The 129037-nt window shown below is 38.3% G+C and overlaps 2 protein-coding genes across 3 annotated transcripts; one reads left to right on the forward strand and one right to left on the reverse strand.

Annotated features, from left to right (window-relative positions):
- Nucleotides 1-2000: 2000 nt before the first annotated feature.
- Nucleotides 2001-87475, reverse strand: BTBD7 (BTB domain containing 7). Of its 2 annotated transcripts, XM_057539162.1 has the most exons (11): nucleotides 87337-87475; nucleotides 52375-52562; nucleotides 50727-51806; nucleotides 22958-23166; nucleotides 20876-20951; nucleotides 17655-17815; nucleotides 14662-14805; nucleotides 12011-12200; nucleotides 11415-11593; nucleotides 9243-9677; nucleotides 2001-7333 (listed from the first exon to the last, which is right to left on the reverse strand). In XM_057539162.1, the coding sequence occupies exons 2-11, from the start codon at nucleotides 52454-52456 to the stop codon at nucleotides 6518-6520; spliced, it is 3372 nt and encodes a 1123-aa protein (XP_057395145.1). In that variant the 5' UTR covers nucleotides 52457-52562; nucleotides 87337-87475; the 3' UTR covers nucleotides 2001-6517. The 2 variants fall into 2 exon arrangements, with proteins under 2 accessions (XP_057395145.1, XP_057395146.1); XM_057539163.1 differs by lacking the exons at nucleotides 20876-20951; nucleotides 22958-23166.
- Nucleotides 86694-101937, forward strand: LOC103010006 (uncharacterized). The gene is made up of 2 exons (XM_057539221.1): nucleotides 86694-88206; nucleotides 101619-101937. The coding sequence occupies exon 1, from the start codon at nucleotides 86694-86696 to the stop codon at nucleotides 87774-87776; it is 1083 nt and encodes a 360-aa protein (XP_057395204.1). The 3' UTR covers nucleotides 87777-88206; nucleotides 101619-101937.
- The last annotated feature ends 27100 nt before the right edge of the window (nucleotides 101938-129037 follow it).

The raw sequence follows: 129037 nt of genomic DNA on the forward strand, positions 1-129037 counted from the left end.
ATGTGGGGCATGCAAATCTGATTACATTTATGCCCCTGCTTAAAACCCTATAGCAGTTTCCCGTTGATCCTGTTAGGATCCACTTCAAAATCCTTGGCCTGCCCTGGAAGGGCTGGCAAGATGGGCTCAACCCTCGTCCCAGCCCACACTGGTTTCCCCAGGGCTCAGCCCCTCCTGCCTCAGGCTCTGCCTCGTCCTGGAAACCTCCCAGGAAACCCGCTCCTCCTAGCCCCATGACTCTGCCTTCCCCTGCACTTTGAAGATCACTTCCACAGGGAAGCCTTCCCAATCCCAGGACCAGTAAGACCCCCCAGCCTTACCTCTGTAATGGTACGATGTCTTTTCTTCCTTGAGACCCTAACGTTCTTATGGGTGGGGCTGTGACTGTCTTGTTCATTCCTGTCACCTCAGGGCCTAGCAGGGTCTGGCGGGTAGAAGTTGCTTACTTATTGGGTAAATGTTTGAACAAGTAAATGCCATGCTTGTACCTACCTCCACTCTGCACACTACGGTCCCCCTGCCTGGGCCACCATGCTTTCTGGTGTGCAGTACAACACCGTGGTTGAGAACTTGGGCTCCGTAGCCACAATGCCTGGGTTTGAACTCAGGCTCTGTCAACTTACTAGCTGTGTGACCTTGGACAAGTCACTCGATATCTCTGTGCTTTGGTTTTCTCATTTGTAAAATGCACTAAATAATACGTGATTCACAGAGGATCAAAGAAAACAATACTTAACTCACTGATTACAGGAAAAAAAAAATAAAGTGCTTTGCACTGAATCCAGCGTGTTTCTCCTCCCATTCATTCCTGGGCCATGTCAAGCCAGCCTTCCCCTCAGCCACAGTAACCTCCTATTGCTATGTACTGTTCCAATTGTCACTCTAGCTAGTTGTTTTTTTTTTTTTTTTTTGGCTGCGTCGGGTCTTAGTTGCCCTGGGAGGGCTTAGTTGCCCCGCGGCACATGGTATCTTAGTTCCCCGACCGGGGATTGAACCCACGTCCCCTGCATTGGAAGGCGGATTCTTAACCACGGGACCACCAGGGAAGTCTCTCCCTAGTTTAAAGCTTCTGAGAATAGGTATCCTGTCTGCTTTATCTGCTGCTCCACATTCCCAAACTCTGAGAAGAGTGGACTTAAGAAATATTCCTTAATGCACTGAGGAGAGGTAAGGCCTCAAGTAGCTAAGGAAGCTGGCCTGAACTCACTCTTCCAGGGGAATCCACAAGAACAGAAGTGAAAGTTGACTTACTCAATTTCCTGTTTTAGATTTTGAGGAAGCTCACCTCCAGAAACCTTAGGTTTTATTTTATCTTGATATTCCACAGTTAAACCTAAGATGGTTACGAAATATAAAAAGAGAATTGCCACAGTGAGGCACAAAGGGTGAAATGCTAGGATGGAACTTATTAGTGAAATGATTAAAGTAAAAATTTTAAATAGTGATTTTAAAACACGGAAATTGGAAAACTTTCTATTTTGCATGGTTTTTTTTTTTGAAAACTAGACTCTAGATCATGACTCCATTTCCCTTTCAAACTGAAAAATATTAATGCTCCTGAGTTTGAATCTAAGCCAGGTGTCTGACACTTGGAGGCCTGTGAATCTTGGGGTGCATTTGGGTCTCTCACCGACTGACCACAGCCCTTCCAGTGACTGATTCATTCCAGTTGCTGGGTCCCTGTGTTGGGAATGCTGAACTTCCTCTGGAGACCCCTGTGCAAGTTACTTTTTTGCTCAAATTGTAAAATGAAATCTCTCAGAAATGCCCCAATGAAATCTCAGAAAATTTTGAACTTGAATCAAATGAAACATGGTATTTCCAAGAAATCCATAATACTTTAAAAAAGCCTCTGAATAACTGAAAGCATAGAGACAGAAGTCCACCTAGAAAACCTCCCACTTCTACCCTAGTGGTGGGGACAACATCGCTTCTATAACTGAAGGCTGTGTGCTACCTGCTAAAACAGACTGTATCCAACTCAGCGGGTTCTATCCAAGCCATTTATTTGAAACGCCAACTATATGTAGGATAAAGTCAGTGTTACATGCTTGTCAGTAACAGTAGAAAAATAGAACCAGTGAAAACCTTTGTACAACTGTAATGATACTCAAAAGAGAAATGTATCATTTTACAATGCTTCACACAGACGAATTCAAGTTTGGAGGTACCTAAATAAAAATACTATATATTTCTTTAAAAAACACTATGTACATTTGAAGCGTAAACAAGTTTTACAAAGTACTGGTTATGCAGGTTGTAGAAAACACTTGCATAGGACATGAAATCAGTTTAAGAAAAATTTCTGAGCCTTTAGCATTGAAGGCACTTGACTTTATACCAGTAACAGCACAACCACAAGAAATGCAGTGTTGTAGAAGATACCACCTCTCTGATGCACAGATGTGGTACATAAACAGCAAGTGGAGTTCAGGAATCTTTATCGTTCAGCCACCCCACCTAAGAGCAGGATTCCGTCCCACGTGCCCACGGAACCCAGATACACAGTCACGTGCAGGTACACGATGAAGCTTCCAGAGCTCATTTCAGCTCTTAGACAGAACCCACGTAAACACACAGACACAAGAAGTTATTTTCAAGACAGACACTTGCAAGTAATCTTTCTATAGAAACGGCCACAGCATTATAATATTCATAATATGGAAGATTGACTCATGGTCTGAGGCTTTTCTAGAGGAAAAGAAAAATCAAAAAACTTGCCAATACAACAATTACATAACACCTATTGCAATCGACAGGACAAAAAGATAACTTAACATTTCATAAAACACTGTTCGTACAACAGTGTGAATGGAAAATAATACAATACCCTTTAGTGTGTGACGGTAATTCTTTTAGTAAGGTTATCTGTAATGAGGTTTTAAAGTAAACTCCTTAGTAGACAAAGTAAACCATTGCAGAACGGGGAATAGCACCCATCACTGCTGCTTTAATAGTAACTTTCAACAGTAAGTTGAAGGTCAACCAAATAATTTAAAAAAAAAAAGTCAAACATTTCCCTTTGAGTTCAGTCCTAAGATAAAAACATAAATGCCTTAGAATTGCAAAACCAGTATCTTACAAGTGTTTCACGAAACACATTTTCCCCTAAAAGGTGGATTTAAACATGAAAATACATATTTTGATGAGTAGTTACTGAGAAGTGTTCACCTTTCACCTCTAGAGACCAACACGCGGGCATCATCTTTGCGTCCCGCTGCTGCCAACACGTGGGGGTCATCTTTGCACCCTGCTGCTGATGCCGTCTATGCTGTTTCCCCTCCATCATCACCTAAATCCAAAGGGACAAGTATGGTCCACTGCTACTAGAGCTTGAACAACAAATCCAAAGAAGACCCAATAAAGAACAGTTTTTTAAGGAAGCATAAACAAGAATTAAGTAAAGTTTCATAGAGAGTTCAACCAAAAAAAAACAAAACAAAACTCAAATAAAAAGAACTCATTTAAAATCCTTAAAATCTACCTGGTTACCAAAATGTCAGGAGAGATTAGGTCTAGGGACATGCCTAGAAAAAGCTACAGGGGCGTGTGAAAAAGAGTATGTATAGTACATGGTAAATTCAAACAACGATTTTTTCAGGAATAATTTTTGCCTTTCACGCTGCTATCTTTTTCCCTTAGGAGTCACAGGTGACTCTGAACTGAAATGACTAATCAAAATCACAAAACTAAAACAGAAATATAAGAAACAGACCAACAGCATCTTGAAGAAACGCAGATCTTCTCCTTTCGCTCCAGGATCTAACTGGTATTCGCTAACCTCAACACGGCGGACACCAAAGGTGGCGATTGTCTAATGGCCTGATTGTCCGCGGCCTCGAGGGGAGATCTGGTGTGTTGAGATTTGGTTCTCATGAAATTTCTACACCGAGTAAAATGCTAGGTCCCGTGGCCTAAATTTTATATTATACATGTTTATTTCTGAGAGCAATCTTACTCAGACTTCACATTTATCTTCGTACAGCACTGAAAGATTTTAATGCTTAGTAAGCATTAAAGAAAACTGAAGAGATGGGTTCAAAAGCCAGAGGCACATAGCTATTCAACCTACCCTACTGACCATACTTCACAAGATACATTAAAAGTCCACTAACACCTGCCCTAACACAAAACCCACATCTGTTTACCTTCTGCAACAGTCCACGATCCACAGCACGTTTCTCTCTACACATAGAGTTTAGCCAGGTATGCTACTAAATTATTAAAAGCAAACTTCATAAATTAAATAAAACTATGAACAGTGGCCACTTCTTTTATAATTATATTTTAGGGACGTGAAAGAATATTTAATAAATTTTCAGAAAAATGCATGTGTGGCACCAATAGCTCTTGTCTAACATTTTTAAAAAAAACAGGTTGGAGATGAGAAAGATTTCCCCCACCAACTATGTCTACTCACTCTTATTTGCAGTACCAGCACAGCACAGCACAGTCTGAATTCAGAATAGAAATTTAAAACTGTATCAAAATAATTCATGTCAACACATGTATATAAATACACATTAAGGGATATGATGGAATTAACACTTTGTGTTTCTGAGGAGAGACAGACTGAGATTGGCTTCAAAAGACACCGTCATCTATTACAAAGTCAAAAACCTCCTAAAAACGAGAACAGAGTCCTAACGTTTTTCATCTTTAAAAAAAGGAGCCTCAAAGGCGACAATGTGTAGCCGACCTCACAGTAGCCTGGTGTTGACTCTGGGAGATCTGGGGCTCGGTGTGCAGCTTGGCCGACATCGAGGGACGCACGGGCAGCAGCTAACTAGCCAGGCAGCAGAGCGAGTGGCAGCGGTTTGCCGGTGTAGACAGACAAACTGATGTGTTCCCATCTTTAAGACTATCTACTGTTAGGATTTTTTAAAATGTCAGATTATTCCTGAGTGTATATCCACAGGGTAAAAGTAGGAAAAGATTGTAAGAGAAACTACAGTTTCGGGAGAAATCAGAGTTCTTGACACCCAATAGAAACCTATTTACTTAAAAGTGCATGTCATTCATTTATATGGTAGCTTGTAAAGGCTCCCTAGCCCTGCATAGTTTTAGAGTGAGTGTGAGTGATTCAGAGTTTTATATATATATACATACACAGAGAAGAGGCTCCCAAACATCCTTCACGGGAGGGAGTGTTCAGAAAGCCTCTTTTCTTCTAAGTGCTACGGCTGTGTGTGTATGTGTAAAAATAGAAAGTGAATGCTCAAATAATGTTGAAGTGATTTAAAAACTCAAATACTAATGTATTTACATTGGAGAGTAAGAAAAAAACAGTCCTTAGCTCACACATTGCCCTTCTAAGGGAGAGGATCTTAAAAGATCCCATGTGCTCAGTGGTTCAGTAAAATCCCAAACCAGCGTCCCCAGTGGAGTTCAAGTAGGACATGTAGTGTTTCACCGAAGAAAAAAAAAAAAAAGGTTTCTTTTTCTTTTTTGGTGACAAAGCATTATGCATTATACAACATTTTTAAAGGACACCAAAATTCAGACACACTTTGAAAAACACTTAAAAGAAAATATATGCTTACAAACACCAAATGACATCCGTAAGGCTGAAGCCCTTTTGTTTTTTGTTTTTTTCCCACAGAGAGCAAGACAACTGGAGGCAGCAAGCAGTCACTCCCCCGACTCATCTGGAGAGTCGCAGCTCAGAACCAGCAATCCCGTAGGGCAAGCTTAAGTTACTTCGCTAATTCCACTTCTTTAGGATTCCAGGAAAGCCGATCGCTTTAGAACCTCATCTAGTGAAACTCTAATCCACACTACCAGAATCTGCATTGATTCTAACAGCATCTGCACTGTGAATAAAGCAATAGCTTTAGTCTGGACACAAAAGGCTTTTCTCCTTCTTGTTCTTTACTGAACCAGGAAACTTCAGGATCCTGATTGGACTCCTGCTGGAGGAATGAAGACCAGCTCCCAAGACTTATTTAAAAAGTACAACATTAGATTTATGAAGATTGAGCAGGAAGATTTCTGAACTAAAGCAATTACTGAAAAGAGAGGAGCATTTTGATGTGCTGTTCTTTGGAATTTCTATAATTAAAAAATAAACACAGAACTATTTCATAAGAAAATACATCTTAGTGTGCAATCCAATGCACGTGGAAATTGCTAGATGAAAGGTAAAATGCAAAAAAGTATGAAAATACAGTCCTTTAAATGTGGCAATAAAGTTTAACATACTGATATAAAAACAATACAGATAAAAGTACAAGTGCAAAAAAATTCCATCATTTGTAAAGAGAGAAAAAAAAAAAAGTGCCAGCTTGCTTGCTCTTAAAAATGCTTCCCCACACAATTGTTCAAACACAAAATAGACAGATGCAGCATTCAAAATAACCCTCTTAGCATGCCATGTCTAATAAACATGTATATACAAAAACTAGAATAAAATAATGTGAAACTCAGTTATCAGCTGGCATCAATACTCTAAGTTGTTGGGTTACATCATAAAATGGGATGTTTCACATCTCAGGCACAGACGACTTGGAGGTTGCTCTCAAAGGGCAGACTTTTTGTAGAGGAAGTCTGGCTTGCTTGGTGACCTCCTTCCTCTGCTGATTGAATCTTCCCTTTCCAAATCTGTATTTCGCTGAGCTCCATGGCCCAAGGACTCGCTGTCTGCCAGTCTTCTACCAGATCTCTCTTCTGGAGCTTCAGAGCTACATGCAGAATGTGAAGGTCTGTTAGGAGTCAGCCCAAAAGTCAAGTCAGTTTCCACTGCTGTTCGCCCCCTGACATGGGCTGGACCGTTGCCGGCGTTTTCTGGGGCTGCCAAAGGGAAGTCCGACCGCTGGGGAGGCTGTTCAACGACATCGAGGTGCACCGGCTCATTCTTTTGTCTGTGCGGATGCCCATCGGGGGAAAGTGGATATTCTCTCCTAGCTTCTTCCTGCTTTTTAGGAGAGGTCTGGCCAGGTAGGTAGGCTGACTTTAAGCCACTTGGTGATGCCTTATTGTGGCTATACAAATCAGGACCAAAATATCCACCTTGCGAAGGGGAAGGGGTGCGTCTGCCAGGAGCCGGAGTAGATGGTCTGCAAGCAGCATTCGAGAAGTCATAGAAATCTGGGTATTCCTGCTGATTTTCTCGAGTGTCTGTTTTTTGCTCTAGTGTGTGTTTCTTTCGAGATGTGTGTGTATGCCTCTGTGGAATACACGATAGATGCTGGGGAGGCCCTGGTCCTACTTCAGAAACTGACTGGCTTAATTCTGTGTCTACAGCAAGTTCGGGAAGCCTCCTGTCCTTCAGTGACAGTGTGGACACTCCCATGGCGATATCTGGCATTAGATCATTTAGCACAGGTTGTGTACACTGCAAACAGAAACAAAACAGGGGGAGGGTTAAAAGAAAAAGGCCCAAGACTCCCTCTTTTTCAAATGATGTTCACTGATTTTTGTTTCCTCATTAGAAAAGTGACACATGCTTTTTTTGGGGGGGGATTTTTTTTTTTTTGGCTGTGCCGTGCAGCTTGTGGGATCTTAGTTCCCCGACCAGGGATCGAACCCAGGCCCCCGGCAGTGGAAGCATGGAGTCCTAACCTGGACTCCATGGACCATCAGGGAATTCCCCTGCTTATTTTTAAAATGATAAAAATATAGAAAACTATAAGGCAAAAACCCCACAAAACCCCTAACCTTCCCTACTTGAGATAACCATTGTTACTAGCATTTTGAAGCAGTTATCTCACCTTTTATATTTTGCACACATATTTTCATAAAATTTAGTGCATATATAACACTGCCACTAATACTATTTAAATTACTGCATACTATTCTCCACTGTATTGATGAGGCATGACTTCTTAACCATTCTTCCACTGTTGGACCTTAAGGTTGTTTCCAATTTTTCATTATTATAATCAAGACTGTAATGAACATACAGATAAAACACCTTTGGAGGGAGTTTTATTTAAAATATAAAGTAGGACTTCCCTGGTGGCACAGCGGTTAAGAATCTGCCTGCCAATACAGGGGACATGGGTTCGATCCCTGTTCCGGGAAGATCCCACATGCCGCGGAGCAACTAAGCCCGCACATCACAACTACTGAGCCTGTGCTCTAGAACCCGCGAGCCACAACTACTGAAGCCCATGCACCTAGAGCCCGTGCTCCGCAACAAGAGAAGCCACTGCAATGAGAAGCCTGTGCACCGCAATGAAAAGTAGCCCCTGCTCGCCGCCACTAGAGAAAGCCCACGTGGAGCAACAAAGACCCAACGCAGCCAAGAATAAATAAATTTATAAAAAATAAATAAATAAATAAAATATATAGTAGTAGAACTTTTGTAACTGTAGAACTGAGGGCCAGGCCAATAAGATGGGAATTTGGTTTATTCAACACTATCAACCTTTGCTGTTTCTTCTTTTTGGAGGGGTTGGGGGGGACAGCAGGGAAAGCGGATAGAAGGGTATAAGGTGAGGAAGGACCATAATTTGACCCAAGGCGTACACTAGTCCACAGCTTCCAAAAGGCCATCTTTTAATGAAGATTCCCTTAACTAATATACGTATCTTTTGTTCTTCTCTATATGGAACGCTATTGACAGTATGTGACTAAGCAGGCAGACTTAAAAATCACCACTTTTTTTCCCAAATGTATTATATAAAACAGCAATTCAACCTCTAATGCAGTGCAAGATCAAGCAAAGAATTCTTGCTTAATTTACTACCTACTAGCGCTAGCGACTGTCAAATGAGTGTTCTGATGGAATAGCTTGCTCGAGGCAGAGACATGCATGCAGGTTAATTTTCTGCCCATTTTATGAATGAGGAGTCTTCTGCCACACTGTTCCCGATGGTATACTCAGCTACAAGTAGCTTCCCCTTCCTGCCCCATCAAAGCCTTTGGTAGAAGAGTAGACTCTACAGAATAGAGGTCAGGGCCAGACTCCAGACACGTGCTTGAACAGCACACTATGAAACCGGTAACGTCATCTGCATTGTCCAGTAACCCCACCCTTCTGGACACCTGCACGCGAACATAAGGGAAGGCCCTGGCCTACTCTCGCCGCAAACACCTCGCCTCTCTTCTCCGTCCTTTCTCATCCCCCTACACTCACTTTTTCTCTCCCTTTTCCATACCCCCTTAAGTCTATGCTTTCAGCTTGTCAGTAACACTTCTGGACACCGCTGAGTCCCAGTAGGGCTCCTGGGGCCAAGGAAACTGCTTCTAACATTCCAGAAGCTTGTAATTTTAGGCAAGCTACTGAGGTGCAAACTTACCACTTGTCTCTCAGATGTTACTGCTGCTGAGGCGGCGGCGGCTACCGTCTGTCTCCCCAGCCCTGTGGTGCCGGCGCAGTCAGGTCCTGCTGCTTGAACACCTGGCAAACAGACTGGAGGGGGCACTGCTTTAGGAGCTGCTCTGGCGTGAAACAGTGAATGATTACAGGGATAAGAGAACGAACGTGAAGGGTGTTGGCTGGGAGGTCTTTGTCTCCAGCCCGCTTTGAGGTGGTGATGGACTGGGGTAGCTGGGGGGTGGTACGGCGGTGGTGGAGGTGGCAAGGGTGGATGGAAGGCCACAAAAGAGTCTGGATCTGTAAACACGGTTTCCGCAGCGGGGGTACTGCTAACTCGACATCTCCCAGACTGCCTCATTGTCAAGAGTGGACTTTCATCTCCAAAACGTTCATCAGGAAAGAACTTGTGAGGATTCTAAGAAAGAATGGGGGGAAAGAAAAGGTAGGATATTTGTTAGCAGATTTCCTGGACAGAAATTTACAGGCAGAGAGAGTTAAGCGAGTACCTAGGAAAACCACATTCAGCAACAGTAAAAGGCACAACAGACTTTTCTAGGCCAGAAGCCCAAGGAAAAATTACCTTAAAAACAGTATAAAAGGGTAGAGTGCAGCAGCTATCAAGGAGAGCAGCTTAACTGAATACTCCAGAAAGCAGGTCAGTAATCTCTTGCAAGATTATGTGATAATCAAAAACAGGAAATAAAACCTAATGCAAATATGTCTTTGCTAAGAAAGTAAAATTACCATTAAAAACAAAAGGAGGAACTAACACACTACTGTAAAGCAATTATATTCCAATAAAGATGTTAAAAAAATTAAAAAGATAAAAAAGTTTTTAAAAAAAGGAGGAAAAGGCATATAAGGATTCCAGAACTTTCTGACAAAACATCTGTACACTTTCAGTCTGAAATAAAAACTACAAAATACTATTCCTTACCTATTATATAGAAATAAGTTTGATTAATATTTTGATAAACACTATATGGAAATTCTTAAATTGTAAAACTTACACAATTTAAGAGATCAAATTAAGATACAATTTAGAATGGCAAAGAGAATAGAAATGAACAGAAAACAAGCCTGTTTTAGAGATGGAAACCACAGTAAAAATTGAAAATCAAGAACCTAAAAATGGCCTGCTCCTTGCCTAAGGCCACCATACCATGTTCCCCTTTGAAAACTCAGGCTAAAGTGGTTTGCAGTCAGTGGCAAGAAAACAATTCAATCACTTGACCAGATGAAATTAAATTTTATTTTAGGCTCTACTTTAGTTGCTGTGAAGACTACTTTACACATTTTATACAAAAATGCTACTGTTTTTTGTACCAAATAATTACTAGAAATGGGTTTCTTTGTGCTAGTTTAAAAAAAAAAAAGCACTCATTCCTTGATTCTCATGCTTATAGGGTTTGAACCATCATGCAAAAAAAAATTCTTATAATAAAGGGGAGGAGAGAGGGAAAAAGAGGGGCATATGGAAGGTCTGTTAAGTATGTAGTAGGCTAAAACCTGAAATCTAGTGACCAAACCAGGGACAGAAAGCAGCGGAAGGCCAGAATTTTCTACTTTCTCTTCCACTTCTGTTGGGCGTACACACCATGAACTTCTAGCAGTTAGCATTTATGTGCTTAATATATACAAGAGGCATAGTTGCTTTACGTACAGCAGCTCTTATCTTCACAACAATTCATTTTACAGGTAAGGAAACTGATGCGCAGAGTGGTTAAGTAACTTGCTCCAAGTTAACTAATTGGTAAAGCAGCAGAGCCAGGCTATAAACCCAGTTCTCACGCGAGCCTGTGCCCTGTCCACTCTACCACACTGCCTCCCACTGGGGGCTTTCAGGTCATCCAAGAGACCAGGGACAGTCAGAGAGCACGTACAAAGAAGAAGACATGCTACGAGGGCTCCTTGGGATATCTAAGACACTGCCTGAGTGACAGTCAAGGCTCCCTATATTTTAATTTTTTTTTCAAGTATAAAAAATTGAATATTTATTTAAATTAGAAATCACAAATTGCAAATTTAAAAATATGACATATAACACAACATCACAAAATCCAAAAGAATACCATAATATTTTCATTGTTAATAATAACTGACAATCTAACACAAGGCTCCCTATTTTAAATGGTTTAGTGCTGTTTCCCACCTGCAAGAGCTCTGCAGCGGCATCTGCGAGCCCGAACTCTCTCAATACTCGAATCTGAATTTCATAGCTGACTGTGGCACCTTCCCCACAGTTAAGCGCGTAGGCCCTCTGCACCTGCTCAGTGTGTCGTAGCTCCTGCAGACGTCTGACCATGTCTTTCATGATGAGGAGACGAGGAACTGGAAGAAGAGAAATAGTTTGTAGGCACAATACCTGAGCTATACAAAAGACCACCTGTTGAATGCAAGAAAAAAAGCATGTGTTTTGCATCAGAATCTTCTCATAAATTTTTGATAGTATTTTAATTTCCTGGAGGGATAGTAATTTATATACTTCTAATTATTTTTTAAGGTTTTAAAATTTCACTGTGTCCAAAAGGCTCTTGGTAATACCAAACAGCTCCTGAACTGCATTATTAGTTCACAGTCCAAATACAATTTTACTTGCATATATTCTCTTCTGAATCTCAGGATATTTCAAAAGTCTTTTAAATATATTCACTCATTTATTCAAATAATTTTTTGAGTCCTGACTATGCAAAATATGATCAGATTATTCATTTAAATACAATGCCTGAAACAAGGTTACTGCCTTACCTGGGATTTCATTTGCTACAACCGAAGGAGGGCTTGACTGGTTACTGCTGATCTGCTGGTGGCTGATCATGTGACAGCACTGTGGCACGGCGTTATTGACCATGTAAAGTGTGTCTGGCACATTGGACATTCTAACCATTCTCAAACGCACAAGATCTGTTTGTTCCACCATCATCTCGTCTAGCACTGACTGAAAACAATTCAGTATTAACAGAATTAGTCAACCTTACACCTCTGCTAAATCACATTTAGAGAAAGATTACCGCCATCATCATAAAAAAAGGGAATTAATTTATTGTTTCCAGTGTATGACGCTTAAAATTAGTGGTGAAAGGAAAAAGTACCCTAATCTCTTTAATTTTTTCCTACCTCTTTAATTTTTAAAGGATCTTTTTGGAGCATCTTTGAAAAGAAAGAATCATTTTCTGAAAAATCTGTTGTTTTTTTTTTAATTTACTTGTATTTATTTTTTGCTACATTGGGTCTTCGTTGCTATGCACGGGCTTTCTCTAGTTGCGGCAAGCGGGCGCTACTCTTTGTTGTGGTGCGTGGGCTTCTCATTGCAGTGTCTTCTCTTGTTGTGGAGCATGGGCTCTAGGCACACGGGCTCAGTAGTTGTGGCTCATGGGCTCTAGAGCACAGGCTCAGTAGTTGTGGTGCACGGGCTTAGTTGCTCCGAGGCATGTGGGATCTTCCCGGACCAGGGCTCGAACTTGTGTCCCCTGCATTGGCAGGCAGATTCTTAACCACTCCGCCACCAGGGAAGCCTGAAAAATCTGCTTTTAATTGAAGTATTTGAAATTTGAAGAAGGGATATAAAATTAATCAGAAGTAACTTATACATAAAGTTACTATAAAGAAAACAATGTATATATGTATATAAATATACATATATATTTATATGTATATTACTATGTACATATTTATATGTATGTACATATTTATTATGTACATATTTATATGTATGTATATACAACAATGTATATAAATATCAGAGCCAACAAGAAATGCTCAAAATATAAAATATTAAAGACTGATATTAAATTCAACAGACCTAACTGTTAAGTAAGTTTCAGATGAATCTATCTCAACAAACTGCAGAACGGTCAAAATGGCATCATGTAAAAACATTTTCCGCATTTACTGGGGGCATTTTTCTGCTTATGCATGGGTACAGGAGGACTGTCTGATCAGCTTACTGCTTCTCCGTTTTGAGACAGAGCAGAAGGGAGGGTAGATCTAGTTTATTACGGACCTTTCATCACCAGACTCAACCTTCCAAGAGGCCTCAGCTGCTTGAGTGACTTTAATCATCGAACTTACTTCAGAAAGACCAGACCCAACCATTCTGCTTTTTTCCTCTGTTTTACAACTATTTAAAGTGTCAACTACTCGGGGCGGGGAGGGATAAATTGGGAGATTGGGATTGGCATATACACACTACTATATATAAAATAGACAACTAATAAGAACCTACTGTATAGTACAGGGAACTCTATTCAATACTCTGCAGTGACATATGGGAAAAGAACCTAAACAAGAGTGGATAGGGACTTCTCTGGCAGTCCACTGGTTAAGACTTTGTGCTTCCAATGCAGGGGGCACGGGTTCGATTCCTGGTCGGGGAACTAAGATCCTGTGTGCTGTGCGGTGCGGCCAAAAAATAAAAATAAAAAATGAATAAATAAATAAAAAGAGTGGACATACGTGTAACTGATTCACTTTGCTGTACAGCAGGAACTACCACAGCATTGTAAATCAACTATACTCCAATACAAATTAGTTAAAAATAAAATAAAATTGGTAAACTGGAAAAAAAAAAAGTGTCAACTACTCAATAAGGGATAGATTATCATCCTATTCAATAAAATAAACCTCTCACAAATCCTTTCATAGACATATCTTAAACTAGGGACTCCAACAATAAAAATGAGAAAATTTTAAGATAACTATGTTTCTATACCCAAACACATTGTTTTGCCTGTTAATTCATTTCATTAAGCTTACTGGTGATTTCTGACTTTCAAAGACTGTCAGTTCCTCAAAAGGTCACCCCAAAGATCTTATGGCTGAACATTTCTAATAAAAATTACAGTATTTCATTTCCCATTACCATATTTACGTGGCGAGTTCTTTATGTTATAATATACATAACGCCAACTTTTTACTTAATAGGCCTAAAATTTTGTCTTAAGTTTTGTATACTTATTCCAAAACTAAACACAATTTCCAGCAGCCACTACAAAAATATGTTACAAGAAGTCATGGCATTTCTTTAGTTTACAAAAGGAAGAAAACATGTGTGCAATCTTCTTCCAAACATTTTTCCCACCCTGAAGATCACAAAATACTGATGACCATTTCAGTAAAATGAAAAATTTTTTCCAAGCTAACAGTTTGCAAGAAAAACTGAGATGAGAAAAATATAAAATGCAATTTAATATGACCTAAGTTATAAAGATAAAAACATGCTTGATAACTCAACATTTGAAAAACTACTCTGGTGAGTAGTCAAACTAGAATTTACTTTCACTTTCCCTATTACTGGACATTTAGACTATTTCCAAATATTTAAGTAATATCACAATAAATGTCTTTGTGTTTATAGTTTGTAACAAAGTAGTCTAACATCTTAAAATGGTTTTTATTACCTTTGCTTCTTCTACATAGGGAGAGAACAGTCGAGGACGAACATATATTCCAGCATTTTTTTGCCGTAACCAGGCATTTGACTTTCCACCTTCTGTTGTAGGGAGCATATCTGACGGAGGAGTACTAATCAAGCCTCTTTTCATCTTGAAAAAAAAATTTTTTTTTTACAGAAACAGAGATTTGTGTAGCACCACAATATTACAAAGATAAAAATAATTATACCTATAAATCAAAATGTTAGAACTTTAGCATTTAAATACAAATTTAGGAATATATGTGAAATTTAAAAATACTTCAAATGTTCAATAATATTTAAAGGATTCAGCAAGCCATAAAAAGGTACTACAATTTTCCATTTTTCTCTACATAGAGGAATGATGTTTTAAAAACAAGAGCTATACTAATTAAAAATATAATGAGTCAGACTAACTTTCAGAACTCTTAATGAGAACCAATTTGTTTTTTTCCTTACTCATCTGGGAACTGATTCCTCCCCACCCTCCCCTCCTCAAGACAAAACAAGCACATTCCTGGGCCTGTATCTACAGTACAAAGATGGACAGTCTGCATGGTGATTAGGGGCAGGGGCTCTAAGGGAAGGCGAACTTGGCTCAAACCCTAACTCTCCATTTAACAGCCACGTGACCATGGACATCTCCTTTTACCTGGGCCTCACCTTAAGGGCCCCTAGATAGCCCTGGAGATGGGACACTGCACAACTAACTAAATGTGGTGGCCCTGTTGTTCCCACATCTACGCTAGGAGACTATAAATCAAGTCCTTAGAGCCCATGAGGTGACTGTGAGGAGTGAATGAAGGTAAGGAAGGTAAGCAGCGCCTGGCACAGTGCTCAGCATACACTAGAAGAGCATTATGGTTCACAGCCATTATTAGCAAACTTTTACTGGGGACTTGCTATGTGTTAGGCAGGGGATTAAGAGCAGAGATATATATTTTCTAAGTCTATTAAACAAAAGTTCTAAAATTTTTTTCTAAACCAAATTCAGGGATCAATTTGGTTTGAGTCCCAGGTTTTAAACAAAACCAAACATTGTTTCTTTAATATTATTCTTGTTAAATATAATAAACGTCTAATTGCTGCATTAAAATCATGTTGAACAAATAAAATATAGCAATAGACATATTTTGAAAACAGGAAAGAAAACCCACAACTCTAATCTGTTACAACTGTAATAATGTTGATATATTTCCTTCCAGTCTTTTTCAAATAAATTTTTACCTATCTAAATTTTAGAATACATAAAAATACACATTTTTCGTATGCTAACACATATATATATGGAATCCAAAACAAAAAAAAAATGGTCATGAAGAACCTAGGGGCAGGACGGGAATAAAGACGCAGACCTACTAGAGAATGGACTTGAGGATATGGGGAGGGGGAAGGGTAAGCTGGGACAAAGTGAGAGAGTGGCATGGACATATATACACTACCAAACGCAAAATAGATAGCTAGTGGGAAGCAGCCGCATAGCACAGGGAGATCAGCTCGGTGCTTTGTGACCACCTAGAGGGGTGGGATAGGGAGGGTGGGAGGGAGATGCAAGAGGGAGGAGATATGCAGATATATGTATACGTATAGCTGATTCACTTTGTTATAAAGCAGAAACTAACACACCATTGTAAAGCAATTATACTCCAATAAAGATGTTAAAAAAAAAAAGAAGTAAAAAAGAAACACATTTTTTATTCTTCTTTCTAAAATTATATTCCATTATTATGTTGCTATATTAGTCTTTACAACCATTGGTCAGGGCAGGCAGCAAAATATTTTGTCAAGTAGTCGTGCTAAAATTTATTTTCCCTGTTATTAGATATTTAGGCTATTTCCCAAAATTTAATGATGGTGCTACCAATGTACCAGCTATACTTCCCCTATGGAACAGTAATATTATTTCAAAAATCGGTGACCTAATAGGTAAAAAAATGATAACTTACTGTTTTATTTTGCTTTCTTTGGTGTGAGATGACTAGTGAGACTGAACATTTTTCTAATCAGAGAGTCCATAAATATTTAATTATTTTCTTCTAGTTTTTCCATATTTCAACTTAATATTTAATTCTTCAATCTAACAGGGATTAATTTTGTGTGCAAGTGAAATGAGGGTTTAACTTTAAGCACATTTCTTCCCTCTCCCACTGATGGTTAGTATAGTACTGCAGTGATTTGTGATAGCTCGCTTATTATATGTTTAATTCTTATATTAATTAGGATCTTTTTCTGGGCTATTTTGTCTTCTCTATTATGCTAGCACCACAGATTAACAGTTAGAGTTTTAAAATATACTTTATATTATGGAAGAGTTATCCCTCCTTAATTATGTTCTTTTTAGAGAACTTAAAAAAATTCTTATCAGTTTTTTTCCAGATGACTTTTATAATGTTTCTGTGCAGTTGAATAATAAACTATTATGATGTTTACAACATCATATTAAAGTTATAAACCAATATGTGAAGAATATTTATTTTCCCCATCCATTAATTACAGCAATTCTTACAGTCTAAAAAATTCACTTAAAAAATTATGAAAGTAACATAATCAGTCAGCTCCATTAATTTTTACCTGAAATACAATTATAAGATTCATTCATCCCTTTTACACTGAACTAATCTCCTTCTCTCTTGCTCTCTGATTTACTGCTATTCTTAGAGTCTCCAAAGGTAATTTCTACCCTTTCCTTTTTTAATAAGGACTACTTGATCTACACTGATAAATGGCTGGATCAACTCCACTAGAAACAATCCTCTTGCAAAAGTAAGACTGATATATCCACTCAACTCTCATCCACCAAACATTTATTTGTGCCACGTGCCAGACACTGGGGACACGATACAGTACAAGAGAGACATCTGTCTCTGTCCTCATGGAATGTAGTTTAATGATACTCCATTAGTAGAAATTATTTACAATGATTTTAAAAAAAAAGACACTTTCTTTTCATGAAAGGGATAAATGAAAAAAGACACTTACTGCATCACTTAGGACTTCACTGTTTATAGGTAAAATATGTTCAATTCGCACAAAAGGTAAGAGAGAAGAAAGGATCTCTCTAAGCTCTTCGATGTCCAGGTCTCGTCTTTTTACACCTCTCTTGTTCACACTGTGAGCAGTGCCACTCAGTAAGTTTGGCTCTATGATAGAGACAGAAAATGAGAAATCTCCAACCAAATCCAAATTTTCAGAGAAAGGCTTTCTTTCTTCTCCAGTACACTTTCAGTAACACTCTTTATATTAAGTATATCTGCTTCAAAAAGCATTATAAATAAATTATTTTTATGTCTTAATAAGTTTTCATAATAGAGATACTCTCAGACAAAGAAAAAAGCATGGTGTCAACAGTACAATAACATTCTTTGATTGTTCTGCATTAAAGAATACAGAATTCTTTTCCACATACTAACTCAAAGGAGAAAAAACGACAATCTATTAAAATCTAGTTTGACCAAGGGCTTTTTCTTAAGGTTTCTCACTTTTGTGACCAGTTTTTTAAAAAGTACAATAAGGGCAATGCAGGTCAAATGTTATTTCTGATCACTGTAGGTTATCAGTATGCTCATTAGGCTACTATGTATATTTAAGAGCAATTTAATGAGATTCTAAAATTATATCACCTGGTATCTTAAAGCAGCAAAACCTAATGTACACTCTATCTGACTTTAAGAATTTTATGAGCCTCCTAAATTTCCGTAATATGGGAATGTTAATGCATAAAAGTGAACCTTTTGACATCTGATGTGTAATACCACTGTCCAGAGCAGAGAATAAAATGTTTTCTTCATTGAGTATTAGTGAAAGGGGAAAATCTGAAGTGTATATATATGCTTTTGATATTGAGGTGGGAAGGAAAATTTCATATTTGGGGAATTTTTAATCATATCTTTAAACCAGGGAGCTGTATCTTTTTCTTCCTTAAAAAAATAAGATCTTTATCATTCACAAATATAAATGCTGGATTTTTTGCAAACACTACAGGCAAACTGGTATTCCCCTTAAATCACGTGATAGATAGATAAAGAGATATTGTTTTTTGAGAGGGTAAGATATTTTTGGAGTCATTCAAAATAAAATTATTGCACGTGTGTGGAAAAAGGTTTTTTTTTTTTTTCTCTTGTCTTGTTATGCTTTGGCTTCAGTACTTATAAAAGGCACTGCTTTTCAAAAGAAATTTTTTCTCAAAGTAGTGGTGTCCTGGTTTCAAACGAAATATTACAAGAAATTCCCAAATATGTAACAGGTAAGGGCAGAAACCTTACGTATGAAGGGGACTGAGACAAAGGGCACCCTGGCTCATGCAGCGTCCTTCTTCCTCATCCCTGTGAAAGAGCCTTCCATTCTAACCCAGCCTGAAAACCACTGTTTTGTAAGGGAAATTTTATCAAGGATGTTCATTATCTGCTCAAAATAAATATGACATTTCATCATTACCAGCCTTACATCAACGAACAAGCCTGTGATGATTATGTAGCATTATATACAATCAACTCTTGTTATCTGGGGTGGTTTTGTTCTCTAAAGCCGCCACAGTTAGTGAACACTGAACCACTGCTCCTTAGGGAAACACAGGGTTCGGTCCCTGAGAGCCTCTGGTCACATTAGTTTTGTTAACCAATCAAGACATAACCTTGCTTTATGTGTGTTTCTGTTTAAAGACACCTTATTGGTACACATTGTTGATTCATTAACAATGAACTCACAGCCAACAGCACTGTAACTCGTGCCTGAACTATGCTTATCAACACATAGATTTTCTCCGTAAGACACATCACAGCACTCGTGGACTTAGGAACACTAGACAGTACTAAGCATTACACTAGGAGGCCATTTTAGACCGTGGGATCACCAGAAAACCCCATAAAGATGTGAAAAACACGGCACTAAAAAGATTATGAAAAGGACACTGGTTTGAGAGCTGAAATAAGACAAGAGAGTGTCACTCTGTTCTACCTTAAGCTGGAAACGTATGACTCAAATTTTGTGTCACTCTGCACATCTCTGCAAATGAACATGCAAGTGTCCTGAGTACTGATTTGGGGATCACAAATAAATTTTAGCAAGTAGGTGAATTTGAAAATATAGAATCTGCAAATAAGGATAGACTGTATAATGGCATTTCAAAAATGTCCCAAATTAATAGTAGTGGTTTCTGTATTTAAAAAATTTCGAATCTGAAATTGCTAAAGGCTTTTAGCAAAAGATAAATTAGGAGAAATAAGATAGGAGGACTGCTTTTGTTCCCTGGCGCGCTTGGGTTGTAGTATATTAAAGGGACACTATAAAAAGATTTGAAGGCAGGTTTAGCTTGATTTTTTAAAATATATTTTAAAATGTGGGCAGAACAACTCTGTAAGTGTACTAAAAAACACTGACTTGAACACTTTAAAAAGGTGAACTTTATGGTATGTAAATTATATTTATATAAAGCTGTTGAAAATGACAGGAAAGGGAAACCTGCATTTAATTTTTCTAGTATTTTGATTTGGGTTCTCTACATAGAGGAACACAATATTCTATGAAAGAAGGAGCACAGGTGGGTGGGCTAACCCTAGATATAAATATAAGACTGTTATAGAATCGTAAGCTTCCAAAGTTCAGTTAAAATCATAAGCTACATATGATGCTTCTATCTCTTCTGCAGTATCCCCGGCTGGAGGCCATTCAAAAGGATCATTTCTCCTTGACCTTCCAAAAAAATTTAAAATAAACAAATATACTCTCTTTTGGTAGTCATGTATTTTTTTTTCCCTTGAGGTAAAATTCACATTCACATAACATAAAACTCACCATTTTAACCATCTTAAAGTGTACAACTTAGTGGGACTTTTAGTACATTTAGAATGTTGTGCACCTATCACCACTATCTAATTCTAGATCATTTTCATCAACGACATGCTTTTGTAACACTTTAATTAAATGAAAAATTTCACTCTAATACTTTCATAAATCAGTCAACATATATTATTAAACACATAGAAAGATAGCATTAAGAGTATCGCTTTAAAGTTGCAAAATTAAATTTTCTGGTATATTTATTTCTAACAAAGTATACCCTTTCCACTAAAGGATTCTACTGATTGTAAAAATTTCTGTTTTCACCAGGCAACAGTGGCAACTGTCAAAAGACTGATGTGCAGCACACACTTCAGTAACTTTCAGGAAAAGCTTACAGTTGCAAGCTAGTTTTCTGAGCTTACCTCTGTCTGCTATTCTCTTCATTAACTGATGCTCACCCCATTTAATCAGATATTTAAGGATATCTTGTTCACTTGCCTATAATAAAAAACGGTTTACATTTATTTCAGTGCAATCAGATAGATGGTTAATCTCATTAATGACTCCTCCTAGGTCATAAAGTAAATACAACGTGCAACTTGCCACGCTTCACTCTTTACACTGGCTGTTTCCAATGTCTGAGCTAAACCTGTGGTGTATCAGCAGCAAATACACAAGACCGAATGACATGTGTTTTGTCCAGTAACCTCACTCTTGGCTCTAATTACATTTTTATTCTTATTTCCATCTTTATTTTTTTCTTTATCCTGTTTTCTTCCCCTGTTTTAAATTTATCTTACTATACGGTTTCGATAGAGCTGGCTTAAATTCTTTCTGGGACAATATGGAGATAAACAGATGAAAGTAAAAGTGTAAGGATACAGTGTGACCGATATCTCCTGCAGGAGCAGAAAAAAACAACTATGGCAACTTGTTTTGGCAGAAGACACTACAATCTCCACAAAGTATGCTACTGACTGGTGAAGGACCCCTCAAGCACTGTCTGTGAAATGGCAATGTGTCCCTCATTCTTTTGTACTTTTTTTTTTTTTTTGGCTGTGTTGGGTCTTCGTTGCTGTGTGCGGGCTTTCTCTAGTTGCAGGGAGTGGGGGTTACTCTTCATTTCAGTGCGCGGGCTTCTCATTGCGGTGGCTTCTCTTGTTGCGGAGCACGGACTCTAGGCGCGCAGGCTCCATAGTTGTGGAGCGCGGGCTCAGTAGTTGTGGCTCGCGGGGTCTAGAGTGCAGGCTCAGTAGTTGTGGCTCGCGGGGTCTAGAGTGCAGGCTCAGTAGTTGTGGCTCGCGGGCTCTAGAGTGCAGGCTCAGTAGTTGTGGCTCGCGGGGTCTAGAGTGCAGGCTCAGTAGCTGTGGCGCACGGGCTCAGCTGTTCCGCGGCACGTGGGATCTTCCCAGACCAGGGCTTGAACCCGTGTCCCCTGCGTTGGCAGGCGGATTCTTAAGCACTGTGCCACGAGGGAAGCCCCTCTTCTGTACTTTATTTAAAATCTGAGGGCAAAATCTAGGCTGCTGTCCAAGGTTTTTACTTTCTAAGAAGAAATGCAAAGCTTCTAAAAACAATAATTGAGAGAACTGACAAATCCTAACTCCCATAATGTCTGCATCAGGACAGTGAAATAAGGTTAATGAACACAGATCCTAAATAAATCAAAACCAATTATGACAACATTTGTACTGCAATCAAAGCAATATATGAAGGAAAAACACAGATGCTAAGTGGATTTTTAAAATCTTCATTTCTGACTGAGATGGAAGCATTTCATAATTTTTCTGGTACAAATACAAAGAAACAGGAAATGGCTCAATGAGTTTATGACTTCATAACATTAAAACTGTTGTACAGCTTCTAGCATAAAATTCATACAGCCAATGCAAAAAGAAAAAAAAAGAAAAAAAAAAAGCTTGAACATATTCTACCTGAAAGTATTTTTTTACAATATTTTAAATCTATTGTTAGTTTAAATTACCTAATTATAGAGGACATATAAGTCAAGGGCACAAGAATTTGCTTAAAAGTACTTCTAACTAAAAATAAGTAGTTGAAAACATTATTATACTTCAGCAGGACACACACACTGAGTTTTTATAAGCATTTGAGTAGGTCAGAAATTGAATATTATTCTTACTTTGTGCCGCTTAAACTAAGTATCTTCTGATACTTCACCAAATAAACGAAACCGTTACAGTGAATCTATTATTAACAGAAGCCAAGAGAGTCACCATTGGGATATGCTTCTGACCTTGCCTTTTGCCTACTGTCACAACCCCTTTGGCGTGGTTGGTTAGGACCTGGGCCGGTTCACAATGCTGAATCATGGCGGCAGAGTGCACAAAGGGCCAGAGAGCTAGAAGGCTGTGGCTGTACAAATATGAAGAGGGCATCCCTAGGTGGGCTGATCTCCCTAGATGGGAGAGTAACAGAGCACAGATGGGTTGCTTGGTGCACCTATGAATGACACTGAATTTGAGAGGTGTATAAATGATTACCTGTAGGTAGTCAGACTGGATAGCAGTAAGCAGATGGTCTTTGCTGAGTTCATAAAAAACATCCGAAGTCATGACCTGGGAAAATTCCTCACAGAGGAAATGCAAAGCTTGTCGGTGTACCCATTTAGAGCCATATGGATGAGAGCTCCACTTGAGGATGGCAATTAAGGTATCTAATGAGATGCTTTCAGCAATGATATCCTCACAGCCTAAAAGAGAAGGCAAATACTTCTTGAGATTAATCATAAATATTACTTATTGAACATCAGTGTGTTAGACACCAACCTGAAAAGCAGCAATGGTAAAAAAGAACAAGGAGATAAATAAAATCTCATGGTAATCACCAAGACTTGGTGGGATGGGGTAACAATTGGTAACTATAATAGATTATGACATCTATAGGAAATCTGCTGTTCCATAAAGATAGATCCATAGAAAAAGGCAAGGAACCCTCATAATTGTTTAAGAAAATAAACATCTATGTGCAACTCAACAATTTGTATAAGACATTATAGTGGAGGGCACTGGACCAAACGGGAAAGAAAGAAGAATAGGTAGAAATGGTACAGTTGTGGGAACTGGCAAGAGGAAGGCTTGGATGACACCTGACTGATAAGAGAATCCACCCTTGGGGGTAAGACAGGTGAGCTATCTTCTAGGAACTATGAGGACATCTGTTTTTTGTATTATTCTAATAAAAAAACAACACTTTGCATCGTCGATAGTTTAATCCCTCAGAATACAGATAAAATACTGCAGGTTTTTGTTCATCTGGTGAACTAAAAAGAAATATGTGGTTTAAGTGAAAAGGACCAGGATCCTGGAGAAAGTGACTATGGCACCTTAAGAGCTCAAAGAAGAGAAGAAGAAAATCTGAGGATAGTCATCTATTTTCCTTAGGAAAGATAATTTCAAAATACAAAGATAAAATATAAGTAAAATTAGAGTGACAAAGACTGTGTAAAGGAAAATGGCTAAAGTTGGACAGAAATTCTTCACAACTAAGTTTACTATAAAATAAAAAAAGAACCCCAATAATGGGGGGGTTGTTTAAACACCACCACCACCAACAACAACAAAAATATGGCTAAACAAGCTGCTCTCTAATGAGCTCAGAGGTTTAAAAGATAGAGTAGTAAAAGACAGAAAGGGCAGCAGTGAACCCTGGAGACTTCCAAAGTTCAAAGTTCTTGTGAACCTATGAAAAGTGAAAAGAGAAAGATAACAATCCCCATTTTCAGGTGATATAAGATCATTAGGAGCCAATATAGAGTTTGTAAAAAGTAATGCTTCCTCCCCTTTTCTGATATGGTACCAGATAAGCAGAATATCATAGAGAATTGTATAACCTGATTTCTGCAAAGCATTTAACAAAACACTTCATGATGTCTCTAGACCGTTAGCTACAGAAGACGGGGACCGCTGTCTTCACTGTATCTCTAGCACCTTCTACCACCTGGTTGGCATTAAATAAAAATTTGCTGAATGTACAAATGAGATCTTTGAAGATAAGACAAAAAGATGTGGAGGGATGACAGAACAGTGGCTAACAGAACCATTTGCAAGTAGCACTGATTAACTCCCAGGATGGGGTGGAGAGTCTCTGTCTTTCCGATGTTAATCAAGAATTTGAATTAAGTTGTGGAAAGAATGCTTCAAAGTCTTGAGATGACCTAAAGCTGGGAAACGCAGTTAAAAATATACTGGATAAAATGATCATAATTAGATAAAAAGATGGATCGAAATGAAGATGAAATCTAACCAAAAAAATCAGAAAGTTCTATATTTAGATTAAAGAAAAGCAACGGCACAGTAGAAGATAGGGGCAAGCTAGCTTAACTATAACCGCTTATTTAAAGATAATATCTGGGCATGTTAACTGAACAAATGCAAAATGTGACATGGCTGCTATAAAACTAAAGCAATCTCAGGCTTTTAAGATACAAGCATAGAGTCATAATCAAAGGAATAATGTTGTACTGCTCTCCTGTGGGGTGCTGTGTTCTGTTCTGAGCCCTGTGTTTGGACGGGCAATGACAAAACTCCAGAATTCTCAGAGGAGGGTGTAAGTACAGTGGAGAGTTTGAGACCTGTTACTGAAGAAAAGCTCTGAACAAACAAGATTATTATTGATTTATGTAAGAGAAACCCAAGGAGAGACATAAGAGCTATCTTTCAATGTTTGATGGAACCTCATGAGGCAGAAAAGAAATGACCCATTCTCTGTGGTTGCAAGGGCAAGTCCTGGGAAACACATGATGGTAAAAGAAGAGAGATTTTGACTCATTATTAAGAAATTTCTAACAATTAGAACTGCTCTCCTTACCTCCCCTCAAGGATCCCTCTAGAAAAAGGCAGGAGGCTAGCTCATCGCATTATGGGTAGAGTACCAAGAACCCTTACACTGGGTATGGAACTAAGGTAGGATGACATCCAAGCTTTTTCTGCCACAAAGATAAAATCGTTTTCAGAAATAACAGAGTAAGCATAAGAGTAATTAAATCTAAAGATTAAAGATTAATTTATTTAATCTAAACATTAAAATGAGATCCTTATAAATGAAATCTGCATGTAAACAAACCAAAGGCATGAATGTGTGCTGATGAGAAGTGGGAAATATGGAAAAGTTCTGAACAGTTCTCAAGATTTTACTGTAAGCCTTGAATGCCAAGCTGAGGGGGACAGGCCTCGCCCAGTAGCCAGTGGAGGACTTCTGTCAGTCTGCTGTTTCAAAGCAGGCACTGAAGTGGAGTCAAGTAGTATGAGTCAACATGACAGGAAAGGCAATCTGGTAGACATGTTTGGGGACAAAGCCAGGCAAATTAGAGAAAATGTGGTTTTTTAAAAAAAATGTGTCACAATCCTACTTAAAACCAGGATATTGGCAGAGGGAAGAAAGGGAATTAAAGATAACATCATATGTTTAAACTTCTGAGGTTTACAAAGAAGCTAGACATGATAGGAAAAATGGACTTTGAAATCAAATTCACTTGAAATCCCAGCTTGACCATTTAGCAGAAAAGTCACTTTGGGCAAATCACTTACCCTCCCTGAGCCTGAAATGTTTTCATCTGTAAAACTGGGATTATATTCCTAACTCAGGGTTATTATATGAGATTTAAATGAGACCGTATCCTTGATGATATTCTTCCTTCATTCGAACATTCTGGAGTACCTACTTGCCAAGTGCTGTAATTACAAAGCTCTTTCTACTGCACAATTTCCTGGGTACTGTCACCTGTCCCCATGGCCTTAACTCCCATTGTATCCTTATGTCTTTCAAGGTCCAACCTAGAGCTCTCTCCTGACATCCAGACTCATTTCTTGAACTTCCCAGACTCATTCCTTAACTTCCCAGAGTTCACATGGATATTCTGCAGACATCTTTAATCCAAAAGTCACTTCGTTTCCTCTGGGAAATCTAGCCCTTCCTCCTCCCTCCTCTAGCACTTCCCTCCTCATATATATATATACACACACATATATATACACACACACACACAACTTTGTTACATATGTAACAAATTATTCAGTAGCTTGACTTCAAGATAAAATCCAAACTGCAGTTTTTTGGATGATCTGGCCTCTGCCAACTTCTCCAGCCCCTACTCGGTTCATATTCTGTACTCTAGTCATACTGCATTACTTACAATTTCCTAGAATTCTACCGAACTCTCTCACCTCTAGGCCTTTACATATGTTGTTCCATTTTTCTGAAATGCTCTTAATTTTCCTTCGTAACTCCTCCACATCTTTTAGGCTCAGCTTAGATATTGCCTCTTTCAAAAGCCTATCTTGAACCCGCTCCCCAAAGCCTAAGTCAAAAGTCAGGTGTTCCTCTTACCTAAAAGTTTCCATGGTGCCCTGTGTTTCTCTCTGTAATAGCATTAAACTCCCATACTAGTTCATCTTTCTGATATATTTGTCTGAATCCTCTATCAGACTGAGTGCTCCCTTTGGGGTAGTGGCCCCATCTTTTTTTTTAAAAAATAAATTTATTTATTTATTTATTTTTGGCTGCGTTGGGTCTTCATTGTTGCGTGCGGGCTTTCTCTAGTTGCGGCGAGAGGGGGCTACTCTTCGTTGAGGTGCGTGGGCTTCTCATTGTGGTGGCTTCTCTTGCTGAGGAGCACGGGCTCTAGGTGTGCGGGCTTCAGTAATTGTGGCACGCAGGCTCAGTAGTTGTGGCTCACGGGCTCTAGAGCATAGGCTCAGTAGTTGTGGCGCATGGGCTTAGTTGCTCTGTGACATGTGGGATCTTCCTGGACCAGGGCTCAAACCCGTGTCACCTGCATTGGAAGGCGGATTCTTAACCACTGCGTCACCAGGGAAGTCCTGGTAGTGGCCCCATCTTATCTCTGATTCTATCTATCTACCTGACACCTGGTAAATAATTAATTAAAAACAAACATAATAGCTAACATTTTTGAAATTTATTATGTATCAAGCTCTGTGCTTAATTTAGATAATATTTAATCCTAGCACTTCTTCTTGAAGAAGGTATATTATGATTCCCATTTTACAGATGAGAAAACTAAGACTCACAAAGATTAATTAATCTGCCAAGGTCATACAGCTAGGAAGAGGACAAGTCATACTTAATGAAACACATCCTTCCCTTCCCTTCTATCCTATAAATCTCTTTCCATCTCCTTCTTATGCCTCTAACTTTAGGTCTTCTACTAATCAATGCTCATCAGAACTTCTTCACTTAGAACTGCCTCTCTCATGAATAGAAAATATACCAAACATGGTAATATTAACTCACAAATGTAAAAGAAAGACAATTAGGTTCCCCCCCCCAAAAAGTTGGAACGTATATTTTAAAGAGATTTATCTAATTTTGTCAAAATTAGCATTTTCATATTATAGCAAAGAATATCAATTAGTGGTAATTTGCCTTTTGTCAAGCTTGTCAATAATGGAATGAAAATGTAAATACTGTAGCAGCAAGGCCAAAGGGATGCTGGCAGGGAAAGGCTAGCAAGTAACATGCAAAGAGGCTTCACACAATGCCATTTCCTTGGTAAAATCTGGACCAGTCTCGTAAGTCCAAAAACATTATTAGCACACTGAAAGATGGTCAGATTCTTGGTGACAAAGTGATAATAACCCAAATCCCAAAAGACCAATGTATAAATCACAAGGTCCATTTATGTGCAGTGCAGGTATTCATTTCTAGTGAGCTGAAAGTCATAATCTATCTTAGCTCTTCTCAAACTATCTTGGGTCAAGGAACAGTTTTTTGTTTTTGCCTCTTTTTAAGTTTCTGATCTGCCATGGACCAATACTTTAGTAAAATTCAGTAAAAACACTGCTTAAATACTATGGCAATGTCAAATTGCTACAAAAGATTTAAAATTCATACTCTCAATTTCTGTACTTATCTCATTGTAGACACACTTTGAGTAGCACTGTGCTAAAATTCCTTCCCCTTTGCCAGTTTCAGGATATATGGAAGTCAGGTTTGTTTCCTCCCATTCGATACTAATTAACTTACAGAGGGCACGCTCTCTCTTTTTTCCCCTGTACAGCTGACTGACTCCATTTCCTAACTACAGATTAAACAGTACATATATTTCTTTAAAGACAACTAAACAACACAGTCAGAATGGCTACTTTATCTTTTTAAACTAGAATTTTGGAGCTTATTAGACTATTACCCACACGTGCTCGATTACTGTTTAGACATATTCACTACTACCAGCCTTCTGATCCCCGTGCCCTGCCACCTCCACGGGCAGAGTGTACTTCCCTGCCCCAAGACTTTGGAATTGGCCATGAGATCTGCTTTGGCCAATTAAATGTTAGTGAATGTGATGTGACAAAAGGCTTCAAAAGTACTTTTGGGAACTAGACTTGCCCTCTCACCTTCTGCCACTGCCACGGGAAGAACACACTGTGGCTAGTTTGTTGGTCCCAGGAGGAAAATGAGCAGCAGTGGGAACAGAGCCACCAGCCCTACTCAACCACGGTGGCAATCAGAGTGACTCCAGGGTTGCAAATTTAAATCTGTGATTTCAACTGACCTGGAAATTTGTGAGAAATACATGTTTTTTATTAAATGCCACTGAGATTCTCTGGTGGTTGTCACACAGCTATGACTAATAACCCATACACCTTTTTGGATGAATCAAAGCTTTTAACAATTTCCTTGTAACAGAAAAACTCATCTGTAGCCTAGCCATGTAATGGCTCAAAGATGCCCATGTATTTTGCTCAGGTAGCAGATTTTCAACGATGCTGTTGTGAGGTTGGCAGACAGTATGAAGTCTGTCTTCTTGCAATTTACAATTCTTTTTGCTTGTGTGATAACCCCATTTTACAGATCCATCTCCAATTTTTTAAATCCTTTCTTCTATTGTCTTTCACCAGAATATCTTCTTTCTAATCTTTAACGGTGGCAAAAATGCCTCTCTTCAAAAATTTGAGCTATATAACATGAATGATCAAGGCAGAAATACAAAGAAGTGAAACAAATTAATTTGACATTTAGTAATACAAATGATTGTTACTGCTGCATGTTAAATAGGACCACTTTCTGTTTTTATTATGAACATTTTTGTTTTTCTCCTCTTCGTGTTCCTCTGATTACTAAAATGCACTTCAACGTTGACAGATTTCCTGAATAATACACTGTCAGCATCTGTCTTTACTGCCACTCTCATACTCTTCGTTATTCCTAGGTATACCCTCATACATGTTTCACCAATATCAGTGGGAAACCTTTTCGTTGGCTCATATCCAACAGGAAATGTATAAGCTGCTTCCAAATTTAAAGTTTCATATTGGGTTTGAGGTGGTAAGAGGAAGAAAGAAACAGACAAGCGGGAAGAAAGAAAAGGAATTATGGAGGAGATTATGGCTTGCCATGCAACATAAAACAATATAATAAGGTTAGAGGAAGGCTGGCCTTAGAGCAGGCATAGTGACTCTTCAGTGGCACCAGAGTTAGAATTACAACTTCAAGTGCAAATAGGCTTGAGAGAAAAGTTGTTTCAGTTCTTTCCTACTAACCCGTACATGACTGATTCCAAATCCTAAGGAAAGGAATTATGAAACAAGAGGGAAGTGAGGGCAGCATGAAGTAGCAGGAAGAGCATATAAGGCTTTGAATTTAGGTAATTATATCACTAACTCTTGGCTCTCACCTACCAGCCTGTACTGGATCAAAGCACATCACCCTCTGCTAGTCTCATTTCCTCACATCCAGGATGAAATAATCCCATCAGAGTTCTGAGGATTAGGTTAAATAATATTGGGGAGCCAATGTGTCCATGAACACTATCCTTTTTCTAGGCAAGACATCTTAAATCAGCTGTGCCAACTCTCTTTCTCTCTCTCTCTCACATACACACACACAAAACAAACTAGTTAATGTTTCTTACTGATTCTTCCTTCAAAATGCTCTTTGATTAGCTTTGTTTTCCATTCCTATTAACACCACCTTGGTTCAAATACTCAGTACCTCACACATTAATTATAGAAAAGCTTCCCACTCTCTCTGTCCCTTCAGTATTCTAACCCATAATGATCACGCAGCCGAAAGGTTTGCTTTCTAAAACACCACCATCAACATATCATCCCTGCACATCTATTTTAAAAAGGCAACCAGAATTCCAGATCCAAGGCAGAGAATAAGCATCAGACATGGGGGTTAGAAGACAAGTCAATCTATGCCTTAGTGTTTTTCATTGCTAGTCCTTGGACTCTGCAACATCTGAGAGCTGGCTGGATAAAGGCTCCTCTCTGTTATCCTTCAGGAGGACCATTCTGAAGAAGATTCTACAAAACTCCTCAAGGATCCTGGTAGGCTTGAAGCCCAGTAGCCTCCAGTGGTAACCAACACAATGGCCCACTCTTACGCTGCTTTCCTTCCTCCCCTTTTTCAATCCCCCCAATTCTCACTCTTGTTCATGGGATTCCTTACCAAATAAACTACCTGCAAGCAAGCCTTTGTTTTAGGCTGTTTCAGCACAGGTTATGGGGGAATGAGAGGAGACACCCACACTATGATAGTAAGATAAGTGGCCCTAGGAAATAAGATTCTTGAGTGAGATTCTGGAACTAAATCACTCACTGGTAAGATGGTGAAGAGGACCCCATTCCTAATGACAAGTGGGGTGGTGATAACCCTTGCCTGTAGCAGCATGACAATACTAAGATTTTTCACTAAGTGAAGTATTAGTTCAGTAGTAGTGGTTGAACTTGAATGGAAACATTAGTAATTCGAAGGACCTGATGTGGCTGGATGAAAAGTCATGAAAAAAAGAAAATGACAGTTAGTCACCCCTCAAGTCTAAGAATTCTGTCAAAATCAGGAAACTTCTAGATCAGTGCTCAAAGAGACCCTTATTTCCTGCAGCTGCAGAAAAGACTGCCAAAACTCAGGCTCAAGATTTAATTTTAAGGATATCAGAACTACAAAGAAGACTTGAGCAAAGTCTTGGCAAACCTCTGACAAAATCTGGGTCTCGATAGGAACAGGTGGACACAGAAACCTGGAAGGGGGATATTTGGGTGGATGAGCTAGGAATGCTAAACCCCAAGATTCACTTGAACTTTCCGGGCTGGGAGGAGCAGCACCTCCCAACTCCTTGCTAGAGGACAGTAGTGTTCTCTTGCCAGAAGACCCTGGAGGTGCCTGAAAAGACAGGGTTTGTCTTCTTCAACATCTGCCCCTGCCTCCTCTCACTAGCTCCAAACCAATAATCAGGATCTGTTCAAGCATAATCACATTCTGGGAGAGAAAGTACAGTCCCTGTTCTGGGAAGAAAGCACACACACCCAAGGAATTACAAGACCTGGATATAAATACGGTGAGAGTGGATACTGAGAGTGCTGTGCCAGGGCGCTAGGTTCAGGGCAGTACAAAAGGAGCAGGAAGGTGTTCGTCCAGAATCCGAGGGACTCAACTGCAGTACCTTCTGGTGCTTCCTTGCTCAGTGATAACGGAGGCTGGGCAACTGCAGATACTTCTGGGATGAAGGTCTGGGTCATCTCACCTGGCAGGCTATCTAGACCTGCTGAAATGTTGGCAAAGCATGAAGAAAATCTAGGTTGGGTGATGGAAGAGGGAGACCGTGCTGACCTGTACTGTTTAAAGTTGCTTAAGCTAAAACCCTTTTCCACGATCTCCATCCCTGTCTGTTTCTAAGCTAAAGTTGGCCAAAACAGAAATGTGTGATTTGAAAGGAAGCAGCAGCAGCAGCCATTACTCTCTAAAAGTCACTGTAGGGACTTCCCTGGTGGCGCAGTGGTTAAGAATCCACCTGCCAATGCAGGGGACATGGGTTCAATCCCTGGTCTGGGAAGATCCCACATGCCGTGGAGCAACTAAGCCCGTGCGTGACAACTACTGAGCCCACGCACCGCAACTACTGAAGCCCGTGTGCCTAGAGTCCGTGCTCCGCAACAAGAGAAGCCACAGCAATGAGAAGCCCGTGCACTGCAACAAAGAGTAGCCCCTGCTTGCTGCAACTAGAGAACGCCCACGCGCAGCAACGAAGACCCAACGCAGCCAAAAAACAAAAAACCAACAAAAAAAAACAACAAAGAAACTCAAAAACAAACAACAAAAAAAGTCACCGTAGCTAGATGTGGTGACAGGCAGACACAGAGGTGCCCGTAGATTCTAGCTTGTCCTTGCTCTCCTCAGCTCTGCATCCAGCTCTCCCTCCCAACTGCAGCCCTGGTGATAATACTGGCCCCAGGCAACCACCAGATGATTGGCTGCAGATCCACGGATACAACTGCCACTGTCCTCACGCTTCCCCCTTTGCAGCTCCACCTTAGTGGCTCAATGTCCTTGACTTCCCAGGTTGACTGATTATTAACTCCTTTGGGTCTAACTCCTCTCCCTTTCAGACCTTCACTTCCCCAGCTTCTTCCACAATTGTGTAAGGCCCAATTCCTATAATAATTCCCCTGCCCCGTAAGTCAGAGTTGCTCAGCTTCCCTGACTGAACTCTGAGTAATGTAGTTACAATGAGAATATCAATTATAGCCTCCAGCCAGTTGTAGCAGCTGGGACTGTGGCTAATAGCACCATCTTTCCTGAACTGAGTCTTTTATTAGAGGTGTGGCTGGTTATCACCTTGAAGGCTCTGTGATAGATTAGATTTAAATTACTGATTTCCCCTAATTAAGTTAAATCACATGGAATTGTTGATATTAAACCATTCTAACCTATGAAAATCAGAAGATTAAATAATGTATTTTTTTCCATAGCTATGTAACAAATTATCACAAACCTAGTGGGTTAAAACAACAAACATATCATCCCATATTTTCTGTGGGTCAGGAGTCTGGGCACAGGTCACCTGGGTCCTTAGTCAGGGTTTCTTAAGGCTGCAATCAAGGTGCCAACTGGGTTTACATTCTCATCTGAAGGCTGGGGAAGAATTTGCTTCCAAGCTCATTTGGGTTGCTGGCAGAAATCATTTCCCTGCAGCCGTATAACTAAAGGCCCAGCTTCTTGCTGGCTATTAGCTGCGGGGTTCACACTCAACTCCAAGAGGCTGCCTGCAGTTCTTGCCATGCGGTCCACTCAACAGGCCATCTCACCACATAGTAGCTTACTTCTTCACAGCTGGCAAGGTAAAAAGTCTCTAGTGTAAGTCTACTATGAAGATGGAGTCTTATATTATCTAATGTAACCATGGGAGTGATACCCCATCATCTTTGCCATATTGTATTAGTTAGAAACAAGTCTTAGGTTGCACTCACACTTAAGAGGAGGGGGTTGCATAATGGTATGAATACCTGAAGGTGAGGATCATTAGGGGTCACAGTAAGTTTATAAGCATCTTAGCAATATCCTTTCTGACATACTGGACAATCCTAATCATTTTTAGTCTGCCATAGTACTCATTTCTTTGATCTGCTTTAGCTGCGTTTTCTCAGAACATGTCTAATGTTACTACATTTCTGAAGAGCAGTAAGAACTGCAATCAATAATTCAGGTAAAGGTGTATCATAGTTTGGCCAAAAAAAAAAAAAAAAAAAAAGGACTGATAAGAAAGCCAAGAATACTCAGTGAGGGAAAGGATAGTCTCTTCAATAAATGGTACAGGGAAAACTAGATACCTACATGCAAAAGAATGAAACTGGACCCCTATCTAATACCACTCAAAAAATTAACTCAAAATGGATTAAGGACTTAAAGACTTTAAACTGTAAAACTCCTAGAAGAAAACACTGGGAAAAAGCTACTTGACATCAGTCTCAGCAAGTATTTTTGGATATGACACCAAAAGCACAAGCAACAAAAACAAAAATCAACAAGTGGGACTACAACAAACTAAAAAGTGTCTGCATAGCAAAAGAAACAATTGACAAAATAAAAAGGTAACTTATGGAATGGGAGAAAATATTTGCAAGCCATAAATAACAAGGGGTTAATATCCAAAATATATAAGGAACTCATACAACTCAATAGCAAGCAATCTGAGTAAAAACTGGGCAAAGGACTTAATAGGCACTTTTCCAAAGACATACAAATGGCCAACAAGTACATGAAAAGGTGCTGAACATCATTAATCATCAGGGAAATGCAAATCAAAACCACAATGAGACATCATTTCACACCTGTTAGAATGACTATCAAAAAGACAAGAGACAACAAATGCTGGCAAGGTTGGAGAGAAAGGGAACCCTTGTGCACTGCTGGTGGGAATGTGCATTGGTACAGACACAGAGAACAGTAGAGAGGTTCCTCACAAAATTATAAATAAAACTATCATATGATCCAGCAATCCCACTTCTGGGTATATATATCTGAAGATATGAAATCACTATCTTGAAGAGATATCTGCACTCCCATGTTCATCATATCAATATTCACAATAGCCAATCCAAGACACAGAAACAATCTAAGTGTCTATCAACAGATGAATGGATAGAGAAAATGTGAGATGTCTATATCTATAATCTATATCTATATCTAGTATTCAGCCATAAAAAGAAAGAAATCCTGCCATTTGCAACAACATGGATGGACCCTGAGAGGATTATGCTAAGTGAAATAAGTCAGAGAAAGAAAAATATGATATCACTTATACATGGAATCAAAAAACATCAAACTCATAAAACAGAGAATAGAATGGTGGTTTCTAGAGGCTGAGAGGCAGGGAAAATAAGATGTTGGTCAAAGGGTACAAACTTTCAGTTATAAGATGAATAAGGTCCAGAGATCTAATGTAAAGCATGGAGACTAGTTAACAATATTGTACTGTATACTTGAAAGTTGCTGTGAAAGCACAGCTTTAATGTTCTCACTATAACAACAACAAAATGTTAATTATGTGAGATAAAGAATATGCTAACTAATCTTATTGTGGTAAACATTTTGCAATGTACACATGTATCAAATCATTGCATTGTATACCTTAAATTTACACAATGCTATATGTCAATTATAGCTCAATAAAGCTGGGGGAAAAATAACTCTGGATTAAAAACTATTTTCATTATAAAAAAAAAAGTAGGCTGAGTTTTTCTGGGTTTTATTTCTTATACTCTTTTGGCTAATGTTCAGAACCTGGATGTCCCTGTTGGGTAGAAGGGCACTAACATACAGGCAGAGACTTAAGTGCAACATATTTATCTATGTGGAAGTATATCTTTCAAACTTCTGCCCCTTTTAATAGCCTTGTAAGATTTTCTTGTAATAGCTAAATGCCAGAAAGCATTACTAGTATTATAGATCCATTCCAAATATCTTTTAAAATTCCCTTTCAGTATATTTTAAAAGTTATGTTCTAATACAATCTCTGGATTGTCTATCTGGATGGATATACAAGAAACTGATAACACTGGTTGCCTCTGTGAAGGGGAACTGAGGGGCTGGGGGACAAAAAGTTGAGAGGACAGGAGACCTTTCGCTGAGGACCCTTTTGTACCTTTTGAATTCTGTTCCATTTGAATGATTACCTATTCAAAAAATCAAATAATAAAAAAAATAACAAAAAACACCAGGCTATGGAAGGTGCCAGGAGTTCTTTCCCTCTGTGCTCAATATAAAATCAATCAATGACCACAAAATCCAAGCAAATATTGGGAAGGAAATGAGAAGGTTCGCTGCTTTGAGAACATTACTCCCTTCTGATGGGAAAGACACAATCACTGAGATTCATGTAACTTGTGTGTGAAAATGTACAAAGAGTGCTTGTACTCTTTACTCTTACAGCTCTGCCAAGCTGTGTGAAAGGGAAAAACAAAGATGCGAAAGAAGCTGAAAATGTCTAAAGAACAACTTTAGTAACTAAAGGAGGAGGTTAAGGCACACAGACAACAACTGACAAAAGACTGAAGATTTCTCTTTACACCATGAAAGGAAAAAAAAAAAAAAGACTAAGAATTCCTAAGATACTTAGTTGAATATAGATTTATATTTCTTTAATGTCTGTTATAAATTAACATTTCTAATATGACATTTTTAATATTTGTGCTTAAGTGTTTTTTGGGGTGAGAATAGCATAATGAAAGGGAGAAGCATTCAAGGGGATGTCTGTTCTCTGGACACAGACACTATACATAAGCCTCTGCTACACTAAAATGCGAGGGGATCTAATTCTGGGACCTACAGGATGCCTGAACTCCTTGAAATTGAACACACGTTCTCACGTGCAGGCATCTTACTGGAAGAGAGATGCCAAGATACACCACTAGAGTCGGACTGATCCGAGACCCAATCCCAACTCCCTTTAGCTGTGTGATGTATGAAATTTTGCCTGTTTCCTCAACTGAAAAATGTTTCCTAATCCTAAAAATCTCCCTCATCGGGTTATTTTGAAGATTAAATAAGAAAATATACACACAGCATCTAGCACATTAACTTACGATAAACATCAAATAAATGGCAGCTATTACTATAATTAAGTTCCCTTGAAGAGGGCACCCACTGTACTGGTGTATTCTAATTCAAAAGCAAGTATGGGGATTTGCGGGGGTAGGAGAGGGTAGGAAGGGAGCATAATCTTAAGACAGCAGAGCAAGTCAAAGGTCATAAAGGGAACAGAAAGGGTCAGTGACAACCTAAATGTTTGTGCACTTTTCTCTCACAGATCACTTATTAAAATGCTACATAAACACAGTCCTAGTACTTATTACGTGAGAAACTCAGAAGTTTATGCCTCTTTATCTAAAAACAAAAAATACCCATTTATACCTATACCATGTTTATTATTCTTAAACCATTTTCCCACTAGTAACAAAACAGTAAGCTAGTATCCTTAATTCCATTATCATAATAAAGGAAAAGTCCGAAGCTCTTGGGGTAGAGCCAAGTAATTATGACTTTCAGAAAACTTTTTGATATCTACTGGTTTTTATCTCTTCAATATAATCGTGTACTCCCTTTGAAACAGTGTACCTCATAGATGATTTCTTCTTACAGAGATCATATTCCCTCTCCCCCTCAAATGGGAAAGAGTAGCTCTAGAGTTGGAAAAACCAGGATTCAAATTTAGGCCTTAACACTTTCTAGTTGTAACCCCAGGTGACAATATTTTCAAGCCTCAGTTTATCTGTAAGATGGAGGTAATACCTACCACAGAGGATAATGTGAGCTAAGAGCTTACACAGTGCCTGGCAAAAAATAGGTGCTCAAAAAATTCTACTAAATAAATAAATAAATAGAGTAAGGAACTTTTTAAAAAGAATTAGTAATTTTTGATGCGTAATTAATAGATTTTATCTGCTTAAAGAATGTATGCATTTAAAATAAAAACACTATTTCTGGAACATTTCTTATGGTCTCTGCATCCTGCAACCAAAGAGAGCGTTCAGAAATGTAAATTTAATCAGGCCACAGGCTCAGGATAAAGCCAAATGTCTCAGCATGGTACACCAAGTTCTTCATTACACAGCACTGCCGGCTGCTATAGCCTCATTTCTCCATACCACACCTCTCTTATCTCTGCAACCCCTCCCCTCGGCACCAGGCAAAAGTGCCTCCCTCTCATTTATCTCTAGGCCTTGCTACCTGCAGTTCCTTCTGCCTGATATGTGCCTCTTTATCTCCAACCTTTATTTACTTAACTCCTTTCATTCTCCAGGTCACTTCTCTGTAAAGTTCTTGTATAGTTCTTGATACTGTCCCTCCTTCCCTGTCTCTCCTTCCCTAACTCCCTATATATTGAGGTTTGAGGCTCCTCTTTTTCCTATGTGCTCCCTACCATTCAGTGCTTTACTCTATTAGGGCACTTACACTGGAATTGCCTATTGGCACTCACCACTGACACTGGAATTGCCTATTGGCACTCACCACTGGACTATCCTATTCATTTCTCTACTCTCAGGGTCTGGCATATAGTAAGAAGTCAATAAGTGTTTGCTAAATGAATAAAGTATAGGAGTCATAGTGCTAATTCCATAACAAGGATCCATTTGAATCAACAGGTTATATTCCTCCCTCCCCCCATAATGTCCCATTGTTACCTTTATTTGCTTGAAAACTCAGGCAGCTGCTGTTCTCTCAGGTTTACAGACCTATCATGATGACCAGATTTACGACACTGTATCTATCTACTTCTATTTAACTTAGTACTTACTACCTTCTATTTAACTAGGTTAGGAGGGGGAGTTCACACCACTGAAGACTTTACTTAATATTTTTCTTTACACTTATAAACAAAAAACTATCAATCTAGAATTTACGATGAGGCATGAAGATAACAAAGAAATTATTTAATCATACATTTCTGAACCTCTCATAATTAGATACAAGCTCAGACAGATATCAAGGTTTAGAAAACCAAGGTGATGCCCACGTATTTTCTAGAAATAGTTTAGTGAATCAGGTTCCAAAATTCAGCATTGGTTTTTTTTTCTTTTTTTGGCCGTGCCACACGGCATGTGGGATCTTAGTTCCCCGACCAGGGATTGAGCCCTCACCCCCTGCAGTGGAAGCGCAGAGTCTTAACCACTGGACCGCCAGGGAAGTTCCAGCGTTGTTCTTCAATGTAAACTTCATTAGGAAGGAACACTGACAGCAAAAACTTAGTATTAAAACAAACCCACTTCAGGGGTCTATTATGGTTGAAGAGGAACATGGTTAAAAACAAAGCCATGTAAGTGTGCAAATAGTGTTTTCAGTTTTCTGGCATGACTTTCAGATGTGTGGATATTTCACCTTCAAGTACTTTGACATGTAAAAACATTTACTCGAAGTCTTATGGACACATCACTGCTAAGTATGAGGCATGTTTCAGTGGAGAGAACAAAACCAGAGCTCAAAGCCTTTTAATATATCAAAGCTACCCCCTTCGTGGAGACATATTTAGTGAGGCTAGCCCATGTTAATTTATAACAGGAATTGATACTCCTTTTCATCTACATATATGAAAAAATAGCTGGATGGAAGAACTTTCTAGTCAGTTTATATTCACTGCATGTTTTAGCAGGCTCATAAATTAACACTTCAAACTCCGATTCAGTCTTCAGGAGATATTTATAAAAAGGTACTATTTGTTAAGTGTTTTTCACTGAGTAGTGATTCTGAAGGGTTCTTCAACACCTTTTGTATTACTTTTATTATCTGAATATCCAACCAGGGCATCCTTACATTTTTAGAAACAAACAAAAATCAGTTATTAAAATAAAGTAACTATTATGTAACGACATAATTTTCCCAAAGTTTATTAAGTATGTAAAAAGCGAGACACAGGATAACATGTATAGTGTGGTACTATTATATTACAACAGAACAAGATATGCATGTGAAATACACACACACACTCATACACATGCAAAGGTTTGCAAGGAAACTCAAACTGTTCAAAGCATGTCATCAATAAGGATTTGGGGAAAGGAGTGGTAATAGGTGAAAATACACTTTAGGCTATGTTTCTGTACTATTCTCTTTTTTTTTCAACAATGAGCATACACTGCTTTTGAAATAAATTCATTCAAATTTAAAGTTGTTACAAGGAATGGTTTACTTATGAATGTTACCAAACACACTGCCTATAAACTTCTTTAAAGTACAAAGTATAGGGAATTCCCTGGAGGTCCAGTGGTTAGGATTCCGCCCTTCTACTGCAGGGGGTATGGATTTGATCCCTTGTTGGGGAACTAAGATCTGGCATGCCGCTCGGGGCGGCCAAAAAAAACCCCAAAAAACCAAAGTATATAGGAAGCTTAGCTACCGTGTATAGAGTTGGTGGTCGGTAAATTCTTGTTTTGAAGTCCATCTTTTGATCAGCAGAAGTGGCCTTGGGGAAGTAACAACTTAAGTTACTCATCTCATCTCTAAAACAGGCAGGATGATAGCAGCTACCATACGAGCTATTGTAAAGATTAAGGGAGGTCTTACACAAAAAGAGCTTAGCTCAATGTTTTGCATCCTGTAATAGCTAAAACATCTAATCTACCTTAATTCCTGGAATAGTTTCCTCCAGCCACTTTTAAAACCAGAAGTAGACAGAATACTTGTATCTGGGCAGAGTCCTTCTACTCTGGATATTTTAGGAGTTAAGTGCAATATTTGGTTTTAAGGCAGAAACGTCAACTATGTATCTCAACACTGAGTTTGAAAAGCCAGGATACTTGTACAATACAGAGGCTCTCCCTCCTGTCATTTCCCCTCCTAACTCACTAATAATGCCCTCTCCCAATCCTATTTTCCTTGTACTGGTACAACCTGCATCTTAGACTGCATTAGTTTCTGCACTCCTTGGCAATAGAAGGTATAAGAGGAAGGTCAAAATCTGACAATGGCAGAGTCAGAAAAATAAAAATAAGTTGGGGCTTTAGGAAAAGGCCACAATTTAGGCCGTTTTTCTTAGTGTTTCTAAGAGAAAAGGGAACTATAACTGAATCAAAGCAAAATGGGAGTATACACCAAATAGCCCACCACCATAAAGAAAGTTCTATGGACCATTTTTTGTAATGGCTCTGTTTTGCCATCTAACATTGGACGTTTCTTGCAATTGCATCATTGTGTTTAAAAAAGTCTGAATCTGGTAATTTTTTTAGACTTCAGAAACTTGGAACTGTGCTGTCAAATGATGTGTAAGGAAAATAACTCAATTCTTATCTTTAGAAATTGTCTACTTAAGAGTTAATGTAATCCAGTTTTAAAACCATTTGTTAAAGCCCAACTGTTAGCCAGGCACAGTGCTTGGTGCCTGCACTTCTATGAAGAGGAATAAACGAGCTCAAGTTGAGGAACCCGGACAGAATTTATATGGTTAGTATGTGGCAGAGGCAGGATTAGAACACAGATCTAACCCCATCTAATGGTGTTTATAAAATACCATTAAATTTGGGCACTGTTATTTATCTCCGAACCTCTCTGAGCAAATGGGAGATGACATGAATCAGCATATTTGAAGTGCCTGCTAGGTACACAGTGGCATTTGAAAACTGTAATTCTCTTCTCCCTGGCACTGCATCTTGTATAGCAACAGTGTTCAAAAAAATGTTAACCTGAAATCAAGTATCTCTGTTTCAGAATACACTGCAGGTGCTATCTGCTATCCTCCAAGTGGCCAGAATTCAACATACTCTTTAAAAAATATAAATGCTCAGCTCTTTCTTATCCCAGAGAAGTAGTACTGTTGTTCAAAGTTTTGTGTTCATATCCATACTGACCTGAGTATAGCATTTCATCTTTTATCTGATTAATATCTATAAAGTTCAAATTAAATCCAATTGCTTAGACACTGACTGAAATAAACACACAATTTGGGTTGGGGAAAAAAACCAAACCAAACCAATCTTCCTCTATTTCATTTCCCTTCACTGTGGCATCCTTGGAATTTCAGTATTACAGAAAAAAGGTTGTGCTTAGTGTTGAGAAAAGACTTCTAATTAAACTCCGCATAATTTTAAATAAAAAGGAACAGACATTTGATAGACTTTACTTCAAATAAACTGTATGTATTTTAAAATAACACTTGCTATGACTGCAAAGTGCCTGGTGTACATTTACATTCAAAAAGTCATATAACAAGCCATAATATTTACACTCACTGTCTTCTAAGTATATAAAATAAGAGTGAATAAACACTCTACTTTCAATAGACAAGAAAATGGCAACTCCTTTACAATTTTATTTTCCTTTAATAAAACAGGATAAATAAGAAGTAAAAAGATGTCTAATTTAGAATAAGAATTTCCAAGTTACTTTAACATTTTGAATTATATTTGCATTATTACTGTAAATATGTTTTTATTAGTGAGATTTTAGATACATAATTAGTTCTTTGATCTAAATTATAATTAGCACAAAAGGTAAGATTATACTTGGATTAAACTTTTTTGGCTTCAAAAGATTAATAGCCTTGACTGGCTTCCAAGAATATTCTAAATTCAATTGATATTCTATTTCATATCAATGGACCAACAAAGTAAAGAGCTGATGAGACAATTTTACTTGAAATTTAACTTAAAACTGCATTTAACAGTACAGAGTTATACATCATTTGGACCACATCTAAATTTACTTTTATAAATAATACTTCATATTTATCTCCTCGATTGAGGCTCACTGCTTTCATTTGATTTGCAACTTCTAGGGTTAAACATTTATTATACCCCTCCCCCCCTTTTAAAAGAAAAAGTTACTCAGTTTTCATAGGTACTAAACATAATTCAAAATATATAACTGAGAGTCTACCAGGAGCAAAGCCCTGTGCTAGGTTTTTTGGGTGATTCAAAGATGACCCAGATTTTGATCTTGTCTTTAGAGAATATAGTTGATACTAGTTGGTAGAGGAAATGAAACAGTTACATAGGTTAATTTCAAAATAAGTCAGAAGACGTAAAAACCTAAAAGAATAATCAAAGTGTTTTAGAAGTTTGCAAGAAGCAGAAAATACTTTTAATTTGTAATGCCTAAGACCAAACAAGGGAAGTAGCATGTGAGTTTGGTCTTAAAGACAAGGGTAGAATTTGAACATTTAGTGAACAAAGTCAAAGATATTACAAAACCAAAGAAAAGTGTGAGTAGAGGGTCAGAGGTGAAGGGTTTATAGTTTATATGAAAAACGGTTTAAGTTCTAAAATAAAATGTGCAATTAAATATTTTAAATATTACATGTTAAAATTTTGAGTAAGTTTTGTAAGCTAAATTTTATTGTGATTAGAGATGCATAACTTGAGTCTTTTGAACTGCCATTCCTGAAACTGAGATTAATTCTTCACCTATGTCACATATTTAACTGAAACCTATATCTACTACTCTGATCTGTTGATAATGGTCTTTAACTTAGCTCCATTGTTCTCTAGGAAGTATATCCAGACTAATCTGCCGAAGAGGAAACAACTACAGACAGAAGCAAAATGAACTGTCAGCTCAACCAAACCGAGACAGAAGGAAGAGTGTCAACATGGGGACAATGGAGAGGATGGGAGGAGGGAGGAATGGATTAGAGTGGGGACAGTTAGTCTTTGCTATTTTGCATTCGTTTCAAGTCACACACTCTTGGAACCTGACCAAGTTGCTAAGGGAAAAAATTAGGTCACTGCTTTCAGTTGTTTCTCAGTTAGATTTTTAATTCAATAAAATATAATCACATGCATTATGACTAAAAATATGGACAATGCATTTCAGAAGCTATTTTGGAACTAAAGTCATAAATTTCATATTCCAAAGATTGAAAAATACAGTTTTGATCAATATGAAAAAATAAATCTGCAGTTTAAAGCATATTACTGTAAAATGTCCTGGACTGGAATATGCATGTAGATGTTGGTGCTAATTCTGTTCTGAGGTTAATGGTTATTTATGACACGGAAACAGAAGTTCTTACTGTAGGCCTGTGGATTGTTAAAGTTCATGAGAAAACCTACAGTTCTCCTAAAGAGTGGATTTTTACTAAAAAAAATTATGAATCAATAGTATATTCTCACTGTTCTCACATTTTCAGAGCTGTTTACACAGTGTATGCTAAGGTCATTGTGCAAAGTCAGTGATCAAACACCTGGTCCTTCTTTTGAGGCTCTTCCAATCTAGTCATCTATTTTGGAATTTTATACACTAGTCTTTTTAATATAGGTACTGTTATGAACTAGGCTTCTAAGCTGCAACCACAGAAAACAACTCTAGTCGGCTTAAGCAGAAACGGAATTTATTTGAAAGGATACTGTTAGTTCAGAGCTGCTGGGAAAGTTGGAGAGCAGGCTCAGAAAACAAACAACAAAGGAAGGCTGCGAGTGAGTACTACATCACAGAAACAGTCCAGTGAGCACCTTGTGCAGCCTTGGGACCCTGGCCAAAACCACTCCTGGACAGCGAATGCCATCATTCGTACCACTGTCGCTGACTTCTCTCCTTTTCCACTAGGTGTTGCTGCTCCTACCCTGCTTCCAGAAAGAATTCTCTACAGTCCCCGATTCTCTGTGCCATCAGCTCTAGATTCAAAAAGCCTAGGTCATGTGCTGAAGCCCTAAACACAGAGAAGGCTGAGAAAGCAAGTATCCGACCTTTTAGGTTTTTACACTGGGAGGTGGGCTCTGCCTTCTATGAAGACCTACACAGTGAGGAATTTCCCAACATTAGGAAGCAGTTCCTTACTCTGGGCAGCTGAAAAAGTCAAATAACTGATATGGGAATACTTGCCTATTCAGGAAAGAATGGCCCACTCAGTACAAAGCCCTCTGTTCTCTGGCAAAGTGCTCTGAAGCAGTCTGAGTGGTGACCTACCCAGGTATTTAAATCTCCAGCTGGCCCACAATTCCCCCACATATGTGTTTAGCCTCATCCGCAAGCGGTTCAGTCCCACCAGGCTTACAGCTGAGGCTCCTCTGAGTTGATGCTTCAATCACTAGTCTGCTGATTTGTTCCTGTAACTAGGCCACAGTGGCCTCCCACCACCATCCTTGAAAATTGGTTCTCATACTGCTCCCGTGCCTCACCATGCCCAAATTCCTGGGCTTGGGGTTGGAAGAGCTGGTATGAGTCACAACTTCATCACTTACAAGCTTAGGAAAAGGCTAGTTATTAATCTCTGAGCCCTACTATACTCATAGGTTGTCAAGATAACCAAATGAGAAGGAAAGTAAAAGCCCTGTGTAGACCAAAAGTATAAGCATGATCTCATTAGTTAACAGTCCTGATAGATATGATAAATTCCCCAGTTCTTCAGGATTGTGGCCAATCTAGATCTCTCTGGTTCTTCTGGGTACTGACATCGTATCTTTATTTTATTATAAAAAATTAATTTTGTAGTCAAAGCAGTGTATGCTCATAATTTAGAAAGTCTTCTACTTAGCAATAAAAAGCTTACTCTAAAAATAAAACCTCCTGCCCTATCTCTCTTCCACACCAGTCCTGCTTCCCAGAGGCAACTACTCTCAGTTTTTTAGTATTTTAGTATCTTCTGGTATTTATCTCTTTCTATTATAATTTTTATAAAATTTTATGAAAATAAAATTTTAGAAATTTTATTAAACTAACATTCAATGTTCAAATTATGATGACTATTTTTTTTCTTGATGTGGACCATTTTTAAAGTCTTTATTGAATTTGTTACAATATTGCTTCTGTTTTACGTTTTGATTTTTTGGCCACAAAGCATGTGGGATCTTAGCTCCCCCACCAGGGACTGAACCCACACCCCCTGCAGTGGAAGCATGTAATCTTAACTACTGGACCACCAGGGAAGTCCCTATGATGACTATTTAAATACTACTAACTGCTGAGCCAGGCTGTGTACTAGAATTACATTTTCTTCCATATGTAACTTTAAATTTTTCTGGCAAATATTAATTTCCTCTTTTCTCACTTGCTTCATTTTTTATAAATTAACAATAGCTAATTCTTCATAAATGTACCAAAAGATCTGTAACACCTTTTTCAATGTCACTTGTCACTTAATGTTCAAACATTCAGGTAATTGATTTCTTCCTAGATATTTACTTCTTGGAGCCTTTCCTCCTCCTCCGAGTCCAGTCTAGACTAGATGCCCACTACACCGAATATACAGCTCGTACCTAGGATTTTCTTTTCTTCTTTCTGGTGTTAGACCCCATTTACTGGATCCCACACTTCCTTGTTCTTGGTTTACTTCATCATTTAGTGGAACACATCCTTGGTAATTTCCTGAGTAGGGGTACAGGGGAGGTAAGTTTTTCGAGGCAGGACTGAAAAATGCATTTATTTAGCCTGACACTTGATTGACAGTGTGGCTAAGCATAGAATTTTGTGTTTAAAACAATTTTCCATCAGCTCTTTAAAGGCAATATGTAATTCAGTTGTTGCTACTGAAGAGTTCAATACCATTCTGATTCCTATTTCTTGTATGGAAACTGATTCTTTCCTCTCTAAATCATTTCAGAATCTTCTTTTTCCCTGGTGTTTTCTAGTGAAAGGGATGAAACTTTTAATATAGAAATCCCTTTCGCTTTGGCAATATTGATTGTATTATTCCTTAGATACTGTCTTCTCTTCCATTTTCTCTAGTATATATTTCTAAAGCCATTATTTAAGATGTTACACTTTCTGGATGAATACTCTAGTTTTCTTATTTGTCTCCACTGTTGTCCATCTCTTTGTTATTTTACTTTCTAGATTTCTTAACTTTCCCTTTCAATCCTTCTATTACAGTTTTCATTTCCAAAAGCTCCTGTTTTTACTTTTATAGCATTCTATTTATGTCTCATTGTTCAATAAAATGCTCTTTTATGTAAGGATATCTTGATTCTACCGACGTTTTCTTCTGCTCCCTTCATTGTCTGTTTCTTCTAGCATTTGTTCTTATTTCTGTCTCAGTTTGGAAGCTTTCCTCAAATGTCCAGGGTTTTTATATTTAAGAATGAGGCAGTAAACACCTACTTGGAAGCTCTTGCAGAAGGAGGCTTGCTGACTGTAGTCTTCTCTGTAGAACCACTGGAAGGTATACTGGCTTTTTCACTGTATAATTTCATCATGAAACCCTAAAACAGGTCTATATGCTCTTGGGCTGTTCACCACTTTTGGAGCCCGATTTATTGTCTTGTATCTGTCCGGGCTTGGACCAGAGCAGGTGAAGGTCAGGGAATGACTTCACCATTTAGTTTGTAGGCTTTCACATAATCCTAGATTTCAACCTTGTGCCTTACCCCCACCCTTCTTTATCATTATTTCCAGATGTGGAATCTCTCTAGTTCACTTCGTTTGAAAATAAACCTCAGGTCTCTTGTGTTTAGAAGGGAATTGAGGGGGCAGAGGTCAGGATTTGCCACCTGGCTGCAAGTGATATTAATGCAAGAACAGACAGATGGACCACTGAAACAAAATGAGAAAGTACTAACCCATGTATTCATGGGAGCTTAATAAAGGGTGGCACACAGTAAGTTGAGGCCTCATTACCTGTTAATTCACCTCCTTAACAGTGATTGCCTACTTGTCTGAATAAAACACATTCTCAATGTAGGCCAGGAATACTCCCTTTTATCTACTTGCCAAACCACTCTGGCTGTCTGCCTATATTGCCTCTTTTTATGATGTTATTTTTTTTTTTTTAATTTTTAAAATAAATTTATTTATTTATTTAATTTTTGGCTGCGTTGGGTCTTCGTTGCTGTGCGTGGGTTTTCTCTAGTTGTGGCGAGCGGGGGCTACTCTTCGTTACGGTGCGCGGGCTTCTCATTGCGGTGGCACCTCTTGTTGCGGAGCATGGGCTCTCGGCGCGTGGGCTTCAGTAGTTGTGGCACGTGGGCTTCAGTAGTTGTGGCACGTGGGCTCAGTAGTTGTGGCTCGCGGACTCTAGAGCATAGGCTCAGTAGTTGTGGTGCACGGGCTTGGCTGCTCTGCGGCATGTGGGATCTTCCCGGACCAGGGCTCGAACCCGTGACCCCTGCACTGGCAGGCGGATTCTTAACCACTGCGCCACCAGGGAAGCCCTATGATGTTCTTAAAACTATTAAATCACCTCTGCACCTTTAAGGGCATATGTTGTCTCAAGGTCCTAGCCTCCCTTGATAGAATTTGTCTCCTTTTGAAACTGGGCTTTAACTTTTAAAGTTAAATCTAATTTGGAATAAAAGATAACAGTCATTAATTCATAAACATTTACTGAGTGCCTAGTATGCCCCAGGCACTGGGGGCACAAAGATGAAAACAATATGGTCCTATCCTCAAGTTGCCAGTCTAGTCTCACAGCCTTTCTTAACTGGGAGTCCTCGTCTGAATCATAGAACACAGAAAATTATTTCGGTCACTGTTTTCTTAATTCTCTCCAAAATGGTATGTAACTAGTATCATGCTGGATGCATGGGAGAGATGTTAATTCATTACACATAATAGATGCCTCAGAGGATTAGAGGTTTAATCTGCTTGCAGAACTCTGGCTGAGAGCTGAGTGACAAACAGCCAGATACGATAGTTTGATAAGTGGTATGCATTAACTCACTAGTGATAAAATTATAAGAAAATCTTAACAACAGTAATTACTTAAAAAAAAAATCTGTAAACTATTCTCAATATGCGGTTTAGTCAATATAATTATAAAATTATTTTTTAAAACTTAAAAAGTTAGTTTCAGAAAAGACTGTGGTAGTGAACAATGTATGTTGTGATGATTATCATTTAGCAGCTAACATTTATTGAATGCTTACTATGTACTGGGCACTATTCAGATCACTTAACATATATTATTTCCTTTAATCCTCATAAACCTACCTTACAGCATTACTATTCTTATTTTACAAATGAGAAAACAGGGGCTTAGACAGGGGTTGACTTATAAGGTCAAACGAGTTAAAACACAATAGTAAAGGATTCAAATCCAGCCTGTCTGGTACCAGAGCCTGAGGTCTTAGGCTTTATGATATAAAATCCCTCTCCAAGTGACTAAATATTCTCCTTCCCACGGGAATAGGTAAAAATTACCTTGAAGTTATGGTCTGCTATAAACCCTAGTATGAACAGTATAATGGGTATGGGAGAAAGATAAGGCCTACATGGTGTGCGAAAAACAAAACACCAAATAACCCAAACTCTGTATTTTGAATAATGAAAGGAAACAGAGAGTCATGTACACCCAATTTAAGGGAATATTTGTTTGCTTGTTTTAAGTAACCAAAATTAAGGTTCTGCAAGGAGTGTTGTTTTATAGCTTTAAATGTGCTCCAAAAAATACAATTTCTAGCTAAATTATATATATATATAAAATATATATTTATATATATATATAAAATTTAACTCACTTAACATAAAAGAACTCTAGATCAAGTATTAGCCAAGATCCGAGAACTGGCTCACCATTTTACTTTCCATTAAAAACTTAACAGCAACAAAACAAAAAAACATTAAGGGATGCTTTCCCATTTTTAAAAACAGTAAAGTATACACAGTACATTTTGGTTTCTTATTATTTAAACTTGTCAAAAAAGTAAAGCCATTTTGAGAAAATAGAGATTATTATATCTTTTTGGTAATGTTGCAACCTTTAAATTTTTCTGTAGAGGCATTTTCTGATAAATTTGGTTTTACAGAATGAAAGAATGGTAGGTCAAGCTGCTAGGTTATTTTTGTGACATATTTTCCTATATTCTGATGTCTAATAGTCTACTATTACTAATAATTTTTGTTTTAAACCAGTAAGAAAATATTTTAATGACATTTTGATTATGGTAATAAAACAAAATTAGTACTGTTACTACACAGGTAATGGTAAAATAAGATTTTAAAAGATTCTTTACGTAACAGAAATCTAAACTTTTTCACTCATGTTTATAACATCTTCTGATAATCTCTCTCATTTTGTCACTGACGTTGTTATTTAACTGGGGCTTTTATTTTTATTTCTCAAAGTCTTATTAATTTGTTGATTTAGCCATACATTTTTTTCAAGTTAGAAAAATGTGCTTAGCTTTCCTTATTTAAATTAATGTCTTTTACCCAAACCATTAACATTCTCTTGTAATTGGCAACTTGTAGTGTTCTTTTAGCAAACACTCATCAGCTAAATTTCACAAGTAGTTTCATGTCATATAGCTTGTTTTCTTTTAATATACAGCCATAGAAAGCTAAGACTGCATTCTGTCAAGCCAGCAAATTCCCTTTGCTCTCCCATGGAAGATCTCTTTCCAGCTCTGAAATGTTAAGATTCTAACATTTACCAACAGATATACAATTATTTTAATGTAACTTTCATGTATTTATTTGCCTGTAACACAAAAAATGTGCCATTCTAACTTAGTTTTAGTTTAAATTAAATGAAGGCACGAGTCTAAGCACTAACTCTGCCTTATGCCCTGTAAACTGTTGCTTGAGGTACAAGTTGAACTTGAAAATATATAGAATATTTTAAAATTTAAGTCAGAAACCTTGCCCAATTCTTTGATTCAATTAATTTGTATCCAAATGGGACTATCTTCATTTCTGTAATTAACTTTCATTCTTATTCTAAATATTTAAGAATCAATAAGGCACTGGTGTAAATATGAGAATCTAAGTCACCTAAGGAGTCTTAGATCAAGAATAACCTTGAAATCTGGGAAACAGGGCTAGCTCAAAGCTCAAGAGCAGACAGGGTGTAGGTGGGTGGTAGCTGGGTAATTATATATTCCCACACCTATCATCTTACATTAGGGAAGAAAGAGCCTCAAGTCTCATCTATTGCTTAGTCATTAGTTTTGAATGCTTGGTTTTAATACCAAATGAAGAGCCACATTAACACTAACCCTCATTCCGTCTCAGATGTCATAACTACAGATTTGAAAAACTGACCCTGTTACATCCCAGACACTGAAATCATGGAACATATTGGTTGTGTTTTCAATTTGGAAGACAAATATGTCATTCTAGAAATCAAGATTAAAAATCAGAATTTCATACCTTGTGCAAGCATGTTAAATTCCAAGAACAGTGCTATGTGGTAAAGTTCCATGGCTTCTTCTGCCCTAGTCATGTTTGGCTTCCCTGCGACGAGAGCCTGAACTTCACTGAGACTCCCCACAGAGGGGCTACAGTGCAAAACGGAGAGGTCCACCACGTCAGTATACATACAGTGTAATATAACTTTCGCATATTTTTTTGGTATAATGGACTCATCTAATATAATTCTTGTGGGAGTCCTTAAAGTTCGGTCTGTGATTTCTTCACCCGTCCGTATCCTCCTTTGTAATAAATTTCGAAAAAATGGGGACCGTGCTGAAATAATAGCCTTATGAGCTTTGAGCTCTTCATCTAAACAGTTCTGATTTCCACCAAAAGCTTCAACCAGTTCAGAGTCTGAAGAAAAACTAAGGACGACATCGTAATAACACATGTAATCAAAGAGTCCACGCATATCTACATCAAGGGAATTTGGTGTCCCAAATTCTTCACTAAGCTGAACGAGGATATCAACATTTTGAAACCTTGAGTCCTCCATTCCAAACTCTCCCGTATAAAGGTAGTGTAACAACGCAGAAAACATGGGCATATCTATACCAGCTGTACTGATGTCCATTATGATCTCTGCCCCATACTCGGGTGAGGAAGAAAGTAGTGTTTTAAAAAATGGACATCTTGCCGCCAAAATGGCACGATGAACAGGAAAACAAGTTTCTTGAAATATTAAGTCTACATCAGTACAATACTTGTACTCATAAAGATCGGCCATATCTTTCTGCAATGTCCGGGCTTCTGGTCTAGCCAAACTGGCTTGTAGAGAAAGCTCCTTTAAGGCTGAAGTTCCCTCATATTCCTCCACTAATGCATTGACATCTCGAACATTCCACCCAGAGAGGAGTTCTCGCATCTGCTTGGCGTGATCAGCAGACCTATTAGATTTTCGACGCTTGATAAACTTCTTCTTGAGAGTGGCAAGGCCAGAGGTTCTCTTTTTTTTGTCTTGTGGTTTCTCATGGCCATGGTCAAGGCTATATAATTTTGATTCACAACCATAGCCTTGCTGAGAATAGGATGATGTCCCTAAGAAGGAAATTAAACAAATGAAAACTTGTCTCTTTTTTCATGACAGTCATTTTCAGCATTCAATTTAATACGCATTTTGTGCTAAAAATATTTACAGACAGACACTTCTGAACCATTCAAACAAAACTGATTTCTGTTTTCATAAAGGAAGACTGAAGAGTTCAAATAACTCATTTTTATATTAAATAAAGAATAGGGACTAACAAAGCAGATTATTAATTGTAAAAAAATGCTGCATTTGTATGGGCAAAAGAAATGGACCAAGACACAAGAAACATTTTGCTATTTCCACACCAATGGAGATTCCCAGTTTTCCTAGGGTAACTGGCAATTATGGTTAAGACAACCAAAGAAAAGCTCAACCGTGCTGTAGCAGCTTGCTTAGGATAAAAATCATGTAAGCCAGATTTACATTTGATGGGAAAAAATCTGGATGCTACAGAATTATTATCTGTAATAACTTTTTCCATAGCTTAATCCTTTTTTAATCCAAAAAGACCACCGAAAACCCGATTCTATTTATATTCACAAAAGAAAATGAAATTAGAAGAACTGAAACAGTTACCTATAAAAGTCTGCTGGGCTTGAGAATTTCCCCCTACCCTCGGGGAACATGAATGAGGATAGTTAGATGCATTAGCACCCATTTTCTTCAGTCACTCAGGCATTCCATCTGCTGGTTCTTCAGAGTATAATCCCAGAGGCCTTTACGAACTTTCAACCCTGGATCCAGTAGCCTCTTTTCATCCATTTCTTGATATGAAACAAAAATAATTTTATTCATTTTTTCAAATGTATCTCAAATTGTACAGTTAAAAAAAAAAGCAAGCTACTGAAAACTGCTTTTATTTGCAAATAATGACATGCTGTCAAATTCACATGTAAAAATTTCAGAAAATGTAAACAAATAGTTGAACTATGAATCAGTGCTATCTGCAATCTTGAGCCATAAAAGGTACCAATTATATACTTTCTAAGAAAGTAAAAAGTAACATATCAGACTTATTTAAATATAGTTACAGAAAGAATATTTCACATCACAGGGAAAAGTATTTAGACTAAAAAGAAACTTTTCAAAAAAATTTTTTACTCCTTAGAAGCAACCACCAGTCAATATAATCTAACATTCTAAGCAATTTACAAACACTTAAGAGGTGTTTGATACCAGTAGTGCAAATGCATGTATGTTGATGCAGACATACAGAGAACAGATAGTTGAATGGTTTGTTGTTTTTCTACCTTAGATAAAATTGTTTAAATTGATCCTTAATCTGTGTAATTAGGCATTTTACTGAAAGAGGGGGAAGGAAAGGTGGACAGTTCAAACTAAATTATCTTTAGGCTACTTGTTCTATAGCAATTTTGAGAGAAGTTATAATAAGTACAGTGAGAAGACACAAAGAAAAACAGAAACTTTTATCTCTCCTCTCCATAAAGCCCTGAAATAAAAACACTACTTTCTTTTACCTGATATTATGAGTTAACAGGGACAGGGTAGTACCAGTTTAAGAGATAATTTTAACAATTATAGAATAAATTCTACATCACGGAACCTTAACTCTCAGAGCTGCAAGCAGAAGATATAAGCGCAAAGAGAAGAAATTCTCTGAGTGTTAACAGGAATGCTTCAAAATATTTATACCATCCAGATATATAAAATTTATTTGACCAAAAGCAATAATGGCTTAAGAGAAAACACAATTTAAAATCTATTATTGGAACTGTTAGGAAACCAACCAGTAGGCAGTCAATCTGGCCTCATAACGAAGGATGAAACGTTTTAACAAATAAGAGTTAAACACACACACACACACATCACAAAAAACCTGCTGGAAAACAGAACTATGTCAAGATTCACGGAATTTATTTTCATCTCTGTTACACAGTGTAACATTAGGAATTCAAGTTTAAGAAAATCACTCAACATTTGTGCTTTCCTTCAATCTTTTCCTACTATAAATATGTGGAAATTTGTTTATCTAAGCATAGAATTATCTACCTATAGTGTTCAAGAGAAAACTGGGAAACTTTCTACTAATTAGATATTATGCAAAGTAGCAGTAACTTCAATCAAATCGTATGCTCACATGAGCAAATTTAATTTCCTATTTGAAATTTACCTACCTACCCTAGGAGAACACAGCACATTACAGACTTTTTACTTCAGTGCATGTTACTGATGCACGGCAGCAAGAGATGTGACAGTACGTTCTGGTTTTTTTTTTAGATTTTTAAGAAATATTTATTTTATTTATTATTATTATTTTTGGCTGCGTTGGGTCTTCGTTGCTGCACACGGGCCTTCTCTAGTTGCAGCACACGGGCCTTCTCTAGTTGCAGCGAGCAGGGGCTACTCTTCGTTGTGCTGCGCTGGCTTCTCATTGCGGTGGCTTCTCTTGTTGCGGAGCACGGGCTCTAGGTGCGCGGGCTTCAGTAGTTGTGGCACGAGGGCTCAGTAGTTGTGGCTTGCGGGCTCTAGAGAGCAGGCTCAGTAGTTGTAGCACACAGGTTTAGTTGCTCCACGGCATGTGGGATCTTCCCGGACCAGGGCTTGAACCCGTGTCCCCTGCATTGGCAGGCGGATTCTTAACCACTGTGCCACCAGGGAAGCCCGACAGTACATTCTGTTAAGAACTACCCAGCAAGGAATCCAGAGGGTTTAATCAAGAAAATTACTTCTTCCAGAAAAGTCAGTTTTCTTAAAGGCTGATGCTCAGTGTACGTAAATTCACAGTGTTCTATTCTTAAATATTAAAAATGTAGAAAAAGCAATTTTTTGGTAATTCACTTTGAATGTTGTCAACTTTCATAAAACGGAAACTAAATGTGCCTGTGTTAATTTCAGTTCAAACTTTAAAAAACAGTAAGTCTAAGTAATAAATCTTAGGTTTCAAATTGAGCTCCTTAAAAAGTTTCAAGGTTCTATCAGGCATTTTTACTGGTTCTTTAAAAGAAAATAGGGTCTCTAAAAAACAATACAAATCAACTTATTTACAAACCAGAAACAGATGCACAGACACAGAAAACAAACTTATGGTTACCAAAGGGGAAAAGGGAAGGGGAGGGATAAGGGATTAACAGATACACACCACTATATATAAAATAGATAAACAACAAGGATTTACTGTATATCACAGGAAACTATATTCAGTATCTTGTAATAACCTATAATGGAAAAGAAACTGAAGATGTACACCTGAAACTAACACAATATTGTAAATCAACCATAGTTAAATATTTTTTTAAAAAAAAGGAAAAGAAAATAGGATCCTGGAAAGCCAAGTCTGTGGCCTCATTTACAGGTCAAATCCTATTCTCAGTCACTAAAGATTTGTATTTAAAACATAAAAACAGCATAGGCAATCCTTTCTCAAAAAAAGTTTGAAATATATTAAGAAAAATCCAGAATAAAAACATGCAAAATAAAAGCCTTTACCAAAATGAGAAAAAAAAAGATTAAAAAGATGAGCTTTAAATCTGGAAGTAATGGTGGATGGTGGAAAGTGCTGATAAAGTGTTTCTAAAGTGTCACTCTACGAAGTGAGAGAGTGTCATGGACATATATACACTACCAAATGTAAAATAGATAGCTGTGGGAAGCAGCTGCATAGCACAGGGAGATCAGCCCGGTGCTTTGTGACCACCTAGAGGGGTGGGATGGGGAGGGTGGGAGGGAGACGCAAGAGGGAGGAGATATGGGGATGTATGTTTATGTATAGCTGATTCACTTTGTTATACAGCAGAAACTAACACACCATTGTAAAGCAATTATACTCCAATAAAGATGTTAAAAAAATAAATAATAAAGTGTCACTCTAATGGTAGTCCTCGTCTCACTTCCTTCTTTAAGGAAGGAAGTCCCATTCTTCCAACTTCAATTCTTGAAGTTCCATGTTGCTTCATTTTTTGTTGTTGTTCTGTTTTGCTTTTTGATTTCTAATGACTGCAGAGTAAACCCACTAACATAGCACAAAGTATGCTGTCGAAACAAACCAAGGAAGAATGGAGGCTTGCTTCCAGATGAAGAAAAGTCAGAGCATCTATAGAAGTGGACAGAGTTAACTGTTCTCACTTTGTCACATAAATGCGTGCACACACATATATGAGAACTATCTTCATCTGAGAATTTTGTACAGTTTGCAGGGACACCAAACATTATTACATTGGTCTGTTTGAGATTTAAACCATGCCAAAAATGCCTTAAAAAAAATCTCAATTTTATGATGAGCACAATTAGATATTCTAAAGCAACCATAAAAGGGTTAGAAGACATCACCAGACCCACTGAAGACACAAGAACACCTAGCAAGCACTAGAGAAGCCACAGCTGAGATACAGATGCTTGGCCATTTGCCACTATAATTAGCACCACCGGGACAGCTGGGGTCTCACTCTGGTGAAGTGGCTTCAAATAAAAATGTCTTTGGGACTCAGGGACAGAGTCTCTTCCCAGTAGCTGCTAGTCAATGGAAATCCCCTTCAAGATGAACTGATTTGGGTGACATTAATATCTTCTACTAGAGCTCTAATACTAAAATAAACATAGGCCTTGGAAAGACTTGGTGGGAGAATCTTTTCTGGATCAGATACAACCCTTAAGTCCACCCTGTGTCCCCAATTCCAAATCCTGGGGGTAACCCTGACTAAGTTACTAAAGTTGTATCTCTCAAAATTCTCAGAGAACAATTTATTTCTTAGGTAACCAAAACCTCATGCCAAATGGAACACAGTATGATGTTATTTATTTCTTAATCAAATCCACTGCCTTTAAATGCTGGAAGTGAGAGTCAGTCACAGTCTTACCTCTCCAGGGATGTTTTCATTCCAGGCAAGCTTTGTCTGTCTCCTACACGGAACAAGATGAAATCTAATCTTTGGATGATATGACAGGAAAGGAAAGGGAAAGAGAGGGCCTATGGGACTGGGAGAGGCCCAGAGGATGCAAATAGCCCTAGAGAGCTCATAAACCCTTTTCCTAGAATCACCTTTCTGGGGGATCTCCTTCTGTTAATAGCTGACATGACCAATCTCAATCAGAGGATCCAACTGGCTTAAAATAAGCTTCAGTGATTGTAGTAGACCCAACTAAGGGAGAAAAATCATGCTGAATGCAACAGAGAGAATTAACAACCCTATGAAAAAAATTTCAAAACCAAAAATCAACCTCTCTCTCCTCCCAAAATCCCTAGGCTAGCATTTCCAAACAGTTTTCGCAATGTTTGGAAAATGCAGTATTAAACAAAGCTTTACTTTTCTTTACTTCAGAACTTTTTCGCATCTTTAAAGTGGTAAGGGGCATTGTGAACCTCCAAGAGGAAGTATTCAGCATAATCTAAAGGAGGCCCTTTGCCCCACAGAGCATTAAAAGAATGGACTTGCAGAACACACTTTAGAAAACTCTGACCTTTGCATAAAAATACTTGTTACACTTTAGGCAGTAGAGAGAAGAATGAGTGTCAGCTATCTGGGATAGAGTTCTCCCTCTTGTCACTAATTTACCACTTACACAGGATAAGCTACATTTAACTTCTATGAGTCTCAGTTTTTATAAACCTAAACTGAAATGTATGGATTGCAACATCTATAAATTACGTCAAAATAGGGTTCCTAAAATTCGGTGAAGCTGTAATACTTATTGATTTGGAAAATGAGGATGGGGAGGGGGGTTACTTCTATATTAAACGTTAGTGTACAGAGAAAAAAAAGGCAATTGGACTTTGGAATTTAAACATGCTTTCCACTTAGTCCGATTTTTATGGATAATTATAGAAGAACAGGAATGTGGGGCATATGTGAATATGAAAAACAATTATAATTAAAAAGAAATGCAAAACTATAGTAATATTTCATTTCTGTCAAATCTAAGGTGACCACATCATTCAAATCATATCATTCAAATCAGGATGCTTGAGAGTGAAAAGGGGTACAGCCCAGGCCTAATGAGGCAAAGTGGGATGAATGATCACTTCTATAGCCAAATCTCACATTTCCAGAGCAGCTAGAAATAAAGCTTAAAAAGAAAAAAAAAAGAAAAAAACTACGTTAAAAGAATACAACTTCGTATGCCCATTCTCATTACCCAAACATGTTTTACTTAACATAACAACTAACATTTATTGAGGGTTTACTATATGCCAAACTCTGTTCTTAGAGCCTTTATATGTATTAAACCCATTTAATTCTCCAAATACTCCTCTCCGCTTTTTTAAACTGATGAGTCTGAGAGGTTAGTAACTTGGCTAAAGTCACAGATATTGTAACCTTCAGTTCTATCCTTGGACACCTAATAAGAACAACAAAACAAAAAGAGACTGTGAACAGTAAATCAGAAGCAGTTAGCAAGAGACCTTTGCCTTTTGAAGGCATCTTCAAATAGATGAGATCAGAGTGAGAGTTTAGAAAGCCACCAACTAGGCTCATATGTCTCTCTAGGGCCATCTAACACAGAGGCAGATGACCTCCACCCAGTACCACAAACCCTATTCATTCCAGTGACACAGAACAAGAATGTTTATGATAGCAGCAACTCACTGAGGTGAAATTATGTTCCATTAAACATACTTATTAAGGCAGAGAAGTCAGACTCATGGAGCTGAAAGGAACTTCAATTTTATTTTGGTCAACCTCGTTTTTGAAAGTGAATTAATTATAAACCCACAGAATGGGGGAAAATATTTGCAAATCATATATCTGATAAGGGATTAATATCCAGAATATACAGAGATTTCCTACAACTCAACAACAAAAAAACCTGATTAGAAAATGGGAAAAGGACTTGAATAGACATTTTTCCAAAGAAGATATATGACTAGCCAGATAAGCACACAAAAAGACAACATCACTAATCATTAGGGAAATGCAAATCAAAACCGCAATGAGATACCACCTCAAACCTATTAGGATGGCTATTATCAGTGAAACAGAAACTAACAAATGTTGGGCAAGGATGTGGAGAGCTGGAAACTTCATGCACTGCTGTGCACTGTGGAAATGGCTACTGTGGCAAACAGCACAGAAGTTCCTCAAAATATTAAAAATAGATTTACTATATGATCCAGCAATTTAACTTCTGGCTATATACCCAAAAGAACTAAAAGCAGGGTCTCAAAGACATATTTGTACACCCATGTCCATAGTAGCATTATTCACAGTAGCTAAAACGTGGCAGCAACCCAAGTGTCCATCAACTGATGAAAAGCAAAATGTGGTATGTATATACAATGGAATATTATTCAGGCTTAAAAAGGAAGGAAATTCTGATACATGCTACAAACATGGATGAACTTTAAAGACATTATGCTGTGAAATGTCAGTTACAAAAAGACAAATACTGTATGAGTCCACTTACATGAGGCAATTAAAGTAGTAAAAATCATAGAGACAGAAAACAGAATGGTAGTGTCCATGGGCTGGAGGCGGGAGGAAGGGAATGGGGAGTTAGTGTTTAATGGGTAGAGAGTTTCAGTTTTGAAAGATGAAGAGAGATGGGTGGTGGTGACAGATGAACAACAGTATGTATGCACAACAATATGTAATACCATTGAATTGTACACTTACAAATGGTTAAGATGGTAAATTTTATGTTCTATTTTACCACAATTTAAAGTCTGAAAAAATTTACAAACATTGCCATCAAAAAACTATTGTCATCAGAAAATATACATTTGTGAAGCTTTATGGCTAAGGTTAAAAATTCACTTATCTAAGGAAATCTCTTCCAGATAAAGTAAAATAGATTAGTTATTACTTCTCTTCAAGCATCACAGAGCTCATTTGAAAAAATATTTAGACAGGCAAAATCCTTCCATTTCAGGAATGTTTCATTTTATCACCCATTAATAATATATATATAAATATTTCAACATCAAATGAAATAAACAGTATTTTATAAAATTATAACGTTTGCCAGAAATAATGTAGTACATTTTAATTATTATATTTAGAAAAAATGTTATTTGCTCTTTCATATTTATATATTTCTGATTTTAAACTGTAGCATGAAAAATTTCAAAAATATACATAAGGGAATAGTATACAAGCCCTTAAGCCTCCGTCACCCACCGTGATTCCAGAATTATCAAAGTCGTATGTATGTATGTATGTATTTATTTGTCTATCTCTCTATTTATTTATTTATTTATTTTGGCTGTGCCGGATCTTCGTTGCGGCATGCATGTGGGATCTACCTCCCCGACCAGGGATGGAACCCGGGGAGTGTGGAGTCTTACCCACTGGACCACCAGGGAAGTCCCCAAAGTCGTTTTAGTTTATATTAAATGCTTAAATTTGACGTGTAAAGCTTATGGCTAGAATTTAAATGTTTGTTATCAGCTTCACAGAAATAAAAATCTGAAGAGATACCTGTAAATTGTGACTTAATTACCATAACATCCATCAGTTATTGAGTACTGAGCAGTTTACATGAATTAACTCCTTTAATAGTCTCAATAATGTGAGGTACAGGTCTATTATTATCCCCACTTTACATAAGCAGAGACTTGGGAGGTCAGGTAAAGCAAGCATGGAAGGCTTAGTTACTTACCCAAGGTCACAGAGCTAGTAAGTTGCAGAATCAGGCTTTGCATTCAGGCTCTTATGTATCAATATCCATGAACAATGTTACCTTTCAATTTTTTTTCTCCTAAATGTTTGAAGGAAAATTTCCAGAGCAAATATAGTTCCAATCCAGAAACGGGAAGTGAGTACACACCTGACAGTGTTACTTTTGGCACTTAAAAGGATCTCTCATATAAAGCAAAAAATGACTTAACTGAAAGTACACCTTATGAAATCATAGCAAGAGTGCCTTTCTGGATATTTACAGCTACACTACATGTTCCTTGATGGCAAGATGAGGAACATTTTTTATGCTTGATCATCCATCCATCCACCCACCCATCCAACCATCCAATTCTGAGCACCTGCCATGTGCTAATAAGCACTTTTGATAGGCCTAGGAATACAGGCCTATCAGTGACTGCATCCTAAGTAGCATTTCTTATGAAATTAAAAAGACTACTGATCTGGCTTCCTAGTTTAGAGCCAGACCTTCAAAGAATTAATAGCAATGCTTCAAGTAAAAAAGGAAAGGTCATTTAAGGTAGAAGAAGTAGAATGAATAAATAGGAATACTTCCCATCCCAGTCTGCATCCAACTCTCAGTTCTCATAACCCCAATCCTCGATTATCTACCAATCCTGCAGCATAATTACTTACATTTCCTCTGAACTATTAAGTTTCCCAGGGTAGGTCTTCAGCTTATTTATCTTATTAGAATCCTTACCATCCACCACAGAACACAAAGTATACACACATTTGAGTGAATATATGTTAGCTATTACCATGAATGTGGATCAATAATGTGTTTAAGGCCTAGGGAGTACATATGTTTGAGTGTATGAGTAGCAGTTGGATCAAAAAGCCTCAAATACCATACTAAGGTATGGCCCTTTATTCAGAACAATGGGGGAACTACTGGAGCAAAGCATAGAATAGTAGGAGAGAAGCACCATTACATTTGTGTCTTAGGAAGACTACGAGATGGCCTGAATGCAGAAGACACTTGATGCAGACTTTTTAGCGGATTCTTGCTGCAGTCCAGGCAAGTGTTAATAAGGATCTGGCTTTTCATATCTCTAAAATGAGGATAATACCAAAAGGTTGGTTTAAGAATTAAATAAGATAATATGGACTGACATTGGAAAGCAGAAGTAGCCCACCACAAGATAAGGGCTCTCATGTGAGGGGCCGGGCCTTGTGCCAGGACTGATCTGGCCTGGATTGCAATACATCTTACAGAGGTTAAGGTATTCTGAAAGACTCAGTTTCTAGACATTTAAAGCTGAGGATCAATTCCTGGAAATTGGTGGGTAAAGGACCTATGTGGCTACCCTGTGAAGACTCTTACTCCACCACCCTTCCCTCAGAGCTCATACTCAAAATGCTTCACCTGGACCTAAAACCTCAGAATAAGATCCTTCTGAAGTAATGGGTGGAAAATGAGAACAGAGGGCTGAAATGGTTGCTCCCAGAGGAAAGCCTGATCCTCAGCCCCTGAGCCTTGCTTGTCCCCTTGCCTGGGTCTCTGGCAGAGGTTAAGTGAGACCCAATGGGGCAGCGTGGGCCACAGCAGCGACACCCACAGCAGCTGGTGCAGGAGCTGCTTGGCCCAGCTATCCCCAACACCAAAGCCTATGTTGTCTTCTCCTAGCAACTATATTCCCCCAAACTGAGGCAGCTCTAGAAGCAGCAGGATACATTTTCTCTAACAGGTAGGAAAAAGGGCCTATAAACAGAGAGTGGAAAATTATTATGAGGCCCTCCAAGATAGACTGTAGAACTTGCTCCATCACCTGTTACGGTAAATGGTGCCATTTGGAACGTCTGCGTTCATGACAGGAAGCCCAGTTTTGAGCCAGGCACACAGTATTTTAGAGAATAAATGAAATCACTGTTCTAATGGGGGACAATTAGACAAAGGAGCTCTGGAAGATATGGAGAAGGCAATGACAAATCTGAGTCTAGATCTGAATCTACAGAGGATTTGCAGAGAGAACTATAGCTGAAATCAGAGAGCATATTCAAAGCAACTGAATTTAAAAGAAAAACATGGAATTTCTCATAAACTTCACTCAAAAAAAAGACAAAAGACAAAAAGACAAAAAATTCAGATTTTCTGGGCTTCCCTGGTGGCGCAGTGGTTGAGAATCTGCCTGCCAATGCAGGAGACACGGGTTCGAGCCCTGGTCTGGGAAGATCCCACATGCCACGGAGCAACTAGGCCCGTGAGCCACAACTACTGAGCCTGCGCGTCTGGAGCGTGTGCTCCGCAACAAGAGAGGCCGCGACAGTGAGAGGCCTGCACACTGCGATGAAGAGTGGCCCCCGCTCGCCGCAACTAGAGAAAGCCCTCGCACAGAAACGAAGACCCAACACAGCCAAAAATAAATAAATAAATAAAGTTTAAAAAAAAAAAGGGGGGGGAGGTCAGGTGGGGTGACCACCCATCCTAGAGTATTAAAAAAAAAAAAAAAATTCAGATTTTCTGACCCAACTTAGCAAATGTTAAAAAAAAAAAAAAATACAAGAGCGCATTTCTTGTTAATGAGTTTCTGTGTGCTCCACTGGAAGAGCTGGAGAAGAAAACATGCTGGTGAACCTGACAGTAAGCCTGAGACTATGGCTGCACATGGAGAAGAGAAGAATAAAGAACAAAAGAGAAACATGAATACAAACACTCAAAGGTATCTTCATCCAGGGCAGTCTTCATAAGGACATCAAATGCCAAACGAAAACTACTAGATCATCAAGGGAATAGTAATGTGAATGGTCCCTGAATTATTCAAGTTCTTATAAATGGGAAGATAATAACGGTTTAGGAGCTGGAGATAATTCTGTACTAAAATTCTATTTTTCCTCACATCACTCAAAGTAAGAGAGTCCAAATAAATACGGGGGGAAAACCCACTAGTTTAAATTTTCAGCAAAGAGCAAGCTATATATAATGTGGCATTAGCCTTAACAATAGCCACTCACTCCATTCTAATAGGCTTCTGCCCATCAGAATACCTCTAGGGCTTCCCTGGTGGCGCAGTGGTTGAGAATCTGCCTGCTAATGCAGGGGACACGGGTTCGAGCCCTGGTCTGGGAAGATCCCACATGCCACGGAGCAGCTGGGCCCGTGAGCCACAATTGCTGAGCCTGCGCGTCTGGAGCCTGTGCCCCGCGACGGGAGGGGCCGCGATAGAGAAAGGCACGCGCACCGCGATGAAGAGCGGTCCCCGCACCGCGATGAAGAGCGGCCCCCGCTTGCCGCAACTGGAGAAAGCCCTCGCACGAACCGAAGACCCAACACAGCCAAAAAATAAATAAATAAATAAATAAGAAAATCCTTTAAAAAAAAAAAAAAAAAAAAAGAATACCTCTAATACTTACAGAATCTTTGTTGGGATGTCAAATGAAGATGTGTTTCTCCTTCTAAAATTCTCCTGAAGTCCTCAGTTAGAAAGAATGTTGTAGACAGAAGTCCTAGTGAAAGAAGTATCTGTGGGCTTGATTATGAGTATGCTTTAAGAAACTTCCGTTATGAAGGACCTTCTTACAGAGACAACAACAATGCCTCTTAGGTAAAACAAGAAGTAGAAAATCAGACAAAACTCTTCCCCTCGTAAGGATTTTATGAGGCCTTTCTTGGAACTATGATAAAATAGTTTCCTCTTTCTTTCCTCAACCCCACTGCTTATCCTGTGCACCTACTTGTTGTAGCAGAAACACTGGACAAGGATATTATAGTCCAAATATATCAGAATGGAACAGATATTCTAGGTCTTATTTATGCAATACAAGTCTACATCTTAAAACACTTTTAAGATGTTTTGCATTTGTTTAGGACATCTATAACAAAAATTAAGATAACCCAGATGAAGTCCTTATTACAGAACACTTAGTAAATGCTCACCTAATTGGTGAGGGTGGTGGTAGAGAGGAAGAAGGGAATGATGATGAGGTCTACTCTGCATGACCGGGTGGTTAGCCATGCTGTGAACCAAGAAGAAACACAGGACCAGCAATTTGTGGGTGAATTGGGAGTAATAAGGATAATGGGCTAGAGGTCCCAGAAAGACATACCAAGGAAGAAATAATGCAAACAGAGAATACATAAAAAAAAAATCTAAAAACAAGAGTTTCCTAATATAGTTGGCCTTCTGTATCTGCATCCGCAAGTTCTACATCCACAGATTCAACCAACTACAGATGGAAAATATTCAGAAAAAAAAAATTCCAGAAAGTTCCAAAAAGCAAAACTTGAATTTGACACATGCTCTCAACTATTTACATAGCATTTATATTATATTAGGTATTATAAGTAATCCAGAGATGATTTGAAGTATATGGGAGGATATGTGTATGTTATACGCAAGTACTATGGCGTTTTACGTAAGGGACTTGAGCCTCCACAGATTTTGGTATCTGTGAGGATACTGGAACCAATCCCGCTTGGATATTGAGGGATGACTATAATATTTTCATAGTTCTAAAGGTAACACTCAGATATACATTATAATACGGCATTATCTCAATATGATAATTCATCTACTTCTGATTGACGGTATTATTTATAAATGTCCTATCAATGTTTGCAAAAGATAAATGGAGAGTCTCAAAAGTAACAATGCTTATTCCTTGACGTCCAAAGTCATTTCTGGAATAACTTGGCATTACTGCACAGCACATGGGGAAACAAAGGTGATATCCAAGCTTTCTTCCAATCCTTAACGTGCCTGAGCCTATGATTTCTCCCAGTAGTATTTGTATTATTGTCATATATACTATCAGTAAGATACCTTGGATATTAAAGTATTTTATTAGCTAAGATTTTTTTTTGGGCCACAACTCGCAGCACACAGGATCTCAGTTCCCCAACCAGGGATCGAACCTGCGCCCCCTGCACTGGAAGCTCAGAGCCTTAACCACTGGACCGCCAGGGAAGTCCCTATTAGCTAAGATTTTTAGAGATCACTTCCTGAAACTGAGACTCTCTTTATCAGTTGTTTCATTTCTTTCTTCTCTGAACAGAAGATAAGAGCCTTTGGGTTCACTGTGCCAAGGAAACTACACCTCAGAGGAAGACGGTACATCCTCTATGTGGTAATCATCAGTGAAACGTCTTGTCAGCCACAATATCTTCCCAGCATCTCCCACCCCACAAATAAACAGATATATAATATTTTTGAAAATCATTAACAGAATATACAAATCAATTTCCCTAACATTTTTTCCATCTTTATTTTTCTCTTACTTTTCTTTCCAATGAGATACCTTAAACCAATCCATTTCCTCATATGGGTACTGGGTACTGGTTGAGATAGATCTTCATTTAACTTCTGAGTTGTCTCCTTTAAAAGCTCCCACCTTGGGACCTGCTATTCCCTTCATCTGGAACACTTTTCCATAAAGTCTTCGCATGGTTCACTCTCTCACTTTATTCAGGCCTTTGCTCAAATGCCATCTCCTCCAAGACGCCTTCCCTAATCATCATCTGAAAACAACATCCTGTCCCATCCCATCATTCTCTATCCCCTTTCTTCACTTTATTTTTCTTTGTAGCACTTTTCAGCACTTGAAATTACTGAATATATACTTGTCTGCTTAACTGTCTCATGCTACAATGTAAGCTCCACTTACACTGAGCCAGAACTTCATTTATTTGACACGAAATCCTCAGCACATAGAACAGTGCCTAGCATATAGGAAGTATTGAGCTGAAAACAGCTGAATGAAATCAGTTTTTAAAAAAATAACCGTTTAATAAGGAAAGACTTGTTTGTAATCATTCTTTGAGCTCTTCAGTCCAAAAATTGTTTCTCAGGATCCATATTCCACATATACAGCCTAAGCCTCTTACAAGAGTGTGATTTTAAAACTGCACTACTTCTTGGGAGTAAAAAAACATTTCTCAGGGGAAAAAAAAAGTATAGATCACAGTGTGCATACAGCCTCAAATATGACTGTTGAGATGTTTCAAAATATATAAACAGTATTGTTTAAAAAAAAAAGCACCATGAGCCATCAAAAAATTAAATGTAAAAACAAAAAACATTAAATGTAGAATTACCATGTGATCCAGCAATTCCACCTCTGGCTATATAACCCCCCCAAAGAAAACAGGGACTCAAACAGGGTGGTACACCCAAAAGGTGGAATCAAACTAAATGTCCATCGACAGACAAACGGATGAACAAAGTATGGTATATATGTACAGTGGGATATTCAGCCTTAAAAATGAAGGAAATTCTAATACATGCTACAACATGGATAAACCTTGAGGATATTATGTTAAGTGAAATGAGCCAGGCACAGAAGGACTAATGTTATATGATGCTACTTATATGAGGCATCTACAGTAGCTAAAATCACGGGGACAGAAAGAATAATGGAGGTTGCCAGGGACTGGGGAGTTAGTGTTTGATGGGTACAGAGTTTCCACTGGAGAAAATGAAAAGTTCTGGAGATGGATGGTGGTGATGGCTGCACAACAATGTGAATGTACACTTAAAACTGGTTAAAATGGTACATTTAACGTTATATGTATCTTTAATCATAATTTTTAAAAAGTAAATGGAAAAAAAGCCCCACTAAAAAAGCAATGACATGTGCTCCCCTTCTTTTAATGACTGTAGCAGGAGTATCTTCTAACAGGGATATATAGTTTACAAAATGCTTTTCTACACATTAAGTCATTTTATTCTCACATTAAGTCTTCAATGTAGATAGGACAGGCTTCATTCTCTAATCTCTGAATTAGGTAGTTAAGGTAAAAGGATGAAGTGACTTATCCAAAGTAAAATATTAATATACAGTAAAATGGCAAAGCCAAAACCAGACACCAGTCATTCTGATCCCTAATTCAGTGTTTTTCCCCCTAAACAAGGAAGTACCTTAAAAGTCCTCAGTCCTATACCAACCTTTCTGATGGGAACAGCCATGTCTTCCTTATGCGTCTACATGTCTAACTACACTGTTGTTTTTGTCACAAGTCCTTTTTTTTTAAATAAATAAGTTTATTTTATTTATTTACTTTTGGCTGCATTGGGTCCTCATTGTTGGTGAACAATAAAAAGTTTCTGGGGGCTTCCCTGGTGGCGCAGTGGTTGAGAATCTGCCTGCCAATGCGAGGGACACGGGTTCGAGCCCTGGTCTGGGAGGATCCCACATGCCGCAGAGCAACTAAGCCCATGTGCCACAATTACTGAGCCTGCGCGTCTGGAGCCTATGCTCCACAACAAGAGAGGCCGCGATAATGAGAGGCCCGCACATCGCAATGAAGAGTGGCCCCCACTTGCCGCAACTAGAGAAAGCCCTCGCACAGAAACGAAGACCCAACACAGCCATAAATAAATAAATAAATAAATAAATAAATAAACCCAAAGTTAAAAAAAAAAAAACTGAAAATACAGTATGAATTCAACTTAAAAAAAAAAAAGTTTCTGGATTGTGGATTATACTCCATAAATATCAAACCCCTTAGCATTCAAACACCAAAGACAAATATGACTATGCTTCTGTATTTTCACTCCTTCCAATCTATCACTTATTTTTTCCTCCTGTGCAGGAGATACTTTTGCAGCTTCTGTAATAAAGGACAGAAAAATATAACAAAAGTAGAGAGAATAGTAAGACAAAGCTCAACAATTACCAAGTTTCAGTAATTACCAATTTGTGGCAGTCCTGTATCACTACATCCCAATCTACTCTCTACCCAATCTCTATGGATTATTTTGAAGCAAACTCCAGATAGCATATTATTTCATCTGTAAATACTTCCTTATGAATCTCTAAAAGAAAGGATACAAAAGAGCAACTACAGTACCATTATCACATCTAAAATTATGAACAACAATTCCTTAATATGAACTTCCCAGGCAGTGCTGACATTTCCACCACTGGTTTATTTTTTCTTAGTTTGTTTGAATCAGGATCCAAATAAGGCCCATGCACTGTGACTGGACGACTATGTCTCTTAAATCTCCTTTAAAAGGTCCCTCCCCAACCCTTTCCCCCTTGCAATTTTTTTTCCTTGTTGTTGTTGAAGAAATCAGGTTATATGGTAGTTTCCCATAGTCTGAATTTTGGCAAATGCATCACCATGATGCAGCCCTGTATTTACAGAAATTTATAGATCTAACAACTTAATCAGATTTAGTGTCATTTTTGTACTTTTAAAGTTTATTTTGTCAAGACTGCTTCACATGTGGTGATGTGTACTTCCAACAATAGGTACCAAACGTCTACTTCTCATTCTCTAATATTAACAATTATCGGTAATCACCAACTAGAGTCATTAATTCATTAGGGGCTGCAACATGGTGATATTCTATCACTCCTTTATTCATTAGCTGGAATACTTCTGTAAGAGGAACTCATCAACTATTCAGTTGTTTGCACAGAAAGGTAAGAATAAATGATTCTTTACCTTTATTTACTAATTTTCAAAACAATTAACATCCTAGCATTCTCTAAAGATGATCAGCAAGTTAAAAAAATTATGTGTTCATGGATTTAAATATATTTGATGGGTTTCAATTATTTGTATTTATCCCAATTGAGGCTCAAATTGTCCCATATTTGGACAGTGGAAGCTTATTCAAATTGGTCCCTGAGATCACATATGACACAACACTACTTGTCTCTGAGAGCTTCTTTGCTTTCTAGGGTTATACCTTATTCTAGGCATATCTTGTATTTTTCTTACCTTAGACCTGTAATCAGCCATCTCTTTAAAGGAGCCCTAATTCCTTTCAGTGAGAAATGGTATTTAGAAACCACAGTCTGGGTGCTAGGGGGTGCTGACTGCCTTTTTAGTACACAGAGTTAGAGAGTTTTCTACACATGTGTATTTAGATACATACACATATATCATGAGTGTATACTGATGCTTCCAATTCAAGTTCAGGTTTAGAGAGTTTTTACTTAATCTCATTAACTTTACACGTGTTTCTCCTTTCTCACATGTCAAAACACCGTTCTCAACACTGCCTACATAATTGTTCATTTATTTTATCCCACAATACACACACAATAGCCAAGAATTAAAATGTCAACACTATCATCAACATTACGATAAATGAAAATCTTTTTTTTTTTGGCAATTCTTTTTTACCCTTAGGATATACCCAACTCAGGATATCCTATAAATCACTGCGTATGTAAGTCACTTGGAATAGTTTGCTCTGGGTGATTACATCACTAACTGGAAGTACACTTTTATTTCACTTTTGATTTTTAGGCACAGCATTTTTAATTAACTTTTGCTACATAATTCTGTAAAATGTTTAGATGAGTCTAAAGTCAAAACCACAAAATAAGATATATTCAAAGACTAGTTGCTCCCCCTGTCTACTTCAACCTAGTCTCTCCCTACCCCACAAGTAACTTTACTAATATTTTTTTTATATAATATTCCAAATTCCCTGTTTTCTGGCTACTATCCACTGGCTCCCTACTATGAGCAATACTGAAATTAGCTAGTATCTTCTTCCTCCTATCTCTCTCCTCCAGTATCTAATTTTAAGTAATATGTTTTAATTTAGTTGATATCTATAATCCGTTAGCTTATTCTACTTTTCATATATTCTTCCTGCATATTTGGTAATTAAACTCTATCTACAGAATTAAACGATAAAGTGTTACATACTACACTGTTTCTCAATCTTAGTTCTACCAATAAAAATTTTATTTAATGTTCATCACCAATTTAAAACACCAGTTTAAGAGTGTTATTCAGAATACAAGTCCACAATTCCTTACCAGGGAGAAACTTTTGGAGTTAGATACATTCTAAAATTCAGACTCTTTTCCTTCTCTCTCTCTTTCTCTCATGCTCTCTCTCTTTTAAAAGAAAGTAATATGGTATATGAAACATTTACTGTATACTATGTAAACACACCCAGTGAGATTAGTCATATTACCCCATATTTTGCAATAAAATATATTAAACATTTAAACTAAGCTGGGTTAGTTCAGGTTAGGTTTTGTTGCCAAATGAATTCAGGTCACATCATTGTTTGCCATCAAGTGAGTCTCCCTAAAGAAATGGTTATCAGAACTCTTAGAATTTCAAATTATAAATAAGACATTGTGCACCTGTAATTAGTAGCTCAAGTTCATGTATAAGAATAGTATTTGCCTTACCTATCCACCACCAATAAAAGGCAAGTCAGAAAACATTTTTGTTCATATTAAGCAAAGATATATTTTAAATTGCATTATAAAATTAAGTTGTGTTACTGCAAATAGAGATTACTTGTTAGAGTTCTGCTTAGGAGAATCTTATTAAGCCCATGTGGGCTTCTTCTAACAGAACCTATTATAATTCAAAACAGCTGTCAGTCTCCTGCTGCTACTTTTTTTTCTGATTAAAAATGTATTCTTAAAAGAATATTTTAAAAAGTACATCCCATTTCACCAGTTTATGCAACATTCTTTTAAGGGTAACCATTAAAATTTTTTAAGCTAGAAAATGAAGGGAAAAATGTAGATAAATGAGGTGAGCCTGGTTCTTAGAACTCTGGCTACAGTGCAGATTCATATTGATACTATATATTCTTGGTATTCTTAATATTTCTAGTTATAAAATACTTCCTAAATAAAATACCTGCTTCATACATGCACATTCAGCATGGTCAGAAATATGTTATCTCTTAGTTTTTTAAACGATTTTTAAAAGATAATCTTCAAGGAGTCATGAACAGCCTAGGAATAATAATCACTAGGGAAAACTAGCGATGATCATTCTAAATAGGATAAGAAAACCAAAACCAGTGAAAGAATCATTAAAAGAGATATTAAATTCTTCGAAATAATTTTAAATGTAGAAATTTTCTCATTTATGAAAATTAAATGTACATTTAATGTTAAACTTGAAAACTATTATGCATTTGGATGTGTGTTAAATGTAAAATTAATACCAATATTTAAGTAGGTTATCCAAGAATAGAAATGGCTAACTTTTAGTGTAAATAGTCATTAAAAACAAAAAGTTAAAGTGAACCACATTACAGATGTTTCACTGCTAGACATCAAACCACATTACAGATGTTTCACTGCTAGACATTTGAATTAGTTTAAATTCAAGAACAATATTTTAGGGGGTTGTTTCCAAATTTGATGATTAGCTACAGGACTCCGTATTATTAACCTAATTATTTTTCTCCATACCCACACACTTCCTCTGCATAAAGAAGAGACCATTAGTTTTGTTGAATTTTAAATCCCTAAATAATTATTCAAAGTTTATGTTTAATTATTAAATTTCTGATGAAAAGTCATTGTGCTCCTAAGAACATTTTCAGATGGGGTATCTAATTTGAATAGAAAACTAATCATACTATTTGGTGACAGTACACAAGCACCACCATCAAGCACTGTACATCCCCTTCCCCCTCTTAGTTTTACTGTTTTACAAGATTAAAATATGAGTTTATTTTCTTTATTGAAAATACGGAAAAAAATAATTTTTAGCATCTCTGTAATTTTTAGCTGTATTTCTTTCTCTCCCCAGAAGTGTTTTTGCCTTCTATTACTAGAGTTTGAAAAGTTGAGAGTTACACTGTTGACTCAAAAGCATTTTAAAGATTGTAGAACAGATCATAATATACAAAGAACAAGATACATGTTAAATTTTCTCTATCCTACCCACCCCATAACCTTAATGTTTCCCCATTCACTTATGAGAATTATACGTTTGTTGTTTAAATTAAAAACAAAAAAAACAAAAAACCTACACAGGAGAGTATGACAAAAGGCAATTCCCTAAAATCTGCCTCCCTTCCCACACAGACAACTAGTAACAATTTGATTTCTGCTTTTCTAGCATTTTTGACATAAATTAACTTTAAATAGTTTTAAGTAGGGATATTTAACAAAGAGTTCTGTAAAAAACTATTTTCATTTCATAATATACCAGGGATGTAGAAACACGTGTACATACAAATTTTACTTTATCTTTTAAAGACCCCTAAATAGAACTGTACTGTATAAATATGCCATAGTTTATTTCACCAAAACGTACTGAGAATCATTTCCAATTTTTCAATATTATAAACAGTCCTGCAATCCTTTTACCTCTATCTTTAACCACTGTAAACTATGCCATTAGAATAAATATCAAGAAATAATATTACTGGGACTTCCCTGGCGGTCCAGTGGTTAAGACTCTGTGCTTCCAACACAGGGGGCACGGGTTTGATCCCTGTTCGGGGAACTAAGATCCCACATGCCGCTAGGTGCGGCCAAAAAAAAGAAAGAAGTATTATTACTGGATAAATGGGTATATATATTTCTAATTTGGAGATGTATTGGTCAGAAAAGTTGCAATTTACATTCCTACCAACTTTGCATGAGAACATCAAAACTCTGGTCATTATTAATCTTTGCCAATCTGACGGAGGAAAAAATGATCTCATTATTTTAATCTTCATTTTAAAAAATTATAAGTGAAACTGAATCTCAATATATTTATTAGCCTCTGTGTTTCTTTATAATCTTTGCCCATTCTTCTATGTGGCTGCTCTTTTTATTAATTTGCGACACTTTTTATATTAATGTTAAAATATCAAGGGAGAATATTCATATTAGCCTTTTAAAACTATGATGGCTTTTGTCATAAGTGTTTAAATTTTTTAAATAGTCACTTGTTTCAGTCTTTTCCTTTAGTAACGTCTGAGTTTCATGCTCCTTCCTGTAAACATTTTTACATCAGAAAACAGATTTCTATAGTAAGTAGTTAGAACAATATACAAAAAAGTTCTCAATTTTTGTTTTCATCTCCAAATTAGATTATGTAGGTAAACACACTCTTCAACCACAGCAGAAAGCTGTCATTAGATAGTTAAAGAGTTTACAGCACAGTTATTATTAAGTAATTCAGTATGCTAATTTTAAAAAATTTATTAATTCCTAAATATGAAGATAATTTAATTATCTGGTGTTGCCTGGAAACAAGATGCATGTATTTTCCAGATTAACAGGAGGATGCTTTCCGGAAGAAGAAACTCAATTACTCCAATCTATTCAAATGTCATTTGCTGAAGATATCCTGGGCATCCAGTGTCAGAACTGCAGGCGTCTTTCCCTCATCCTTCTCCTCTATATCAAACTGGTTCACCAATCCCACTGCAAATCACTTAGACTAAGTCACTATTTATTATCTCTCTTGAATTGTCACAAAAATCAATCTTGGTCTCTGCTTCCAGTCTAATTCATCTAGCACACCAACACTGAACTAATCTTCCTAACAGAGGTTCAATCAAGAATATACAATAAATACAAACTCCTAGCTACAAATCCTACCTATGTAAAGTATTTTACACTTTAAAGTATATCAGTATTTCCCAAAGTGTACTCTACACAACATCAGTCCTGCAAAATACAATGAAATGAGCCTTAAAAAAAATCCTGGTTAGTTTGGGAAACACTGTTTACTATAGCCTAGTTTTGTAGAATTATTTATATTATTCATTAAGAATCTGAGTACCAATTATGTGCTCTATGCTAAGTGTTGAAGGTTATAGTTGTGAACAAAATAGTCTTGGTTTTCATGTTGCTTACAATCAAGTGAGAGAAATGGACATTTAAACAAATAATTACAAAAATAAAATCATACACTGAGATAAATGCCATGAAAGGCGTGGGCTGCTATGAGAAAGAATAAGTTGATTTATTGACATTAATAAGCCCACAAGACATAAAGAACACATATAGCATACAGAAGAAAGATCTTAAACACATACATAAATATAAATAGTACATAAACATAAATAATGCTTGAGGGACTTCCCTGGTGGTGCAGCGGATAAGACTCTGCGCTCCCAGTGCAGCAGACCCGGGTTCGATCCCTGGTCAGGGAACTAGATCCCACATGCATGCTGCAACTAAGAGTTCACATGCCACAACTAAGGAGCCCGTGAGCCACAACTAGGGAGCCTGCCTGCTGCAACCAACACCCAGAGCAACCAAATAATAAATAAATAAATAAATAAAGCTTGATATTATTTATTGACAGAGGTAGTAGTGATGTGATGCTGGAGAGTTACAGCAGAGTCAATAGTTTAGCAAATTCTAGGAAGAGCAAGAAGGCCAAGGTGGCTGACGCAGGGGAAGTAGGGAAGGGAGATAATGTAAGATGAGGCAAGACAGGTAGATAGAGGCCAGGTCACACACATCACTGCAAAAGGCTGAGAGTCCTGCAGCTAAGTAACCTGTATAACTTTGCTTAATTCAGTATTGCTGAACTTTAATCTAAGAAAAACCAATAATAGGCCATGTCCAATGTTCCACAGAACATACTTTCAATCATATGATAGTAGTGGAGGTATAAAGTGAAGGTTTGCACTGGGTTAGTGTTGATACATTTTAAGAGAAAATGACACAATCTGAAAGCTGAGTTTTTAATTTATTTAAATTTTGAATTGAAAAATATCAAGCAGAAAAAAGTTAGCCACAGGAGGCCTGAAACTGCTATCCTTAGAAAGGCCTGCTTGAAAGGCTGGCCCTGGTTGGTCTTTGGGAACTTGGACTTTCCGTGTTTTTACCATTCCTTAACTGATAAGGACAGCTCACTGTACCTAAACTGTTTGTGCAAACAGTATGGTTTATGCTGCATATTTGCTTTCCTTCTGGGAGCCTGGAATTTTGATACATGTTAGGTAGTAGATGCCTGTGTGACCAGCCATCAGTAAAAACCCTAGATGCCCAGTCTCTAACGAGCTTCCCTAGTAGACAATATTTCACTTGTGCTGTCACAAGTCAATGCTGGAGGAACTAAGTGTGACCTGTGTGACTCCACCTGAAGAGACCGCTTGGAAACTTGCACCTGTTTTTCTTTGGAGTTAGCCTCATGTGTCTTTTTTCTTTGCTGATTTTGTTTTGTATCCTGTGCTGTAATAAATGATCTCCATGAGTATGACTATATGCTCTGTCAGGTGAGTCCTCCTAGTGAACCTGGGGATGTTCTTCGGGGTTTCAGTGCAAGAACAAGACAGAATACTGTGAAATGTCTCCCTCCACCTCTGTCTCCCAGTCTCCCAAAATGAAACTATATTGTTTTGGAATAAATATCTAGTTGGTATTCAGGTACAGGGCTCCTTCTTCTTCTTCTTTTTTTTAAATCTTAGAAGCAATTACCATAAAAAGCAGAAAAGGGGTGACCTTTAAGGTGGTTGTGACTGAGAAGAGGCATGAGTGGGGCTTTGAGCATGCTTCCACTGTTCTATTTCGTGACCATGGTGGTGTCAGCTTTAAAATAATTTGTTAAAAAAATAAGTTAGGGGCTTCCCTGGTGGCGCAGTGGTTGAGAATCTGCCTGCCAATGCAGGGGACACGGGTTCGAGCCCTGGTCTGGGAAGATCCCACATGCCACGGAGCAACTGGGCCCGTGAGCCACAATTACTGAGCCTGCGCGTCTGGAGCCTGTGCTCCACAACAAGAGAGGCCGCGATGGTGAGAGGCCCGCGCACCGCGATGAAGAGTGGTCCCCACTTGCCGCAACTAGAGAAAGCCCTCGCACAGAAACGAAGACTCAACACAGTCATAAATAAATAAATAAATAAATAAATAAATAAATAAAAGAACGTGAATTTCTTTAAAAAAAAAAGAGAAAAAAAATAAGTTAAACTTAAATTTGTTTACTATGCTTCTTTGCATGTGTATTATTTCACAACAAAAAAATGTTTTGTTGTAGCTGGTATGGCTTTGAAACTTATCAGCTGAAGCCTCAAAACTAAATCCATTTCCTAAAGAAAAGGATATAAAAGAATGAACGGAAGGCTAAGTACTGAGGCACAGGAAATGCTTATAATTTGGTAGCTGAAAGAGAACAGAGTAAAGGAAAGCATGGAAAACACTAATCAGGCTGGGTAGTGACCAGAATAGGTTGCATGTAAGAAGTGGCATCTGAATGAGGTTTATTTCAAATTGAGAAGTCACCCTTTTCCTCTGTGCTACCGGAAAGTTTTGGATACACTTCAATTTCAGTACTTACCACTCTGTAGGGGCAATTAATTGTTAAGATTTCTACATCCTCAAAGAGACTAAGTTCCTACAGTACTGGGACTGTTTCCTTTTCCAGTAACTGTATTCCAAGTATCTTGAAGAGTGCCTGGCTCATAATGGGTCCTTAACAAATAAGGTGCTTAGAAATGCAGAATGAAACCAGAAAAGGCCCATATCAAAGAAACCATGAAAGGAGAGAATGTAAAGAATTCCATGAGCAGTTTTAAGTTTTCTTCAGTTTTCTTCTTTTTCTCCTACTTTTAACAACCTTTCAGGTCATTACCGTTTTTACTAAATCCTTTCCACTCTACTGCTACCTCCTCATCATTGTTGCAACAACTATCTAAACACCAACTATGTGCAGGACACTTAGCCAGGTAATGTCAGGGATACAAAGATGAGCTTACTGTCTAGTGCAGGACATATTCCAATCCATAAATAACACAAAGCTGCAAGTGGACGACAGAGAGAAAGAATAGGAACATGGCATGGAATTTAGAGGACTAGAAAAGGCGTTAGTGATTAGAAAAGGCTTTCATGGAAAGATGACATCTGCTTTAGTTCTTGAAGGATGTTAGAATTTAAATAGGGAGAAACATAGGTAAGGGCATTTCAACAGAGAGAACAGCTTAAGAATTAATAGGTATATGAGGGACAACATACAAAGAACTGAGGCAAGAAAGGCAGGAGTTGACGAGATAAGAAAAAGTAAGAAAGAAGCAAAAATTATGCCCTTGTCCAGTGAGTAGAGCTGATAAAGGAGACCAAAATGGAGCAGCCGCAGATGTAAAGGAAAACCAGAAAAACGTGGTTTCATAGAACTGAAGAGAGGAAACTGAACCGGAAGTAAAATTGGAGTGAGCAAATGTTTTAGAACTCTTTTCAAAAAAGATTGCAAAAGGTGCCAAGAAGTGAGGCAGTAATAGGGAGGATGTGAAAGTCTGGAAAAGTGTGTGTATGAAAGAGAGGGAGATATTTTAACAAATGAGTAGGGATGATGCAGTAAAGCATCAGTTTTCAACTGGGTGACTCTGCTCCCCTGGAGACATTTGGCAATGCCTGGAGACATTTTTGGTTGCCATAACTAGGAGTGAAGAAGGGTACTACCGGAACCTAGTGAGTAGAGGCTGGGGATGCTGCTAAACATTTTGCAAGTACAGGACAGCGCCCCACAACAAAGAAGTATCTGGTCCAACATGTCAGTAGTGTCAAAGTTGAGAAACCCTGTACCAGAGCATAGGGGATACGGAAGAGAGAATGATTAACCAAAGAAGCAAAGTCTTTGGTAAAGTGAGAACATTCATGGAGGAGGAAGACTTTTCTGGTTCTTTAACCTACTGACCCTGACGAGAGCATGAACCTGGAAGTAGCTTCAGGCATTACTTATTTGAAAAGTGTACTGAAATACAACATTCCAACTTCTCCCATCAACATGAACGACAAAGTGCATGCCTTAAATCATTATTTACCCTGTGACTATTCTATATAGATAAACCATTTATCTTTTGGGATACGATCAAGGTTTAAAATGTGGGTACTTCTATTTTTTTCTAAGTTCCATATATGTACGGCAATCACGTCCATTAAAAGGTTAATAGATATAAATGATCAGAGTGCATATACTAGTGTAATTTTATTTTGTAAAATCTCCCATGTACCATTTAGAAATGAGTTACAAATAATCTGTATTTTAACAGTTCATAGGGATACCATGTGAAAAGGAAGCCTAGAAAAGCACCAGTTTAAGATGCCAAGTAACATTGCTATAAAAGGATAAAATGAGTTAACAGTAATTATAAAAATGGGGCTATAACTATCTTTGGTTATAAAGTGCAATACATTTCAAAGCCACAATGAACTTGATCATATAAATTTCACTTTGTATCATAAGCATGAAAAGACTATTTACTGACATGTATTATGTGAAAGGTACAAAGAGGAGTTTAAGCACAAATTCTGCTCTCAAATAAGAGACAGTCACTCATTTAAACATTTTCTGAGCACCTATTATGTGCTGATAATTGGCACATGAGGATATAACAATGAACTAGATAGACATAATTTTTGCTTTTAAATTATTTAGGGACAAGCTGATAAATAGGCAGTTACAATGTAGAGGAAGCACAGATTAGTGAAGATGAACTCTGGAGCCAAACTGTCTAGGTTTGGATCCAGATCTGCCATTTACAAGCTTTGTGATCTTGGTCAAATTGTTTATCTTTTCTGTATCTGATGATGAGAAAGTGACATCTGAGATAAGATCTAAGACTGACAATAAGTGTGAACTTTTTTCTTGGTGAAGGTAATGGTGGGGAGGGGTTGGGATGCCAAAATAATACTCTAAAAGGCAGAGGAAACTGACTATGTGAAGGCCCAAGGAAAGAACAAAACCTGGCTCACTAAGGAAATTAAAGCAATTCTACATGCAGAGTTTAACGGGAAGGTATTTGGCAGTAATAAGGTATGAGCCCAGAGAAGCAGCAGAGCCTAGATAACAAAAAGCCATATGATCCATGAAAGGGAGTTTGAACTTTATTCTAGAGAGTTTTTGTTACTTAAACCCACACACATACACATACACACACACACAAACCGACAGACTTTTTCTCATTCAAGAATTAATAAGCCCGTGCTGGGAAAACTGGACAGCTACATGTAAAAGAATAAAATTAGAACACTTCTTAACACCATACACAAAAATAAACTCAAAATGTATTAAAGACTTAATGTAAGGCCAGACACTATAAAACTCTTAGAGGAAAACATAGGCAGAACACTCTATGACATAAATCACAGCAAAATCCTTTTTGAATCACCTCCTACAGAAATGGAAATAAAAACAAAAATAAACAAATGGCACCTAATGAAACTTAAAAGCTTTTGCACAGCAAAGAAAACCATAAACAAGACAAAAAGACAACCCTCAGAATGGGAGAAAAGATTTGCAAAGGAAGCAACTGACAAAGGATTAATCTCCAAAATATACAAGCGGCTCATGCAGCTCAATATTAAAAGGAATGCCTGAGGGACTTCCCAAGGTGGTCCAGCGGTTAAGACTCCGCGCTCCCAATGTAGGGGGCCCAGGTTTGATCCCTGGTCAGGGAACTAGATCCCGCATGCCGTAACTAAAGATCCTGTGTGCCATAACTAAAGATCCCACGTGCCACAAGACCCGGTGCAGCCAAATAAATAAATATTTTTTTAAAAATAAAAAATAAAATAATCTCTGCTTAAAAAAAAAAAAAAAGGAATGCCTGAGCATCTATGCTCAGAACACTATATTGTGTTTTCACATAGATTACCTTAATTAATCAAAGAACCCTAAAGAGGGTGATACTGTTCATTTTACAGATGTGGAAACTAAGGTACCAAGGGAACAAACAACTAGACATCAAAAGAAGAAGGCTGTTCTTCATAGACAAATTTGTCTTTTCATACTCATCCCAACAGATGATTTTACAATTTCTAATGTGTACTGTATTCCTCCTTACCTTGTTTTAAAAATAACTACAAATTACTATGTCAAAGTTTTATTTGACTGAAGCCAACAAATGGTAAGGTACACCAAGTTAGGAATTTTAACTCTCCTTCCCTATCCTTCCTCCCTTGTCAGACTTTATCGTTGAAGCATGTGACAGAACTATGACTTCATAATTAAGGCTATAATGAGATTTCTCTGTCATAAGCTATTACTAACATTCACTACAAACTCATGTAGTTCTGCCACAAAGCTTTTTTCCTAACCAGAAAATTCTCATGTCTAGTCTCAAGCAAGCAAGAAATATTTTGGGAAAGTCTGAAGACAAGCATAATTAAGTCTTATGAAGCATGTTATGGAATTTTTCTCTAAAGCACAACTCACAAGTAAATTCCAGATAAAACAAATTAAATAAGTATAATTTCAGAATATACGGAAAAAAAGACACTATACTTGAAATTCTTCTGGCATTCAGTCTCCCCCTAAAGAAAAGGAAGGAAGGAAACTGCACACTAACAACACACTTCATTATTGCTCCTTCCATGATTCCTGCTTTAAGTAGGTAAGAGTGTTCATAAAATTTAAGAAACTGTAGCCAGAAGAGACTGTCAAACTTTTTATCTAAGTGCATATTTTTAGAAAACAATTAAGGGCAAGCAAAGAACACTTTGCATGACTGGCCTAATTGATTTTTCCATCTCACTTTAGTTTTAAACTCAATAACATACCTCATATTTATTAAAAAATTGTTTACAAAGCACTTATTCATGTTATTATTTCATCCTAACAACTCACTGAGTATCTATAATTTACCAGACACTGTGCTACATCCTACAGGCTTTGGCTCAAAGTACAAAGAGTTACATGGAGGAGTTAGACACACAAGCAACTGATGATAATATAGTAAATAAGGACTGGAAGAAAGGTCCAAAGTACTAAGGGAGTGAGTGTATGATTACTGGTAAAACTAACTTTTGAACTGGGTCTTGAAGAATAAAGACGACTGTAAGAATCAGGAGATTTCTGATGGCAAATAACCCCAAAGAATTGGCTTAAACAATAGGAATTTATTCACGAGGAGAAATCCCACGGTAGGGAAAGCCCCAGGCCCAGCACAATACGTGTCTAAAATAATGTTGTCACGCACCTACATTCATTCTACCTCTCTGTTCTGCCATCCTCAGGGCATGTTTCATCATCCCCTGTGGTCACAAGACAGCTGCCAGTGGCGACTGGGGCCACATGTTCTCTTGCTCACAAACAATAGGGGAAAAAATCCTCTCCCCCAGAAATAGAATGTCTCTTTCCTTTCTATCTAACTGGGACAAATAATAATTTACAGGGAAATGCCTTGAGCTGATTGGCTTGGAGTAATCAAAATCCACCGCTGAAATGGGTGATGAGTCATCTTCTCAGAGTCTCCTGGATGGCAAAGAACAGGAGAACTCCAAGCACTGGGATAAACACATGAAAAACAGAAGTAGAAGGAACAAGAAACAGCTTAGTATGACTAGAGTAATGGGAAATCTAACGTTAGACACAGTCTACAAACTGTTGTGAGTTTGGACTTTATCCAATAGACAATGGGAAGTCAACACAAGTTTTTTGGGTAGGGAAGTAACATCCTCCAATTGCATTTTTTAAAAAGTGTGGTAGCAATACAGAGAACAGACAGAGAAGGAGAGGAAAAGTGGGAGAACAAATGGCAGAGACTCCACTGGTAGGCTGTTCAATAAATAGTCCAGACTAGCAAGTAAGTGGTAACAGAGAGGGAAAGAATGGAATGAAAAATACAAGGTGGCAAAGCTGCTATGTAAAACACTGTGTGTGTGTGTGTTTTCCCTCTTACAGATGAGGAAAAATTAAGCCTCAGACAGGTAAAATGGATTGCTTAAGATTGCAAAACTATAAATAGTAATCAGAATCTGAATTGAGGTTTGATTCCCAGTCCAGTGTTCTGACACATCACAACTATGTCTAAAAACTCCAACAATGCTCAAAAAAGCAGATTTTTTTGAATCTTGTGATTTAAAGGATGTTGTGTATTGAATTAAAGTGATTTCTGTTTATTCCAACTTTAACATAATGTTCATTATATGGATTTAATGTCAATTTATAAAACTTAGTACATTATATGTTTTTGAAGTTTCTACATTATTTGAGATAGTAAGGATGCTGTGAAAGACTCAACTTGTAATGTCAAATTTAGACTGTCAAAATTTTAAAAATTAAAAGAACTGAAGCTTGCATTAAAAAATTTTGAACTTGTTTTGTAAATAAACTAGGTACTGAATGTTTGAATTTCATTATAAATCTGAAGTTAGTAGGTACATGAAAAGTTTCCTTTAAATTATGCTTCCCTTTGAAATTTTGGATTCTGATAACCAACTTCCATTAGCATCAACTTAAAAAGAAAAATGTTGTCTCATCTTTAAAAAGATAATTGTTTTAGAAAAAGTCACTTGCCTGTTTCTTTTTAGAGTGGAGAAGTCTGACTTTATTACCATTGTACCAAGACTGGGTTAAGAGGGAAGGTGGTTTAGAATAAACACTTTCTATAAAAATTACAAACAATATATTTTTTAGCTTATTGGGTTAAATCTTAGTCTTCTGCTTTTAAACTCAATTAATAACTTTAATGAGCACCTATGTGCCTGGCACTATGCTAGATGCTGGGAATACAGCTGGAAGCAAAATAGTACTACAGTTACTCAGGCATATATTTGTATGATTATTTGATTAGTGTCAGTCTTCCCCACTGAATAACTATAGCACTATTTTTTTCAGCCAGAACATAACTGCAAATGTACAAAGATGATGCTTAAAAAAGACAACTTGACAATAACATTCCACCAATGACACAAGAATTTTCTTTCGCCAGGTAGAAACACAGCACCCATAACTGAATTTTTTTCTTAAAACATACCTGCTAAAACACTCAACAAACCAGGAATATAAGGAAACTAGCTCAACATAATAAAGGTTATGTATGGAAAATCCACAGCTAACATCATACTCAACGGTCAAAGACTGAAAGCTTTCCCTCTAAGATGAGGAACAAGACAAGGATGTGCATTTTCACCATTTCTATTCAATACAGTACTGGAAGTCCTAGCCAGAGCAATTAGGCAAGAAAAAGAAAGAAAAGTCATTCAAACTGGAAAAGAAGACATAAAATTATCTTTGTTAGAAAACAACCTTACCTTTATGTAGAAAATTCTAAAGATTACACACACACACACACACACCCCGTTAGAATAAATGAATTCAGTAAAGTTGCAGGATACAAAATCAACACACAAAAATGAGTTGTGTTTATACACTAACAATGAACAATCCGCAAAGGAAATTAAGAAATCAATCATGTTTACAGTAGTACCAAAAACAATAAAATACTTGGGAGTAAACTTAACCAAGGAGATGAAAGAATTTTACACTGAAAACTACAAAATGTTGTGGGAAGAAATTAAACACAAATAAATGGAAAGACATCTGGTGTTTACGGACTGGAAGACTGGAAGAGATGTCAACACTACTCCAAACAATCTACAGATTCAGTGCAATCCCTATCAAAAAACTCCCAATGACATTTTTTGCAGAAATAGAAAAATCTATCCTAAAATTCATATGGAATCTCAAGGGACCCCAAATAGCCAAAACAATTTTGAAAAAGAACAATGTTGGAGGCCTCACACTTCTGATTTCAAAACCACTATAAAGCTAGAGTAATCAAAACAGTACGGTGACAGCACAAAGACAGACTTACAGACCAATGGAACAGAACAGATTTCAGAAATAAACCCTCGAATGTATAATCAAGTGATTTTCAACAAAGATGGCCAGACCAGTCAATGGAAAAAAGATAGTCTTTTCAACAAATGGCATTGGAAAAACTGGATATCCACATGCAAAGACCTAAACATAAGACCTAAACATAAAACATGATTTTTTTGAGGGGAAAACTCTTAGAAGATTTTTAAAGGGGGAAAGCTTCATGACACTGGATTTGGCAATAATTTCTCAGATGTAACACCAAAAGTATAAGCAACAAAAGAAAAACTAGATCAGTTGGACTTCATTAACATTAAAAACTTAACAAAAAAAACCTTTTGTGCATCAAAGTACACTCGACAGAGTGAAAAGGCAATGCATGGAATGGCAAAAATATTTGCAAATCATCTATCTGATAAGGGATTGGTATCCATAATACATAAAGAGCTCCTACAAGTCAACAACAACAACAAAAAACAACTAAATTAAAAAAATAGGCAAAGAACTTAAATAGATTATTTCTCCAAAGAAGATATACAAAAGGCTGATAAGCTTTAGAGATGCTAACATCACTAATCAATAGAGAAATGCAAGTGAAAACCACAATGAGATATCACTTCACGCCCATTAGGATGGCTGTTATCAAAATAATAAAAACAACAAGTGTTGGTGAGGATGTGGAGAAACTGGAACCCTGACGCATGCTGGTGGAAATGTAAAATTTTCTGGATATATACCCAAATGAAATGAAAGCAGGGACTCAAACAGATATGAGCACACCTACGTTCATGGCAACATTATTCCAAAAGCCAAAAAGTGGAAGCATATGAAGTACCAACCGACAGATAAATGGATGAACAAAATGCAGTATACACATACAATGGAACATTATCAGGCCTTAAAAATAAAGGAAATTCTGACAAATGCTACAACATGGATGAACATTATGCTAAGTGAAATAAGCCAGTCACAAGAGGACAAACATTGTATGATTCTACTTACATGAAATACCTAGAGTAATCAAATTCGTAGAGACAGAAAGTAGAATAGTGGTTGTCAGGGGCTAAGAGTAAAGGGAAGTGGGGAGTTAGTGTTTACAGGGTATAGAGTTTCAGCTGCAGAAGATGGAGTTCTAGAGATGGATGGTGATAATGATTGCACAACAATGTGAATACACTTAATGCCACAGAACTGTACACTTAAAACTGGTTAAAATGGCAAATTTTATGTTATGTATATTTTACCACGATAAAAACAGCAACAAAAAAAATGATACCCGCTATGCATCTTTCCTAGTGACTCTATCTTAGTGTAGGATCTCATCTCTTCATACCCAGGTAACTGCAATAGCTACTATTGTCCCTGGTTCATTCCACTCTCTTCTCATTCTAACTCAACCAACAGATTACTGACAGGTGCGTCTTGGCAATTTTATCATATTAATGTGTGGCCTCCAAACTTTCAAAGGCTCCCCATATCCTGCACAAGAGGATAAAAATCCCAATCTCCTCAATCCGGTACTCAACCCCTTCTACAAACATATCTTTTCAACTGTCTAATGTCTTCCCAAGGAAATTCAGTTGTCAGCCCATCCTAGTTTCCCTCTCTATTACCCTCCCCCAAAGCTAATCTCCACATTACACTCTTGCTTTTCCCTCACAAAGTAACTGCTCCAATCTCTCTGTAAATCTAAACCCTCACAGAAGCTAGCTCAAGTCCCAAGTGTTCCAGGAAGTTATTTAGACTCCTGGGGCCTCACTCATCTCCCTCTAACCAGAACACGAACAGCATTCTTTGTATTGATAGATTGTTTTCTAGACTCAGAGGGGTACATCTTATCTTTTCTGAGGGCAAAGTCTACATATTTCACTTGTTTCTTTCTCCTGTAGCACCTAGTATTGCAAAATACAAAGCAGATCTTCAATAATTACCTGTGTAACTAACACAAGGTACAACTCTGGTGTGTGAGTCTCAATGACTAGAATATGAAATCAGAAGCATTTGACATGACTGTATTTCTGAAGGTTAACCTGTGACACACAACACAGAAAACTGCTGTGACTCAAGTGGCTATGTGGAAACCAGGTGGTACAACCTGGCAAATACAACACAGGTGTTTTAAATCCTAAAATTAGAGCCTGATACAAAGAACCTGTTTAAATGCTGGTAATGAGGGACAAAACAATATAGTAGTTAGGTTTTGTGGGACAGAATACTGGTTTTACTGAATGCATGCATAAATAAGCAATGCTATAACTGGACAGAAATACAGTCAGTCACAGACCTATGAAAACTCTAAATGAAAAATGTCAGTTGGTTTTTATTAAATTCAGGTCAGGGAAAAAAATCTTCATCAGTTACTTGTGGTAACTGACAGTAACTGTCAAGAATCAGAGTGAGGCGCTCTCTCTGATTTCTCCTTTCAACTACATTGTACAAAGACCCAGGGATGAGGATGGTGGTGAAGAATGCAATCAATGAAGAATACGAGGCTCAGGAGTGTAGTGAAAAGAGCTCTCTAAATAGGGCGGAGAGAGGCCTAGATCCTAGTTTTGGTCCAATCCCTGGCCAGCTGCAGAACCCACAGCGAGTCACTCATCTCCCTGGGCCTAGTTTCCCAGTTCTAAAACAAGTCACATCAGATCGCTAAAGGTTTTTCTGACTTCAAAATTCCAGGACAAGTTTAATCACAGCTGCCATTAACATGTATGATTCTTGCAATTTCAAATCTTTCTTCCACATTTCCGGGAGAAAGTAATTGATTTCAGCAATCTAAAAGAAATGGATGCTATTCAGAGACAAAAGATTCTACTACTTGAAAAAACGAAGTAATTCTGTAAAATTGCTTATTTCCTCATTACAGTAAGATGTTTTAGCAGAGGAAACAGTTCTCTGGTAAAACCAGGACTGCTTCTGCAAATTAGGCCTAATCCAGAGTACTTATTATCTGTGCTGGTATGTGAAGAGATGCTATTGTAGTTCAAAGCAGAAGCAACACTCAGGGCTTCTCCCCCCAAACGGTGAGAAAGTTCTCATCTTCGGGGTAAGGCTAATAAACAGCTATGCAAATGATGAGACATTGAAAAATGCACGCTTTTAGCCTTTCAAGTACTCCAAGCACAGGATCCTTTACCAAAGACTCCGTATTGTCTCTCTCCCAACCTGTCAAAGCGCAATTCCAGTTTGATCCCGAAACAGTAACTTACCCGGACAATTTAACTTCTCCCCGGGGGAGCAGCCGTCCACAGGCCTGCACTCCTCGACCCCTGATTCCGGCCGGCAGCTCTCACGCCCACCCCAGGGCGGTCGCAGCCCCGCAGCCGGGTAAACACGCGCCCGAGTCTCGGGAGCGGTTTCCCGGTGTCCTGGGAGCGGCGATTCCCGCCCCTCGTAGCCCCGAGACGGGAGCCGGCCGGGCCGCCGCCGCGGCCACCTCGGGCCGCTCTCCCCGCCCCAAGCGCCACACCTCGCGCCTCTGCCCCCGGGACGGCGGCGCACTGCCCAGCCCGCCCCGCGCAGCGCACCGGGACCGGTCAGTCTGCCACCGCCGCCTCAGCGCCAGACGGACCAGTAACCCTTCCCCGGCCCCGGCCCCGCGCCCCCCGCGGCGGCCGGGCCCCAGCCCTGCGCCCCCACGGCTCCCGCACAGCCCCTTCCTCGTCGGGACGCCCAGCACCGCGCCGGTAACAGCCTCGGCTCACAGCCTCAGAGACATCGAGGGACACTCACCCCGGAGGCTCCTCCCGCCGCTGCTGCTGCTGCCACCGCTGGGACCGCGGCCGTCGCCCCCGCCGCCGCCGCCGCCTGCACCGCCGTCCGCACCGGCGCCAGCGCCCCCGGCCATCCTCCTCCTGCCGTCGCCGCCGCCACCTCCCGTCTCCGCTCCTGTCAGTGGCTCAGGCTCCGGGGCTTCTCCAGGTTTCCCTCGCCGCCATTTTGACGCCTGGAGCGAGCAGGAGGGGCTCGGCTCGGCGCGGGCCTGGGGCGCCTGCGCGGCGCTGCGGAGCCGGCCCGAGCCCCCGCCCATCCCCGCCGCCGCCGCGCCCGTGGTCACGTGGGCCGGCGGCGGCGCGCGCGCCCTGGCTGGCCGGGGAGGCGCGTTCACGGGACCCGGGATCGGTTGGAGCCGAGTGCGCGCGCATTATTCCCGCTCTCCGCTCGGAGTCTGAAGCTCGTTGCAGCATCTTGCTTATTCCGGGGAATTGTGGCAAATCGTTAAATCTGTCAGAGTGGAATTATAATAACTACGTTACCGCACGACCGGTTCTACCAATTCATGTTTCCATTCGGCGGCCGGCATCATGATCTATCGCTCACGATGCATCTTTCGTAAAGCGAAGACTGCGCTTCCATGGAGAAGTCCTTTTTGATAGTCTTGGCGTTTTCTTGGCAGTTTATCTTAAGCCCTGTCTGTATGGTACTTTTACAGACACCACCTTGCTAGTTGTATAGTGGATTTGTTTTTTTTTCATCAGACACCGAAAAGTTTTCCTCAGCAAGATACCCCCATAAACGTGGGATAAGGATTGATGAAAACACAGTCGCCGCGTGGGAGAGCCAAATCGCTCTCCCTAGATGCCCCTTGTCTGGGAGTTCGCAGTAAGTTTAGCGATGCACTAACAAAAACACTTATGTTTATGGAGCACCTTACAGTTCGCAAAACACTGGTAAATGCATGGCTTCCTTTGAACACCAAAACCGCCCTTTGAGGTAGTCAGGACAGGTATTATTATCGCCCTTTTACAGCTAAGGAAATAGGCTCAAAAATACTAAGTCGTTTGCCCCGGGGCGCACATGCAGCATTAGTAAGTAGGCAAGACAAGACTAGAACCCAGACATTCTGACCCTGGTCATCAGACACATTATCTCTCACAGTTCTATGACAGGCCCTAGCAATACATCCTATATTTGTCCTCTGGGAATTTATTTAAAACCCCCTTTAAAGTATTTGCATTTTCAATCTCTCCCCACCCTTTGAGAAACAAGTTTTCCAAGTCATGCCACCAAGTCTTTTTGTTGCTCTCAAACCATCTCTAAGCTTAAAAGAATAAGAGCAATTTCCAATTTTGTGATGTGTTTTTAACCATCTCTTGGTCCTTTATTATTTTATACGTTTTGCATTTGGTTGGAAGATTTAAGTTTTTTTTTTTTAACATCCTTCAATGGAAGTATTTTATCTCTTTGAATATGATCGTTACTTTTCTATGGACTTTCTTTAGATTTGATGTATCTTTCTTGTGCTCATTCATCACCTCCTTACTTCCTTGGAAAGATTATTTCTTTCCAATTTGTGTTATTTCATTTTTCCCCCTTTCACCCCATGCATCTCTCCCCCTTTCACCCCATGCATCTCTCCCCAACCCCAATCCTCGAAGGTTTGGAGATTGTAGCAGAGATTGTAGTATTCCCTTGTCCAAAAAAAAGGTCCCATCTAGCTGGTAAGGGGCTCTTCAACTGAGCACACGTGTGGACAGGAGACAAGAAGTGCATGGAAAAGTGAAAAAATGCAAGGGAAATAGGCCCATCTAGTTGGAGCAACGGTTTGGCTCTGTGTGCCCACCTCCAATTCCCCTGTACTGTTATACTTCCCCCTAAATGCACAATTGAATTTTATTTAAATTCAAGGCACCTACCATTATTTTCTATTATTTTGCCTTTGTCTTCAGCTAAATACTGCATTAACTGAAAGAGCTGTTATATGCAAACTAAAAATTACGTTGTCCAAACCACCTCTTGATAATTTATTAAACATGAAATAAGATCGGTCCCCACTATTTACGCTTTCTCATTTATTCCTAACCTTCATTGCTTGATTTTGATTCTGTTTCCTAAACATAATATAACAAACAAAATTAAAACAATACCAACAATATCATTCTAAAATCCGAGGGTTAACACCATTTTTCTAAAAGCTTTTGATGTGTAAATCTATCAAAGACTTTTTGAAAAGTCAAAAAAGGTCTGCTGGTTTCACCTTGTCCTTTTGTCTTATCTGCACACTAGGAGAACTCTAGTATGCTAGTTCGGTATGATTTACCTTTACAGAAATCATGCGTAAGTGTTCCATGATTTTTTTCCACCCTTTAAGTCATCTACCTTGTGTTTTCTTATCATACCACTTAGGTGTACTTACTAGATACTGAATTAACTTGGTTTACACATCATATGTCAGAGTTTAGGTTTGTCTATTTCAGTTCAGTCCTACACACATTTTTTTTAAAGCCTCCAATACCATGTGCCAAGCACAATGCTAGATGCTCAGGGTAAAAAATAAATGATTCTTTGCCCTTGAGGAGCTTAGACTCTAATAGGAAGACAGACTAAAAAATAATTTCTTTAAAAAAGTGCTAAGACAGTATTCAGGAGCAGTGAAGAGTATGGGTTCTAGAGTCAGACAGATCTGGGTGGGCATGTGACACAAGCCAGCCAATGAGAATCTATTCTGGAAATTTCTGGCAGGCTCTCCTAGGAGATGTTTGTTCTTAATCTATTTCTCTGGAATTATGACCTTAAAGGACAATGTAAATTGTCCTCCTTAGCTATAAGGAGAAAGACAGGAGCAATAGGAGAGAATGGGGACCACAAGCAGAAAGAAACAGAAGTTGAGAAAAATGGAAGCCCTGACATCATTTGAATTCCTGGGCATAGCTGTGGCCTAAACCAATCCATCCTTGGTCTTTTAGTTTTTATGAGCCATTAAGTTGCCTAACTCCCCTTTTTTCATCTTAAACTAGTTGGAGGTGGATAAAAGCAGTACATTTCTGTCACTTGCAATCAAGTGTTCTGTTCTTCCACTCCCTGCTCCCTCCATCAGTGAATGTCACCCCATTTTCTGTTACTCCAATCTGATCCTTCATTTTTCTACCATACGTAACGATCCACCAAAGCCTCTCCCTAGGCTCATCTTTCTGGAAATACAATATAGAAGCTGAGTTTTTGAAATCATGAAGAAAAGGAAAATTCTATTTCCTCCATATCAGCATTCTAAGAGAAGTATTATCATACTTAATTTATCTAAAGCTCTTCAGCTAGTAAAGGATAGTGCTGAGGTCTGACCTTTGATCCGTTGGCTCCAACCGACAATCTCTCTTCACTCCAGCATAACAGAAATCCATTGAAGAATATCTGGGTGTGCCTCAGGAGAGGAAGAGGAATGTCGGATTTAAAAATGAAAAAGAGATGTAAGAAAACTAAAACTTTTCATCGCTTATAATTTTTTTTTGAAGAAAGACTCTATTAAAAAAATAATGTTGTACAAATTTAAAAGAGTGAACTTGGAACACCAAGATTATCCTTTGAACTGCAGAAGGGCAGTTCTTTCTCAGGATTCTTTGTAATAATGGATGGCAGCTTTTGTTGGATCTTATATTAGCATTGTGCTTTCAATTCAAAAGTGTGTTACTGATGTTACCAGTTGCATAACTCTCAGTGTTTTTCGCACCTTTGCAGCTCTCTGCTCTTGCCACTTTCTTGAGTTTCTCTTTGAGGTCATGCAATTGTAAAGATAGACACAAACAGACCCAGAGAGAGGCACTGCATTCCTCAAAGACCTTCGGTCCTGGAACAGCAATTAAAAGTTTTTTCTAGAGAGGAGAGAATTGAAGATGTTTGAGCCTGAGGTACTGCAGTCTTAGTACATTATATAATTTTCTAGAACCCTAACACCAGTTCATTTAGAGCATGAACATTTATAAAAATCGCATTAAAAAGAAGTGGGCGAGTGTGCCTTTCTTTTTCATTGTATACACAGAGCTCAAAAACCTGATCTCTAGGCTATAGCTCTAATCAAGCCCTTTTATATAACTGTAGCAGGAAGGTTCCACATTGTAGGTCACTGAGAATATATTGAATCCGGGGCTCACTAAGCCCTTTATTGAAAATTGGAGAGGTCTAAGTCAACAGTGCTAGTCTCTTGTGACTTGGGGATATCAAAGGAGGAAGTTTGTTTGTACCTGTAATTTGAGAAGCTAAAAGTGCCACCTCCTGGGGTAGGGGTGGGCCGGCAGGGAGCTTAATTGCATTGTGGCTGAATTTGGAGTCAGATTTACTGACACTGTCATAAGTAATTTAAGGTTTTTGTCACAGAGAAAGACCTAAGAGGCTTGATTCTCACATAAGCTGCACCCCAGTCTAAACTTTTCATGATTCGGATTAGTTCAGCCAGGCTTGTCTCTTACAGAGCTCTTTCTTAGCTTACTTCAGCATTTTTGTTAACTTTTTTATTAAAAAGTGGGGGAAAACCTGAGGAAAAAAAAAGACTTGACTAACAGAGCCTTTGTTAAGACTCTTTGGGTTGCAAGTGATAGAAATCCAGCTCCGATTAGTTAAGCCCAAAGCAGGATTTATCATAGAGAAAATAAAGAGTGGCCCAGAACTCAGGGACAGGAAAGTATCAGAGCTTCAGGAACAGTGAGAACCAGGGATTTGAACTTGGTCAGGATGTTCCTTCTGTTGCTTACCTCTGCTGCTTTCAACAGCTTGGCTTCATTATTAACTCACCGTGGAAGGGCTTTCTCTGTGGGTTGAAAAACAACATGGCTCCCAAGTTAGACCATTCATTGCATAAAAGAGTCTGAGTTTCAGTCTGCTGATCCCAAGCATAACATCCCTGGAGAGGGGCGCTTTGGCCCAATATTTGAGGCAGGAGCCAAACTCCAAACCAATCAACAGTGGCCAGGAAGTGGGGACAGGCTGTATTAAATCAGTTCTTACACGACTTATGTAACACACTGGTGCTCAAACTATGGGGATTTAGGGGTCCCCTAGACCCTTTTAGGGGGCCCACAATGTCACCGTTATTTTCATTAAAAACACACAATTAAATAAAAATTCTTTTCATAATAACACTAAGATATTTGACTTTTTCACTCATTCTCTGGAGAGCGTATGGTGGAATTTTCCAGAGGTTACATGACATGGGACATCACAACAGATTGAACACAAAAACAGATGTGGAATCCAGGTAGTTTATTTTTATTTTTTATTTTTTTCAGGTAGTTTAGTCTTCTATTAAGCCTGACAGTAAAGAGATTTTAAAATGTAAAACAATGCCACTCATCTCACTATTTAAAAAACATATATTTATATTTCATAAAAATGTTGTTTATGTTAGTATGTGATAGGCTTGTTACTGCTATTTTTAAGTGAATTAATAAATATTTTACATACTTAAGTATTTCTAATATAGTAAATATTAATAGTTATAACCTACATAAACAAAAGCTCTTTAGAGGCATCAATAATCTCTAAGGAGTTCCTGAGATTAAAAAAGCTCCCGATGAGGGTGGGAGGGAGGGAGACGCAAGAGGGAAGAGATATGGGGACATATGTATATGTATAACTGATTCACTTTGTTATAAAGTAGAAAGTAACACACCATTGTAAAGCAATTATACTCCAAGAAAGATGTTAAAAAAAAAAAAAGAAAAAGCTCCCGAACCACTGATATAACTATGGGCAACTTGCTTGATTTTTCTGTGCCTCAGTTTCTTCATCTGTAAATGGGGATAATAATAGGGCCTACCTTATAGGGGTATGGGAGGATTAAGAGAGTTAATACTTTGTGAAGTGCTTAGAGCAGTTCCAGGCACATAATAGGTGCTTTAGAAGGGTTAAATACTACTACTACTACTACTACTGCTACTAAAAGAGGTTTACAGACTATGCCAGAGGTCAACAACATTGGAATCAAAAAATAACCAATCAGAGAAAACTGTATGAAAATGTCTAGGGTTTTATGGTAAGGCAGGTACTACAGAAAAAAGAAGTACAAGGGTAGAAATTATCTCATTACTTGGGCTTTATATATCTTGATTTAGGTCATTCCGTAGTTTGAGTTTCTCTAACAATATGATAGCTGATTCTGTGTCTCAGGGTTAGCAACTTTCCTACATGGTTCTCCTTTTTGTTTTTGTTTTCAAAAAATTTTTATTTTTTATTGATGTATAGTTGATGTACAATATTATATAAATTACAGGTGTACAATACAGTGATTCACAATTTTTAAAGGTTATACTCCATTTATAGTTATTAAAAATATTAGCTATATTCCCCATGTTGTACATATATCCTTGTAGCTTATTTTATACCTACTAGTTTGTACCTCTTACTTCCCTACCCCTGTATTGTACATGGCACTTTAGATCTACTTTGACTATTTGTTGTTCCCTAACCCACAATTTGCCCTCCCCTGTTGGTGATACATGGGAAAGCATATCATTGTGTGACCCTCTGTGTACCAAAGGCACATTTAATCCTTGAAGTATTCCTGAACTATAGGTGTTATTAATTCAGTTTCACAAGTGAGGAAACTAAGGCTGAGAGAAGATGTAAGTGGCCCAATGTGACACAGTTAAAAAATAACAAAGCCAGGAATTGAACCTAGATTTGTAGGATGTTGAAGTCCAACATCTTTCCAGTATTCCCTCCAGTCTCCTATCTAGAGAGAAAGAAAGAAAGTCTTTAATAATAAACAAAGTCTCGCATTTCACAATTAGAAATGAAAGACTTAACTACACCTCTCCTCTTTTCTAATACATGCGTTTAATGCCAAAAATTTCCCTCTGAGTACTGCTTGAGCTACATCCCACAAAATTTGATGTATTTTAATTTTCATTCAGTTGAAAATATTTTCTAATTTCCCTTGTGATTTCTTCTTTGACCCATGGGTTACTTAGAAGTGTGTTGTTCAATTTCCAAATATTCGAGGATTTTTTTCAGATACCTTTCTGGTTTTGATTTCTAATTTAATCTCATTGTCGTCAAATGATGTACTGTGTATGAGTTCAATCCTTTCAAATTATTGTGACTTGTTTTATAGCGCAGAATATATTCTATCTTGGTAAATATTGCATGTATACTTGGAAAGAATGTGTTTTTGGGTACTGATAAATAGAGTGTTCTATAAACATCAGTTACTTCAATATGATGGTGTTGTTCAAGTCTTCCATATCCTTACTGATTTTCTGTGTACTTGTTTTGTTGAAAACAAACATTATTGAAAGAGGAGTTTTAAATTCTCCAACTATAATTTTAGATTTGTCTATTTTTTCTTTTGCATCTATCAGTTTCTTCTTCAACTATTTTGAACCTTTGTTATTAAGTGCATAAACATTTAGGAATTTAATGTCCTCTAATTAATTGATCCCTTACTCATTATGAAATGTCTCTCTTCATCTGTGCAAAAATTCTTTGCGAGGACATTTACTTTGAGAGTATAGCAAATCCAGCTTTCTGTAGTTAATATTTGCATGTATATCTTTTTCCATCTTTTTACTTTTAGTCTATCTATATCTTCATCTTTAAGGGGGTTTTCTTTAGGCAGTATATAGTTGGATCTTTAAAAAAATTTAATATGATAAACTTCACCTCTTATTACTCACATTTATTTACATTTAATGTAAATGGTCTAAACATACAATCATCAACCATGTGGTCCAGGCTCAGATATGTCAATTGAGATATATAGTTTGTCACCCCAAAACAGTTTCAAAATTTCAAGTTTTTTATTTCAATTTTTCAGATGTCCTAAATGGGATATATCGACTACAGCACTCTGTCTAAAAATTCCCTTTCATTTTTCCTTCTACTTTACTCACACAGTGCAATTCTTTGCAACACTTTTTTTTCAACTCTTCAGAAAATTGCACCCAATGGTGTCTTGAGCTTCCTGTCCTTTGCCCCTTCTGTTTCCTCCTGATTCTGCATTACAGGAGTTCAAAGGGATAGTTCTGACATCTCATCTTGAAGGATGAGGGAGAGAAAGAAACTGACTAGGCAAAACTCGAGTTTTCTTTGGCCCATAGCGGGAGAGAAACGTCTGGGAACAATTATACATTAATATCTCTCGTCCAGCTGTGCTTTCCCATATCACAGCTACAAACAGGTGACCAATATTGAAATGTGCCATTGTGCATTCATTCCCTCTCTTCACAATCTAGTGCCTCCCTTGCCTATGTTGTCAATTTCTACTGTGTCGGAGAGGCTACTCTCTCCAGACAGTGTCTTTAGTAGGGAAGGAAAAGAGAGAAAGAGATGTGAGCATTCATTATTCATGCATTCAACATATATTTATTGAGTACCTACCATGTGTGAGGTGCCTCTTGGGGTGCTTCGGGGTGAGCAAGTCAGACAAGACTCCTGCTCTTGCAGTGATCACCTCCTAGTGAAGGAGACACACAGTTACCATGTGCAGATGGGAAAAGAGAAGGGGAAAGAGAGCCATGGGGAATAGGGTGAGGGCTGTATTTTTGCAGGGTAGTACAAGAATGGAATGATGTAAGTGAGTAAGCTGTGGGAATGTCCAGGGGAGATTTCTCAGGCAGGGACCCGTAAGTGAGACAGAATGAAGCCATGTAGATTGAAGAGACTGGTGTGACTCAGCATGATGTACAGAGAGGAGAGTGAAGATAAGGAGATGAGGTTAGGGAGGTAGCTAGGCACATTCATGCAGGATCTGATTGCTCAGGGTAAGATTCTAGAGCAGAGCTGTCCAAGAGAACATTGGGTTGATATGAAACCTATGTGTAATTTCAAACTTTCTGTCACTATGTTAAAAGAACTAAAAACAAATGGGTACAATTAATTTTTATACTGTATTGTTTTTAACCAGATATACCAAAATTGTATCATTTCAGTATGCAATCAATATAAAAACTTTGCGTGTGACTTTCAAAAAACTTTGCTTAGAAAAACAGGTTGTGGGCCATAGATTGCTGTCCCCTAAACTATGGAAGTAGATAGCCCTTTTTTTTTTTTTTATCAGCCAAAACAATCTTGAGAAAGAAGAATAGAGCTGGAGGTATCATGCTCCCTGACTTCAGACTATACTACAAAGCTACAGTGATCAAAACAGTATGGTACTGGTGCAAAAACAGACACATTTATTAATGGAACAGAATAGAGAGTCCAGAAATAAACCCACATACTTATGGTCAATTAATCTACGACAAAGGAGGCAAAAATATCTAATGGGGAAAAGACAGTCTGTTGAATAAGTTGTGCTGGGAAAACTGGACAGTCGCACGTTAAAGAATGAAATTAAAACATTTTCTCACAACATACACAAAAATAAACTCAAAATGGATTGAAGACCTAAATGTAAGACTGGAAACCATGAAACTCCTAGAAGAAAACATAGGCAGAACACTCTTTGACATAAATCATAGCAACATTTTTTGGATCTGTCTCCTAAAGCAAAGGAAACAAAAGAAAAACTAAACAAATGGGACCTAATCAAACTTAAAAGCTTTTGCACAGCAAAGGAAATCATAAACAAAACAAAAAGACAACCTACTGTATGGGAGAAAATATTTGCAAATGATATGACTGATAAGGGATTAATATCCGAAATATATAAACAGCTTATACAACTCAACATCAAAAAAAAAAACAAGCTAATTAAAAAATGGACAGAAGATCTGGAGAGACATTTTTCCAAAGAAGACATATGGATGGCCAACAGGCATATGAAAAGATGCTCTTCATCACTAATCATCAGAGAAATGCAAATCAAAACCACAATGAGATATTACCTCACCCCTGTCAGAAAGGCTATCATCAAAAACACCACAAATAACAAATGTTGGCAAGGATGTGGAGAAAAGGGAACCCTCATACACTGTTGGTGGGAACGTACATTGGTGCAGCTACTGTGGAAAACTGTCTAGAGGTTTCTCAAAAAGCTAAAAATAGAACTACCATATGACCCAGCAATTCCACGGTTGGGTATACATCCAACAAAAATGAAAATACTGAATTCAAAAAAATACATGCACCCCAATGTTCATAGCAGCATTATTTACAATTGCCAAGATATGGAAGCAACCTAAGTGTCTATCAACAGATGAATGGATAAAGAAGATGTGAGGTGTATATATATATATATATATATATATATATATATATATATAATGGAATACTACTCAGCCATAAAAAAGAATGAAATTTTGCCATTTGCAACAACATGGATGGACTTGGAGGGTATTATGCTAAGTGAAATAGGTCAGATAAAGACAAATTCTGTATGATGTCACTTACATGTGGAATCTAAAAAATAAAGTAGTAAATATAAAAAAAAGAAACAGACTTACAGATATAGAGAACAAACTAGTGGTTACCACTGGGGAGAGGGAAAGAGCAATGGGCAAAAGAAGGGTAGGGGATTAAGAGATACAAACTACTATGTATAAAATAAATAAGTTACAAGGATATATAGTGCAGCACAGGGAATATGGCCAATATTTTATAATAACTTTATTTATTTATTTTTAATAACTTTAAATGGAGTATAATCTATAAAATTTTGAATCACTATGTTATATACCTGAAACTAATATAATATTATAAATCAAGTATACTCAGTAAAAAGATAAGTAAAAATTAAAAAATTAAATTAGATATAATTGACATATAACATTATTTTAGTTTCAGGTGTATAATATAATGATTTGCTATTTGTATATAAATGAGACAAGAGGGAAGGGGGCAGGGCACAACCATTAAAAGAATGACACAGCCTTTGAAGACACAACAATAACTGGTTAGAAGCTACTAGGTCCAAGATGGCAGAAGATTCAATTTCCAGTAGACCTTGAGCCTCATTATATGCTCATTGTAATACATAAGCATGCTAAATGACACACCTACAAGTGCCATGACAGTGCTGAGGCAGACCATAAAAGACCAAAAAGTGGGCAGTGGCCCAACTCCTGGAAATCCCCGCCCCTTCCCCAAAATAGTTGGAATAATCCTCCCACTCATTAGCCTATGAAATTACCCAGCCCATAAAAACTAACCACCCCATATTTCAGGGCTGCTCTCACCTTCTGAGACAGCCCATACTCTGTCCATGGAGGGTGTATCTCCCAGGGCTGCCCTTACCTTCTGGGATAGATCATATTCTGTCTATGGAATGTGTATCTCTGCTTTCCCTTTACTGTAGTTTGCTCTTGAATGCTTTCCTGCGAGAAGCCAAGGACCCTCACTTGGTGGCCCACCCCAAGAACTCACCTGAGACCTGGGACATGACCATCCTCTCGTGCCCCATGTTCCTGCAACCTCTTTACAAAGGATATTAATAAATCTACTTCTTACCTATCAGTTTGCCTCTCGCTGAATTCCTTCTGCACTGAAACATAAAGAACCTGAGCTTCATTAAGTCCGGAGACGAGTTGTGTGGTTTCAGGTGGAAGATTGTGGGTTCAAGTCCCAACTGAGGTGTGCGGTTTCATATTGAGAAATGATCTCTACAATAAGTCTAGTTAACATCTGTTATCACACACAGTTACAAAATTTTTTTTCTTGTGATGATAATTTTTAAGAACTAAAACTTATTTTTTTTAATATCTCAAAATCTACTGATGTGTTATTGGTTGCACTTTGTTTTTATTTATTTATTTTTATTTTTGTCTGTGTTGGGTCTTCGTTTCTGTGCGAGGGCTTTCTCTAGTTGCGGTGAGCGGGCGCCACTCTTCATCGCGGTGCGCGGGCCTTTCACTGTCGCGGCCTCTCTTGCTGCGGGGCACAGGCTCCAGACGCGCAGGCTCAGCAGCTGTGGCTCACGGGCCTAGTTGCTCCGCGGCATGTGGGATCTTCCCAGACCAGGGCTTGAACTCGTGTCCCCTGCGTTGGCAGGCAGATTCTCAACCACTGCGCCACCAGGGAAGTCCTAAAACTTTTTAATGAGATGTTTTGCATTCTTTTTTTTACTAAATGCAATGGACTGCATATTGATGTTCCTTCCAGATTCATATGTTGAAATCCTAATTCCCAATGTGATGGTATTAGGAGGTATAGCCTCTGGGAGATGATTAGGTCAAGAGTAGAGCCCTGGTGAATGGTATTCTGTCTCATAAAAGAGACCACAGAGAGCTCCCTTGCTCTTGCCACCCCATGTAAAGACACAAGGAGAAGACAGACAAAGAAAATAGAGGGAAAGACATAAATGATACATAGAAGTAGATCTCCCAGAGCTAAAGAAAGATCCAAGTCTTCAAATTAAAAAGTCTCATGAATGAATGAAAGAAAGAACCATATCTAGCCCTAACTTGGAGAAACTTCACAAGTCCAAAGATAAAAAGATTCCAAGAAGAAACAAGAGGCTACATCAAAGGAATGAGAATTATATTGGCTCACATCAGTTACACTAGCTGCTAGAAAACAAGGGAATAATGGCTTTAAAATTCCTGAAGAAAAATGATTTTGAGCCCAGAGTTTCATACTCAGCCAAATTAGCATTTAAGTATGGAGCAAAATATTTTTTTGACTTCCAAGGACTGAGGAAATTTATCAACCACAGACCCTTCCTGAAAGAAGTGCTTAAGGATGTACTACAGGAAAATGAAATAGGAATCCAAAAACAGAGAAAGAATTCAGGAAGTAGAAACAAGGCAATTAAAAGAAACCCTGGAATGCTGGTTGTGCAATAAGCCTAAAAGTGAAATAGTGTGAAGAAACTAGATCATCTTAGAGAGTAGATATAGGATTATTATAGTATTAAATTTGAAAATCACAATATATTCCATTTCTCCTTCAAGAGCTACAAGTCTAGTGACATATAATTATATCACCTTCTTTACTGGATCCAAACACTCTATTTGATCCTGCCATGAATATTTTTATATCATCAGCACACAGCAGATACTTATTCTTGGTTTTCAATGTTGGGAATTAAGTTATAGACAATGTATGGAAAATGTAATTAACATTAGAGAACAGAGTATAAATGTTATAAATTACAGGAACATAAGTAATGGCATGTTGAGAGGTATAGGTAGGGAGGAATGAAAGATAAGGGGAAGTAAGTACAGAGGTGTTCAGCACCTCACCAGCAGAAAATCGAGATACTGTGTGCTGTAGCGCTGGGGGGCTGGGCAAGGTAGGTAAGGGAGAGGGCACTGTGGGAGGGGCAGGAAGCAGGGCCTAGGGGCACCGGGACGGGGGTATTGCACGTGCGGCGCGAGACGAGGTGCACAAGGACTGGGAGTGGGGAGGACTTGTGAGAGGGCGGGGCACAGCAGGGTGCGGAGCGGAAGGGGCGTGGCAGGGGCGTGGCTTAGCGGGCAGAAGGGGAGCAGGCCCCCCCACCCTGTGGCCCGGGCGCCTGCGCAGACCAGTTGCCCGCCCAGTTCTGGAGCTCGCGCGCCCAAACCTTGCCTCGCGTCATTTCGCTTCACTTCACCTCACCTCACTTCGCCTCGCGTCTTCGCCTCGCCGAGTGTCGCGTCTTCGCCTCAGCCGAGAGTCATGCCGCGCCTGCCGGTTGTCTGCGTACTTCCTCGCCGTCGTGTGACCCTGCTGGTCCTACAGCCGGTCCTGCAGCCTGGCCAGCGCCTGGTGCACTCGGCGCCTCCGCGCCAGCGCCCCGCGTCGACCATCGTGAGTTGGGTCCCACCCGCTGGGGCGGCGCAGGCGGGACGCGACGGACGGGAGCGCGTGGCCGAGGCGGGGAGGACGCGGCCGCCGCTCGGGTGGGAGGCTTCGGTGGCCGGGCCGCAGTTGGAGGGGTCAGAGGCCCGGTGGGGGGCCGGGGCGGCGTCGCGGTGAGGGCGCTGGGGTTGGGCCTGAGGCGGCGGGAAGCGGGGACCTGGAGGAGCGCGCGGGCCTCAGAGGACCGAGCCTTCGTCGTCGGTACCTTTTATGGGCGCGAAGTCCGAGGGGCAGAGCTGTCGTTGCCTATCTCAGAATATGCCACCTTCGACCGCCCTCTAAATTGCCAAGACGTAGTATTTTCCCTAAAACGCTGGAAATCGTGGGCAGCGTCTAGCTTCCAGAGTTCAAAGGTCAGAACTGGGGCGCCATGAGAAGGAAAATGAGTTTTCCTCAAAAATTTCTATTGGGTCGCCTAGGAAGGGAGCTCCCGCTTTTTAGGTTTCACCAGGCCCCCGTTTCGATGACAACAGCCAAACTCCTCAAAACGTTTCGGGCGGTTTTCGTTCTTTCTTTCGTTCGGCAGCGAGTGACTGTTCCCGGAAGCCGCCGTCGCTAACAGCGTTTTTCATCTTCTCTTCCAGGCGGTGGCTATTGCCCTCGCGGTGTTTTTCACCGCCTTCTTAACCCGCAGTGGGTATATGCGGAGCAATATGAACCAGTCCCGAAGACACTAGTGGGAGAAGATGTAGAGCAGCTGTTTACGTCCAGCAAACTTTCAGAAAACGCTGTGGCTTCTTTAACTGTGCAAAAGTTCTTAGTTGAGTTGATGACGCACCCATTGTGGGTATTCACTTTCATAACCGCATGCTTATGGTGAATATTTTGCACTTTTTTGGTATTGTGCATCAGAGAAAGAGTTATACAGTTGCTTAAAAATGTTAAATAAAATTGAGACATTTGTTCGTGCTTGGTATTAATGTGTGGTCACAGGTTATTTTCTAAACGTCGTGAAAGCCGACGAAATCTGAAGGAAAATACAGTTGACCCTTGAAAGGTGGGGAGGTGCGGGCCTCCGGAGGGGAGGGGGCAGTGCGAGCGGAATTCGGAGTGCTGACCCTCCCTGCGGTCGAAATTCCCTCCGTAGCTTTACAGTCGCCTTCCAGTATCTGAGGTTCTGCCTCCGAGGGTTCAGCCAACCTCGGATCTTGTAGTATATATTTGTTGAAAAAAAATCCCTGTGTAAGTGGACCTGTGTTGTTCAGGGGTCAGTTGTACACTAATGAGAACTGCAACGTAAGACCAGACTTGCTGAACGTTTTTCTTCTCTGACTCCGGTGATTGGGCGCTTAAGCTTCTAATGGCTGCCTCCATGTGCTCCAGCTAATGACAAAGGAATGGGCTGCCTTTGTGCTGGCTGGGGAAGAATATTGCACTGGAGGGGTCTTTGCCATAAAACTGGAGCGCTTAATTTTCTGAACCATTTACTTGACACACGTATTTATTGAGTATTCTCATGGAATAATGCTATATGTTGGGAAATGGTAGTTCATTTTGGTGAACAAACTCTGTTGCCCTGTCTTGTTAGTTTTACATGCATAAAGGTGTCACTTTCAAAGTACAGTGGATTCTTGTTATTTGGGGTAGTTTTATTATGTAGTCACTGTGAATGCTGAATTAGTATACACTGAACCACTGCTCCTAGGGGAAATACAGGCTTAGGTTCCTGTGAGCCTCTGGTCACAATATATTTCTCAACCTATCAATATATAACCTGGTTTTATGTGTGTTTTATTTAAGGACACCGTATTATATATTATTGATTCATAAGTATTGTACTCATGGCCGACTGCACTATAACTCATGTCGGATTGAAGCTTATCTAATATGTATATTTTTCCTCTAAGGCACATCACGGTCTCGTGCTTAGACACTCTAGACAGCACTTCAGCACTATGCTTGGGGACCATTTTATTTTTTAATTTTAATTTTATTTTTAAAAATTTATTTTATTCAAGTACAGTTGATTTACAGTGTTGTGTTGATTTCTGCTGTACAGCAAAGTGATTCATTTACACATACATACATTCTTTTTCATATTCCTTTCCATTGTGGTTTATCACAGGATATGGAATATAGTTCCCTGTGCTATACAGTAGGACCTTGTTTGTCCATGCTGTATATATTGGTTTGCTTGGGGGCCATTTTAAACAGTGAAATCTCCAACAAAAATACAAAAATGTAAAAAATGAGACACTAAGTAGACCATGGAAAGGACACTTGTTTACAGTATGAGAACTGAAATAAGTTAGAACATAGCCTTGTTTGACCTTAGCGTTGGGCAATTCAAATTTTTCACCGCCGCTGCATGTCTGTGAATGATGTGAAAGTGCTGTGAGTATTGATTTGGGGATTGCTAATCAATTTTAGCAAGTAGGAGAATTTGCAAATATGGACTCTACAAATAATGAGGATCAAGTGGAATTTCTTGGAGGAGGTCTTGCTCCTATTTGTGAGGTGTTTTGGAAGTTTTTATTTTGAAACTTTAAGAATTTACAGGATGTTCTTTGGGGAAGAATTAGTGTGTAGAAACTTTCATGTCTTCAGGTTAAATTTTTGTGGAATAGTTTTAAAATGTGAGTTTGGGGAATAAATGAAGTAGTTCAACTCTTGGTTTAAAAGTGAGATCTGACAATAAACTAATGATTTTCTTGGTGAAACAGCTGATTATAAAATATTTTGACAGTGATATCATTGGTAGAACTTTCACTGTCTATTTCCCAGATGAGTACTTTATTGGCTAACATTCAGTAGGTATAAAGTTCCGGTATCTGATCATCACCATATACATATACTGCCTATCTATCTAATCTCCATAGCCAGATTTAAAATTCCTTGAGGAAGTGTGAGGTGTGATAATTTTTTAATCCTTAGGTGTAGGGTGGTAGATAAATCAAAATATTTACTCTTTGATCAGAAGACTGAAATTGCTCCTTCATGTGAACAGTGAGCATCTATTATGTGGTCTGTAGATGGGAAAACAGATAGTTCCTATCTTATTGTTTTTCTGAGATTTAGCTCAAAGGCTGGCAAATATTCTGAGCTCTTTTTTTTTTTTTTTTTTTTAAATATAACCTGTTGAGTGGTTAAACTGCTGATGAGACAAAAAGGGTTCATCTCTCTTGCCAATTTCAGTCCTTTCTAGTAGTGGCTGTGTGTAATGCTGTGTTGAGGAATATTATAGAAGAAATGGAATCATTTAAATTAACCGTATAAGTAAAATGTAGCATTTATATCAACTAAGCTTGTCCTTTTTCCTTGATAATTTTTGGCAAAGAAATTTATAGAAATTATAAATTCAGGTCTTTAGACAAGGACTTATAAATCATTTATAACATTTAATTTATAAGCATGATGAACACAGTATTTAATTTGTAAGCATGATAAATATAATATTTGTGGCAAATATTTCTGTCAAAGATTTTAAGAAAGATTGATGATTATGAAATACTTTTATTCAGAAAGATCAGGGGTAAGCCATTTTTCAATACAGAAAAAACATTTTCTGCGAAGTTCTATTTATTTTTAAAGTTCTGTTGCTATGGCAAGTTGCTGAATTTGGATAAATCACTTTACTTCTGGAAGGCTGTTTCCTTTTCTGTAAAATCAGCAGGTTGACCTAGACCAGTGATTTTTAACTTTTTTGCTTTATTCAAAGCAGTATGTCATCATTGAAAGATTTTGTGGCCTACTGTGTAAGCAGGGCATTAAAATTTTTTTTTTTTAAATAGTAACCTGAGGTTAGTCAGAATTAAACTTTGTAAATCAAGTACTGATTAAAATAGATCCTATAATTTATGCACATATGTGTGCATATATACATTCAGTATGATACTTGGGGTAGGCCTATCATGGGGAAAATCACTTCTCTAATGTCATAATTCATTTTGTCAGCCTACACTTCTCTCAGCTTTATTGTTCCCACCACACCTTTACTTGGCATCATTTGGATTTCTCCATCCTCTTCTGTGAGGAACCTGTTGTTTTTCCTTTTTCCTTATCCACCCTTCCCACCTTACCCACTCTCATTTAAGTGTTCTATTGGCAATACTTCTAACTTCTTTGCCCTTTTATCTTTTTGTTCATGTGCCCTCCAAAATACAAATCCTATATCAGTCTTAGTCCCCCGATTTTGGCTCAGGCAAGAGCTGCAAAGGAAATGAAAGAATCACACTGTTACTGCTATTAGAAATTCATTGTCTCCAAACTCATAAGCCTGTAGTGCTTCTTGAAATTCCTTTCTCTTTTCCTTTACTTTTCATGATAGTGGCCATTTTAAATCTCATGTTCTATTGATTTATTATATTAGCCCTCTACTTAATCTTAGCAGAGTACCTCATCTACTTCACAGAGGAAATTGAAACTATTCCTTATCTACAAATGTAACTGAATCCAACCCATCTTTCCTCTAATTGCAGTGGAATGGAGAATTACCATTCTAGGGCTGACCCCCTTTCCTGTGCTCTGGGTCCTACATCTTTCCTACCCTATGGGATACAAAGCTCTAGCAATTGTCTAACTTAGATTTCTCTTTACTGACTCCATCTCGTGATAATTTAAATATGCTCAGCTTTCATTCTTTAAAAAAGGGGAAGAAGCCCTTCCATCTCCTTTAACATAAGCATCCAAGTTTTTGGTAGCTTTCTCAACTTCTCCACTGATTGAGTTTTCAATTAACTGAATGCTTATTTCTACTCATCATTCCATTGATATGCTATCCAAGGTCATCAGTAGCTTTGTCACTAAATCTAGTAGATAGCTCTTAGTCCTTACCTTTTTGCAGTATTTCGCATTATTTACTCTGGTTTTGAAATAATCTCAGTGGTATCACACTTAACGGTATCACAAACTTCTCATTTATCTCCCATCAATTTGATTGTTCTTAGTCTTAGCCTCCTTCCCCTTCTGCTTAAAATTTCTTCTCTCTGTATATTCTCAGCCTTTGGATGGCTTCATTTACTTATTGATTACTCCCAAATCAGTCTTTCTGTCCTAGATCTTTCTCCTGAAATCCAGGTAGTTATTTCTGTGTGCCTAGCATTTCCTCTTTGATAATGCATAGACACTTCAGATTAAAAATACCCAAACCTGAAATCTTTCTCCCCTCAAATCTGCTATTCATCCTGTGTGCATTCATTCATTCAATGTTTGAGCACCTCCTGTATACCACTGTACACTGTGCTAGGAACTGGATATATACAGGAGAATCAAATAAAGTCGCTGCCCTAACAGTCTAGAGGGGGAGGTAGACAAACATGTCAAATACATAATCACAAATAGGATATGAAGAATAACTAGGGGACCTAATAACTTAAGTTGGGGGAAGGGCAGTCATTGAAGGTGTGTTTGCTGGAATGATATTTAAGCTGAGACCTAAAGAGGTGAACAGTGGGGAAGGAAATTAAAATTTTAGAAGGAAGTCATGTCTGAGACCCTGAGGAGACCAAGATCTGGATATTTTATAGAACTGAGGAAAGCTACATAGCTTTAAGTGTTGCGGGTGAGAAGGAAAGTGTTGTGAGAAGATGATGAGGGAGTAGGTGGGAGCCAAATCATAGATGGCATTATTGACCATGTTTGAATTTAAAAAAATTTTTTTTATATGTACAGGAAAGCTACTAAAGGGTTTTTGAACAGGAAAGTGATAGGATCTGGTTTTAGGAAGGTAGCACAAGTAATTTAGGCTTATGAAAGTAAATGTAATGAGAAGTGAATCGTGTTTGCGCTGAATCTGAAAAGTAAGATACTATGGTCTCTTTCAGCTGCCTATACCGGAAATAAGTGTAGGAACCCTCCTTGGCAGTCTTTTTCTTAACTATAGTTCTGATCTTACAAAGTCTTACTAATTGTACATTTTTAACTTTTCTTACATTTGACCGTCTTTTCATCCAGCTCCAGCTTCACCTCTTAACAACTCCTGTCTTTTTTTTAAAAATAAATTTATTTATTTATTACTTATTTATTTTTGGCTGCATTGGGTCTTCGTTGCTGTGTGTGGGCTTTCTCTAGTTGTGGCTAGCGGGGGCTACTCTTCGTTGCGGTGCGCGGGCTTCTCATTGTGGTGGCTTCTCTTGTTGCGGAGCACGGACTCTAGGCACGCGGGCTTCAGTAGTTGTGGCTCGAGGGCTCTAGAGCGCAGGCTCAGTAGTTGTGGCGCACGGGCTTAGTTGCTCCGTGGCACGTGGAATCTTCCCGGACCAGGGCTCGAACCCGTGACCCCTGCATTGGCAGGCAGATTCTTAATCACTGCGCCACCAGGGAAGTCCCTAATCTGTTTTTTAAATTATGGTTAAAGTAAGTGAAAAGTTATCTCTATATAAAAAGAATGGAGAATTCAAAATAAATCCAGTTTAAAAAAAAAAAACTTGTAATTGAAGTACAACATACATAAAAGTGTGTAAGTTGTAAGTATATGGCTCAATTAATTGCACAGAGTTAATACAGCTATGTAATCAGTACCCAGACCAAGAAACAATATTACCAAGATCCAAGTAGCTCCCTAAAGATAACCCCCATCCTGACTTCTAACAGCATAGATTAGTTTTGCCTGTTTGAACTTTACATAAATGGAATAGTAGAGAATGTATTGTTACCTTTGGCTCAATGATGTTATGTATGTGAGATTTATCCATATTGTATCTTAGGTATTTATCTTACTAGATTTATTGTATGTGGGGTAAGATTAGATAAAGAAGGTGGACGCAGCACGTATCACACATGTTCCACCTACAAATATATCTGGAGAAAAACTCAAATAAATAAAGCCTAAATAAATAAATAACAGAATAAATTATAAGAGGCCTACACCTAGATACATTATGGTGAAATCTGAGATGACAAAGGATAAAGAGAAATTTCTAAAAAGCTTTCAGACAGAAAAAAAAAGTCTACAAAGAAATAATCAGATCTCTTGTTGTAATGCAATCTTTGAAGGCAATGAAACAGCACTTTGAAAGATAGGGGGGATAAAGATTTTCTTTAACTGATCAGAATACTGTACCTCGCCAAAGAAGCATTTCAATGGAAGAGAAAAATAAAGATAATTTTTAGATTTGCAAGGCCTCAAACTTACCATTTGGGGTATTTCAGGTGGGTTGTGGAAAATGATCCTTGTCCTCCTTGCCCATGCAAATATATGTTTTTTTAAGTTTCTGATTTAATTAACTAAGGATATAACATGTTATTACAAATGAGGTGACGGCACAGAGCAGATCAGATACAGCATATCTTAGTGCATCTTTTCATGGCCCTCAGAATCTTAATGGGATTTGTAGCTGCTGGAGATGATGTCCAGGCAGAAAAAGGTGCTTTTGGAGCTGGGAAAACCAAAGTCTACCTATGCTTTTGCCCATTTATATTTGGGGCTGAAGTCACCATTCAGATATAACTTAATGTACGTGCTTCCATTAGTGGGAACAAATACTCATCTCTCTTGATTCTTAACCAAAAGACAGCATTACCAAGGGTGCATTTTCCTCTGGGAAGAGAAAGCATTTTTTGCTTTTGTTTGTGAGTGATCAGTGGTTTATTCAGGAGGGGAAAGCCCCAGCCTAATGTTTTCCTCCCTTCCTCCACACCTGCTAGCTGCTCCCCCCACCATAGCCCCCATAGACCCTTGGCGGGGTGGGGGGCCGGTGAGAGGAGGTATGACTTGCATCTTACTGCTCCTGGTTTGGGCTTCTCTCCAGCTGGAGTCCAGTGTTCCCAAGCCTCTTGTTTCATAGAAATCTATTTATTTTTTCCATAGCCCTCACCACTGACTCTTATCTGGGTGACTTTATACTGATTTTGATTTGAAGACTATCTTAAATCCATTTCTCTACCTTTCTCCTATTAAATAGTTATTAGAAGCTTTATTCCTGCAAAATGAATCCAGGGAAGAGGAAGAGATGGGTTGATAAAATAGTACTGAAAAAGACCAGTCAAACAAAATAATTAAGTTTGAGTCATTTTTTATCTGTAAAGTAAAACAGCTTAATAATCTGCAACTGGACCCTCAAATGATTGCCTCAGATGCTAAGGTATGTGTTGGGGTAAGGGTGGATGGTGACCAGCAGGGAAGGCTCTAGATACTGAAACTGATGGAGAATTGTATATTGGCCATGGTGGTAATATTTAAATGAAAGTTATATTCTTTCAAAATTTAAGGGTAATTATAAGAAAAATAGAAATAGGCTATATATTTTCCAAATTTCTGGAGGATAAAATGGAAAAGAAAATGAATCTGAATAAAGGTAGGAAAGAGAAAACAATAACAAGAATGACAAATTGGAAAAATGGCATAAGAGGGCAGGAATAAGTTTAAAAATATTAGTAATTACAGTAAATGTGTTGACTCCCTGTGTTAGTCCCTTGTCTGGGCAAGCTCAGCCGTCCTGGACAGTGGGAAGGGTAGGCAGACCAATCTAAGTAACAGGCTGCACAATTTGCCCTAGTCAGCTCTTACTCAGGGCAGCAGAAGAGTGACCATTTGTCTTTTTCTAGTCCATGATTTCTTCTAGGGATGGGAATAATTAAAGAAATTAATTTGAACACAGTAGCTACATGATTTATTACAATGCCCTGATTGGAGTCAATATGAAAAGCAGTAGGGACACAGCACTCCTGTGACACAGGTTTAGATTTATGTATTTATGCAAAATCCAGACTCCTTCCTTTGTTTCTATTTAATACTTTCTCAGAGTGATACTACTGTACCACCTACCCTGGAACCACTTTAGGCCCATTCTTCTAATTTTGTTCATTTTGCAGTCATAAAATTAGTTAAGTATTACCTTTTCATTATATCTGCATTTTTCTTTGCTTATTTTTAATTTATATCTGCATTCTGCTCAAGGATATCAGTGTTTCTTATACACTGAGACATTTATAATTTATTTTACTCACCAAGTCAAAATTTTAATTAATCAAATTCCTCTATTAGAGTATTCATTTAAAAAAAATCCACATATTACTAGAGACATACACCCCCAAAACTGAAAATAAATGAGGGGTCTTTTGCAAAAGATGATGGAAAAAAGTCTCTTCTCCTTTGAAACTCGTTGAAAATGACAAACATGAGAATGTAGAGAAAAAGTGCCATTTTTAATGAATTATAAAATCCATAACTGTAAGACACAAACTATAAAATAGCATACCTTACCAAATACTGTAAAGAAGGGATCCTGAAACAAAGACTGAAGCAAGGGAGCTGTCTCTTTATTCTCTAAGCAGAATTGAGATCTCATTGAAAGTTTTCACAGGTATATACATTGATTCTTTGTTTAGAGGGGTTGGAATGAGTCACAGGAGAAGTGACAAATATCTCTTTAGAAAACTGCTGATTACAGGGGTGTTAGTTTATTTGGTATTTCTATGATTTTGTGTCCTAGTAAAGAGATTGCTAGAAGGGAAGTGAAGTGGAGGAAGGAGAAGTGATTAGTAAATCACAACACAAAATACCTTAACCCAAAGGATGTTGCTGTGATCCTCTGCAAAAAACTGGTGGCAGCAAAGAAAATAGATTACATGGAAGGGTGTTACAGACATCAAATCTGTGTGAAATTCTCCAGCTTGATTCCCATTACTCCTGCTTATACTTTTCTTCAACATGTACCTAGCCCACTTCAAAAACTAGACTGTGCATGAAAACTTTTTAAAAAATTAAAATATATTGGAGGATGTATAGTAAAGAATCTAACCTTACCCCCAAAGAGGTCTGACCTTTGTCCTCGGCTTGGAAAGGTCTCTAAGCCTTTGGGAAATTGTGCCTAATAGGAATGTCTTATTTGCATGGGGCCATTGGATCACACTAGGTAGTTAATGTGATTAGGGTGGGGGCTGGCCACAGCAGATAATAATGTGATTTATGGTGAGGGCTTTGGATCATGCAGTATCAGCTCACCTCTGGAAGAGGCCGGGGACTGGAGACTGCTATGAACATGGAGATTTGCATGAACTTTCCTGGTTGGCAGTATTCTGTGTGCATTGTTACACATCAGTGCCAGGAGAGTAATGCTGTCCTGACTCCATGGAGGAAAGGTCAACTGGAAGATCTGTATTTGGAGCCCTCCTGGCCTCTGTCCTGTGCATTTCTTCCTTTGGCTGATTTTAATCTGTAGCCTTTAGCTGTAATAAACCATAACTGGGAATATAATAGCTTTTGCTGAGTTCTGTGAGTCTTCCTCATGAATCATTGGAACTAAGGGTGGTTTTGGGAACCTCCGAACTTGCAAAGATGTCAGAAGTGAGGACATTCTTACGTGGGCTGTGCTCGTTGACTTCAAAGTTGACTAAACTCTTTGCAGGAGGTGTTCAGAAAAGAACCCCAACAAAAGACAGGTTAAGAAAAAGCCTCAGGGACTTCCCTGGTGGTCCAGTGGTAAAGAATCCGCCTTACAATGCAGGGGACCCGGTTCGATCCCTGGTCAGGGAACTAAGATCCCACATGCCGTGGGGCAACTAAGCCCGTATGCCCCAACTACTGAACTCGTGCACCTCAACTAGAGAGACTGCGTTCCGCAAACTACAGAGCCCACGCACTCTGGAACCCTCGTGGCACAACTACAGAGCCCACGTGCCTTGGAGCCTGCGCGCCACAACTAGAGAAGAGAAAGCCCACATGCCACAACTAGAGAGAAGCCTGCGCGCCGCAAAAAAGAGCCCACATGCAGCAACGAAAGATCCCGCATGCTGCAACTAAGACCTGACATAGCCAAAAGTAAATAAGATAAATAAAAATAAATAAGAAATAAATCTTTAAAAAAAAAGAAAATACCTCAAAGGAGGCATGGGAAAACAGGAAGAGTTTGGATAATTGTTCTACATACTCTCAAAAAAATTACAGAAAACCTGTTCCCTGTTTCTTCATGGGGGAAAGAGATTTAGCAAAAGGCTCAAAGAAAGTCAACAGAAGGAGGCGAAAAATGGGCTGGAAGAGTACAATGAAGAAATGAAAGAAGAATGTAAAATAATGAAATGATGAAAACCATGTGAGAAGCAACAAAAAGAATAGACACTGCTGAAAATACATTCAAGCATATAGTAGCTGGGATAGTTGAGAAGTTTCTGAACTTCAAGGATAAAGGTGAAAAAAAGCAAGGCAAGTATAAATAAATTATATATAGTATATAATGATATTTATTATGTTATTATAAATTATTCAAAATTTTGAGTGGGAATTTAAATATTGTTCTAGTCATAATCTCTCCACTCCAGTTCTCTGTTTACAAAAATAGTCTTTTTGTTTGATGAATTTATAGTGGAGAAAATACTTTTCTTCATATTATTTATTTTTAAAATAACATGTTAACATTGACTTTTTTGGGAGGTGTGTACAGTTCTTAGTTTTAACACATGTATAAATTTGTGTAACCACCTCCACAATCAGAATACAGAACTGTTCTTTCACCTCAAAAAACTCCCTGTGCTGACCCTTTGTAGGTACATTCTCCCCCCACTCCTAACCCTTGTCAACCACTAATCTGTTCTCTGTCCCTATAGTTTTGTCTTTTTTAGAATTTCGTATAAATAGACTCATACCAGTAAGCAACTGTTTGAGACTGGCTTCTTTCACTTAGCATAATGCCTTTGAGATTCATCCATTTTGTATGTATTGAATAGCAATACTTCACTTTAATTGCTGAGTAGAATTCTATTTTATGGATGTACCACAGTTTGTTTATGCATTAATCTATTGAAGGACAGTTTTTGTCAGTTATGAAAAGAGTTGCTGTAAACATTTGTGTGCAGGTTTTTGTGTGAACATATTTTAATTTTTTTGGGCCCAAGGGCTAAATCCAGCCCACTGCCTGTTTTTGTAAATAGAGTTTTATTGAAACACAGCCATGCTCATTCATTTACAAATTGTCTGTGGTGACTTTCATGCTATAATGACAAAATTGAGTTGTTGCAATAGAGACTGTTTGTCTCACAAAGCCTATATAATATTTTCTACCTGGCCTTTACAGAAATAGTTTGCCAACCTCTGCTCTAGGAGTGAGAGTTTGCTGGTGTTTGTTTAACTTTATGAGAAACTTCTCAACAGTTTTTCCAGAGTGGCTGTACCATTTGTATCCCCACCAGTAATGCGTGAATGTTCCAGTTGCTCTGTATCCTTGTCATTACTTGTTATTTAAAAATTTTTTTTTGCCATTTTATTAGATGTTCATATATTCTTTGAAAGAAAATTTGGCACACTCAGTACCTTTTAACCTATCATCTTAACTCTTGAATTTGGGATTAAAGAAAAAAACTACCTTATTTTAATGTACTTGTGCTAATATAGAAAATGTTTTCATAGTGAAACCATATTCCAACTTGAATGAAAGAATGAGATAAACTCCTACGAGTCAATGATAATTCTATTTTTAATCAATTCCCAGGAAATGAAAGCAAAACAATCACTTTCACACAATAAAATATATCTCTATAGCTTAATAACTATCTATGCATCTGCCACTTGGCCTACATACTGAGCTAGCTTTTTGAAGGTAGAAACTTTTAATTTTCTCATTCATTAGAAAAATAAGTCTGAAATGTGTATTAAATGCTTAGTGGGGCAGATTAAGGACAGCCACAAATTCTTTGACACTCCTCCCATTGAGAGGTGCAGTCTAAGCCTCTTCCTTTCGAATCAGTGACTGGCAGATTCTGTGACTATGCTGATGACTAGAATATGGCACAAGTGATGGTATGCTAGTTTCTTGGGATGGTCCTTAATGTACTGACAGTTTCCACTTCTTATTTTTGGAACATTCTAGGATGCCTCAGTTGCCATGTAAAAAGTCCAACTACTTGGAGGCTACCTTGGTGGAGAGGCTCTATGTAGGCACATGGTTCAAAACCAAAGCTGTGCCCAACCTTCTAGTCATTCCTGCCAAGGTGCCAGGCATGTTTGGGACACCATCTTGGACCCTCCAGACCATTCCATCTGCTAGCTGAGCGACCCAGTGACCTCAATTAATGACATGTGGAACAGAAAAATCACCCTGCTGATATTCTGCCCATATTCCTGACGAACAAAATTGTGAGTTCTAATAATTGACTGTTTAAGTCATTAAGTTTTTGGTAGTTTGTTTTGCAGTAATGATAACCAGAACACTTAATAGTATTGGGAGAAGAGAGTACTGAGGCAGCTAGAGAGATTTTGGGGGAAGAACAATAATCTTACAGAGATTTAAGTTTTTTCATGTGCTGTGTAATGATGTAAAATCTTTTCCTCATCTTTCCCCACAATCTTCTGGGAAATTGTCATCATTCACTAACACATTCTGGAGTAAACTAGAGTTGGTGGTTTCCTGAAGGAAAAAAAAATTCTCACAATTCCAATCTATCTGTCTATCTATCTAATCTTATATGTACATATATAGCTATATGTGTGTGTTATATATACATATATATGCGTACATATCTTTAAGTAAACTTTTAGAGTTATTTTAGATTTACAGAAAAATTGCAAAGATGATGCCGAGAGTTTCCGTATACTCTTATCCGGTTTTCCCTCATGTTAACACATTATATAACTGTGGGACACTTGTCAAAACTAACAGATGAAAATTGGTACATTACTATTAACTGAACTCTAAACGTTTTTGGATTTCAGCAGTTTTTTTTTTTCTTTTAAATAAAGGCCTTTTTCTGGTCTAGGATCCAATCCAGGGTACCACATTGCATTTAGATATATTTGTGTTTGTTTAGAAGAAACCCCTGGCCCAGCAGCCTTGGGTGGTGGAGACAGTTTGAACTCAAGATCTCTCTCTCTCTGTCTCCCTCTCCTACTTTTGTTCCCTCTCATTTTCTCTACCTTTCTCTCATGCACTCACTTACACACACAAGTGAGCATACAGATGATGAGAGCTTTCCATTTCTGTTTGTGGGATCCGTAGAGGACTGAGCAGAGACTCCACTGACATTCGCTGCAGCTGAGGCAGTGGAGTTTGCAAGATGCAAGAAAGGAGTGGGGTGAGCATAGCTGTTTCACAAAGGAGATGGTAGGTATACTGAAGGATGAGGACTTAAAAAGCACAGATGCAAGGGGAAGAGGGAAAGTGTTGGAGAGAAGACAGGAGTTGGAGAATAGGTGTGATTACCTGGGACACATTCTGAAGGCTCAACCAACGAGGTCTTGCTTATATTGTGTGATATAAATAGGAAAATTAACTATAATAATTTCCTTCTATGCTTGGCATTCACCATTATCTACTTTGCTTCTGAAATGTAGTTTCAGTTTCCTTCTGTCAGAGGATGGGGAGAGGTGGGAGTTGGGGTTGTTGAGGGAAATAGTTGTGAGTGGGTAGGGAAGTAGGGTAGAAAATGTCTAACATAATTGATTTTTAAGTCATTGTAGAAAGAGCAGAAATCAGCGTTCTGATCTCTGAGTCCCAAATTGTCTTTTTTTCTTTTAAGTAAGTTCTGACCAGTTTCATGCATTTGCTTTGTTATGGATTCTCTTTCTGACTTCCCCAATTGTGAGTTCTTCTGCCACACATGAGAAGAATCTGAATTTTAGAAAGTTTATGAGGAGTTTTAGAATGTTGAGGAAGAGAAAGCAGGAAGATCTTTGGGGCTATGTATGTGTGATGATTGGGGACGGTTGGTGGGGAGGAAGCTCTGCCTTTAGACAGAGTCCATTGTTTGGTATTTGTTTTAAAACCAAAAAGCCAATTTCTTAATTTACAGTGAGAAATATGGCTGTCAAAGGGACTGAATAATAGCATACTTTGGTCACAACACTTATAGGCAAGTTATAAAAAGAAGTGGTTTTTTTGGGGGGGGAGTAACCATGAAAATAAAAACAATGGACATAATTATGTAATTGGACTGCTTGCTGCCGTCAAGCTGAGATAATCTGATACAGCAGCTTCCGTAAAAGGATTCACTAAGACCAAGCAGTTTGAGTCCCTGTGCTAGGGTACTGCTAGGGATGTGGTACTCCTTTTTCTATGCTTCCATGTCAACTAACCGTTTCTCTAGATCATTATGTGTGGATATGACTCTTTTTTTTTTTTTCTTTTCTTTTTTTGTTAAAAACCACATAATACAAAATTTACCATCTTAGCCATTTTAAGTGTACAGTTCAGTAGTGTTGAGTTATTCTTTTTAAAAACTACTATTGCATAGTATGAATATACCACAATATATTCATTCTCCTTTTGATAGACACGCACATCCTCCCTCCCTCCCTCCATTTTTAAAAAAATATATATATTTATTTATTTATTTATTTTTGGCGGCGTTGGGTCTTCGTTGCTGCTCGCAGGCTTTCTCTAGTTGCTGTGAGCGGGGGCTACTCTTAGTTGTGGTGCGTGGGCTTCTCATTGCCGTGGCTTCTCGTTGCGGAGCACAGGTCTAAGCGTGCAGGCTTCAGTAGTTGTGGCTCGTGGGCTCTAGAGCGCAGGCTCAGTAGTTGTGGCACACGGGCTTAGTTGCTCCGCGGCATGTGGGATCTTCCCAGACCAGGACTTGAACCCGTGTCCCCTGCATTGGCAGGCGGATTTTTAAACACTGTGCCACCAGGGAAGCCCCCTTCCTCTTTTTTGTTACTTAAGACAAAGTTGAAAGAAACATCTTTGTATATGCGTTTTAGATACTGTTGCTTTTATTTCTAAAGGATACATTTCTCCAACACAGGATTTCTGGTGGAGAGAACATGTATTTTGAATCTTAGTAGATATTACCTGATTAGTTTCCAAAAGAGGTTGCAGCAATTCATATTCCAATCAGCAATGCATGAGAGTGCACATTACTCTGTACCTTCATCAATAATGGATAGCACTGCTTAAAAAAAAATTTTTTTTCCCAGTTTGATGTATGAACACTTTTAGATTGAGACTACCTCCTAAGTAAAGCAGTCTTCTTTCCTTTTCCAGTGTTTTATCCTTAGTACCTGGATGGCGGCACTTCTTTTGAAAAATATTGAACTCTTAATCTTCTTTCTTATAAGGAATCTGATCTTCGTTTTTCATCCATAGCTTTGTAGTGGACTGTTGGAGGTAATATATCTTTACATCTTCGATTCAGAGAAGACTTGATCAATTGTTTTGTATTTCAATGTGTCCAGATTGGCTTTTTCTAATAAAATTAACTGGCTAATATTTGTGGTGTATAAGGACTAATGGATAATCTCTTTAGGAATGGATTGGAACGGATCAGCTCAAACTTTTTATCCTTGTATCACTGAGTTTATGATTCCGTTTCTTAGTAGAGAGAGAGTCTGAAAAACATTTTGAGTTATATTACTATTTCTTAGTCAGGGAAGGGTGGGCACCTCAATTAACAGTCCCAGTAAGTCTACATGAAAAGGGGGATAGGATGGTTCCCCACATTAAAATCAGGGTGCTGTAACCAAAAAAAAAAATTTTGAGAAAAGATACTGAGAGAGCTAAAACAAGTTGCTTAAATCTGAGATGATGGAAATAAAATTAAAGATAAACTTCCACCTCTAACCACGAGAGAGTAACTATTATCTGCTCAAGAAGAGACAATAAATTGACAGCACAAAATAGAGTCTAGAAATACAGCTGTCAATACATGGAAACTTGATTAGACAATGGTGCTACTGCATAGCAGTGGATTAAGGATAGTTTTTTCCAATAAATTGTATGAACAAGTGGATATCCTAACACAATGTAAATGCTATGTAAATAGTTACCAGTGCACGGCAAATTCAAATTTTGCTTTCTGGAATTTAAAAGAAAACATTATGATCAATGGTTTGTTGAATCCTCAGATGCGGAACCTGTAGATACAGAGGGCTGACCATAATGAATCTTCAGTCCATTCTTTTTTATGGAGACCGTAATGACAGTGATCCCATATTCAAAAAGCTAAGGAAGTGAGCTTTTCCCCTGTAGCCACAGGAAGTCTCTAATAACTTCATTTTCTACTTCATTTCCATCACATGTTCCAGCGGTTCCTTAATAAGCATTTTCCTTGGATCAAGGTTGAGTGTTTTGTTTGAAACATTGACTGTTTGGATGAATGACCACCCAAATCTCTTGGGATATACTGAGAACTTTGTGTTTGTACCACATATTACTCACATTCTTGAAGAAATGAAGCACTGCATTATGGCTACCATTTAATCATTGGTGATAGGCTACCAAGGGTTTGGGATAAATTAGACCTTAGGACATATATGTTGTGGGGATAATTTTGAAGATTAGTAAAATCAGAAAAAATATTGTGATAATTCCTTTAAAAATTTTTGACTATATGTTCCTATATATATAGTAAACATATATTCTAAGTATATATATACTAAATATACTATATACTGAATATATATACGAAATAAAATTTTGATAGTTTTATGTTCTTTTAAAATCATCCTGTATAAGAAGTGCAAAGGTAATTACTCCAAAAGGCAGGTAATTAATGTAACCTTTGGGGGTAGGGGAGAGAGTTCTAAGTGAAAAGGGCAAGTTAGAGGCTTTGTAATGTTGACAATGTCCTGTTTCTTGACCTAGGTGGTGATTATACCAGTGTTTGCTTATGGAACAATTCATTAAGCTGCACATTTATGTTTTACATACTTTCCTGTATGTCATTTTTTCACACTATAAATGGCCTTAAAGAACCTGGGAGAAAATAATTGTAGTTTATGTGTTTTATATGTTATCTTCTTAGATAGAAGTTAGAATGGTCCTCTAGACCTTTGGCAAATTTGATTTATTAGAATCAGTTTCATCAAGGATAAAGAGGTAGAATGGTTGGTATTCTTGAAATATGAGCATTCTTTGAAGAAAGATGGATAATAAATAGCATAGCAGCTTGTGGTTAGATATCCACATATGGGATAGCAGAGAAAGTCTTTGATCTTCCAGAGAATGAGGAGCAGAATTTATTGCATATAGTAGGATTCAGTAAATGTTTCTTGAATTGACCCGGGACTCAGTCATTAAATGGGGCTCTTTTCAGAAACTGTTCCTCCATTAATGTTTTATTGAGAATAAAGGTTACAGTTCTTCATAATTCACATAGGAAATAGGATTCTCTTCTTTATTAAAGTGAGCCAAATGACATAGACTTATTTCCAAAATTTTTAGCTGACAAGAGTAATTTAGAGATAAAGACATTAAAGCATTACTTAAGGATGCTTGCTATTTTTCTAGGTGAAATTACATTTCAGGAGCAGTCACATGAAGTATGTTTGTATAAACTCTTCTAGGTAGACTGGATAGAATCTTTTATTTTTGCATTTTCCTTAGAAATTTCTTTTTATAGAAACAATTAAATTGAACCAATTTTTAAAAGTCACATTATTATTAGAAATTCAAGAATTCTTTTTCTCTGGTTGTGTGATTGGCTGTTTTTCACCTAGAAAATATTTATATTTTGGCTGGTCTTTCCTTCATTCTTCTGTTTTCTTTAAAGTCTCAGTCCTATATGTATAACTGGTTCACTTTGTTATAAAGCAGAAACTAACACACCATTATAAAGCAATTATACTCCAATAAAGATGTTAAAAAAAAAAAAGGCTCAGTCCTTGGTACTCTGCTATTCTCTATGCATGTTATTTCATTTAGGGAGCTACTGTTGTCCCTTTACTTCAACTATCACTTTTATGATGATAATTTCCAGGCTTTATCTCCTATTCAAACTCTAGTCCAATTTTGGTAGATTCCTTTAAGATGTTTGAATGATCCACCATTACTTCAAGCTAAACGTCTTCTAAAAGAATTCTTAGAACCAATGACTGACTTCTCTTAAACTCACAGTTTCTACCAGTAGTTAGTTCTACCATACTTTAAAGGGGAAATTAAGGCTCTTTGGCTGTGAAGTCTATTATCCCATTGATTGGCTGTGAAGTCTACTATCCATTTATCATCAGGTTTGTTTTACCTTATCTTGCTAAGTGGTTATCTCCACTGAAGTTTCACACACATTGGAATAATAAATAATAATAATGATACTTCACATTATTAAGTACTTACTAGGTGCCAGGTACTCTTCTAAGAGCTTTATTTGTATTAACTCATTTTATCTTCATAGCATTTACAGTTGTGGCTTTATGCAGCTGTATTTTTAAATCATAGAGGGGAAAAAAGAGTTAAAACCAAAAAAATACATTTTCACTGTCTTTTATATTCATCTATGTAATTACCTTTTCAATGCTCTTTACTTCTTGTGGATGTGAGTACTTTCATTTCATTCTCAAGGCCTCTCTTTAATACTTCTTTTAGGGATGATCTACTAGTAATAAATTCCCTAGGTTTTTGTTTCTCTATGAATGTCTTAATTTTGCCTTCATTTTTGAAGATAGCTCTTCTGGGTGTAGAATTCTTGGTTGATAGTTTTTTTTTCTTTCAGCACTTTGACTATATCATCCCACTGTTTTTGGTATCCATGGCTTCTGATAGGAAATCAGCCGTTAATCTTGCTGAGTTTCACGTATAAGTGATGAGTTGCTTCTCTCTTACTACTTTCAAGATTCTCTTTATCTTTGGCTTTTGACAGTTTGACTGTGATGTGTCTAGGTGTGGATCTTTTTGAATTTATTCCACTAGGAGTTTGTTGAGCTTCTTGGATATGTAGATTAATATTTTACACCCTATTTGGGAAGTTTTCAGCCATTATTTCTTTAGATATTTCTGTACCTTTCTCTCCTCTCCTTTTGGGACTTCCATTATGCATATGTTGATATGCTTGATGATATCTCACATGACTCTGAGGCTCTGTTCACTTAAAAAAATTTTTTTTTGTTACCTCAGACTGGACGCTCTCAGTTAACCTGTATTCAAGCTCACCGATGTTTTTCTTCTGTCTGCTTGAATCTTCTGTTTAAGATTGTCTACTGAATTTTTTATTTCAGTTATTATCATTTTCAACTCCAGAATTTCTCTGTGGTACTTTAAAACTTTTTCAATCTTTTTATTGCTATTTTGTAATTAGTGAGACATTGCTCTCATACTTTCCTTTATCCTTTAGGTATGGTTTCCTTTAGTTCTTTGAACATATTTAAAATAGCTGATTTGTCTTTCTCCAGTAAGAAAGGCTTTCTTACTTTCTTTTTTCTGGCTTTCTAATGGCCAGTTTCTATTGGTTGCTTTTTTCCCTGTGTGTGTTGTACTTTCTTGTATCATAGTTCTTTTTGTTGAAAACTGGACACAATATAATATAATGTGATAACTCTGGAAATCAGATTTTTCTCCTTCCCTAGGGTTAATTGTTGTTTTTTATAGTTTGTTTGTTTAGTGAGTTTTCTGAATTAATTTTGTAAAGTCTATATACTTTGTTGTGTGTGGCCACTGAAGTCTGTTCTTGGTTAGCTTAGGGGTCAGCTAATTATTGGATGGAGATTTGCCTAACTGCCTAGAACCTATAAGTCTCCCAGTCTTTGCTGAGGGTGTGTGTGTGTGTGTGTGTGTGTGTGTGTGTGTGTGTTGTGGGTATGCCTTCAACTCTCAGCTGAGCAGTAGACAACTCTGTCTTAGTCTTCACTTCCTGTACAATGTCTTAAGGTTAGCCAGAGGTGAGAGCTTAGGGCCTTCTTGGGTTTTTCCTGAGAATGTGCACACCTCAGGCGTGTGCATAGTCCTATATGTGTGGATGGTCTTCTAGATTTCTAGGAATATGTTGGAGCTTTTCAAAGCCCCTGTAATATCTCATTCTCCATCTTTTCCTTTTAAACTTTTTGGTTAGAAAAGCTGAATTAGTAGTCCTCAGGAAGAATGGGAACCATGACAGGCTGAGATAGAGCCTGGAGTGAGAAGGTCATTCATAGTCCTTGGGAGTTTTAGGGACCTTAGAAGCAGTCTGTGAGTCTTTGTGCAGTTGTCTATCATTGACCTAACTCAGGCAACCCTACTTGCCTATTTATGTATCTTTGCTCTTCTCTTCTTATGACTAACTGGCTGATTCTTTTGCTTTCTTATTTACATTTCTGTGAGGGGAGATCTTTTGGGAAGGAAATTTTTAAAAAAATTTTATTTATTTTAATTTATTTATTTTTGGCTGCGTTGGGTCTTTGTCGCTGTGCGCGGGCTTTCTCTAGTTGTGGTGAGTGGGGGCTACTCTTTGTTGTGGTGCGCGGGTTTCTCATTGCGGTGGCTTCTCTTGTTGAGGAGCATGGGTTCTAGGCACGCAGGCTTCAGTAGTTGTGGCATGTGGTCTCAGTAGTTGTGGGTCGCGGGCTCTAGAGCGCAGGCTCACTAGTTGTGGCACACGGGCTTAGTTGCTCCATGGCATGTGGGATCTTCCCAGACCAGGGCTCGAACCTGTGTCCCCTGCATCAGCAGGTGGATTCTTAACCATTGTGCCATCAGGGAAGTCCCGGGGGAGGAACTTCTTATACTCTTTCAGCAGGTGCTGTTTTGGGTCAGTTTACCTGAGAAGAAACTGTGGGGGTATCAGGCACAGTATTTGACAGGTTTAATACTTAGAGAAATTTAGTATGCCCAAGGTCAAGCAGTGGCAGAGCCAGGATTTGAATGACAATTTATCTCAAAGATTATATTCTTTTTACTGTTCTTTTGGGCAAGACTTTGTTTTAGGCTTGATGAGGCTATGTAAATAACCCCTGTTCACAAGGAGTTGACAGTAAGTAGATAAATGTGGTATAAGTTAGCAGTCATAATTCATAAGTGCCATATGAATGGTACAGGCAGGGTGTTCCCCTGCATTGGCAGGCGGATTCTTAACCACAGTGCCACCATGGAAGCCCCCGAGATTTTTAAAGATGGGAATGTAAGGAAATGAATTCCAGGCAAAGGGAATGACATAAGTAAAGGCTTAATGATGAGGAAGTTGCAAGGATAAATTTGACTATAGGATAGGGTACTGGAATTTACGGTACAGCCTACTTTAGGATGATTAATCTGGGAACAGCATGAAGGATAGATTAGAGTGGAGTGAGATTAGCACTAGGGGAACTACTAAGGAAGGAGTTTCAATAATTCAGATGTGAGATCAAGAAGAAATATATTAGTGTTATGGCAAAAAGTGTGGAAAGAAAGAATCGAATTCAAGGACAACTCTGAAAGAAATGGTGAGAGTTGAAGCCTATATTAGTCTGCTAATACTATAGAATACCATAGACTGGGTGGCTTAAACAATAGGAATTTATTTCTTACAGTTCTGGAGGCTGGGAAGTCCAAGATCAATGTGCTGGCAGATTCATTTCCCTGGTGAGGGCTCTCTTCCTGGGCCACCTTCTCACTGTTTCCTTACATGGGGGAGAGAGTGAGTGTGAGAGCAAGAGCAAGAGTGAGAGAGAGCATGAGCTCTGATCTCTCTTCCTGTTCTTATAAGGGCACTAATAATGCCATTATGAGAGCCTCCACCTCATGGCCTCATCTAATTCCGATTACCTCTCAAAGGCCCCACTTCCCAATACCATCCTATTGGGAGTTAGGGTTTCAACATATGCATTGGAGAGGGAGGAAGACAAAACCCAGCCTGTAGCAAAGCCTGTGATTAGATTATATGGATGAGATATAGTGGAGAGTAAGACAACATTGAGATTTCAAGTCTGGGTAACAGTGAGAATAATGGCTTCAGGAAGAGGTGTTGGTGGGGATAGAAACATAATGCATGGTTTATGTATACTGAGTTTAAGGTACTAATGGGACATCCAGAAATAAACATGTATCAGTTAAAATTATGAGCTTGAATCTTGGTAGACTGGTTGGGACAAAAAAATTAAAGATTTGAGAATCTTCAACATGTAAGTTATAGTTGAAGCATGGGAATAGATAGTATACCCAAAGAAGAGAGATTTAGAGAAAACATAAGAATTCTGAGGCCGAAGCTTTGAGAAACAACTCATATTTTGGGGGTGTAGAATCAGAAGATGAAGGAAGGGTCAAATGGAGTAGACAGATACTACTCATCCAAGATGGTTGTATGTACATGCATTGGGCCTAAACTCATAGTAATGATAGATAGGACATGGCTGAGTTCAAAACAAGATAAATATCAATTTGTATTGAAAACTGAGCAGAAATGCAAATTTGTGAGTAGGGTTGATGTCACAAGTCTGCTGGAATCCAGGCTGAAAGAAAGCAATGGTATTTTGGATTTAGCTCCTGCAGGATAATGGGAGTTAAAGTGTTCCATGTAAGACAGGAACTAGAACCACACTTACTGCTTGAAGTCTTATACTTTCCTTAGCCTCACTCCATCTCGAGAAAAGAGTCTGAAAAAAAACTGTTGGCTCTTACTTGGGATACGTACAGTTTAGAGCACACTGTAAGCCTAGAGATTCAGAAAGATACTGATATAGCCTTGAGACTTGGGACTGAATCAAACTGCCCAAAGACTTCTGACCAGATTTGTGATACCTCTATTTAACAATCTTATCTGCTAGTATAATAGGATCTGGTTCAGGACTTGCTCTCCAGGGCGTTAGGTAGAAACAAACAAACAAATCACAAATTGCTAGATGGAGAGGGTTGAATACAGGGGAAAAGAAGACAGAGAAAAATAAAGATAAGAACAAAAGCCTCTTATACAAGATGCATCCAAACAAAGATTCCACAAATAAATCCACAAGAAACATGGCCAAGACAATAAATTATGATAATATGAATTCAATATAAATAAAATTATTTTTTATGGAAAGAGCTGTCAAAAACCTTAAAACAGGATGTTTGGGATTGAATGAAGGAATAAAATCCGTAAAGAGGAAAAAATTATGATAAAAAATCAAGCATACACTAAACGAGAACAGTAGAAAATGAATAATACAACTAGATATATGAAAATGAAATATTTACATCTTTGAAATAAAAAATTCAATTGTTGGGACACAAACAAGATTGAACACAAAGAGAATCAGTGAATTAAAAAACAATTCTGGGGCTTCCCTGGTGGCACAGTGGTTAAGAATCCGCCTGCCAATGCAGGGGACACGGGTTCGATCCCTGGTCCAGGAAGATCCCACATGCCGCGGAGCAACTAAGCCCGTGTGCCACAACTACTGAGCCTGTGCTCTAGAGCCCGCGAGCCACAACTACTGAGCCCACGAGCCACAACTACTGAAGCCCGTGCACCTAGAGCCTGTGCTCTGCAACAAGAGAAGCCACCAAAATGAGAAGCCCGCGCACCGCAACGAAGAGCAGCCCCCGCTCGCCACAACTAGAGAAAGCCCGCGCACAGCAGCGAAGACCCAACGCAGCCAAAAATAAATAAATAAATTTATTAAAAAAAAAAAAAAGACAATTCTGGGGCTTCCCTGGTGGCGCAGTGGTTGAGAATCTGCCTGCCAATGCAGGGGACATGGGTTCGAGCCCTGGTCTGGGAAGATCCCACATGCCGTGGAGCAACTGGACCCGTGAGCCACAATTACTGAGCCTGCGCGTCTGAAGCCTGTGCTCCACAACAAGAGAGGCCGTGATAGTGAGAGGCCCGCGCACTGTGATGAAGACTGGCCTCCGCTTGCCACAACTAGAGAAAGCCCGTGCACAGAAACGAAGACCCAAACACAGTCATAAATTAAAAAAATATATATATACAAAAGACAATTCTGAGGAATTAACTCAGAGGTAAAAAGATAAGGAATAAGAATAAGCAGTTAAGAGATATGAATTGAATGAGAGGTTATGAAATAGAAATAGAAGTTCCACAACAAGAAAAGGGAAGAGATGGTAGAGAAGAAATATTTAAGAGAAAATGCAGACAGTTTTCCAGAATTAAAAAATGTTATGACTTCTCAGATAGAAAGTGCACTCTCAATACCAAACAGAATAAAATAAATCTACATGTAGATACATCATAGTGGATCTGCAGAGCATTGATGATCAAAATAATGTCTGAAATGAGAGGAAAAAATGTATTATTTAATAAAGGCAATTAGAGTGACAACAGACTTCTTCTCATCAATAAAGGATTCCAGAAAACAATGAAATGATACCTTCAAAATACTGAGTAGAAAATGATTTTGGACTAGAATCTTATACCCAGCTAACTACCACACGATAGTGTGGGGCAAAAGAGAAACATTTCAGCATATGAGAGTTCTCTAGCTACATAGCTTTTCTAAAAGAAAGAATAAAGGTTGTACTTCAGTAAGAAAGAAAAGTGGACCAAGAAGGAAGGTATGGTATACAGGAAATAATTGTGAACACAGAAATGGACAAAATATGTTGTTAAATTTACTTAGCTATTGATCAAATGAATGATGTTTTATTTTTAAAGGCAAACTGAAACTCTAGACAACAATAACAAAACAGGGAATTGTGTCCAATTGCAAGGAGGATAGAAATACTGAATAGCTTGGATTTGTTAGAAAAATTCATAATTAAACATTTTATTTTAAAATCTGCAAAAGTAATCAGTAAAAGACTGGAAACACAATCTATATCTTTCAAATGAGCAGAGGGAAAAAGAGGATTACAGAAATTTTTTTATTAAAGCAATATGGGAAGCTCAAGATGGCAGAGTAGAAGGACATGAGCTTACCCCCTAATTGCAAGAACACCAAAATTACAACTAGCTGCTGAACAGCCTTCACCAAAAACTGCTGGAACCTACCAAAAAGGGATATCCTACATCCAAAGACAAAGAGGAAGCCACAGTGAGATGGTAGGGGTGCAATTGCGATAGAATCAAATCCCATACCTGCCAGGTGGGCAACCCACACACTAGAGAACAACTGTACCACAGAGGTTATCCCACAGGAGTGAAAGTTCTGAGCCCCACGTCAGGCTTCCCAGCCTGGGGGTCTGGCAATGGGAGGAGGATTCCCTAGAGAATCTGGCTTTGAAAGCTAGTGGGGTTTGATCACAGGACTCCACTCTTACAGGGCGCACACAGACTCATGAGCACCAGGACCCAGGGTAAAAAGCATGATCCCATAAAAGACTGGGCCAGACCTACCTGCCAGTACTGGAGGGTCTCCTGCAGAGGCGAGGAGTGGCTGTGGCTAACTGCGGGCACGAGGACACTGGCAGCAGCAGTTCTGGGTAGTACACATTGGCGTGAGCCCTCTGGGAGGCCACCATTAGCTCCACCAAACAGCCTGTAGGGTTTTGTTTTCGTTTTTGTTTTTTCACATCTATGGATTTGGCTTTTTAAGAATTCACCTGTGAGACAATATTATATCTTTCAGTGTTTTTCAATTTCTTGAGATGTTTAACTTGTGAGAGGATGTTCCATGAGAAAAATGCCCAAGGGCTGCATGATGTATGAGGAGGAAGTCAACCAACAGCAGCTTCACATTATGAGAATCAGGTTGCTGTTCTGTGAGGAGACAGCAGGATGGACGCTCTGTCTCAGGAGGACGCCCAGGCTGAGCCATGCAGGATGAGATGGTGCGTGGGGGCTCTGCTGTGTGTGAGCAAAAGCCGAGGTGCTGCTCTCAGTTAGCATGTCAAGTGGCTGTGCTGGCCTTTTTCCTGAGGTCCTTCTCTCTTGTGACCTTAGCCACAGTTCTGCGTGTAGCTTTCCTTCCGCAGGAACCTGCTCCATGTTGTTCATTTGTGCTCTTTCCAGCCATTAAAAGCCAAACCTTGGTGTCACCAAGGCCAGCACATTCCCATGAGGTAGCTGAAGCTCTGCTGATAGTTGTGTTTTCACCCTGGGTTGCCTCAGGCCAAATGAACAACAGGGTGGGAACACAGCCCCACCCATCAGCAGACAAGTGGACTAAAGTTTTACTGAGCATGGCTCTGCCCACCAGAGGGACAAGTCCCAGCTCCACCCACCACCAGTCCCTCCAATCAGGAAGCTTGCACAAGCCTCTTAGATAGCCTCATCCACCAGAGGGTAGACCGCAGCAGCAAGAAGAACTTGCTTGAACAATCCTTCAGCCTACAGAATGGAAACCACAATCACAGAACGTTAGACAAAATGAAACGGCAGAGGAATATGTCCCAGATGAAAGAACAAGATAAAACCCCAGAAAAACAACTAAGTGGAGTGGAGATAGGCAACCTTCTGGAAAAAGAATTCAGAATAATGATAGTGAAGATGATCCAGGATCTCAGAAAAAGAATGGAGTCAAGGATCAAGAAGATGCAAGAAATGTTTAACAAAGACCTAGAAGAACTAAAGAACAAACAAACAGAGATGAAGAGTACAATAACAAATGAAAAATACACTAGAAGGAATCAATAGCAGAATAATTGAGGCAGAAGAACGGATAAGTGACATGGAAGACAGAATGGTGGAAATCACTGCTGCAGAACATAATAAAGAAAAAAGAATGAAAAGAAATGAAGACAGTCTAAGAGACCTCTGGGACAACATTAAATGCACCAGCAATCACATTATAGGGGTCCCAGAAGGAGAAGAGAGAGAGAAAGGACTTGAGAAAATATTTGAAGAGATAATTGCTGTAAAATTCCCTAACATGGGAAAGGAAACAGTCACCCAAGTCCAGGAAGTGCAGAGAGTCCCAGGCAGGATAAACCCAAGGAGGAACACATCGAGACTCATAGTAATCAAATTGACAAAAATTAAAGACAAAGAAAAAATATTAAAAGCAACAAGGGAAAAATGACAACATACAAGGGAACTGCCATAAGGTTATCAGCTGATTTCTCAGCAGAAATTCTTCAGGTCAGAAGGGAGTGGCACTATATATTTAAAGTGATGAAAGGGAAGAACCTACCACCAAGAATACTCTACCCAGCAAGACTCTCATTCAGATGTGATGGAGAAATCAAAAGCTTTACAGACAAGCAAAAGCTAAGAGAATTCAGCACAACCAGACCAGCTTTGCAACAGATGCTAAAGGAATCAGTGACTCAAAACGACCTTGTGCATATATAGACTGCTGTATCAAAACCTCATGGGAATAGCAGACCCCAAAACTACAATAGATACACAAAAAAGAAAAAGCAACACAACACTAAAGATGGCCGTCAAACCACAAGAGAAGGGACTTCCCTGGTGGTCCAGTGGTAAAGAATCTGCCTTACAATGCAGGGGATGTGGGTTTGACCCCTGGTCAGGAAACTAAGATCCCACATGCTGTGGGGTAAATAAAGCCTGCATGTCACAACCACTGAGCTCACGCACCTCAACTACAGCCCACGTGCTGCAAACTACAGAGCCCACAGACTCTGGAGCCCACACACCC

The sequence above is a fragment of the Balaenoptera acutorostrata genome, assembly GCF_949987535.1.
Source record: "Balaenoptera acutorostrata chromosome 3 unlocalized genomic scaffold, mBalAcu1.1 SUPER_3_unloc_1, whole genome shotgun sequence".
Classification (NCBI taxonomy): Eukaryota; Metazoa; Chordata; class Mammalia; order Artiodactyla; family Balaenopteridae; genus Balaenoptera; species Balaenoptera acutorostrata.

What these genes read in the sequence shown, in the direction of transcription:
- BTBD7 (XM_057539162.1), bottom strand. Translation starts at nt 52,456, where the DNA reads ATGGGTGCTAATGCATCTAACTATCCTCATTCATGTTCCCCGAGGGTA. An exon ending in GAAGAGAATAGCAGACAGAG is followed by an intron (nt 17,816 to 20,875) that starts GTAAGCTCAGAA and finishes TCTCTATCATAG; the next exon opens with AGCCAAACTTACTGAGTGGC. An exon ending in CCGCTGCAGAGCTCTTGCAG is followed by an intron (nt 9,678 to 11,414) that starts GTGGGAAACAGC and finishes ATTCTTTCTTAG; the next exon opens with AATCCTCACAAGTTCTTTCC.
- LOC103010006 (XM_057539221.1), top strand. Translation starts at nt 86,694, where the DNA reads ATGCACGCTTTTAGCCTTTCAAGTACTCCAAGCACAGGATCCTTTACC.